This window comes from Blennius ocellaris (genome assembly GCF_963422515.1).
Source record: "Blennius ocellaris genome assembly, chromosome: 3".
Lineage (NCBI taxonomy): Eukaryota > Metazoa > Chordata > Actinopteri > Blenniiformes > Blenniidae > Blennius > Blennius ocellaris.
In genome coordinates this window covers 26,713,515-26,855,360 of record NC_137652.1, presented here as the reverse complement: position 1 = coordinate 26,855,360, position 141,846 = coordinate 26,713,515, and the positions used below count along the sequence as shown (strand labels likewise).

The window sequence follows — 141,846 nt, the reverse complement described above, 5'->3', positions numbered from 1 at the left end:
ACAATGAAAAGCAGACATTTAATCTCAATATTTTTAGCAATAATTTTAAGCTTTTTTTTGGTGTGTATTTATATTTGGGATGAATAAAATAAATTATTTTCTAGTCAACCGGTAATCATTTCTGTGTATTTGAAATAAGAAATGAAAGAGTTCGAGAAAGCTGGTTCGCAAACAGCTGAAAGATATACTGAAGGTACAATATAAATACAACTGTAATTCTCTGGAACATAAGGAGAAGATTGCAATGATTGAATGGCTTCCTACTGTGTATGCATGGTGGTTTGAGGGCCGTTCAACTTTTGTCTCAACTTTCCCAAACACCAGTGTCACATTTATCCCCCCCACCCAAAAAAAAAAAAATTGAAGAAAATTCAAAAAGACTGTGACTTCAGTGTAACAGTTGTTTTTTTCTTGCTGAAGAGGAGTTAACTTGCAAAACTTTTGAAAGTTTAGTTTGCGCTTACCAACATGAGCCGGATCATTTCTAGCTGCATCACTACTTTAGGTATTACTCCCTTGCAGAGAGAGGGGGGAGGATGAGTTCAGCCTCCCTGACCTGGTGCTGCCTGTCACTGTCTCCAGCTCAGTTGTTTGCAGCAATATGATGTGCACTAATTAGACGAACGCGAAAACCACTTTGCAGTCGACATGATCTTTGTTTTCCACACACTTCCACTCGGCTGCATTAGGCCAATTCCCATCTGTGTCAGTTACAAGGATGGGATGGGATGCAGAGAGGAGGAAGGGAAAAATGCTTACCAGACAACCTTTATGTGCAGTTGTGCATTAGTGGGGGAGGAGGAGGAAGAGGAGAGAGAGAGGGGTAGAGAGAGGAAGAGAGAGAGAGAGAGAGAGAGAGAGAGAGAGGGCGACTGGCGGTGCTGGGCAGGAGAGAGGAGCAAATGCATTGCAGAGGGAGAGGGAGAGGAGGAGGAGGAGGGCCTACAGCTATTGTTCATGTCCTCCCGTGAACAAAGGGCTCATCGGGGTCCGTATGTAAACCCACAGCAGGCTTCAGCCCACTGACAAGGCCTCATGCGGGACAAAACATAACCAACCGACTCCCGCAATTTCGGCGTGATTCCGCGTCGGTGTGTCGGTTTGAGGAGGATTTTTTTTTTTTTTTATTTTTATTGATCCCGGCGAGGGGGGACGTATTGTGAGGCGACGCTGCGTCCAGCCAGCAGCCGCCGTCGAGCGGGCCTATCGCTCTTTACGCACGGAGCGTACAACCCCCGTCTATCATCACGGATCTGTAAACAGCGATTTTCTCATTGGACTTCTCCGCAGGTAAAGCCTCGCTTTTTAAACCCCCTCCCAGAAAGAAAAACACCCCCAACACACTCACTTCCCCAGTGCAACGCCTCGCCGCCCCCGGCGATTAAAAAACGAGGCTCTCCGAAGCGCCGCGGCTTTAATTTCTCCAGGTTTTTGGTTTTTTTCTTTTCCTCTCGGTGAAACGGGATTTAAGGCTAAAGGCGTTAGCAGCGAGGCTAAGTGCTTAACTGTTTGCGGCTAGCTCCAGTTAGCCGCTGCTGCAGGCCCACACAGCTGTGTTGTGAACTCCGGAGGAGTTAAAGAAGCGAAGGGTATCCACACTATTCTGCCTATGCTCGTATTACTTCGTGGTTTGCTCAAACCCGGGTTAACACCCCCCGAAAATCCCCGGAAATGTTGTTTATTTTCCACGTCAAAGGCGAGCTAGCGGCTACCTGCTAGCAGTATGCGCGTTCTAATTGCCTTTGTAAGGTTCAGCCCCACTTCAAAATCTGCTTTTGCCGTTTGTCCCGTCAGCTGCTAATGTCACAGATCTGTCTCGTAAAAGTCAAATGGAGCTAGAATCGTGTATAAAAGTTGCTGCTGTTGTTGTTGTTGTGTTGATGTGAGCAGAGGCTGCCGTGGTTTATATCCCGTTTGGCACCACGGTCCACAGCCACCACAGGTTCCCCCACAATTCAGAGGACACTTCTTTAAAAAAAACTGCCTGGATCTGAGTGTGTGGAGACATAATGCTGAAATGTACCTTCACGTCTGAAGAGAGGAAAAAAAACAACTCAACTTAACCGAAGTTACAACGACAGATGATCCGGTTTTTCTGCTGATGTAATGTTCCCAAAAAGCTTGTTTTGACTAGAGCTTTTAAATCTGGTGAAATCCACTGTCACATTTGTGAAATATTAGTGATGCTATGAGAGAATATAATAAAAGACGAGACGATGCACTTCGACCTGGAGATTATCTCACGAAAATACTAAGGATTAATTATAATACGTCGTTTAGCTGGAAAAACCTGTTTAGACCACATCAAACCAGATGAATAATAAACAGCCCACTTTCATCACCTGTCAAATATATAAAGAATGAATCTAGAAATACTAAATATGATTGAAATCACAGTATCTTATTTGTGAAACCTTATCCCATTCATTAAAATGCATGAAAATTGACGTGCAGATTAAAAAAAACAAGTTTTAATGAATGTTAAGTGTCTATGGGATAATCCGGTCTAGATTTGACAGGTGATTTTGTAGTGGGATTTTAATCAAAGCCAGGTTCATGGTTGTCTTCATGAAAGGGTGCAGAATGATTTAATATCTTGATGAGTAACATAAAGGTTTGAGTTTCTGTTGTAAATAGGATTGCCCTGAGTGTGTTGCTTTTCAGACAGGACTGGTTGTAGTGAGGCGTAGATGTGATATGATGGAGGTTTTCACACTTATCACAGTGAGTTTGGGATGATGTAACATTCTTACATCCAGTGTTCAACACACTGTCAAAGAGTAAGGAGCTGCTGATGTTTCACATGATGCGTTCTGATCGATTTCCCCGAACTTTTCTCTCAATGTAAAAGTATTCCATTGTGAGCGTGTTCTGCAGCTTTCAAAGCAGGTCTCAGATTTTTGAATCAGGCGAGAGGATATGTGCATGTTTAGTACGTGTTATGTATATAGTGACTTGTGTTTGCTTGTAAGAGAGAGGAACATGATTCCCGGTGGAGGAAGTGGAGCCCAGCTGATGTGATTGTGACTGCCTGTCATTAACCGCTAACAGGAGAGGAGAGGAGCTAATGGAGCTCTCAACAACTAATGGACACATAACCATTGATTATTTATTTATTTATCAATCTTCTGGCGGTGCATCCAGCCTTTAGCACAGTGTTGCCGGCCGGCGTAGTAAACAGCTTGTTTTTACTCCAATCAAGGCAGCGCTTCAAACGGAGCGATGGATGTTTTATAGCCTCTTCCCGTTGAGAACATTAAGACCTTGTGTTGTAGATCTGCTCTCCTCTTGATGGAAAACTTTGGTGTTGTGAAGGTAAATAAATCAGAGAACGTCTGTAACCGCTATGGCAGCCCTTAACCCTTGTTTCTCACACAGTAAAGACCAGATTAAAAAGAAAAACCTGTTATCATATAATTCATCCACTTCAATATGAGCTGCTGTGATTGAAGAGGAGATTGATTTTCAATAGAGCCTTGTACAGGTGGCTGATTCTTTTAAAAAATTAACATGATATTTATCACTGTGACCCCTGTCGATCAATCAGAGTTTATTTGTACAGCAGCTTCAGCCCTCTTTAGTGCTGTACAAGCTAACAGCAATGGACAAAGAAGTCAATAAGTGATCTTGAAAATTAAAACTGACAACACAAAGAGGGAATTGACTATCAAGTAACATCAAAGTTAGTAAAAGGTTTAAAGTCTAGAAACATGTACAAAGTTGTCTTTTTAAGCACATGCTTGCTTCCAAAACACCAGAGAAAGTCTTCCAGCAACTTGCAGCGTGACGTCTGTGAGTTGCCTCAATAAATAAATACATTGTCTTATGAGCAGGTTTGGCTGCAAGTTTATATTGTTCTGAAATATTCTGATGCCATTGCGGTTAGTGCTTTGATTGTTTCAGAGTTCATCTTAAATTGAACTTCCCTGCTTTGTCCCTGGGGCACAAACAGTTTGTGGTTGTACGTCTTTCTTACACACCCACACAAGCACGCACACACACCGGCCCGGAGATGTGTTTAATATGCAGAGACATTAAAGAGGCGGGGCCTCACCATGGTGACAGCAGGGGTCACGACCCCAGGCCGCCACGCCTGGATGGCCTTTATAGGAGAGCCGGGCAATTAGAGTGGCAGCAAGAGTGGAGCTGTGTGTGCCGGCGAGAGCCATCAATTTGTGTTTTTATGTGTGTGGACTCCATATTGGCTTGTTGGCGTTGGATATTTTATAGCGAATTTATGCAGAGTAGATGGAGGGCGGCAGATTGTGTTTGAGGAGAGCCGACAGCTCCTTCCTCATCTTCTTTTTCATTTTCTCAGGATTGCTGCTCCTGGGGTGAACCTGTCAATATATGCAGCCAAGCCAAACCAATTCAGGTCATTTCCGGTTGTTTAGGCAGCAGCACCTTTTGTTTTTGTCCGTTAAATTAAGTTACCCGGCTTTACCCGGGTCAGCACTCTAAGGTTTTAGCATCAGTGAGAACTTCTCTGGGTAAATTTGATGTTTGTTTTAAAATTTTGCACATTATGCGTGTCTGAATCGGATTAATCTTCAGTCTCAAAACCTCTCATAACCTAACTTTTCTAACCTTCTTTTATACCTTTTGAATTAAGCGTTTCGTTTGTGTTTTTCTAATATTTGTCCTCACTTCTTTCCAGGCTGTTCCTCCAAGTCATTCAAGCTGTACTCCCCTAAGGAGCCCCCCAACGGTAGCACTTTCCCCCCTTTCCACCCCGGCACCATGCTGGACAGAGACGTGGGGTGAGTTTTCTGTTTTCTGTGTGGTTTGGAGGGCTGGGATGTCATTGTTGTCCTTTGTTTGCATCATTACTTCGGAGCTGCTTCGTGCACTTTTGTCAGAAACGTTGTGGAGGTTGTTGAGTCTGTGCCGTCAACAGCTGTGAGCAGTTTGGAAGACAATAAGCCGAGCCGCATTTAAATTCAAATTGCAGAGTAACGGTTTGCTTGTGTCCAGGAGGTTCCCAAGTTCTTTGAAAGATAGTGGGTTCAAGATGTTTGGATGTACAATAACCTTTAGTCTCTTGCTTTTTATAGCTGTACAAAGTGATGTGGGCACATTGGAGCTCAAATTTGTATTTTGTATCTTCATCTGACTGATGAGTCGAATCTGGAACTTGTTGAGCACAGACGACGTCATAAACATCAGATTTTTTAGATTTTTTTTGTGACGATACTGAGTCATCCAGGTCATGTTGACATTCTGTATTTCACACAAAGCCTCCGTCAGCTCTAAATAACTACCTGCCCTCACGATTTCCCCATCAGCTTTACAACTGAACGTTTAAAACTTGACGTTCTGTCATGGTTTACTACTGACTGCATGCTTGTCCTGTCGAATAGCTCGTTTTTTTAATTTGAAACATTTAATTTGAAGCATTTTACAGGGAGTCTCGCTCTGAAGACAACCACACTGTTTTTCATTCTCCCATCATTTAAACCTTGACACGCACTCCGCTCCACAACTTTGTGACTTTCCAGCTCTGCATTCAGAGCCACAACCTGCTACCCTGGGTTAAAAGTGGCCGGGTTAATGAACTTTTGATTAATCTATGCTTTCCATGCGACTCGGGGACTGCTTACACAACGTTTTTCAAGTGAAAATGCAAAAACCTCTGTTGAGTTCTGGGTGTCCGTTCACACTTCGGTGTGAACAGACCACAAACCCAACTTTCTGAACACGCCCGTGTCTGTCTCCATGCAGGTGTCAGGAATGCAGCTGCCATAGTAACTAGTTCTTCTGCACATGCTCAATAGATGGACAATAAGAAACATCTTTTGCCTCAAGTCCATTTTCTCCCAGTATTTAGTTTTATCATAGCCAGTCACAGTAATAACAATCCAATTTGGTGGTCTGTCTGTGTACTCCAGTTGTTATTGTTTATAGCATATTGTTCTCTGCACAAGCGCAGTGGTTTCATTACAACAACAAACAACAGTGCCCACTAGTGGCCCAAAATGAACACTGCAGCGTTTTCAGCGTTTCTGACCTCATCTTTGACATCTTGCATTAAAACGCTGCAGTTTTAGCACAAAACGTCTGGAAGAGAAACACAACAGTGACGCATTTTCACCTGAAAAGTTGTTCAAACAAGGCTTCAGGTGCCGTGGTGATAATGGCTTTTATGCAAGGCTGTATAATGTAACCAGTCAGATTGTGCTTCAGACGTTTGACACATTTTCCGTTGTTAAAACTCTTCTGGGAACTTCCCGACAGGCAACGCAGATATGTTAGCGCCAGCGGTCTCATTATCTTTGTGAAGGTTGATCCGACCGCCCTTGGAAAAATAGCGCGGCGTGATGTTTATTGTGCCGCAGTTAAGGCGACACATCATTCAGGTAGATAGATGCCCATTAAGCTCCACCGTGCACTGCTGCGGTGCGCCGTCACCCCGATGCTCGGCGCCGCCGCTGATTTGACGAGTGCTGCTCTTGAAGGTCAGAGGTCACACTCCGCTCAAGTGCGTTTTGTGTTCCCGCACTTGTCCTGCCGCAGTAAACGTGGCAGCTGCCGGCAGTTGGGAGATGTGCCCGTGTATCCGCGACGTGTTATTTACCGGTTCCTTGTATCATCCAATTTGTGGCGTGTTTGGCCCGCGTCCCAGGGCCGTTAGAGGCACACTAGCTTCCTGGAGGAGGGCAAATTAGCACCGGAGCCCAGTGTAATAACGCCCCCGTCTCTGGTTTCTTTCAGTCCCACTCCAATGTACCCTCCCACATACCTGGAGCCAGGAATAGGGTAAGACGGCTTGTATATTTCTTTATCTTCAGCTGGTGTGAAGAGGGCAATAACTCAAACAAAGATAAGATTGTGAGAAAACGTGCTATCCCAGTGAAACAGACATTTTACACTCGATGCTTTAAATTGGCTGAAGCATGTTGCCGCAAAGCTCTTGAAATGAAAGCGACTTGAGAGCCGTGAACCCACTGCAGGCGGGATGCTCTTTATGGGAAAAAGGAGCTTTTCGTTGACCGTTCCTTCTGTCTTTTACTTGTGGTCTTCAGGAGGCACACGCCATATGGTAACCAGACAGACTACAGAATATTTGAGCTCAACAAACGGCTACAGAACTGGACAGAGGTTTGTGTGCACACACCTCCACGCCAACACGCGTCCAGACGTCATGGTAACTGATTCTCTCTCTCTCTCTCTCTCTCTCTACTTCGGCACGCAGGAGTGTGACAACCTGTGGTGGGATGCATTTACTACAGAGTTCTTTGAGGACGATGCCATGTTGACCATCACGTTCTGTCTGGAGGATGGACCCAAACGCTACAGTAAGAACAATAAACAAGTGGGAAACAGGCCTCGTTCATTCAAAGCTCGGGCTCGGTTGTTTAATGCCAACAATCAACTTTTCACATGCAAAGTATTTTAAATGTGTTTGGCTCTGATTACACATGTACATGATTTGGTTCACGCTGCCTCTCAAAGGGAACATTTAGAGTTTGACCGGTGAAATAGTGCCAGAATAACTTATAAAATTTAAACTGTAGCGTTTATTTTTCATTTTTCAAACATCTATTTTCACATAACCAAGCAATTCCGACTGAAAATGACTCCAATCTCAATGTAAAGCCAATTTTAATGAAACTTTCTGCTGCAAAATTCAGTGAAATGTCAAAAAAAAATTCTAACTTCTCCTCCAACAGTAGCATTCGGATGCTGATGTCTCAGCTCGGATCTCGGTGTTGCGTTGTGTCCATTGTGTCTTCTGTCCTTGTGTTAGACAGCCAGTGGTGTAAAGCAACACTGATGACCAGCAGTCCTTTATTTCCCATGCTCATGTGCAACAGAACTGCATACATTTTATTTCCTAAAATAAAAGCATTGAAATCTTGTGGCTTGAAACGGCCATTAAACGTTTAAAACCCTGTTTGTGGATCGTGGACGTGTGTTCCTCGCACAGATCTCCTGTCTGGATAGTTTGGCTCAGGATATCTTCGTTCTCCTTCCTCCACCTGGAGCATTTGAGATGCAGCTTTTTAACCTGCCATGACTGCTGATATGAGTATTGCATCACAAAGATGAACACTTGTATGGTTTTAGAGACTGATGTTCAATGTTCAGCAAAAATTAACGAGATAAAGCATGAATACACAGGAATTATTGCTTTATTATTTTATCATCTAAAGCCTGAGCTGAGATTTCAAATAAATACCTCACCTGTTACTGTGCAAAGTACTTAATTGATTGGCTCTTTTATATATATTGCTATATTTAGAATGAAAATGTACAATTCCTGATGATGTTTTTCTCACAGTGCCACCCGGCACTATATCTCCTCTACGACCTTCTGATCTTGGTGTAACGGTCCTTTTCGTCTTCGCTCCCCAGCAATTGGCCGGACGTTAATCCCGAGGTACTTCCGGAGTATATTTGAAGGCGGTGCCACTGAGCTCTACTACGTGCTGAAACATCCCAAGGAGTCCTTTCACAATAACTTTGTCTCTCTGGACTGTGATCAGTGCACCATGGTCACTCAGAATGGAAAGCCCATGTTCACACAGGTGTGTTTGCTTAGGTGCTCTTGGATGCCTTTTGTGTGCGTGTGCGTGTGCGTGTGTGTGTGTGTAAAAACCTGACGCCGGCCTCTTTAACTTGTGCAGGTGTGTGTAGAAGGCCGCTTGTACCTGGAGTTTATGTTTGACGACATGATGAGGATAAAGACGTGGCACTTCAGCATCAGGCAACACCGTGAACTCATCCCTCGCAGTATACTGGCCATGCACGTGAGTACAGCAGCAGGGAAACGGGGAATCCCCGCACAGTCGGCGTGTCGGCTGGTTTTATTAACCGTGTTCTGTTGACGTCCCAGGCCCAGGACCCACAGATGCTGGACCAGCTGTCCAAAAACATCACAAGATGTGGCCTGTCGAACTCCACCCTCAACTACCTCCGAGTAAGCAGCATTTCACCGTTTGATCAGTGCGCAACGTTTCTGTCACCATCGAATCGTTCCTATGGTGATGGTGGACGCTGATGTACTTCTGAGAGTTATTTATTAATTTTGGTGATGAAGCCATGGCCTAGATCAGGGGTGTCAAACTCATTTTAGTTGAGGGGCCACATCCACCCTGATCTGACCTCTGGAGGCCCAACAAGTCAAACATCACATGTTAAACTGCAGATACAGACAAATACAAAGTCTTTACTTCTTTTGATCCTTTTGTAACTGCAAGAATTCGCCAGTCTATTCTGAAATATACATATTAAAGGAAATCAGATATTATTATATTTGCAAAAAAAAAAAACCTCCGTCACCTGTATCTGGATATCATATTTTTATTCAGGATTAAAACAATTTGTCATCATCTGGAAATTGTTTTGAGTTTACATGTCTAAAGTATCACTTCACATAAATTGGACTCGTTGTTTTATTGTGAAAGGTGTTGTGTCATGTGACCTCCACAGATACATTAATGTCGGGGGTCAAATTCTGACCAATGTCATTTTTGCCAATCTGGTGTTTTTAGATCAGCCTCTGTCAGTTTTCAGATTTATACTTCACACTTCAAAAATCACATGGCGGCCGGATTAGATCGTCTGGTCGGCCGGTTCTGGCCCCCGGGCCGCGTGTTTGACACCCCTGGTCTAGATCTTGGGAGAGAGAGAGGGAGCGAAACATATACAATACATTTTTTTTGTGAGAAAGCTTTAAAATTCAAAACTTATGTCATAAAGAGAGAGAAAAAACTCACTTCTCTTTCTCATCACAAGTGCTGATAATTGAAAATGTTCTCTTTAAACATATTGTTGAATCCTAGAAAACAAGGAATCACAGAATGAAAACCAGCTCATCCCAGTAAAAATGAAAGGATGTGTTGACGTATTGGTTCCTGCCTGTGGCCTGACTGGTGAAGTTATCTTCAGATTGATACGATTACATGAACCGTTGAATAGGAACCTCAGCTCAGAGCCTCGTCTGTGATGTCAAGAACAACAATGTGAACCACCTCCATCAGACAAAGATACACAAGAACCAGAATGATGCCCAGGAGGACCAGTACTTGTAACATACTGCTTCTCACGTCCAACACAGATTATGATCAATGAACATTGACTTGCACTTTCATCGGGTGCATCCAAATAAGTGACTGTTTTCAGACTTCGCCAACTGCGGCCTAAAGTACTTGACAATTTTTTAATGAGCCTGCGCTCATATTGATTGTATCTTGTGTTGCTACAAGCGTTACACAAAGGGAAATAAAACTGCCAGTTCAGTCATTTTGTTTATGACGACTTCATCTTGTCAAAATGAATAGTGCCGTCATTATTCAGAATCTGTGTCCCGGCCATAGAATTTTATCATCTCTCTTCACTAAAAACCTCACAAGTGATTTATTCCATCTCATCATCTTGTTAATTGCGTTTCACTCAACAGCCATCAGCCATTTATTCTCCTAATATCCACATTGCTGTTCGTGCTCTGCCTGTTGAGATGATCAGACATTGTCGTCTTTTTGCTTGTTGCCTGATAAAGCAAAATGATGAGTTGAAATAAGGGTAATAAAATAAAATAAAAAAGAAGCTATTTCTGATACGTTCCGTGGAGCCACACCAGCTCAGATCCAGGTCTGACGCACAGATGTGCAACTTATTCATGAACTGTCCACAAAGCTAATCTGCACCATGTAAACAAAGAACCGCTGGCTGCACAGATGTGGCTTGTCTTTGTGAGGATTAGTGGCTCGCATCAAATCGTGGCCATTGCTGTTTGTAGTCCGTCTGCTGTGCACGCTGCCAACATTGAAAGTGACTCCATTCAGCTGGAATACACAATAGAAACAATTATTCCCATTAAGTGTTTTCATTTTTAACTAATTTAGTGTTTCATCTGGGATGGTCCTTCTTAACGAGAGGCCTTTCCCTTATCGAGTTTCTTCTTCACAAAGTGTCCTTCAGTGTTTTGTGATGAGCTGTTTGTCACTAACACGTCACAGGCTCCAACGGATTCTTAGAATTGATTAGACTAAAGAAGTAATGGCTGTAAATCCCTTCTTAAATATGCTTCTCCTCTTCTTCACACGAGTCGATCACGTTCAGCCTGTTCTGTTTCAAACTGCCGCCACTGGCATCACGGTTAGTTGCATGACTTCCAAACGTTAATGTTTCTGCTCGGCACGGAAGCTGTCTGACTTCGTGGAGCTGTGATGATGTCCCCTGTTTTCACAGTGTGTGCTCCTCACACACTCTATTTTGAATGCACATAAACACAAGTTTGGATGAATCACGCCGTTCCAAACCGTTCCTGTGAGGTCCCTCGTCGGCAGGAACTGGCCGAGCGAGACAAACAAACTGCGGCGACCTCGTCCAGTGATCTTACATAACCCGACCTTGTGTTTCTTTTCCCAGCTGTGTGTGATTCTGGAGCCCATGCAAGAGCTGATGTCCAGACACAAGACGTACAGCCTCAGCCCCAGAGACTGCCTCAAGACCTGCCTCTTCCAGAAATGGCAGAGGATGGTGGCACCACCCGGTAGGCCAAACACACACACACACACACACACACACACACACACACACACACACACACACACACACACACACACGCGTGTCTGAAAGACCTAAATCCCCGGGGGATCCCGCGCTTAAACTCGCTTGCCGTGTTCCTCCTGTGCAGCTGAGCCATCGAGACAGGCGCCGAACAAACGGCGGAAGCGCAAGATGTCAGGCGGCAGCACCATCAGCGGAGGAGGAGGAACCAATAACAACAACAACAACAAAAAGAAGAGCCCCGGCAGCGGCTTCCCTCTGTCCAGCCAAGTTCCGGTGAGTACAGCAGTGCCACCCTGTGGCAGTCCTCGGCCACTGCACCCCAACAGAGACGAACTGATTCACGTCACGAGAGCAGGAAAGACCTTTAGCTTCTCTCAAAGTCATCAGAGACAAAGTCTTCACAAACAAATGCTAGTTTTTGGTGTTTTGTTGATGGTAGGATTAAATCACAAGTTCATTAAAATACCAAAACGTCGTTAAAACCGACCTTTCAAACTTCCAATTTGACAAGTTTACCTCTTTTACAGTGAGCCTGTCATAACAGTACGAGCACGTAAATAATACCACCCGTTAAAACTGCAAGTTTGACAGTTTGAAGTAGAATAAATCAAAAGAAGCAGCAGAACAAACACGAGGTCATAAAAAGTGACTCTTCAGGGTCATTGCACGTCTCGTACAGTTCCTGCAAAGCAGCTGTGGAGGAGACAAAATACACATCTTCCATGAGGGATATTGGTTGCAAAGCAAAACATGAAACTGTTGATGTTGTGTTGGTGACCTTTTTGGGGGGGGGGGGGATAAGTGAGGCTTCTGTAGGCTGTAAGAACCATTCCTGTCATACGATGGGTTCATGTGATATGATTTGTCTTCTCCTGTTTGGTTTTACACTTTTTTAATTTTTTTAATTTTTTTTATTTTAGTCTTACGATTACTTATGTTCTAGTCCCACAAGTGAGAAATTGCAATATCGCAGCAGCATAGCGGACGGGCACCCGTCGCAATACCTACAAACCAAGCAATATAGAGGAAGGAGCAGGGGGTCGACAATGAGAGCAGCTTAAACCAGGAGAGAATATGATGAACAGTATAGGCGGTGCCACTGCCCAGCCGGTGGAAGTCGACACAATCATCTCTGACCTGCTGAGTAAACGTTCTCCTTCCCCTGGTCTGAGATCAGCACATCACAAGTTGGTGTGATTCCAGCACTCGGGGGGGGGGGGGGGGGGGGGGGGGGGGGGGGGCTTCTGGGTTGTAACGGGTGTGTCTGTCCCCCTGCAGGATGTGATGGTGGTGGGCGAGCCCACGCTGATGGGAGGGGAGTTTGGCGACGAGGACGAGCGTCTGATCACGCGGCTGGAGAACACGCAGTTCGACGCGGCCAACGGCATCGACGACGAGGACAGCTTCAACAACTCCCCGGCGCTGGGCTCCAACTCGCCCTGGAACAACAAGGCCCCGTCCAGCCAGGAGAGCAAGAGCGACAACCCCACCTCACAGGCATCACAGTAGAGCCCAGAGCCCGCAAACCTCAACACACACCCCCTCCTCCTCCTCCTCCCCCCCCCCCCCTCCCCCGACACGCCTCGGCCCCCGCCCCCGCCCCGACTGCAACAGTAACCGCCCCGTCATCTGCTCTCCAGTCCAACACCACTGTCGCGCCGGGCCGGACCGCCGGGGGGGGGGGGGGGGGGCGTCTCACTGAGCTAGAGGAAGTTGGTCATGATCGCTGTGACTTCCTGGTATTTAGGCACCGTGTCTCTTCTCCTCATCACACACACCAAACCGCCCAACTGCTTCGGCAAATCTACAATCTGGACAGTGGCGTGGGAAGAGGCCCCCAAGCAGGAGGGAGGGGTTGAATCCAGGCCAGAGCAGAGCAGAGCGCACCAAATGATCCGTACTGAAGTCCGGGGGGGGGGGGGGGCGCCGGCCACCGGGGGGCTCCAAGATGGCGGCCAGGCGTTTAGGAACAACTCGCGTGGCCGTCCTCCGAGAACGACTCTCCTTTCTGGTCCGCGCTCTCCGTGTGTGTGTGTGTGTGTGTGTGTGTGTGTGTGTGTGTGTGTGTGTGTGTGTGTGTGTGTGTGTGTGTGTGTGTGTGTGTGTGTGTGTGTGTGTGTGTGTGTGTGTGTGTGTGTGTGTGTGTGTGTGTGTGTGTGTGTGTGTGTGTGTGTGTGTGTGTGTGTGTGTGTGTGTGTGTGTGTGTGTGTGTGTGTGTGTGAGAGGAGACGAGAGGCAGTGTGAGTTTAACCGTTGCTGCGCTGAAGCGACGGACCAGAATTCAGAGTCGAACCATAAAACCATTGAAATGAATGAACACACTCGTAGGAGAGCTGAAATGTGGCACTAGGGAAACTACACACACACACACCAACACACACACACCAACACACACACACACACACACTCTCAATTGAAGGATCCCCCCTAGTGTCTGAGCCATCTCTGAGCAGACTACACTGAATGCAGTCTTCAGAGAGCATTTACAACACACACACACACACATACACACACACACAGTTACACATTTTAAGAGTTTTTATACAGTATATATTTCCCTAGAATGTTTTTTAATTTGTATTAAACGCCTTCATTTCAATTGTTACTTTTTTATTTTCTACCAATACTGAAAAGCTACAGACCAAGGAGCAACACAGGACTTTTAACCTCCCTCCCCTCTAAAATATATTGTTTTTATCTTTTATGTTTATAAAAGAGAAATAATTTAGTGTGGATGTTTTTATTTTATCTTTTTTTTTTTTTTTTTTTGGTTCTTTTGGAGATTTGAATTTTGTGTATTTGTGCTTGTATATTTAAGGTAGTAGCAAAGTTCTGTCTGACTGTAATAAAATGTATTCTTACTTAGATTTACCTAAAGCCATCCCAATCTAATGTAAAGAAACAAAAATAGGAAAAAGGAGAAAAACACTCATGAACCCGTCCCCTCGACCTCCCCGACCTGCTCTTTCCTCCTTCCTCTTTTTTAAAACTTGTGTAAATTAAATTACAACCCCCCCACCCCTCCCCCCCGCCGGGGTACAACGACACCATGGAGAGATGATTATACTCTTTCAGTTTTCCTTCTTTTTTTATTTTTTTTTTATTTATTTTTGGAAAGATTCATAATCTCACTCATACGTTTCATCTGTCGGGAAAGTGATTTTATTTTTTAGATTTTTATTTTCTCCCTCATCACGATTTTTTTGTGGATTTTAACTTGATGTCAATTGAATGTGTTCCGCTGAACTTTAGTTAGCCGGTGACTTTTAATGTGTCGTCACTGGCTACAAACGAAAAAAAAGAAGAAAAAAACCCAACCCATCTTTTTAAATTCAAGTTTCGGTCCTCATCCCGTCCTCCACAGCACAACATCTCCTTTACCAGCTTAACATTACGTTCAGTATCTTTGGTAGCAACGCCGAGTCTGTAAAGTCTACTGGAAGCAGCTGAAGCTCCCGTCATTGTTTTGTACATTTCCAGTTTGTTACGGTCGATTCCAGCAGCGTCTGCATTCGAATGGTGACTTGTACCTTCTCCAAACCCTGTAGAAAAATCATCGTTTGATATATATTTTTTTGATTTGGTTAGTTTCTGCCCTTGATAATTAATGTATGGTACCAATAAAAGATACATTTTCACTTTAAAAAAAATCCGGTGTTTTTGCTCATTTTGCAACGCGGGTCGTTTTGAGGACTTTCAACTCGCAATTTGCACTTCTTGCAGCCGTCGGGTCCAGATCAAAAGCGTTTCAGCAGTCCGGGCCGTTTTAGCTGCAGTGACGGGTTTATACTGGAAGTTTGCAACCTTTTTTGGCAAATTTCACACTTTCCAGTAAATAAAATTCACATGGAGCCACAGAACATGTCTCCTTCAAAATAAATATCTCCTGTGATTATGTTGCATTGAGATTTCATTCCTACTATTTTTTAGGAGATTTTTAAAGTTTTTGGACCTGTTTTGTTTAGTTTTTTTGTTTTAAAAGCCAATTCAGCCATTTTATGAACCTTAAGTCGTTTTAGCCGAGCAAAAAGTCATTTTGACAACGAGTCTGCTGTGACAATAAAAGACACCTGAAATAATTAATAAATCTATCTTTTAAATGTAGAATAGAGTTTAAAAATCCTCCTTTCAAACTTAAACTGGAGGTTCTTCGGTTTTCGAAGAGAACACTGAAAATTCCTCCAAAAAAAAATACTAAAACAAGAAAATTAATACTTAAAATGAGCAAAATTCTCTGCCAACAGAACAAGAAAATTTTACTTGACAAGGTTTTCAAAAATAAGAAAATAATTCTAGCCCCCATATGACCCAGTGTCTTGAAAATAACATTTTTGGACTCAAAACAAGTCTTATTTTCATGTGTTATTATTTTTAAACCTTAAAATAAGATTGGGCTAATGAAATGCTAGTTCAGTGGTCAGTCATCTTAAAATGAGAAAAAATGCTTGTTTTAAGGCAAACAGTACTTATAACTAGTTTTTAATACTCAACGCCAAGACCATTCTCGCTGACGAGAAAATAAAGTAATAATCATCTTAAAACTAGAATAATAATCTTGGTGGACAATTTTGTTTTAAGCAAAAATTAGTCAAAAACAAGCACAATTTTCACTTAATTTAAGAAATTATATCTTGCCTAGATTTGACTTTTTGCAGTGTAGAAATGGGAGGCAGAGCTTTCAGCTCTCAGGCCTCACTGGACCGTTTTCTAGTGACGCTGCTCTCGGTTTAGACTGCTTGGATTGTTTGGTTGCTTTTTTTTTTTTTGTCCATAAAACTGCATCGAGATAATTGTGTTGTTATTGGCTTTCCACAAATATAAAAGTGAAGGTCCATCTTGTGAGCAGTGGGCATAAACATAAACCCCCTGATGGGACCACGTCGGTGTGAGACGAACCAGCTCACAGGGAAGGATGTTCCCCCGCTTAATTGTTGCTGACTTTAATAGCCGGGCAAAAAAAAAAAGTAAATTATTACCTTCAAAGCTTCACCGGTGATTCTTTTCCGATATAATTACTTTTTTTTTAAAGTCCTCACAGGTTTTAATAGAATAATCTGGCCCGGACCAGCAGTCATAAAAGATTAAAGTAAACGTTGCTTGAATGAATATTTTGCGTACGTGTGTTTATTGCATATCTTCAGGCTCCCTTTGTGTCTGTTAATGTCGCTTCACGCATCTCGGCAGCTTTTTTCCCGCCTCCTTTTCCTTCCTCATTACGCCCTGATTTTCTTCATCCCTCTTGCCTCGTCTCCCCCTCCGTCTAATGACACCGTGTTAAAAAAGCGGCGCTTGTCTCATTTATTCTGGAAATTGAGGCGCTCAGTGTGGTCTTTAGCAGAAATGGTGGCCCCTTGATGGTGAAAGTTAATTTACCAAGAAGCTTGTGAGATCCAGACACGGCAGCATCAGCTGTTGCTCTGAAGTAGAGCCAGAACCAGCGAGTGATTTATTATCCACAAGCAGGGAAACCGGTGTACCATGAAGAGGGCTGGGTATTCACAGTTGAAGACAAATAAAAAAAATAAAATAAAAAAAATCACTCAAAAATCTGTGGTAGTTAAAAGGCAGTTTATTCATGTCTAATCTGGCTCTCTTGTCTAATTTCCTCAGCGTGGCTGTTCAGCAAGTGGTTGCATCAATGAGACATGAAAGTGCTGCTGAAAAGGCCATTAAGACATTGTAATTAGCACCAGAATGTGATATCAGACTCTGCAACCCTGAGCTGAATAATGTGAGCGTCGAGTGACGGGTGGAAAAGAACAGAGTCAATGAAGCCCTTTGAGTTTGATTCACTAAAGATACAGAAGAAGCAATGGAGCGCTGATGAAGCCGGGATCTTGGAAAGTAACCAGTCGGGGAGTTCTCGTTTCAAATTGGGCGCATTAGCATGACGCCAGGAAACCGCGAGAACGTCAAAAAACACGATTAATCTGCCGATAAATGACAGGCCTTACATTTTAACTTCATATTTGTTTTTTCTTTACCTTCGCCAACCAGTTTATATGCGTATATGAAACCTAGAGGCAATTTATTTGCACTTATATGCTGCATATATGTGTATATATGTCACATATAGGCAAAATTGAGGCGCATATATGTGAATATACAGGCCATATAGGTCTCCTGTACTGCTTCTTTATTTCCACATATACTGTATATAGCCCATATCTCACTTTGGCCACTGTCATACATTATCAAGGCAATAACTAAGAACTAACTAAAAAACAATTATGCAAGAAGAACATATAGGTGTATATATGCACACGTATAGATGTGCATATATGTACATATAATATAGGAAAACGGCCACATTTATATGTCACATATATTAAAAACCTATATCAAAACCTATATTAAAACATATATGTTTATATAGGTTCTTTGCATGTGTACGTACTTTACAAAATTTTTGCAAAAACTACTCAGCCGAATTGTTTGAAAATTTCATGGATGATTTGTCATCATCCAAGGACCAATCGATTAGATTTTCACACGTAAACGACAAACTGATTCCAAATAAATCCCCCCAAAACTGCGAAAATGTTTTCCCCATACAAAGCGGATGGGAGAGGCACCTCATGGGGGAGATCAGTCTCTGTTGCCATGGAGATGCTCCCTGCTCAAGGTTTCACACAGTGACTTTGTGACCTGAGCTCCCCAGTTAGCATTGATATGAGCTAATGGCTGTCATGCTAGCGATGCTAACTCGGTAACAAATGTGGCGTTGGCGAAGGTCTGCGCTCTACCGAGTTGTTTTAAATGAATCCATCATTAATAAATTGGATTTTCATTTTGATGCACTATTGATGTGTTCTTGTTGCTCTTTGAAAATATTCTACTTCTCCAGTGGGAGTTATTTTGTATTTTTCCCACTAAAAAGTCAAAGCTTTTCAATTTTATAACGAAAAGCATCATCAACACCTATCATAGAGTAACAGAATGTATCACAATAGTCTCTCTATAAGGGACTTTTATAACATATTTTCCAATTTTTTTTGCAAATAAACTGCATTACAGTGGGACTCAACATCTATCAACATCTAATGATAAACCTTTCCCATTTAAAACCTGGTTTAGGTTTGAGAAACGTGTGATTTTAGTCACTTCTGCACATCGTTTTTCCCTCCACAATATATGTTTACTCTGTCCGTGTGACTTTAACAAGGTCAAGGTTTAACAGGGATATGAGCTCCTCGGCAGCAGCAGCTGATCACAGGCCACATCAACATACAGAATAACTGCGGTCTAATTTCAGAAGCCCACTTCCCCTGTGCCGACGGCGTGGATCTTATCTGTGCTATCGTCGACAATAAAGAAATACAAAGACAATATTTTTTTTTGTTTTGTTTTAAAGTCTCATTTATTTTTGCCCTGAGTCCTCCTCGGAATCAATCTCCTCTCTCGGAGGGAGTACAAAGTGCACAATGCTGCGCTGCTCTCAAACATCTTCAGGCTATTTTAAACCAAAGGGGGGGGGGAAAAACCAAAATCCTCTTAAACGCTGAGACTTTTCACCGATGACCCACAAATAGTGTAATCAGTTGAAGCTTGTATCATCATCATCATCATCATCATCATTACAGAGGTACAAACACTATGTCTCCTCAGTGAAACTCTCTCATCATGTAGCAGTAAGAAATACTTCCCAAAGGCTTCTGTTATTGTTTAAAGAGGTCTTGCTTTTCTATTATATAATGGTAACATTAGAATATCTCAAATCAAGAAAAGTCAAACCGCTCATGCTCAGGCTTCCTTTTACACGATTTTTGTAGGACGCTGAAAGAGAAATGAAAGCATAAAAGAGGAAAATTATGTCTCAAGTTGCTGAGTTTGCATGTTATGCTTATTTGTCTGTTTTCTTTATCCTACCGTCCAAAACGTTGCATTGGAGGTTAAATGTTGACAGGGGCAGTTCCTTGAGAGGAAATCACACACAGACATGCAACGACCTTCCACTTTTGTGGATCGGATAGTTAGAACCTCATCAAGAATATAATTAATGTGAAACAGCATCTCAAGGTGAACAAATAGGGCGCTGGGATACAGATTATTGCCTATATTTTCCTTCATAGAGGAGCTGGAACTCAATATTCACAACGAAACTTGTAATATATCCTAGAAGATTCATCAACGGTCATACTCTGACTGAAGAGTCTCTGAATAAAATATCCCGGGCTACTATAAACAGGTACACAGTAACACTATGAAGAAATTGTGCAATATTTGATGCAAATAACTGCATGAATAAAGTATCTATAGAATCTAAAATAAGTGTTATTTGGGTCAGTTTTACACAATGTAAAAAAGGGAAACTTGACATAATGTACGACAGTAAACATAATTGCCCTCACGGTGCTTTTAAAAAAAAAAAAACGTGTCCACTTATTATTACTTTCTACTGTAAATAGTTTTGGCCCTTAGAGTTCTTGATAGTCATTGTATATAAGATACCTCTATCCTTATCTAACTGTTTGCACATTTCTTGTCTTTCCTACTCATGAGTGTCCTTAAGAGCAGAATGTAACAAGTAAATTTTTCCTTTGTGAGATCAATAAAGGCTTATCTTATCTTATCTTATCTTATCTTATCTTATCTTATCTTATGATCTTAAATATGCAGTTCCTCTACTGTCCTGCTGGAGGCGCTCCACCCAGGTGTTATCAGTGAAAACTATGAGACTTTTCTTTCAATAAGTGAAAGGTGGACTTTTTACATCAATAACAATTAAAGTTTGAATTAAATGAGTTCAAAGTGTATTTTTCAATCGAGATTTGATGTTTAATAAAAACCCCAAAAAGTGAACAGAAGTGGATTTTAGTGTTTCGCCTCCGGCGCTAGGACCCGGGGCGGCCGCAGCCTCCAGACGGCAGTATGCTAGCAGGGGCTGCTGTCACCCGGATTCATGAGCCGCACTCACCTCGCAGCTTTTAACACTTTAATTGAGGTAAGAAAAGACGAGAGAAGGCGACGCCAGTCCTCCGAAACAGCGCAGAAGTGATTTCGGCGACCGCAGAAGACGCTGGCCGGATCGTCGATGCGGAACCGACAAGAGGCTAACGTGTCTATTTGACAGGGGCTAGCTCGCTAGCGTTAGCTTCAGCTTTGTGCACCGTTTGAGTTGGTTTACCTGGTTAAACATGTTTATTATTTAGTGTGTTTTAATCTTTGACAAGAATACTCACCGGGTAACCGGGACATGTTGCTGGTCGCTGTCAGTTTGTCGAATCCAGCTCAGTCGGGGATGGTCAGGTAGCTCTTCGTGGCTAACTAGCCAGCTAGCTGCCCATCCCAACATGAAATTGAACAAACAAGTTATTTACATCACTGTCAACAAAAGACACGCCTTAAATCATGGACTTGTCGCGTCAGCCGATACAGTGACTAACCTGTTCACACTTCAATTCCCTTCAAATTACCCTAATGATTCCCTGTATGATAGTGTTCCCTGTTTGCTTGTTTGTAAACTGTCAGTTGTTGATAAAGTTATTGTGTCTGTACACTGACGAGCCCTACTGGCTTTACAGGCTCTGTGGTGTGATTTAAGTTTGTTTCTTCCCACTTTGCTTTTATCACTCTGACTTCAATTGAAATAAGTTGTTTACCAGGCGAAAGGAGCCACTTCTAACATTTAGCCTAGAGCCTAGTTTATAAGCAATACTTACTGCAAATGAATATGAAATCACCCCACTGCTTGTTTTTATGTGTAAGAGTTGTCCCCCCAAGACCCCGTGTTATAGAGTTATTGCTACTAATCTCTGAAGCTTGTAGTGCCAAACACGTTTTAGTTCAGGGGCGACAAACACCCCAATTCCATCCTGAGTGGGCTGGAATGGTAATATAGTCCCATAATACCCTTTAAATTTAAACTTTGGAGTTTTCTTTGTCATAGTGCAGAGTATGTGTGATGTAAAAGCTTAGAATTGATCAAAACCGATCGATTATTGCCCCATTGGTTGTTTGTTGGGTGGGATTGGAGCCCCTTGTGTGCCGGTTTGAGACCCGGCACCTTATGTTGTAGAACAAATGTCAGTGCATCTCAGCTGTTGTAAGGAGGGCATGGTTTCTTAGTGCCTTACTGACAAAGTTTATGTTGGTTTAGTTCAGATTTCTCTGTCTTAATCAGTGCAGTAATGAAATTTAATGCTTTTATAGAAACTGACCTGTTGCTGATCATCGCAGATCTGAACGGTTGCCAACAATTCTGCAGTGGCTCTAAGTAATTAATATAAATAAAATTATCGTCATTGAGCAACACAGAAATCCAGTCCAGCTGCTTGAGCTCTTCTAAGAAACTGGTACTGATCCTCGTAAATTATGTAGATTAGTTTTATTTATCCTAATTAAGTACTGTAGCTCACCTGGATCATTTCTGTAACACAAAACCTTCGATTGACATTTGAAATCAGTGTCCAGAAATGACTTCATCCCAGAATATCAATGCGTGTGTGGATGTTGGTAGTTTGTCGCCTCAGAATCAATCGGATCCAAATGAAGAGCCTTAAATGTCCCGTGGAAGACACAAATGTTGAGACTAATGTGTTATGGTCAAAATGTCTATAACTATATCACTTATTTCCACCAACAATCTTCTGAAGAGATCATTGAGTTCCACATCTTGTTTAAGGTAATAATGTGACGTCATTCCATGTAGGTTCTTCTCCTCAGACTCAGTCATGTCTCAGATTGAGAAGAAGGCGGGGCTGCTGAGGAGGACGTCGTCCTCTAAAAAACCCCTGAAGGAGAAGGTCGTTCTGATGTACGATGAGATTTTTGCTGTAAGTATCCAGTTTGGTTCAATTATTGTGAAATGAGTTGGTGTTTCACAGTTCATATATTTTCATTTTCTGCTTTTATTCAGAAAGACGACCCATCCAAAAACAGCCCTCGGTTCTGGGATGAGCTGTTTCTTATGAAGGTGCAGTTAAACAAAAAATCCTCACAGTAATTTGTGTGTGTGTGGATCTTCAGCCGTGGTTGAACATGTAGACGGTACTAGTTTTATGAATTAGGCTTCACTGTAGTGAAACTTTGAAGTCCAGACACACAGATTTGACTTTTCACACTCTTGTTTTGTCACTTGAATTTTTCCTCCTCTTCCTGTTTCAGGTTAACTTGGAGTACCTTGAATCCAAGTTGGAGAGCGTGGATGGAGAGGAGGTGCAGCGAATCCAGGACAACATCAACTCTCTGTTCCACCACTGCGTCCAGGCTCTGGGGGAGGAGCACCAAATCAAAGTGGTCAACGCCCTGCAGGTAACCACACCTCACCGCCGCGCTCGCATGAGGTCGTGACGGGGGATGAGATCACCAGGGTCCCGGCTCTTTATGACGGAGCTGCTACTTCTCCTCCACGTTAAGATGAGCCAGTTGAGGCGGTGCAGGCGTCTGATTAGGATGCCCCCTGTGGCCTCCCATTAGCGGTTTTCCAGGGTCGGCCCAGGAACCGCTGGAGATAATATATCTCTTGTTTGGTTCTGCGAGCGGCTCGCCGTCTCCCCGGAGACTCCAGAGGAAGTTGACGGAGAGGCCAGAGAATGTCTGGACTTGTTTGCTCTCCGTGCTGAGAAATCCTGTAAACAGGAAAGAATGCGGAGAGAAATGATGTGCAGCTCGTTCTGTCTTTCAATTTTTTTACTAAATCCACGTAAGACGCACCAGAGAAGAAAAGCAAGAATGTATAAAGATGTGGTTGGGTTTCTGCACATGGGAACCTGCGAAGAACTCGTGGAAATGTCTGTAATGAAGTTGAGTCAAAATAATGGCGAGGAAGTCAAATTTAGCGTCTTATTAGTTCTTTTCCATCGAAGCGAAAACGATTAAAAACAAAAACTGAATGCTGCTCTTTGCAGACTCTCTGTGCACTTTTCCGAGGGGTTCACCAGAAGAACAAATCGGCCTCGGGGTTTGACATCATCAACATGCTGATGGGCTTCGACAAGGCTGAGCAGAGGATGAAGGTGCAGTAGAGGGCACTCTGTGGTCGGAGCCGTATTAAAGTCCGGCAGAGCTTTTTTCATGTTGGTGGTTTCTTTCAGGACCTGATGGAGAGACTGGACAGCCTCCTCTGTGGAGACAGCTCAGAAAGTCTGAAAAGCCTTTGCCTCAAACTTCTGCTGTGTTTAGTGACGGTGAGATAAAACACACGTGGATGTTTCGTCTTGCAGTCGGGACACAATAAGTGCCATGTGTGTTAAGACGGCCTGCCTTCACAGGTAACTGACAACATTAGCCAGAACACTATCCTGGAATATGTGATGATCAACAGCATCTTTGAAGCCATCTTACAGGTGAGCCCTTCATCCCGCTCCAGACTTTTAAAAGCATTTCTCGTGTCGATGACTCTCTCCCTGTCCTCTCCTCCTCTCAGATTCTGTCGGATGTGTCCAGCAGAGGGCAGCACGGTTATGATGCTGTGGTGCTTCTGGCCCTCCTGGTCAACTACAGAAAGTATGAGGTGTGTATTACTGACATATGCTATTTTTCTTGCTGTATGAAGCTTTTTTTTTCTTTTTTTTGCAGAATGTTGGTAATATATAGGCTTCATCTGTTTGTTTTTTTTATTTCTACCATGAATTTAAACTAGCAAAAGTGCTCTTGTTGTGTGTTTACAGTAAATAATACACTCAAATACACTTTCTAAAATATTGTTAAGTTACAAAAGGGGTTTTCAAAGTATGAGAATTAAAAAACAAACAAAAAAACAGTGATGTACACAAACTTTGGGGTGAATTATTTCAAGTTGACATACATTTCCATGTGGGAACCTGCATTTGGATATTAGATATTAGAAACCATGGCTGATGTGGAATGTGAGCCTTCCGTGGAGCCGTTGGACAAAAAGAGACGCCTCAATGTGGAGTCGACTAGTTTTTAGAAGCTAAACTTTTTAGATGTTCACTGAACTGAAAGTTTAATACTCGAAACATTTGATCTTGTTGTGAGTGTGTCTGCAGGAATACGAGTGTGTTTGTCAGCAATTTTCTGTCGAGGATCAGAAATATCAATTCTGTGTGAGGATTGGTCTATACATTACAGCTACAGAAGATGGGTACTTAAATTCTGCCCCTCAAGGCTCGGCTACACTGAAGTTAAAACACTGATCTCACCAAATCTGCATTCTTCTTCTTCCTCCACCACCTTCAGCTCGTCTGTTTTCACCCCGAGAGTTTCTCTCGTCTGGTCGTCTGCTGTACGTGTCAGCGAGCCTCTTGAAAAGCACCGAGGGAGGAGTGTTTGTTTAAATATTTGCCCTTTTGTTGTTTCAGTCTGTGAATCCGTACATCGTGAAGCTCTCCATCGTGGACGATGAGCCAACGCTTGACGTGAGTTCTCCCTTCTTTACGGCGGCGGCCTTCACGTCAAACACGGCCCTCAAAGGTTTGACGAGAAACGTTGCGTGCTTCTCTTTCCCAGGGAATGGGCATGGTCGTCCACCAGGCTCTGACGGAATATAACAGGTGAGGCGCACGACTTGTTTTTTTTAACGATGCGCGGCGTGGCGAGGCTGCTGGCATCATCAGTTTAGTTTGATGTCTCCCATGAATGTTGTTCTATTTCCATTCCATTGGAATGGATGAGGGGGAAAAAGAAAAAAAGCCCCGTCTCTTTATACTTTAAGTTATTTATATCTGACAGGTTTCTTTGGCAGTGTGTAATGTTTTTTGGATGAGGCAGGGTTGGGGAATTAAAATGCTGTTTGAGAAGGGCGGTCTTGTCGCTGTGCGTGCGCCGACGCATCAAAGTGATGGATGACTTCTCCGTACCGCTCATTGTTTTTGAGGGAAATTGAAGCCCCCGTAGATAATAAATAGAAGAGAGTAGATGGAGCTATAAGGTAAATGTGTGTCAGGTTACAAGTGTGGAAACTTCTACTTTGCCTTTGACGAGGCGACCCTCGGTGTCCTTGTCTCTCCCTGTCCACCATGTGCTCCGTCGTGTCCTCCAGACAATACAAAGACAAGGAGGAAGAGAATCAGGGGGGGTTCTTCTCCACCCTCACCAGTATGGTAGGCTCTCGTTCCGTTGCAGTGATTTCATATTCCGTTTGTCCTCCGCCGTTGACGCTTCCTCTCCTCGCAGGTGGGCAACATGTTTATAGCAGACGCCGACGAGAAGCTCTCTGTCCAGTGAGTACAAAGTCGGCTCTTCACACGTCCGTCAGCCACACCTTCACACTGGGTTTTGGGCCTGTTTGATCATTGCTGAGAGTTTTTAGTTAACCTGGTTGCTGCTATTATGTGAGCAATAACCGAACCGAATGAGATGGAGCTCCGCGCATGCTGTTCTCAAATTACATCCAGCGTCAGGAGTCTCTTTTATCAGGCTCAGATCCGTGTTTAATTATTAAATCTGGACTTTGTGATAACCGTTTGGGCATCGGAAAGTTCCTTCATCGAACTCTCATGTCCCCATTCGTTGTGTTGAGAAAACCCTCCATAGCGTCTTTATACTACCACCATCGCAGGTTTTTCCTGTTTTTTTTAAAGAGCTTTCGATTTGGATTTCCCAGAGCTTTTCCTCAGTAGTTTTTATTTATTTATTTTCTCCAAGGTGGTTGCTTTTGGACTCCACGACTCACTGCCAGTGCGCCTCCTGCAGATGAGTTTGTGGGCGCCTGTGAACTATGGCCAATCAATTTATTTAGTCTCTGATGGATTCCCATCAAGGTCCAGACGAGGATAATTAAAGCACCAGGATACACCGAGCCACCCTCCAGAGAGTGCAGAGAACCTTCTAGTGACCAGAGCAACTAGAAACCTAAATGTGTCCTCTGAGTTATGAATGCTCAGTGTAAAGACTTCATTTGTGTGGTGGGAATATTTAAATATCTCTTTCAACGTTTGCCCTCCAGTGTTGAAGGTTTTTTTTTTTTTTTCTCTGTTCTAGTTGTAATGTTCGAGCAAATTAGGGTGGATCCCCATTCTAAATAATTGATATATTTCATCATCATTAGGATTCAGTGCAAACTGATCTTTGAAACGACTTATTTAGCTTAAACTTTCTCTGAACGTATTTGAAATGTGCTTTAGCAGTGACACAGAATGATGGCTTCATTATGATTACTCTTTTCTCCCTCTGCAAGATGTAGAGTTGTATTTGAAGAATGCACTTGATTTGAATGAACTTTGCTTTTAATCTCCAGGACAAATGAGGCGATCCTGCTGGCTCTCTACGAAGCTGTGCATCTCAACCGCAACTTCATCACTGTATTAGCGCAGGTAAAACACAGTGATGGCATTTCTTTATAGGCAGCTATGTGTGTGGGGCCATATACACTATGTGTTGCAGTTATGGCACTGCAATTGTACTATATACTTTGTTTGTTGGAATTATAGCACTTTGGAAAAACCTTTTGTTGGCAAGTGTCTGCAAAGAAAAATACACTCATGTTATTTTGTTTCTTAGATGCTTTTTTGTTTTTTGCTTTAACACAAATGTGCTGTTTTTAGCTCGTGTTGGATTAAATAGGGAGGATGGACAGTCGCCCCCTTCTCACCTGCCTGTTCCCCTTTTCTGCTTAAAAATGTCCAATAAACCTTCCCCACAACAGACAAAAACTAACGCACATTTTCTATATTTCCACAATAAATGGGATCGTTGAATGGCGTGCGAGTTGGCGGCTTTGAGTTTCCTCTGACGGCCCTTCGTGTGTGCCTCTGGGCTTTCCACAGAGCCACCCCGAAATGGAAATGGCAGCCAGTCCGATCACTCCAACCCCGACCACCCCCACAACACCACTGGGCACAACCCCTCCCTCCCTCGACAGTGAGCAAATCCTTGTTTTTCTACTTTTCTTTAGAGACAAAGTGGACCAGGTTTGTGTTGAACCTTCTTCATGTGCAGGGAGGAGGAGGAGGATGAATCGTTTTCCTTTTTAACCGTTTCCTTTTACAGTCCCAGAAAGTGCAACTTGAGCCTTGACTAATCGTTTCATCATTTGGTGACGCTGTTAATAACTTTCAATGACATTTGTGCCATAGTAACCTTTTAAATTTCAACTTTCAAGTTTTGGTTTTCTTGTGTTGCAGAGTATTACGTGATGAAAATGTCTATTATTTCACAAAAAATGAATCGATCGCTACCAAAAATGACCAAAATCTCCACATAAAGCCAATTTTAACGAAACCTTCCGGTGCAAGATGCAGTGACCGGTCCACAAGACGTCTCCTGCATGTTTTTAACAAACTCACTCAGTCTCAAATATCCTGTCCATTTTGAAAAGTTATGTGGTAGAAATGACTCATTTATTAAGAGCGAATAGCTCTTCACATTACATGCTATTAATAATAATTAGGTGGTCCTGAGACCCTCTCTGGAAATGAGTTCATGGCTGTCGCATCCGGTTATGGGCAAGGTGTGTGTTGTGGTACATTTAAAACCAGGCCATTTAGCGCACACACACTCACACACACACACACACACACACACACACACACACACACACATGCTGTAGCCTTTTAAAGGTGCGTGTTTCTATCTCTGGGTAGCTTTTCCTTCATTGCCTCAAACCCAAGAGCCGTTTTGTCGCTAAAATATTAACCTGCATCTCCAGATCCAAATGAATGTTTCACATGCGCTGCGCGTCATGGGAGCTCCAGCACTATGGCAGTGTGTTTCCACACACACACACACACACACGTTCCCTTGAATCACGTGTCAGGGCTGCATGTCGTTTCGCAGCCCTTCACTTTGTTCCTTTTAAAAAAGCGCAGGCCTGCGGTGATCCGAGCAGGGCTGAAACAAATGAGCGAGATAGAAAAGAACCCGAGTCATTATTCATTCATGAAACAAGCCGTATGTTTCAGAGAGCTGAGATTGAGTTTTTTTTTTTTTTATTAAATGGATGAAGACGCTTGTCCAGACGACACGGGCAGGTGCAGTAGCTGCAGTGGCTCTTAGCGCCTGAAGTAGCACTCCTGCTGCAGATGATGTCCGCTCCAGTTGTGCTTCACTAAGTGACAATACACTGTACATTTCTGTTATTTACAGAATGTTATCAAATAAATACAAAAACCAGGAAAACCTGTGTATGAATCCACCCGGACTATAATATTGTAACCGCTTGCAGTAGAAGTGAAATATCTCACGTTACTGCAGACGTTGAAGCCGCCTCTCATCTGGATTTGCTCCATGGAGCCGGTCTGTGTAATGTTCCGACTGATCGCTGCATTTGTCCCGTAGTGATGAACAACCCAGAGCTGCCTCTGGATCCCAACCTGCAGACCAGCAACCTCCTCATCACCTTCCTCAAGTACGCCTCCATTGTAATGCAGGACACTAAAGGTACATCCGCCTTCCCCGCTCGGCCGTGTTCAAACTGAAGACTCCTCGTTCACCCGGCCTCCTGTGCTTTCAGACGAACACCGACTCAACAGCGGCAGACTGTGTCTGATCATTCTGACCTGCATCGCTGAGGTACGGCTGCTTCTGGGCTTCAAACTGAACATTTAATCTACTTTCTCCTTCAATTTAGTATATTTTTTTATTTTTATGAGATACTAATTGAAACGCTAGTAAATTTCAGCCTCTGTGTTGTTGAAGGGTTTTACTTTTACTTTTGCGATTTTATATATATTCCATTGCATTTCTATCCACTGATGCCTGTTTAAAGTCGTTTCACAATTTTCAGCTTTAGAACGTCTTTATTATGAGGACAGTGTTGACTTGAGTTATCTTGGTGTGATGAGACCTTCATTTTGTTCGACGAGGTTCATTATTCACATGTTTTAGTCGCATTACCAAACATGTTTTATTTTAACTGTTGATTCAGGGGTTTTCATTATTAAAGCTTAAAGGCGAACGTTTCGTTCACGTGCAGTGATGCACTCGCTCGTAGGACTAAAATGTCACGTATAGCCAGGTTTTTGTTCAAATTCCAGAAATAATACAAAAAAAACCCGACACATTTCTTCTTTGATCAGCATGAATCTATTTCGATCAGATTGATGGAATCATGAATTTAACCATCCTAATGCGTGTGACAGGACCAGTACGCTGACGCCTTTCTTCACGATGACAACATGAACTTCAGAGTCAACCTCCACAGGATGGTGAGTTCAGGGACTGAGAAATACCAGCCTACATGCGGATATGTTTGGTAGAATGTTAATTCTACGGTTATGAGGCCGTTTGTCTTTGGAGATGTTGACGAAACTGTACAGTATTTACCATTAAAACTCAGATCAGCCAGTTGTCCTACATTTATCTGTTGCATTGTGTTTGTACAATGTACTTCTGCACCTGTAAAGTGTATTTCCATGTGCTTGTTTTCAGCCCATGAGACACAGGAAAAAGGCAGTGGACAAGAATATTCCTTCACGTCCGCTGGTTTGTGCTGTCCTAGGTATGGAAACTGTCATTTCTTTTTTCTTTGAGTGATTTTTAAATGTGATATTTGTGCCAGGAAGACATTATTTTTTTCTCTCGATCTGCCTCGTAGATCTGATGGTGGAGTTTATCGTCACTCACATGATGAAGGATTTTCCTATGGATTTGTACCTGTGAGCACACATGAAATTCAAGTCTTACAAAGCTCATTCAGACTCCATCCAACTATTCCTGACTGCGTTTGGTTTCCCGTGCAGGCGCTGTGTGCAGATCATTCACAAACTCCTCTGCTACCAGAAAAAGTGCAGAATCAGACTACACTACACCTGGAGAGAGCTTTGGTCGGGTAAATACGCTCTTTGTTTTGGCTGAATGAAACCGCTTCATCGTACCTAGAAGTTCTCCTGTCCTGAAATTAAAATACCGACTCCACTTGAGTTTCTTTCACGCTGATCTCATGTTACTGCTCCGTCTTGCAGTCTGAAATGTCTCGGATGGCTGCGTTGAAAGAATACAATTCTTCCGTTCTTCCATTCATGACCTTGTCTTAAAGGCATTTGATGAAGTGGTTCTCGTACTGGACCCACATGCCAGATATATATGTAACATTATTCTGGTTTATCTGGCAGATTCTACACGCAGCCAGAAGCTTGCACAAGAATTTTAATTATTAAAGTTGATGCTCCAACAACATGTCCGCTAAAGTTGTATAAAAACATGCCTCAGAGGGTCTCAACTCTTAAAGTCAACACTGTTTCTTCATTGTTTTTATTTTCTGAGCATTGTTTCCATCAGAATTGTACAAATTTGATTCATGCATCAAAATAAGCTCAACGAATCCTGGTCCCTCGAGGTTTGGAGTGATATAAACCAGGATTCACTCAATTTACTTCAAGGTACTAACTTCATATTTGGTGGACTGTCGCCTGTGATCGTGACATTTTCAGAGATATATTTACATACATGTGAAGTTGAGACGTTTTGTGACTTCATCTGAATTTGAAGCTTGTGCTGTGCTTCATAGTTCCACTAAAGCTCCAGAGTGGAGAACATTTCCTTTACTGTGACGGCCTTAGAGCAGCCTCAACATGTCCAATATGTCCATGTGGGTCAGGCTTCAAGTTGAGAAGTAATCCTGTGAACAGTAATGTGGTTGAAAACTCCTGAGGTGTCGTCTTGAAGGTTTTCACCTTGTGTGTTTGGTGCATTGATGACAAAGCTGCAAGCATATCCTGTAATGGCCACTTTGGATTTTGCGGCTCGTTTTACACATCAATGAACCCAATATGGAATTTTTTTTGTCCGTAGTGTTGCAGGATGAGGCTCAAGACTTCGGTTTGAATAAAGCACTTTATATTCCTGACGAGTAAAACCTATTTATCTAATGTCATCTCGGGTATGACTCAGTTACAGCTTTAAAAAAAAACAACAAAAAAACAACAACACACTAACTTCCTCCCCGAAGTTGTTTGATCTGTTGTGTTTGGGAATATATTCCATCACTGAGGTTGGACTGTGAGTTTCCAAAGAGAGAAAGCGGCGTCCTGGTGGCCTTGTTTTCAGCCTGGTCAACAAGACAGGGTCACATTTCAGTTTGTAATAGCCTCATTGTACTGCGTATCATTAGAATCCAGATTCCTCTAATCAGACCAATAATCAGCTTAATTCCCTCCACGAGAGCCATCCTGTCCTCCTGGTGGTGATCGCAGCCAAATGACCCCAATAAAGCCGTCGATGTCTTTATCTGCTTCCATTGTGCTTTGGTACCAACTTCAGTTCGACTTTGTTCCTCCGGTGGGATTTGTTTTGTGCTCCTCAATAAAAGATTCCGTGTTGAAACAGGTTTCCCTCCCTCCCTCCCTCCCTCCCTCCCTCCCTCCCTCCCTCCCTCGTTTCCATTATCTCCCTCGGTGAAGCTGCCGGTGGAGGAGAGCAGGCTGCCGGTCGCCGACCAGCCCCCATTATTTCATTAACACCAAGCCGTTTTCTCCCGCGCAGCTCTCATCAACCTGCTGAAGTTCCTGCTGTCAAATGAGACCACGCTGCTCGCCAAGCACAACATCTTTCATCTGGCGCTGCTGGTGAGAATCGCACCCTCCCAACTGACGGCGGCACGTCCGCCGTGGAAATGAGTGTCTGAGGGGACGCGGAGTGTGTGATCTCGTAGTAAAGACAGACGCTGTAACACTGCGTGTGTGCCTGAAATCACTCACTGGAATTCAGAGGCTTTTTATTTATTTATTTATTTATTTGGTTTATTAGTAGTTTGTCGGAGATGAAAAGCACTAAACACGCCTCACTAGCAAAAAAAACAAAAACCAACCCACACTAATGATGTAAGTCTAATGCTGGTTTGTTGGTCTGGTGTGTGTTTTGTCCTCCAGGTAGTGAACCTGTTCAACATGTTTATAACGTACGGCGACACCTTCCTGCCCACCTCCAACAGCTACGACGAGCTGTACTATGAAATCGTACGGATGCACCAGGTCTTTGACAACCTCTACTGTATGGGTATGTGTGAGGAACACCAACAACTCAACATAGATTCACGACATGTCTTTACATCCTGTTCTTAGGTTTAATTTGACACGTCGCTGAGACTTTAAGCTCAGAGGCAATATGATGAACAATGTCCCCATTTTAATGGACGAATAGAGAAGAGAGAAATCTGATTTCCGGAGTAAATAATGTACAGGTATGTTTTCTTATGTGCGTGTGTTTCTGTGTTGTAGTTTTGAGAGTATCGACCAACACGGGCCAGTGGAAGGAGGCAGCCAGTAAAGTCACACACGCTCTTGTCAATGTTCGGTAAGAACACGCAATAAACACACACACACACACGCGTACTTTAAGCACAGGCTCTCTAAATACACCCTGTCAACACCCACTATTGCTTCAGAAGGAGAAAGACTTGCATTGGATTGCAGGAAATCGCAAACCAGAATATAGTTGAAGATAAAAAAAACGAGATGTTTGAAGTCTTCAGCTTGTCGTCTTGGTCCTTCGCTCTCCTCCGTCCATCCAGTTCAAGCTTCCACCTCCTCCACCCAGAACAAACTCTCTCACTCTCCGCTGTCTCGCCCCCAGCAGCTTCACATCCACAGTGGGGAGCAGTATTTGAAAAGAATAAATGAATGAAGGCAGAGAACAATAAAGAAATGGACTCAAATGAAGGAACCAATTAAATTCTTCTTCCATCAAGTTCGTTTTCTCCCGACCCCTGGGTGACGGGGGAATTACCACCACTGAGAACCCGCTGCATTCTGCTCATCTGCGTGATGAACGGCGCACTGTAAGCCAGGACTATAACCATTTAATCTCTCAGCTCTGCCTCATGAGGCAGTTTATTCACTTTTTAAAATAGATGCTGATGTTAGGAAAGAATTTGCATGTGAAATTCCCGGGTGTGTCCACACAGTATGAAGAGATTGTCTCTCTGCTGATGTTCAGACGTTTGTGTCAAAACCGAAAGGTTCTGCGAACAAGAAACATTTTTAACGTCTTGATGTCAATTTCTTAGCTCATCAGCAGCTACACACATACATTGCTTTTTCACGAATGGACGGAAATCGTTATTTTTCTGGATGTGGGATCCTCCGTTGCCGTTTCTATTTTAAAAGCCGTTTCTTTGTGGCTCTTTAACCAGTGAGTTATTTCACAGTTTGACTGTAATTCTGAGGAATTTTGTCATTTTCTAATGTCAAACAAGTATCCAGGCGGGTTGTGTTTACACTCATGGAGGTTCACTGGCTCGAACTAATGAAAAGAACATCTGGAAATGCAAAAACCTCTGGAGGAATTGCTACTTGTGGTTGAGGATCAGCTGCGAGGAGAAGGCCTGTCTGGTGGATTCATGTTTGTTTGTTTGGAAGTGGACATGGTGCTGCCCCTACATACATACAGAAACTGTGTTCTTACATCACTTTTTCCCCCCATGCGACTATTGAGGAATGCCAGACAGTAAATAAAGTAACAATCAAATCGATGAGCAGAAAGATTTGAAATGTACAGAAAAATGTTCCAGTAAAATGCAACTCACTGACATAAATAGAACTTTATTTCAGCGTCACGCCACAACATTGTTGCCCTGATGGCACAAAGATGTATTTATTTTCTATTTATGCCCAGTTGATGTAACAGCAAATCAACAAAGCTTCAGAATCTTTTTTTTTTTTTTTTTTTTTTTTAGAAATGTGTCCCCAGAAATATAAGAGCATCACATTTGAACATGAGACTTAACTACTTCTAAATGTTAATGCTGGTGAGAAAACCTGAGAAACCCTATCATCTGCATTGTTCCTGAAATGCCTGTTTTCTGTCTTCAAGGGCGATCGTCAACCACTTTAACCCCAAGATCGAGTCGTACGCCGCCGTGAACCACATCTCCCAGCTGTCGGAGGAGCAGGTGAGCGTCGTGAATAAGGGAAGTAGTCCAGCGTCCTGCGAGCCGTTTTGGCTGACGCAAACTTCAAGTCGCTTCACCTTTCAAATGGGGATTTCTCTGTAAATTAAACACAACTTTGTATTGAGGTGAGTCAAAAAAAACAAGGCAAATTCTCAGAAAACTGAAAACTTGTCACAATTTATAATAGGATTTTTAAAACTTTGTTCTCAGGATATTTTGGGTGTACCTGTCATTTACTGCAAAATACATGCTGCCTTGTATAAACCGAAATCCTGAATTGTAATACCAGTTTTGACCACATGGTGTAACAGGCATTCCAGAAGTGTTACGTGGAACTGTGAAGTGTGATGATGTGTGATCAACTTTGTTTACACAGCGTTTCAAGTGAAAACACGTCGTTTTTTGTTTCACAAAAGTTTTACGTTCCTGCAACAACATTTTCAAAATGGCTGTTTCCAAGTAATTAATAATAATGTTCTTGGCATGTTGGGCCACTAGTGGGCGCTGTTGTTTTGTTTTGCAGTGAAACCACACACACACGCAGCAGAGAACAATACGTGATAAACATTAACAACGTTCGCACGCAGACATTCTAGTGGACAGACGACGAAGTTGGATTGTTATTAGTCATCGTCAAGTACAAAACTATCGCGTCCCAGGAGAATTGAGGAATGGGAGTCATGGAGGAACCATTGTTCTCATTGTCCATCAACTGAGCATGTGCAGAAGAACTAGTTATCATGGCGGTGGTGCACATGTGCAGTAGTAGAGTTTCAGAAATGTTCCACCTTTTGGGGCCATTTTCAAAAAGATGTGTTTTCTATGATCCAAGGACCTGTTGTTGTGTGAACAGACACCCAAAGCACAACAAAAGTTTTCGGTTTTCACTTAAAAAAAATGCTAAACAGGTGCCCAAACAGGGCTTTAGTGACAAAACACACAACTTTTACACGTTTGTCCAGAACTAACCTTCATGAACGTCTATATTTTATCATTCTACGCTAAAAGATAAGTTAGGGTTTGGGTTTTTTTCCCCCCCTCTTTTTTTTTATCCAGTTGCTTCTCTTGTAGAAATAATCACATTACCTGCTGCTTAACAAACACGGCGTGAACTCCATCATTAAGTGCTTGAACCTCTGGAACTAAAGAGTTATGTCCTCATTATGAGGAAAGCCGAAGCTGGGTCTCACAGGTGGAGAAGCTGATATGAGCTTCATTTAAGACTTTTTATTATTTATGTCAAATCTGTGAGGGAGGGGGGGGGGGGGGGCAGCCAGAAGAATCCTACCAGCTGATAAGAGAGTGATGGATTTGTTCATTATAGTCTCCAATTACCTCTCTGCTTTTATCTGCTAGATTTATTCACAACAAAGAGGACGAGCTCCGGGTCAGTGAGCAGCCACTGTTTTTATTTCTCCCCCTGGTTTGAGCGCTGATGAGATGGGCTCCACACCCGGTTCAGCGGGGAGACGCTCCGGCCTTCTTTAGGACGGAGAGGATATTGAAAATCAATGGATAATCAGACGCGTTAACTTCTCAGGTTGAAGAAGGGGAGTTTTACTGCTCGCCCAGCTCCTTTAGTTAAAATGTTCCCACGTGTGTATAAACAGACTTCACTTATTATCGGTTTTCAACACGGTCATGACTCGGAGATAGATTCATGATGGGGAGAGGAGGTGTAGTAACGAGCAAAGTTGACTCGTTCTTTAGTGGGATTCATGATTATGTACATCATTTCAATTAGTTTGAAATTGCATCATCAGCAGAGGATATAAAATCAGTGGGGGGGGGGAACCTGGGAAAACAAAGTGTTTATTAGTAAACAAAATCTATTTTAAATGAACGTATGAACATTTCAGATCTCTTATTATTGTGTGTGACTTATTCATTCTGCAGCAGGTTTTCTTCACTGGTTAAAACTTAAACGGCTATTTTCATTATTTGAAACGGTTTGAAAACGATCAGGAGCCGTACGGGTGTGTAGTGGTCGACACTCCTCTCACACTGAGTGGATCCCTGGTTTAATACAAACTCATAGGCATGAGCCAAGCTGCACATCCCTGGAAGTCCAGCATCAGCTGCTACTGCACATGCTCAGTAGAGGCACAATAAGAACACTGTTTTCTCTGTAGTGTCACGACAAGCAGTCCACGTTCTCCTCCGTCTCGTTTGTGGCTCAAGGCAAAACCTTTGTGAAACCGAGAGTACGTCCACACGCCGATCTTTCTTCTCTCCAGCCTCTTCAAAAACCCTCCGTCCACACGTCTCTATGACCTCGGCTCAACACGAGGCTCCAGGACATGTAGTACACACGCCAGGCCTTTAGGGGCGCTGTGACTCGCCGGACACACCAAAAACACAGAAGAGGACAGAGCACATAGGAATTTAGAAGTAGATTCCTGCACATAAACCTCTATACGATTCTAGTTCTATAGGTCTATGGCCACACTGCCTGCTGTTGGCGTCATGTAGCTTCATGCAGCTCCACCAGCTTGTCGTCCCTGATTGTTGTTATTTGATGACATCACGGATGACGGGGGAAGAGGGGGGGAAGAGGGGCTCAATTACATCTTTTTCCCACAAATGTTCGTTTTAGCCAACTTTGCACGAGCCGGCGTTTTAAAATTTCGCCATTCTGGGACTCGGGTTAAAAAAAAAACCTTTTCCCGCTTCTAAAACCGCCTCATGTGGACGACAGGCCGGAAGCAGCACGTTGAGGTGAACCCTGTTCATGGCGTGGACGGCACCTAAAACACTACTTAAAGGACCCATATTTGTCTCTATTTCATGTTTCACAGTCCATCCTCTGCTCATGTGGGATAATAATTTGGGTGATACAGTATGAGTAACACTCAAAACTTGTGGAATTGTATTTATTTCTTGGATTGAGCTGACGTCACCTCATGAAACGGGTGGTTCTCAGCTCCTCTGCCCTTGGCACATTGGTGGGCGTGTCTTGTTTTGGTTTCTCCGCATGTCAATCTTCCTGGAGGCGGGGCTTCTCCAGCTCTATGACCTCAGCAAGGTGGTGCCACGTCATCAAATAGAATCAAGGTGTTGAGCTCCCCCACCAGGTAGAACAGAGAAAGATCACTGTGAACTCAAGCTGGAGGGAATCAATGAATAAAAAACCACTTTGGGGATGTTTATGAACCTCAAATAGCACTTTTATGATGTTTAAAGCACAGAAAAGTCCATTTAGTATAATATGGGACCATTAACACATTGTCGAGTCTTAAATGAATCAGACTTTCTCTCTGAATGTGAGATTTTAAAACGTGTATTTGATGTTTGCACTCTGATCACTGCTCGGTAAAAGGATTCATGAGACGTAAACCAGGCGGAGGGTCGGTCGGTTAGATTGCACCGGATGACAAGAGTGGCTGAACTCTTTTTGCACACGCGTCTCCATTCCCTCCAGTGACACCACATGACGGATGGCTTCCAGAATTGTATTAAAATGGAGCCGTTGTCATACAAAGTAAAACACGGGAGTCTGAACACTCGGGTGAACGAGGCTGCTTTTGTTTCAGGGCGAACAGGAGCGACGGCCTGCAGACAATCATAGCGGCTCAGTGATGCAGGAAGTCGCTCAGCATGTTGAGTTCATGAAACACAAACCAAACGCCCCCCCCCCCGTCCTGTCTTTGCTCGTATGACGACGAAATAAATAAAAAAACAAAACAAATCTCTTGTTTTGCTCCTCACCCTGTGTCAACTCTTCAAACTCTGCCTTCACGTTTCACCACAGACAGGGAGGAATGTGGACATGAATTTTTCAGCTTTCGATTTCTCACAAGGAAATAAAATAGAGGAGAATGCGTTTCCACTTCCGAATGTCTGACACCTTTCAAACTGTGGATGCAGCTGTACAGGAACTGTACTGCAATATGCACATCTGAGGTTTTTACTGCCTCGTAGATCTAATTTCATTCAAGCACGTATTTATTTTTTTATTTTTTTTGCGTGAATCAAAGCTGGATGTCGACGGTGGGAGAATCTGGCTGGAAGCCGCGTGGAGCGGTGCGTATTAATGCATTAATAAAATAATGATCAAGGACTCGGGAGATTATTTCCCAGCTGAAAGGGAGAATGGAGGGAGTGGGAGTGTGACCAATCTCTGCATAATTACCTCTGATCTGGGTTCACCTTATCTCGGTGGGGCTTTACTGCTCGTATCGTAACCACACATAAACACTGGATGTGAGGCCTTTTGGTGGAATCGCCTCCCGACGTGGGGGGGAAAGTCTGCCGGCGCACAAGACGAGAGGCTCATTTTCATTCAATTCAATCAAAATAAAACCGTGAAGACAAAATCCTTCATGAGCAACGAGAGAGGCCATCAGGAGAACGCTTCAATTTGCCCCGCTGAGTGGAGTTATTGCCACCGCGGGGAACTTATGGGGCTCCAGGGGCGTCGGGCACCAAGACTTTCATGGATTTCCTCCTGAAAAATGGCGAACGCTCAAATCCAGACGGATGAACCTGTGCGTACGCGTGAATCCAAGCAACCGTTGAAAAGCCTTCGACGCACTGAGAACCGTGTTGAAAATCGCTGCTTTAAACAGCATTGATGGGAGTTTTACAATCAATCTGCTTCAAAAACTAGAATTAAATCCCTCCTGTTGCATGTTGTGGCTCAAACATGGTAACATGATTGTGCGCGTATGTTGGTTGGAAGCAACGCACAGAAACCTCGCGCTGCGTCTGCAACCCTCCATGTGTGGAAGTGTTTCTCTGAAATATTCAGCAAGCAATTAATATTTGACTGCCCGCTTGGATGTGGCGGCAGGAAGTCACCGGCGCGTCTCTTCCTCTGCCCCCCCCCCCCCGGCAGGTGTTGGAGGTGGTTCGGTCCAACTACGACACGCTGACCCTGAAGCTGCAGGACGGCCTGGACCAGTTCGAGAGATACTCTGAGCAGCCCAAAGAGGCGGCGTTCTTCAAGGAGCTGGTGAGGAGGGGGGAGATTGGGGGGGGGGGGGGGGGGGGGATGACGGCTTGATGCTCGCATTCGGTCTGAAACAAGCTCCTGCTTTTTCAGGAGATAAGAGGGAGACTTTAAAAAAAGACTGTACAACAGTTAAGAATAGCCTCTTTTCTTTCTTTCTTCTTGTTGACGAGCCTCCGAATTATGGAGGTCGCCTCAGATTGACTTCACACATGAAGCAAATCTAAAATGAGCCTTGGCGCCAGCAGTAACTGAAGCGTCCACAAGCCTGTCCAATCACAATCGGCACAGTGTTTCTGGCGAGTTTAACTTTGAAGCCTCTGGCGTCGTCTTTCTGTCAACGACATGAAGACCAAAGAGCCGTCGACCCGTCTGAAAAGAGGAAAACCGGCCGGAAAATGTCCCTCTGTGTGTTTTTAGAATCGGTATATCTGAATGACGGCGTGAACGCCTCCCACTCTGCAGGTTAGAATCAGTCAGGAGAGACGTGATGGAGGCGTCCGCCGCTCCAGCCGAGAGGTTCACCTCCTCCTGGTGTCCTCATGGTCGAGATGAGGGAACTTTAAAGGCCTAGTGAAATGTAAAACACTACTTTGCAAAAAACGATAGTTGGGCTACTACTTGTAAGGTTCCTCCGACTCTGCACCACCACTGTTGTCGCAGAACAAAGTTATTTGGATTTTGAATCTCCAGCTGAGGAAGTCGGGGGAATCCTTCTTCATGAGCGTGACGTCAAGAGTTGTGCAGATCTCGATCAATTGTGTTTATATCGGCTTGTTTCCCTCTTAAATATCCAAGTTTAACAGTGTTTTGAAGTTATAGTCGGCGTTTTATGAGCCTTGATGAAAGATTGAGCCTGGAAGAGACCGAGAGAGGAGAAAATGAGCACAGGCGGCGGGAGTGGCTAGCCGTTAGCTCGCGCGGCTAGCGGAACCGTCTTCTGCTTCCTCAAACATGTTCCAGACGGGGTCACCGATGGCAGAACGACCCTTCTGTGTCTTCTTCATCAATCACTGGGTTTGAAATGATGATGATGATGAAATATGGTTAAATTCAGCCTCTTCGTGGTCAAAACTCTGATCCTCCATAATGTAAACACAACTTGGGCGTGTGCACAACCAGTGATGTCACTCTATTATTGTCAGAAGCTCCGCCCAGCAGCGGAAAAACCGCTGTTTATCGGCTATTTTCTCGCAGATTGACGTGTTTTAACATTTTACCCTTCAGCCAGTTAGCATAAAAATGTCCCTAGAAGCGACAGCCAGAGTGTTTTGGAGGTCGAATTTTCATTTCACTAGGACTTGAACACCACCCTCATCTCCCACTGCAGCTCCGCTGAATGGCGGAGGCCTGCTGTCTCACTGCTCTGTAGCGCCAGCTAGTGGCCGCAGCGTTGATAATCACCGTGTCGCTCTGCAGGTGCGCTCCATCAGCCTGAACGTGAGGAAGAACGTCTCTCTGAACACGCTGAGTCAGGACGTCCTGCTCAAGGAGTTCTCCACCATCTCCTGAGACCTGACGTCCTCCACCCCCCCCCCCCCCCCCCCCCCCCCAACCGACCTCAACCACCCCCGGCCGTTTCTCCACAAATCGCCCCGACCCTTCGTCCTGCCGGCTGCCGGGAGCGTCTCCTGCTCTTGATTGGCCGGATTCTCTTGACCAGTGGAACCCTAAGGAGCGTCCAGGTCGTCGGCGCGACCGTTTGAAGAAGCGTCCGGCTGTTCGTGTGCACTCGGCCATATCGGCTGGACTGCTAACCGACACGTGAACATCAACATCTAGTTTAGTACAACTAAGTATTTCTGCCGTCTGGTGTTCAGATAATAAAAGTACTGGATTCATCTCTCGGGCTCCACATCTCCGTTATGTCCTGTTTAACCATTCTTTGTCTTTTTTCAGTTTGTTGACCCTCTTTAAAAAGAAAAAAAAAAAAAAAAAATTGCAGATTATCACATGAATGTTACATTAATTCTCCTCATGCTCACATCGGCGAAAGAGCATGTTGTATTTCCATGTTTGCGGGCGGGTTGAACATTTCAGAAATTAGGTTTTTTTTTGGGAAGCTTTGAAGTGATTAAGAAAATCAGCCAGTCCTGTTGCTGTGGGGGGGGGACTAACAAACCTCCACCTCCGGCTGAGCGTCGCTCCACTTGTACCGAATGTATTGATATGAGCCGTTAGTTCAGGAGAGAAACGTCTTGGAGGCGTGAAAAGCATCACTGCTGATGTGTCTCTGGCACATATGACGTCAGTTTGATGGAAAAGAAAGAAGCGTAGTGTACATATAACCTTTTCAACTCATTGTTACTCTTCTTTTTCTTTTTCTTTTTTTTCCCTTGATTGAAAGCAAATCTGAATTATGCAACTTCAAGTGTTTGGGCTTTTCTTTCATGGCTTAACTCCTGTAGGTATATTTATGTCTCCTTTTTTAAAAATAAAAATGTGTTTCCTACTCTTACCACAGCCTCGGTGTTTGATATCTAATAATAATAATAATAATAAAAAAAAACAAGATATGTAAACTGTTCTCTACACTGTTCTCATTTCTTCACTGATGATTCCTCTTGAGGATTTATGTACTGCAAAGAGAAAAAGTACTGCACAAAGGACTTGGATGTGTACTTTTGATATTTACATGCTGCTCCTTTCAAAAGTAATTAGATTTCAGTGTTTTGCCTCAGGGCACATCAAGAGTCGAGTATCGAACCGACAGCCTCACCTCACCTACAGCCTCCATACATGACAACTTTTTTTAACTTCAAATATCTGCACTTAAAAATGAGGTTTGCAACCTTTATGACCAGAAGAGCCGTTTACACTTTCAACCAAATCAAGTTCATCTGGAGCCGTAAAAACACATTTAACATTTTAAAAGAACGCAGCTCTTCAAGTGTTGATATGTGAACATCAACTGTGTCTCATGTTGCATTAATAAAGTTTAAACCATTTTTTTAAACCATTTTTCAGCAGTTCTGTTCCCCCACACCTCATTTTGTTTTTTCTTCTTCTAGAAATCGTAGTCATTTAGGGTTTTTTGGGGTTTAATTTAAAGCTGTTTCAGTTTTTAAAGCCCCCCCCCCCCATTTCTTGTGATTTTAAATATTGCATTGGTGCCTTTTTAAAAAAACATTTTCAGTCCAGGGTTAAAAGTCCTTTAGACCATAACTTTGTGTGGTGAAGTAAACACAGCAGACACAGTGGTGCAGTGGGCAGCTCTGTTCCCTCACAGCTTGACGTTTCACCTGCTGGATGATGGTGAACCGACTGGACTCACACCTCCGTGGTTGTTTACTCACGATGTGACACGTGTGTTTTGCCCCGTGGGAACAGGCTAGTGCACAAATGAGGACGGTGTTTCTAACATAATCAGTGTCCTCGCCCTTCCTGCAGACGTTAAGTGCAACCTAAAGTTACCGGTCGAATCGGCGAATTCAATTGTTTTTAAAGACGCCAACGGGTCTCGGTTGCTGGGCAACCGGAGACTCTGCCGTTTGGCTGTGGCGTCGTTCTGCCACGCCGCCATTTACCCCTCGCGCTGTGAAGCTAATTAGCTCCTTTCCCCTGATAAACTCTGCCCTGCAGCTCCTCCTCGTGACGTCGGAGGAAACTATGGATGGAGGAAACGTACAGGCAGAGGTCAGAGGAGAGGAAGACTCAGGGTGGGAGGAAGAGGATTATTTATTTATTTATTTTTAGCTTCAGGTTTGGCCTTTCATGCAACATTTCCACCAGCCTGACGTTTTGTCGCTGCACATCACTCCATGGGTGAATTCCCACAATCTTGTGCCTCCACCTGTCCACATGTCCGCCTGTCCACCTGTCCACCTGTCCACATGTCCACCTGTCCACGTCTGTGGTTGTCTGTCTGTCTCACAGACAGGAAACCACACTGACGAGCCTCTAGTGGATCCAAGCGTCGAGCTTTGCTTTTTACCAAGAGGTGAATCGTCTTGTCAACAATCGCGTTTCACAGATTTTTGAGATTATTTTCTTTCCAAAATGTTATTAAATCTGAATCCATATTGTAGTGTGTGTGTGTGTGTGTGTGTGTGTGTGTGTGTGTGTGTGTGTGTGTGTGTGTGTGTGTGTGTGTGTGTGTGTGTGTGTGTGTGTGTGTGTGTGTGTTTTACTGTGATGACTCATTAATGCTGCTCTGTATTTATAATGTTTCATTTAAGCATATCAGCCTTCTCATCAAGTATTTATTTGAGGGGAGATTGTCTCCCCCCACCCCCCCCACCCCACACACACACACACACACACACACACACACTTTTAAGAGAAGAATTATTATTTATGTAACACCGTCTGCTCTCGTGTGTGTGTGTGAGAGAAACTTGAGGCGTCCCTCAGGGCTCATTATTGGCAATGTGTCGGTTGTGGTTTCCGGCCTCCAGAGGTACTAAACTTCTCCTTGAGCCCCTTGTGGGAGAGAAACGCCGTCGATACGATGAGATTTAACATCCCGCGACGTGAATATATAATATATATATTATCTCTCCGCCGTGCTTCCTCTGTGAGTCACACAGATTTGCGTTTTGAGTTTCCAGACGCCCTGCTATCTTGTTCTTCTGTCCTCCTCTGACTGGAGTTTCCCTTCATCCTGTTCCTTCTGCCGGCAGCTCATAGATATTTCAGCGAAAAAAGGGGGAAACGATAATCCCTCACTCGTCCTCGTGTCTGTAAAGAAGCGTCACCGTTTATCACCAACAAGCTTTATTTTTCCTTTGGAAGAACAAAATTGCAGAGGAGAGATGAAGACGAAGAGAAAATTTATATTCAAGGGCTCAATATTTTTGTTTGTCGTTGGTTTTGTATGCAAATCATTGAGAACATACGCACTCAGTATATTTAAAGAGCAAAGTCAATCCGTTTCAGTGGGATTATTAATCCTATAAAGAACCTTGCGGCATGTTTGTGTTCTTGAGCAACATTCAGTAACTTGAGGTTGATTTTCTGTTCAGGTTGTAAATGTGACTTTATGGGAAAATGCTCTTTTCTGTTGATCATCACTTCAGATATTACAAACATTACACAGTGTGCTCCAGTGTAATTAAGGACACAAGCTGCCTCTCATTGTTTTGTTTGACGACCAACAGTCAAACAAAAGTCAATTTTACTTTTGGAAAACATTCAAATGTTTGGATCAATAATATTAAAAAAACCACCAGTAATCTGTCCTCAAAGTGAGAATTTCCACGGTTTGTGTCCCATTGAAGCGATTCTGTGTCGAGTTTGTCCACGTAGGTTTTTCTGCTCACTCAAGTTTCAACAGGCCACAAACGTGTGTGTGTTGCTGTTTGTCTCCGAGTGTTTGATGGACTGAGGACCCATCTGGACTGCACCCTCGTACACCTTAACTCAACTTAAACCATTTCCAATGTGCTGTCAAAACCTTACTGATACCATCACAAAGGTCTGCTGGGAAATTAGGGCTCTGCTTCTGAAATACACTTTTATTTATATATGTATATAACGTGTAATCGTGAGAAAATGCTACACACATTGACCCAGCAAAAATTGCACAGAAAATGTCGGCCGACAGCTTTACCGTAATACGCGATGTAAACAGGCATTCTAGTTTAAACCGCGGATGGAGAGAAAAAAAACAAACCGGAAGTAAACAAAATGGTGTTAATTACGTAAACAATTTTTAATGAGTTAAACATTTCAAATCAATGAACAAAATTAATAGATGGCACACACACATACACACATACACACACACACACACACACACACACACACATATACATATATATATATATATATATATATACTGATATTTATATGGGATAGTGGGAGCCTCTCAAGGGCGTCTTAAATGATCCCACATAAATATCAGTGTGTTTTTAAATGAAAAGTGTATGATGGGAAACAAAAGCTGATGAGATCTTGAAGTTTATCCCATAAAGCAGTTGCGGCTCCGCCTCCAGCTCCTTCTGGCTTATGGCTCGTATTTATGGATCTATTATTCAAATGACCCCCCCCCCCCTCTCTAATCAACACCCCGGTGCCTTCGTCTTCTGAAATATGACGGAGTGGTGCGTTAACTCAAGCAGCTGAAGGCCGGCGGGGCTGACAGCCTATTGATCCACAGGTATTACTTCTTCCCACCAGAGCAGCTCCAGTCCCCGAGCCGAGGAGACGCCGTCCATCAGCCAGTCGTGGATCAGCAGACCTGAGCTGTGATGGTTTGTGGCTCCTCACTGCGAGTCTCCCAGTCCAGACCTGCACACACAAGCTGAAAATTTTTAGGAAGCTGGAGCGGCAGAAGCTGAACGTCGTGTTTTTGAGACCGATTCTTTGAAGGTGGGTCCACCTCTACGTTGTTATAGAAGCCGTTTTCCCTAAAAACATGAATTTGAAGTGAAATTAAACACAGTCATGAGTACAAGTTTGTGTTCTGTTCGTTGGCGATCGACTCCAGTCAGCCTGAACTGGATAAATAGATCAAGAGAGTCGAACACATTTTAGTTCAGGCTCCACATTCGGTCAATTTCCATCTCGAGTGGGCCGGACCAGTAAGATAGAGTCATAATAACCTATACATATCAACTAAGTTTTTTTTTCTTGTTCTTGTGTTGCAGAGTTCACGTGATAGAAATGTCAAAAATTCCACAAAACTAAACAATTATGACTGAAAATGACTAAAACCTCAACATAAAACAAATTGGAATGACACCTTCTCATGCAAAATGCAATAAAATGTCCAGAAATCTTCTATCGTTGTTGTATTATGCATTTTTATTTTTACAAACTCCCTGACAGCAACGTCTATTTACCATGCTTTGGCCCGATTGGAGCCTCTTGTGGTCCACTTTCAGCTGCCAGGCCTTATGTTTGATATCTTTAACGGTATCTTTGGAATTGCGTTTTAAAGTGAATGGGGGAAAAAAAAAAAACCCTTAAAAAACCCCAACCTAAAATCAAATTTAAATCAATAATAGACTTCCACAGATCCACAAACACGTTATTCCAACTATGTAACGGGACAAACCACTGTCATCCAGAAGAGAGGGGAGGATGGCTCCTTTTCCAAGTGGCTCAGGCAGAATTCCATCTCCACGATCACAATAAGAACTTTACTTCTACACGCGTTCGAGTCGTGGGTCTTGTTCTCGTCCTGTTCGTCAGTTCCTCCCCGGGAGGGAGGAGCGCAGAGCCTTCAGCCCTCTTCTCAGTCCCACCTGTGCAAACCGTGGACGTTTGCGCTCTGCTGGCTTGAAGGTGGAGAGACTTCAGTGTTGGAGAGGGTGGAGGCTCAGTTTGGAGAGCTTTACGCACGCGGGCTTTACGCACAGATTTGTGTCTCGGCCTCCCCTCGTCCTGCAAAGTGAGAGGAATCCATGCGCACGGGTCGTGGATGAGCCGCGCGCTGCGCCTTTACGCACGAAACCTGCGGCTTGAGAGAAAAAAGTGAGGGAGGGGGGCGGGGCCGGGCGGGGGGGTCAGAAGATGAAGTCCAGGAGTCAGGATCAGAGTTTGTCGGACTCCAGAGAGCTGGACAGGTCGTACGACCCGCTCACAGGTTGGTTTTCCTCTCGTTTATTTATGAGTCCCGGTTGGTTTTCTGCGGTTTGGCGCTCAGATCCGCGGTAATCCTGCATCGCATGAAGTTGTGTCTGGTTGATCCCGTCATCCATGAGTAGTAATCGATCAGTAAAGTGGAAACGTTGCCGCACCACGGTCTGAATGGAGTCTTTGCACTGAGCTTAACTGGACATTATCCGCCTGACAGCTCGTCTTAAACCGGGAGATTAAACACCAGATTGAAGCTTCAGATTTGGTTGGAAATGATATATGTATATACATATATTTTAGTTGCGTCCACAGTTCTTACAAATTAACTAACAGGCGTGAGTAAATTAAACACATTGTCCAGTAGTTGTGTTTTACATTAAAATCGGTTTTGTATGGTTCTCAAATTATAAAATAAATGTTGTTACGTAATAAGTGAGCGCACCTGTCTGCTGCAGTTCCATTTAATAACCCGTTCTGTATCCCTCTGACAGATTTCCTCATCTATAAGCAAGTCTAAAAGTTAAAAAGATGCACACAAGGAACCACTGGAGCTAAAACGATCTCTCTTAGTATCCTATAAAGGGTTAAACTATAACACGTTTTGCTATTTATAGATTGATTAGATGTGTCGAAGTTGAAAGAATTGCTGCTTTAATTCCTGTCATTCTCTCGTCTGCACAGAAATCTGACCACGGGTTTTATTTCAAGACAACAGAGGTGGCGTGACTCATTTCATTCCGTGTGTTTGGTCAGCGGTGCAAATCCTCATTTAATCAAACATTTCTCAGGCTAATGAGGCTGACAAAGTCTTTTTATTCTGCTGTTTGCTCTGCTGTCACCACAAGCCAGAATGAAGCTGGCAAAATAGGAAAACTGTTGGAGAAGCTGGACCCTCCTGGACCTGTCAGTGTTTAAAGCCCGTGGAGATCAGAGGCGCCTCTTCTCTTTGTCACACTTTTAAAGCCTTTTATTTTCCCTCTTGAATCAAATCCTCCAAGAGATCAAAGAGCCGGGTCCCTGCTGGTCTGTCAGCCCCTGTCACAATCTCCCCCGCCAGAAATAGTCCCTCGCTTTAAAAATAACCAAACCAACGTGTTTAAAAATAACATTTACGTGTGGAATATCTTTGCAGGTTCTGGATTCCTGCTTTGTAAGCGGAGGGATGATGCTTTATTTATTTATTTATTTATTTATTCATCCATCTATTGGCTGCTGGAACAACAGCCATTGCCCCCCCCCCCCCAGCAGGTTAACCAAACAGTGAGCAGGTGCTCCTGAACGACCTGTTGGAAAGTTCTTTTTCAATCTGAGCATTTCCTGCTCTTTAATTCTCCAGATGCCCGGAATCCGGGTTTGTTGTTGGCGTGGCTCTCCATACATTACACTCCACCGGTGTATGTGTGCGACGCACGTTTCCTTGACCTTGTCTGAGGAAACCGGAGGTCATAGCCTCAGATTTCCACGGGAGCTTGACCAACCGACTCCCTGGCCTCGTGAAGACTGGAGATAAAACACAAATCCATCATGAAAGTATTCAGTTTCCATGAACTCTGTCATGAACTAACAGTATCGGGTAACTTCTCGCTGTCCAGTTTCATAACCTCTAATATCCCTGAGCTGAAACTGCCAAGTCGTGACTTTTCTCCAGTTAACGTCTCTTTATTGGGAGAAAAATGTTGCTTTACAATCTTGGGCTTGATGGTCGGAGTTTGCATGTTCTCCGTGTTCATGTGAGGCTGTGATTTGCCCTTTAAGGTGTCAATGTGAGCGTGTGATTGAACCGTAACTTCACTCATCTCCAGACTGTGATTAAAGAAAGGGACAAAATACTGATGGACTTTGATTGAAAACTTTAATTTGAGGTCTTTTTGTGTAACTTGTACTTTTTCTAAGGTCATTCTACTCCCGACCTTTAGATCCTCAGATCTTACTTATCAGTTGTTTTAACATAACAAACCCACCGAGGCGTTTGCAGTTAATATAATAGCAGCTGATCCCAGGTAATGACAACAGTCGTGATTATGTCACAAAATTCAAAGTGCAATAAAATAATCAACTGTATTAACAAGAAGTTTCATCACTAATCAGAATTATTCATCAATGACAATAAACCGAGGTCTTTGATCAGATCAGATCTGAGGGATGATTGCGAGCACAGAGGCTTGTTGCCATGACGACGCCGGCTAAAAGATGCTCTATGAGTGTAAGATGCACACACATGAAGATCAGCATGTCACTTATTGCACGTTGCACTAAGTCTGAGTTCGATTCTGCAGGTTTCTTCCTGTTAAAACTGATTTTTTTTCTTCTTTCCACCGTCTCCTCGGCTCGCTCGTGTGCAATTATTTGTTTTTTTTTCTCTGTAAACGTTCCTTGAAATGACTGTGTTGTATTTAGTGCTATATAAATAAAATTGAATTGAATAATAATGAAAAAGAAAACCAGAAATAGAACAGTCAAAACTAATAAAACGGCTCAAAATGGCTAAAGATGCTAAAAAGAAAAAAAAAAAACCTGTTGAAATGAATCATAGAAATAAAATTCCTGAAACAATTTGAACCAGTAGAGGAAAAAGAAAAAGAAAGTAAAATAGCCCAAACTCTGCTGCTAAAAACAGCTTAAAATAATATAAAACTTGTGGTTCTAAATATTAGTCATAGAACGTCTGATATCTTTTTTATGCAAAAACCAAAGCAAATTTCAAAATAAATCAAATGAAGTTTAAGAAACGGGGACATACAACAAGTAGTTTAGCTTTTAAAAGTTCACCATCACTTCCACTTTTAGCAGTTTCAACATGAGATATGTTCTCAGAAAGGCTTGTCTTTGCAAAAAATAACTTTTAAAAGCCAAACAGCTCAGAAATTTAAAAATAAATAAACTTTAACTTCAGGCCTCAGGAATAAGAATTCAATGTTTTTATAAATAATATTGGTTTTATTTTGTTGTTTTTTTTACCACATGGTTTGTGAACCACTGATTTATGGGAAGACGCTGAAAGTGAGAGAATATAAACTTAAGTGAAGGTTGTTGGAGTTGTTGAGCCGAGATCCGCCGTCATCAAGGAACCTCCTCTGGTTTTGGTCGTTTCTCTTCTTCGGACGCCAGCGTTTTCCTCTTGTTTGCTTTTCCACAGCTGCTGCAGTCGGTCGATTGGATTGACATTTCCTGAGTATACACCGTCACTGGTGATCACAGGCATATCACCAAAAGTAAATACAACCTTGGGAGCAGTAATACTGATAATCACCCGGGCGACGATAAATAAAGGGAGGGTATGAAAGCTGGCGGTATGTTGAATATAAAACACAACACAGAGGTGACAGGCTGAGTAATAACCCGTTTAATCCAGCAGAACCAGTGACGTGAATAATTTACGCTTGTTTATTGTGGCTGAATTTGCACTCAAAATGTTCTATTTATTGCGACGCGAGTTTGTGTGCGAGCCTGTAGTGCTGCAGCTGCTGCAGCAGCGTGTTCCACTGTAATTCATTCATTATTCTGCATAACTTCCAGCCAAAACACGTCAGGGTGTCAAAAAACAAACAAAAAAAGATTAGCCGTTTGTGTAGACAGCAACTGTTATGTCTTTATTTGCTCAACAGTATTTTACCCTGCTCACATTTCTTTATTACCCATGAGACATTTTTAAGGTTTTTCAAAACTCTTCAGTCAAATATAACAAAGAACAGAGGAGGCTGCTGTAATAATGAGATTTTTTTTTCTTTAGCTGTCTGTATTCAACTTAAATATTAATACTTTTTGCTTCTTACATTGTGGTTTTTTCACATATATAAAGACTCTGATGATAAGAATGATCCACACTGAAATCTTATATGTAATCAAGTTACAATCAGCCCTGATTGAATGTCCAGACTTCCTGTTTCTGTTTGTATCGACAAAATTCATATCAAGGCCAGGCTAATTTTTTTTAATCATTTGTTTAATATTATTAGAAAAAAATGTGGAATTTTACCATCTTGACTCTGACCTAAAAATGACATTTATTTCATTTATTTTATGAACGGAAACTGGTAACCTTTTCACAAGTCATGTCATCTAAATGTAACTCAACACTGCCCTCTGGTGGAGGCGTATAACCATTAATACTTTCTCCCATTCTCTTCTGTGTGTGTGTGTGTGTGTGCGTGTGTGTGTGTGTGTGTGTGTGTGTGTGTGTGTGTGTGTGTGTGTGTGTGTGTGTGTGTGTGTGTGTGTGTAAAACAACTAAGATGCACGAAAATGTTAAAAGAAATGATGAACTTCACGTTTGTTGATTATATTTTCTTGTCTGGAAGATTCACGTCTATGATCTTTACTTTGACTGTCATATTTCAATTCAAAGCATTTTATTGCTTTTCTGTGAAAATGTTTCATAATCAGTTTATTTGTCATCATGTTGCCAGTACATAATGAAACATTTTCTGAGTAACTCGACTGAATTGAAGTGTTTTAACTATCAAATAGGGACTTTAATCCTTAATTTGGTTTTAACATCAGTCTTGTAAGGGTTAAAGGAGCTTTGTACAGTGTTGAGTCACTTCATCTTAGTTAATTTTTACATTTTAACTTAGTTAACTTTTCCTCCCGCTGCTTCTTCATGTGACTCAATACGACATCTGCTGGTGCAAACTGGGATTGCACAACTGAACAAGCTTCTGTAAGTGTTTCACCTCCTGACAGGTGACAAACGGACATTATCTTTGTGGGGAAAAAGAGGTTTTGAGGATGAAAATAGGCTTCAGAAACAGTGTTGGTTTGCCGTGAGTGCAGAGATGCGAAACAGCAACATAGCATGCAGGTTGCGCCGCGACTTCCTGTTCTTTCCCGCCGGCGCTCACGTGCCGCCTGACCTCTGACCTGTGCTCCAGGTAATCCTCCATCCAGGCCCAACAAAAAGACCATCAAGCAGCGGTTCCTCAAGCTGCTGCCCTGCTACCGCTCCAGCTCCAGCTCCTCCCTCAACCAACGCAAGTTCCTTTTAAAGCTCATTCGCCGATCGGGGGAATTAAAAAGCTTGGAGTCTCGTGGACTTTTTAAACTTTGCGTCCTCTCCCCCCGTGCAGGAAGCGTCACGGATGACGGCGATCCGTCGGCGGTGCGCTACAGGCCGGAGGGGCTGGACCGGCTGGTGCAGCAAACCAACTTCAGCAAGAAGGAGCTGCAAGTCCTGTACCGGGGGTTCAAAAACGTCAGTCGCTGATTCACCCCCTCCCTGACCCTGACCCTGACTCTGACCCCTGACTCTGACTCTGACCCTGACCCTGACCCTGACCCCTGACTCTGACTCTGACTCTGACCCCTGACTCTGACTCTGACTCTGACCCTTGACTCTGACCCTGACCCTTACCCTGACTCAGACTCAGACTCTGATCCCTGACCCTGACCCTGACCCCTGACCCTAACTCTGACCCTGGCTCTGACTCTGACTCTGACCCCTGACCCTGACTCTGACTCTGGCCCCTAACCCTGATCCCTGACCCTAACTCTGACCCCTGACTCTGACTCTGACTCTGACCCTGGCTCTGACCCTGACTCTGACTCTGACCCCTGACCCTGACTCTGACTCTGGCCCCTAACCCTGACCCTGACTCTGACCCCTAACCCTGACCCTGACTCTGACCCCTAGCCCTGACTCTGACTCTGACTCTGACCCCTGACCCCTGACCCAGACCCAGACCCTGACCCCCCCCCCCCTCCAAACACATCACGTTCATGTCACGAAGCCTTGCTTCTGGATCCTTGCTGACGTTCCTCTGAAAATGTGCAGGAATGTCCGAGCGGTGTGGTGAACGAGGAGACGTTCAAAAGTATCTACTCCCAGTTCTTCCCTCAGGGAGGTGAGACCAACAATCTTATGAAACATCTGCAAAAACAAGCTATTTTTTATTTACTACAAACTTGTTTATTGTTCATGACTTCCTCATACAAACTATTAATAGTGAATTGTTTTGCTTGTTAGATTTGTTAACAAACATACGGTCTCCAACCAGAAGCGGCCTGCAAAATTACAAATGACGTCTGAGAAATAATAACATTGACTGCAGTGTACTTAGTTGACCACCAGAGGCGCACTTTAGTCTGGATTATGTGGTAAAGCAGGTCAGATGATCAGGATTAACACAAAGATTTTGGAAAAATTTTGACATTTAAGATCATTTAAAGAATTTGACAAGTTATTTGTTTGTTTATTGAGTTTTTACAAAGGCAGTTATTACAAATACTGGCATTTCAAATGTCAATGTTGTGTCAAATATAACAGCACATGGCAAAACAAAAACAAAAACTCATTGATCATTATATGAAGTCGTCGACTATATTATTGAGTTGCAGCCAAATGTTTTCTGCCTTTGAAGACGTAAATAACAAAAATCCACTGTGACGTGTACGTTGTAAAATCACACGATGAACTGAGGCAGAATATTGTTCAAATTACAGGTTTTTTTGTTGGTTTTTTAAATTCAAGTTTGAGGTTTGTCACGTGTTCATTGAATATGATGTATTAATACTTTATTGCACCAGGACAGAGATACAGAGTTGGAGTTATTTATAGATTATTGTGGCCCACAGTTTTACATCCTTCCATTAAAGCGTCTCTTAATCCCACATAGTGCCGTGGAATGATGGGAAGAAGAGAAAATGGATGAGTGTATTGGTGGATGAATGGATGAATGAATGAATGTACATCCAGACGTACACGTGAATGAAGAGATGCATCAACGACGGATTGAACTCAAGTATTTAAAGTAACTTATGATCGCTTACTTAAGTGAAATGTTTTGCTGCTTCGAACATCTTCACAACGTGTTGTCCAATCACTGTCGCTATGGCAACCGGTGCAGTGGTTGAGTTGGCCCGTCTCTTTGCAGACTCCAGCATGTACGCACACTTCCTCTTTGACACGTTTGACATCCACAGTAACGGATCGGTCAGCTTCGAGGTGAGTGTCGCCCTCTGCCTCTTCGTCACTCCTCTTCGTCACCCCTCTTCGTCACTCCTCTTCGTCACCCCTCTTCCCTCCCGCGCCGCAGGACTTCGTCATCAACCTGTCCATCATCCTGAGAGGCTCCATCGCCGACAAACTCAACTGGGCCTTCAATCTCTACGACCTGAACAAGGACGGCTGCATCACCAGAGAGGTACCTGAACGCCTCGCGGGGCCCCCCTGCTGTGAAGGTGGGCGGCTGCAGCTCAGGGGGGGGGGTTCCTCACTCCTTTATCCTCTGGTCGTCTGCAGGAGATGACGGACATAATGAACGCCATCTACGACATGATGGGGAAGTACACCTGCCCCAGCATGAAGGACAACGCCCCCCAGGAGCACGTCGACAGCTTCTTCCAGGTGAAACTGACGCTTAAAGACACTTTTTATGGAAAATAGAGTATTTAATATAGAGTTAATATTGTGTTCATCTTCCTTCTTTTGGTGCATCAAAAAGTCCCGGTGGAGTAAATCTTTAGGTCAACAGCAACTATTTATGCTGATTTTAAATTGGGTTGAAGCTTTAGATTTTTTCCCCCCACTAAAATATTTACAAGAAGGCCGTTGCTGGGCTAATCCCCCGCCGGAGGGCTTTATATTTTCTCACAAAGCCAGCTCTAAGGCAGCACACTTGGTACACTAGAGGGTGTTCCATGGGTCCTAGTAGATAATTATGTAGAATCTGAAAGGTCTTCTTCATAAGCTATGTCAAAATACGTCTCCAGAGCCCAAAAGGTGTTTTTTATGCACTTAGTGACCCTGTGACCTGATATGCAAATTAGGTCATGGTCACCATGGTGCCCCTTCTCCCCAGGTGGAGTGTCCATGTGTGAAGTTTGGTGACTGTGGGCCCAGGAACTGCTGAGAAATGAGGAGAAATGTTTATATGAAAATACATGTATTGTGCAACCATGACGAGCAAACTTCAGACCCTACCAATCTTCAAGGTCAAGGTCAGGTCACTTGGTGTACTGGAGGTTATCCCTGGAGTGTGTATCATGTGTGTATAAAATTTCAGAGCCCTAGCTCAAAAACCTAGGCCTCCACAGCCCAAAATGTGTTTTTAAGCACTTCGTGACCCTGTGACCTACTTAATATGCAAATTAGGTCAAGGTCACCATAGTATCCCTTCCCCCTCTGAGATGTATCCACATGTGAAGTTTGGTCACTTTGGGCCCAGGGGTTGCTGAGATATAGGTAGAAACGTTCGAACGGATGTACGTACGGACGTACGGAGACTGTTTCAAGATCCCCCTTCGGGGCCTATCAGCCACGGCGGGGGATACATGTTCATATAGGAACCAAAGGACTAAAGGCAGTTGGGGAATATATTCATGTTAAACGAGCCTTAAATAGACGTCACCCAAGGTGACCAAAGTGCTCTCCAGTGAAGTCAGACAGTAAAATGAGAAAAAAAGGAATTAAAAGAGTAAAAAAAACAAAACAAACATACCGTATACAAACAATAGAGTAAAATCAAATCAATCCAAATAAAATAAAATTTTTAACATTTTTCAGCTCACCTTGAAGCAGCATTGCAGGTTTTTTCTCACATTTCCAAGCCTTTTTTGTTCTAAATTCAAATCTCCTTCAAGGTTTTTATGTTGTTTTTGCTTTTGTTCCAGTTTCTTGTTGTTTCAGCCATTAGTTTTCTTCCATTTGAGTTCTTTTACCTTTTTTCAAAGTCATTTTTAGCCACGAGATAAGAGTCCTCAGGAAAACGACTGGTGTGTAAACAGAGCAAAAGTAAGATATGCTTGTTTATTTTGTAAACGCTTCAGGGAGACACAGGTCGTAGGCTTCTCGTTTAATTGCTTTTTCTTTTTGTACATTTTTGATGTAATAATAAAGCGAACCAGATTGTTGGAGGAGAATTTGCGTTGGTGTTCTGGTGTCTCAGACACATTAGGATCAATATTTATATCTAATATGTTCTTAAAGCTCGTTTTCCCATTTAGTTTTAATATATTGAGCTTTCTAATTAAAAGCTTTCAGAAACTCCCAACCTTTAACAAACAAACAAACAAACAAACACAACTGACACTCGATCCTGCAAAGCCTTTCCAATTTCCACTTAAATCAGCGTGGCGAATGTTCAGTCCTGGTGAAAATCTGTCCAGTGACACTTTTTATTCAGAGGCTCTCCAGTTTGCTTGTAGAGGAAACCGGATGGAGGCGTTCAGCTGCTGTCGGGCCTCGTGTTCGTAGAGAAACGAAATCAAACGCACCTAAAGACTTAAACCACCTAAAGTTTTCTTCGCCTTTGACCTTTTTGGAAACACCCGAGCTGATTTGTTGCTTATCTGCAGAAAATGGACAAGAACAATGACGGCGTGGTGACCATGGAGGAGTTCCTGGAGACGTGTCAAAAGGTATATTGTTTTTTTTTTAAATTACCCCCCAGTAAACCTGGCCGTGTTTCCTCTCCACGCCACTTGGTAGTGTGACGCTCTGCTTCTCGGTCCAGGATGAGAACATCATGCAGTCCATGCACCTTTTCGATAACGTGATCTAAACACTGGAGAGAGAGAGAGAGAGAGATTTCCCCTCCGGCTCGGAGCTCCTCTGCAGCCGCGGCTCTCAACCGAGCTTCTGAACGGCGTCCGGCGGGCCTTCGGAACCTCCACCCCCCCCCCCCCCCCCAAACACTTACCAAACCTTAATCCACGTCTGTGGACAGCCGGAGCACACGAGGTCGTCTGTCTGTCTGGGAAATGGCTGGAATTGTACCGAACGACGAGCGTCCGGACGACAGGAGAGTGACTCTTCATTCCTAGACGTTATAACCGACCATTGCATGCATCGTCACGCTGGAGCGACAGAAAACCAGGTGAAGAGTTTCCCTCCCCCTGTACTCACGTCACCTGCAAGTCTAAAATCGGGGCCATAATGTCACACAGAGCTTATTTCTAAGTTTCCACTCATGTTTATCGCGTCTGCATGCCGAGTCTGTTTGACTGGATATAGAAACGTTTAAAGTGTTTATATATTTTCTATATGGAGATGTAAACAGTGATGAAGAAACTGAATAAAGACACAGTTGCTATGCAGAATCGGGCAATTATTTTACGAACAACAAGCATGTTTTGGGCTTTTTGAGATGTATAAAAAATGATTCTAATACGAGGTTTAAGCCTCAATACCTGAGCAACAAGTTGCGACTCATCACAAATCAAATATAAGGATTTGAGAATTATGGAAGCAAATTAAATAAAAAAAACCAAAACTTAAAATCGACACTATTCTGGGTGGAATTTCAACCATTACCTGCTTTAATGTGTTTAAGATGACCGTCATCCTGCCACTAGTTAAAATGTATAGATCCTTTTTAATGGCGTCTAAAATATCCCACCCAGTGTTCATTTCATCGCCACTGGTCATAAAGTCACGGCTGATGTCAGTTTCATTTGTTTTACTAGTTTTAGTGTGTGAAGATCACATCGAAAAACTAGAGGCTCACGAATTGGTCAAATTAAACTGGAATCAGCCGAGAGACACTTCTTCAAATCAGAAACGCAGACGCAAACACATTTTAATATATCCTTTATTTTTATTAAACAAAATTTCAGTAAAAACTTTGAAGTAGAAAGACAAATTTCCCCGTCAGTAGTTCGCTGCAGGGCCGATCCCGGCCGCAAGATCTGATGTGTCCACATCTGAAAGTCGCCGCTAAACAACCACTTAGTTTAGACCCTTTTAAAGTCTTCCTAAATTAAAATAAAACTTTGTTGTTGTTTTTTTTTTTTTAAAAGACATCTCTGTTCATTGAAGGCCGACGTGAACCAGGAAATAACTTACAAGAGATGAGAAACGAGTCATAAAAAGAGTAGACAAGACCGTCTGGACCCACGACAATCCAGGGAAAAAAAAAAAAAAAACCCAAAAAAAGAAGCGACGTGAACGTCGTGGAGCCGAGGAAATCAAAACGTCTTTTAAAAAGCAGGTTCGTATAAACCTCCAGGCGACATTCATGTTGGCGGAACGCGATGCGAAGACAACGTTCACACAATTTAACAGGTTTGATTTAAAGCACACGTGAGAAATACCAACACTTTTTTTTTATAGTTTCAAGCATTTTTTTATTTTTTAATATTGAATTTTGAGAATTATGGCCTTCATTCAAAAATGTTTATTATATTGAGATGCTGCATTACCCAAAGGCTGCAATTTAGAAACTGATGAAATTTACAAGCTAAAATTAAGAATACGCCCAAAAAGGAAATATTTGCGTTAATTAAAGCACAAAAACAGTTGAAAAGCAATTAAACTTATGAACCTGATCTGCATTCAGATTTTAGACGTATGAATGTTCCTCATGTTTCTGGACACGGTTTCACGTTTCCAGGTTCACTCCAACTTTATTCTTTAACTTTAAACAATTTCCCGTCGCACGAAGTCAAACTGGAGGTTTTAACAAGCCGGAATCTCGCTTCTCCACCGGTGCAAAACGTCGTGAACAGAAGCGGCCCTGCAGTTCCCTCTCCTCCTCCTTCTCCTCCTCCTTCTTCTCCTCCTTCTTCTCCTCCTCCCATTTGTTCGCCCCCTACTTGTTTCTAAATAGGTTCCAAACTACAAGGCGTGAAGCGGAGCGGTGAGCAGGCGCAGCACGTCCAGCCACCTCTGGCAGTGTTTTCAACTAACATCTCTCTGTATTTTAAATTTGTTTTTTTTTTTAAGTTTCTTTTTCTTAAAAAGAAAAAAAAAAAAAAAAAAAAAAAAACAGAGGAAGAGGAATAAGAGGCTACGTGATTCTCGTTCACAAAATAAAATCTCTTTGGCATAGATACCCACCCGAAAGCACTGACACACACACACACACACACACACACACACACACACACACACACACACACACACACACACACACACACACACACACACACACACACACACACACACACACACACACACACACACACACACACACACACACACACACACACACACACACACACACACACACACACACACACGTTCTAAACAGAAACCTACGAGCGTCGTTACTGTCGTCATTATAATCAGCAGAATTATGCTATAAAACAAAGTTGAGCCCTGTTAAGATTATGAGTCCCGTACTCGCAATAATTGCATATATTACATCAGGTGAAGACGATGAGGGGGGGGTCTCGTCTTCTTCGTCCTCTTCCTCTCTAGGGTCTGCCCAGGAAACAAAACAAACAAAAAACAAAAACCGGTTAAGTAATGAGAAGAGAGATCAGGATGATCTCTACCTGGTTTATTTACTCCAGAGACGTTTCACTATTTTCCGAAAAGCAAATAAAAAAACTTCACAACACGACGAGTTTCCATTTGCGATGCGTTTTCTCTTGAAACATCGTCATGTAAACGACACACAAGCCCCGTGTCTTCAAAACTTATTAAGGTTCTTGGAAATTACTTTCACAACTGTAAAAAAAAAAAAAGGATATTTCTCAATTTGTATGCGTCTTTAAACCTGTAATACTAATACTACATGTTTAAAAACAAAAAAGACTACATCAAATATCTTGTAATGTAGTAGTAGAGAACTAAACGGTCGTACTGCACTCAATCTTTTGACAACAAGAAATAAATCAAATACAATAAAAGACAGATGTACTTAAACAAATAAGTCCAACATAAATGGTTTGATAAATTGTTCTGGAGGAGTCCATCGTAATAAATACGCTTTCACTACCTGGGACGTCTTCAGACGTATAAAATGAAGGCTGGACGACTGACCTTTAATATTGCTCGGCGTACATTTGTCTGTCGTAGTTCATGCTGGGCGGGTAATCCTCCTGCATCATGTTGACGTCCATGCCGTCCATCGGGATGTCCCCGTACCCGTATCCGTCCATCTCTGCAACAGACCACAGCCACGCCTTCAGGTCACCACGTACACTCCAGAGCCACGGGTTAAACAAAACAAGCAAACTTTTTTTGGGTTGATATTTCTACTCGTATAACAAAACAAACTCGACATTTTAATCTGTTTTTTTTTTTTTTTTGCAATGTGATAATTCTAGAAAGGCATATTCTAATATTCAGTTTATGCATAATCAAGATGAAATAAGTACAAGTTTTAGTTTGAATTAATATTTATAGGTTATATAGAACAACTCAGAATAATTTGTCTGCAATAAAAATCAGTTGGAAGCTGTAAAAGAGACCAAAAACGACATCGTATTAAGCAAGTTTAGTTATTTAAATAGTCCAAAATGGATGTTTTCAAAAAGCTCCAACAATCCTGCGGCTGAACTGCTGCAAAAAAATATATTTTGACCTTTTTTTTTTAAAATAATGTATTTATTATTATAAGTGTATTGACTTAAAAGGTTAAAACAAGATGGAAAAAGCTGGAAGTGACTATGTGCGGTTACTTGACCTCTAAAAGGATAAATTACGAAAATAAATAAAAACCCCATTGTATTAGTGTTTTGTTGAGATGCAGCTGTAGATACATATACATATACAAAACTCTTCTATTTTAAAAATACTACAAATTGTGAGTGTTGCGAGAAAGTTTCTCAATTTCTGTGAGCTCGGGGAGAAAGACAGAAAACAGAGGCCATGAAAAGGTAAAGAAAGGAAAAGCTGTGAATGAAGAGAAAGAGGGAAACGCAGTGACCTGCTGCACCGTGACTCACCTTCTGGGTACTGTCCCTCCATCACTGCAGTGTTGTGAGCCTGCAGAGAGGTGGCGGAGGTCAGAGGTCAAAGGAAGCCAACCTAGTAAAGCTTAGGAACAGTTTCGTGTGTCCTGATCGACATAACAAGGGGAAACTACACTTTTCTTCACGTCACATGGGTCAAACAGTCCAACTCTGAGTGCCGAGGGGAAGTTTTCTGTCGGTGGGTTGAAGCGAGTGGCCAGCAGGGGGCGACAGACACTCACCATCTCCCAGGCTGGGTGGTCGTGTTTGAACAGGGAGTGCGTGAGCTCCACGGACACTCGCTTCTTGTAGTCTGTGTTTTTGTCCTCGGAGATGCGGAAGAGCACGGCCGCGGCGTAAGTCGCTGACGGGGGAAGAAAGAGAAGAACGCAAAACAAAACGGTAAACACTCATTGCTGGAGAGGAAAAAAAAAAAATACATTGATCCATAATCACATTATTCAGGTCCTGGCGTGCTTTGATAAGTATGAAGTAAAGATGAACACATCTACATCTTAACCCAATATTCTATTTTAATATCTGTGCAGTGAAAAAGTTCAACTTTGCAGGGATATGAAACCGAGGTCACTTTATTCTGCGTGTTCTGTGTGTTCACACGACGACGGAGCCACTCGAAACTTTTTGAAAACTCTCCAACTCCGTTGTCGCGTAAACGGAGAGAAAGCGTAATTGTCTGAACACGCCCTGCGTTCCGCGCGCACAGAGGAAACGCTGCTACCCACTAGTGGCACAACGTGAAAACTACACCGTTTGCAGCCCTACTGCAGGCTCCGTGTAAACGGACGTCGTTTTCAAAACGTTTAAAGCTTTTGTCCTTCACCAAGTCGGCCCCGTTTGTTTTCTGCTCGGACTCTATGAAGATGTTTATTCTTTAAAAACGGGCAGAAAACAGAAGCGATCCCAGCAGAAGAAGAAGTGAAGAAGAAGAGACCGGTTGGCGACGGACTGAAACATGTAAACAAGGGACTTTTCAAGACGATCCCGTTTCTAAAGTGCATCGAGACGAATCGCGTCCGATTGTTACAACGATCCGATGACTGCGCTTATCGGATCGTCGTGGTCATGTAACGTCGGACCAGCTGGTCTGAAGAAACAAGACGAGGAGAATCGCTCTTTTAAAATCCATTACTGCATGAAACTACCAAAAACGTTAATAATACTCACAAAGCCCCGTTAAGAAGAATTTAATATTAATGTTAATTAAAACAACCTCGAAGTGATTGAACAATCCAACTAAAACCTTTTATATCTATTTATACTTGTGTGTAAAGTCTTCCAGGAGTTTTAAATCTGTTTTTTTTAACATGTAAATCTATATTTATATGTACATTTTGTCCTGCGCAGAACAATCAAAGCCTATTATTTTCTTTACTCGTGAGGCCACTTCTTCACTTAAAGTCTGAAGCACATTCACTTCCAGTGAAAAGATTTATGTCGGTATATTCATGTAGATTACTCGACGCTAATCTAATTCGACCGATTCTTCGATGGCGACTCTTAATTCTTTGGACATAATGAGTCGATATGAAACGTGGCCTGTGGGGAGAGAAACTGCACTTACAGTAAGTACAGCACTCGGGTGGAATGGACGCCGTTACTCTCTACCTATGACTGGACGCTACTTTACGGTAAAGCCAAGCGGTGCATTATGTCCCGTCCTACCGATGCCCTCGTTGTTGGAGTGGAGCAGCTCCATCAGGGGAGCCGACGCCCCCTCGGCGTCGATGAGCTCGGCGGACGGTTTGTCCAGGGCCAGCTCGCACAGGACGCCGGCGGCCACGCGCTTCACGTTGTCCACCGGAGAGTAGAGCAGCTGCAAGACAAGCGACAGAGCGACTTCAAAATAAGAGCAGTTATTTATTGAGGGTAAGAAAAGTACAAAAGTTGATGTTAATATTAGGAGGAAGGAAAGATTTGAATTTATCAAGAACAGATTTTTTTTTTTTATTTTACTGAAATTTTTAAAAAATATTATTTTCAGGGGTGAAAATCTTTAAAAAAAATAATAACCAGGGCAAGAAAATATGTTGTCAGGCACTAAAAATACAACAAAATGATAAATAATCTTTCTAACTGATGTTGAAAAAGAAATATTCTCAATGATTTAAAAATTACATTATCCAAATTTTTAAACAAAACGTATATATATATTTTTTCCCTTTTTATTTTTTTTCTTTACAATCTTAGTATCTCAAACTCAAGCGATCCGAGTTCCCATCGTTTAAACAATGGCATATATTCCTTTGGTTTTATTGTTCCATTATAAAAGCTTCCAAAGAGATCCGGGGTAACGAATATTAACTTTAATCAAGATAAGCTTCAATATTAGAATCTATGAGTTTCAGACCTCGGCGACATGTAGATTAACCGGGAATTAATCTCTAAACAAAGAAAAGTATTGTAGAAAACAGAAAAAAGGAGTTCAGCTGAAAGTTCATTCTAGTTTGAGGCGAGTGGAGGAGCGGGATGCGGGGCGGCGCGGCGGGCTACCTGGACGAACAGAGGGATGGTGGTGAGGTTGGCGATCTCTGCTCTGTTGACGGGATCTCTGGCCAGGATGTGCAGCGCTCCGGTGCAGCCCTCCACGATCTCCTCCATCCTCACTCCATCCTGGGGGCCGGAAACATCGTTTCGCCAAAGAAACTTAAAACGCTTGTGTTTTCCTGACCCCGCCGGCTCTCGGCCGTCACGCACCTGGTAGGTCTGCTGGTTGGACGAGCCGTGCTTCTGGGCGTCCTGGTGGGCCTTGAGCAGCAGGTTGACCAGGCGGGGGATGGCGCCGGCGTCCTTCAGCGGGGCCTGGTTCTCCTGGCACAGGGCCAGGTTACGGATCAGACCCACCACGGCCTGCATGCAGGGAGAGGAAACACGGCGTTAGCGGCGAGAACGTGAGGCTACTCCCCCCCCCCTCCCTATCGACCCCCGCGGCGCCGGGCACACCTTGATGACGGGCCAGTAGTAGGGCTGGTTGAGCAGCTTGACGATGGCCGGGATGCCGTAGTGCTTCCTCACGGCGTTCTGCGCCAGCTCGGCCTGCTGGTGGCGGGAGGTCAGGTGGCGCAGGGCGCAGACGGCGGGCTCCGTCACGTCCTCCTTCTCCCCGGCGCGCAGGATGGCGTGGATGAGCGCCTCCACGCCGTTGCTCTGGGTGACGAGGGACTTGTTGTAGGCGTTGTTGCAGGTGAGGTTGGAGAGGATGCCGGTGGCGCAGGTGAGCATGTTGAGGTCGTCCGAGCTGAGCAGGCCGACCAGCATCTGGAGGAGGCCGTCCATCCCCTCCTGAAACCACAGACGCTCGTCAGCACGCCGGGGGAAACGGGCCTTCAAGACGACTAAATCAGGATTTGAAAGCAACCAAAACCAGATAGAACGAGATAATTGTCCGTTTGTTGGATTCTGGCGTCGTGGTTATGAGTTTATCTCCTCCCGCAGTCTGAAAACATTTATTTCAAGTGAAACGGCCACTCGACATTTCATCTGCGACTCAGTTTGTAACGTGATGGACAAACTGTGTCCGGATGGGTTTTTTTTAACCTTCACTTGAATCTGAGCATAAATATTTGTATTTACTTTTTAACGCCTGAACTTCCCGTTTCACATTAATAGTTTGGACAATAGTTGCATTGTGTGTGTGTGTGTGTGTGCGTGTGTGTGTGTGTGTGTGTGTGTGTGTGTGTGTGTCAGCTCCTCCCACCATCTTTCAAAAGAGGCCTTGTGTCTCCCTGGAGTTAAAAAACATAATTTTCTTGAAAAAGTCCCTCCCCAAGGTATAATCGAGTATCTTTTTTTTTTGTAGTTTTACTTGAGTACAGAAGTCGAGTCACTACTTCTCTTTTTATTTTTTAAGTAGCGTCTCACTTAGTAGCTGTACTTTTACATAAATAATGAGCGCGAGTGTCGTTTCTCTCAAAATAGAAGCCGTGCTCCGTTTATGATGAGCTATTTCAAATAAAAAATAATGCATTGAAAAAATAAAGGTCAAACAGGTTTTATACATTTTCTCTTTCATATTCGGGGGAAGACTGAAGTTTGTTTTCGCTGTAGTCGATCAATAGTTTTCACCAAGTTTATTTTCTAAACCTGCTAAAGATTAAAAACACATTTTTCTTCTGTAGGAAATAAATAAATAAATAAATAAAAAAGGTTTTGTTCAGCCGGTAGGAAGGGGGGGGGGGGGGGGTCGGACCTGCTTGGTGGCGGCGTCGGACAGATTCCTGAGCGTCCACAGGCAGTTCTGCTGCAGACGCTGGCTGGTGCCCGTCAGGTGTTTTCCCAGAGCCTGCATCCCACCTGCAGGGCGAGACGAGGAGATCACAACCTGCTATCAGCAACTCCTCATATCGTGCGGTTGACATGCAGCCAGTGGGAGGGAGGCGGAGGGGAAGAGGGTTTAAAGAAAAGCTGACACACCTGTGTGACAGCCTCACACACACACACACACACACACACACACACACACACACAGGTGTGTCCTCGCTCACGACTCAGCTCACATACCGGCCTCCACAATGGCGGGCTTGTTGCTGGGACACACGGAGAGCACTTTGAGCACGCGGCTCGTCGTCCACAGCAGCTTCTCGTAGTTGTAGTTCCTCATGATGTGGACCAGACCCTCGGGACCGCCATTGGCCAGGATGATCAGCTGAGGGGTTGAGGGAAAATTGGCATTTTCAAAAACAGCTTATCGACGAGCAGACGGACGTCTCGACTCGTTTCATTCGGTTCCCAGGCCACACCCAGACGCACAACGCTTCAGCAGTCTCACGTTACAACACCTGGCTGCTGGGAAATGGACCGTCTGCAGCCGTGATGTTAACCCTTCCTTTATTCACTCACACACACACACACACACACACCTTGCTCTCCTGGTTGCCATACGACAGCAGCTGCAGGCAGTCCGTGGTGATGGCCAGGAACTTGGGGTTGCTCTTCTTCAGCAGGGGAACCATCTTCTGCAGCCCGTCGGCCAGACGCACGGCCATCTTGGCGCCCTCCTGGTGCAGCAGCAGGTTGTGCAGCGTGGTGATGGCGTAGAAGAGCACCGACTCCATCGGCGAGCTGAGGAAGAGGAGACGCGGAGATGAGCGAAAACGTCCCGCAGGTGTTCACCTCGCACGACTTTTAAAGACATGACTTGATTATTTGTTTGATGAGACTGCAGATTTCAACCCTCGACACTGAAGAAAGTGCCTGAACTAAAAGTGATGCCACGAAGATTGACTGTGTTCGGTCTTTTCAAGGTTGAATCTGACAAGTTACATTCATGAAGCGCCGCTAAAAATGGGCGTTTCCTTTCTCGGCGCGTTCGAGTTCACATGTTTCAACAAGCTTTTCATGACACCTTAAATTGTTTTTCAACCGCAGTTTCTCTGCGAGGTGGAGGCGGATGCATCTCTTCTGTGTGTATTTTCCCGTCTGTTCTGTGTATTTCTGTCTTTTGCACGAGTTTTCGTCTTGTAACGTTTAAAGCTGTATTTTTGGGGGGGGGGGTGCAGGAAACAAATAGTATGGCTGCATGGGAAGTGTGTGTATTGAAGAGCTGAGGAGAAAACATGCATCAATTGGAGGGAATCAAACCTGCAACCTCCTGAGTGAAAGACTACCGCTCCATCGACCAACACTGGTTCTTTAAGGTTCTCATCAATCCACTTTTCCTTCTTTGTCTAAGCTGGTATTGTCAGTGACGTGTACGGCGAACATTTCCAACGCAACTTGAAGTAAAAAAAAAAAAGAAAAAAAGGAAGACGTGCGGCCGCACCTGAGCAGGCGCACGAGCGCGGGGATCCCTCCGGACTTGAAGATGGACAGCAGACCCTCCCTCTGGTGGGACAGGTTGTGGAGGATGCTGGCCGTGGCCTTGGCCGTCTCCATGTCGCTGGTGTTCTGCATGGCTCGCACCACCGCCGCCACCATCTGAGGGGACTGCATCAGCGCGCGCCGCGACGCCTCCTTGCGGGTCAGCTGGTTGACGATCTGCGCTGCCTTGCTCACCACCAACTGACGAGAAGATTTAAAGTGAAGGGTTAAAACCGAAGCGGGGCAGATTCCTGGAAGCCTGTTGCCCCGTTTTCGCCGTTATGAACAAAGTAGAAGAAGTTCTAGTTGAGAGCACATTTTAAAATCAGGTTTATCCAACATTATTGAGGTTTTAGCGAAATCCTATATCTTTACGGGACTTTGTGGGAAAAAGTCGATATCAGTCCTGCGTGCTGAACGTGTGACTCTGCTATTAAGAGCAGGTGAAGTTGTTTCTCCGTCACGAGGCTTGTTGTTATCTCGTCGGTCCAGAAATAGTCCTGGTCGCTCCACGAAGACAGACAGCGTGGTGCGGAACCTCACAAAACAACAGCTCGAAGCAACATAATAAGCTGGTTATTTTTCCTGAAACTAATTTAATTTCCTGTCCTGCAGTTCTGGAACCGTTTCTCTAATGTAGATCTTCACACAAACATGGCGATTCGACGTCTTCCTCACCTGGTCTTCGTCGTTGAGCAGCTTGGTGAGCTCGGGCACGGCGCGAGACGCCAGCTCCGCGTCGTCCTGGTAGTTGATCAGGTGGATGATGGCCGTCTTCAGCATCTGTGACGGCTCCGCCAGCCGCTGCACGTTGGTCATCTGGGACGGGTCGGTCTGCGTCGACAGGATGGTGGCGCCCTCCTCCAGCGTCTCCGGGAAGAGCGCGGCCTGCACCCGCTGCTTCCTGGTCAGCGCGTACGCCTCCATGTCTGCCGGGAGGAGGCCGGACGGCGGTCAGTGAACCGTACCGCGGGGGGCGGGGGGGCGCGCGGCGGCCCAGGCGTGACTTACTGGGGTCGATCCCGCTGGTGACGGTGGTGGTCGTGGTGTAGTGCCTGGTGGTGTACTCGCCGTCCTCATCTCTGACCGTCGGCGCCGCCGACTGGATGCCCGAGTCGACGCTGTACATGGTCTCCTGCCACTCCTTCACCTTCTGAATATCACCCACTGCCCAGCACAGAAACAGACAGTTACTCACGTGCATCTTTTTAAAAATCGACTCCGGCGTCCAGCTGCTTCATTTCAGTGGTCACCATGAAAGACTCGTCACAGCTTTGCTAGTTTTAATCTCACAAGGGGGAGTCAAAACATTTTAAATAATTTCATTAGCAATAATCTGTTTATTCCTTCATCCTGCCAGTGTTTTAGCCCCCCCCCGCCCAATGCAGCAGAAACCTGGAGCTTTGCAACGTAAAGAGGAAGTGACCTTCATTCAAATGCATGGAAACATTAGTTAGAGGTGGAAAAATGTCCAAATGTCTTTACAAGCTATTTGGGAATAATGAAGTAAGAACAGAGTTGGACACACGAAACCAAAACATGAAGAAAATGCTGACTATGAAATAAGATAGAACGAATGACTTACTCGACATTGTGATTCTTGTCTCCTGCTATCGAAGCAACAATGACGAAGAAAGCCTAAAAAACAAAACATATAAAAAAAAAAAAAAAAAAAGGTTAAAGTCGAGCTCGTTTCCTCAACACATTCTGATATTTAGAGCCGAATATTGCGAATTCATCTCAGCTCCGTGACACAGTCGCATAGCGCCGGCTCACCGAGGACGGAGTGAGAGCAGAGACAGCTGCAAGACAGAAATCCTAAGCAGCCAGAGTGACCTTTGACCCCGGGCCTCCGCCCGTATAGGCGTGGGAGCAGCCCGCCGCTGACGTATGGCCGTCAGGGAACCTGCTGGTCGGGTTTGGACTCCAGTGTGAACATGCACAAGAACGTCAACTCATCAAGCACACGCTTGTAAAAACAAACAAACAAAAAAAAATGCCTGAAACTTGACTGGTAGATTTACATTATTAATAAACCCAGAAACCTTTTCTTTTTTTTTTTTTTGCCACACTGCTGAGCAGGTTGTGCAGCTTTTTTGGGGGGGGGGCCTCAGATTGAAAAAAAAAAAACCTACTGTGGTGCTTGTTGAAGCAAGTTTAAGATCATCTGATGTTCCCAAGAACAAAAAGTCCTTTTGCTCTGCCACATCTGCCGGTTATTATTTGAAAGCAGCTAAACTATTGAAACAGAGTTTTACATGTTGATCCCAGACTTTATTTTTTATTTTAAATATGCCTATTATTATATTGCAAGACACTTCCTCTCGTTGCAATATGTCGAATATTACGTTCAAAGGGTTTCTACAGTCAAGTGTCTCTCTAGGTCTGCAGGACTAACAAGAGGCTCTTCAGCCCCTCTGTCGTCTCTCAACTCAAAAAATGTAATGTATTTTCTTTCATTTTCATTGTATGTGCATAGCACACTTCTTTAAAATGGTCTAATCTGGCTAGAAACTGATAAAATAGATAAATCTGCTCACAATAATGCAGGAAAAATAGCAAAAATGGCTCAAATCACAACCCAGAAAGGTTGAAATTGCCGATGTAGCCTTGCATGAGAGCTGCTTCCATTAGTGTGTGAATGTGATTAACGGTGTGAAGCACTATACAAGTGAAATCCATTAACCAAACTGTTCACATCATTAAGTAATAACGCAGCAGCTATAAACAACTGAAAATGGCGCCAAGATGCATAAAATAGTTACAATATTTTTTCTAATTCATAAAAAAGACAAAAAATTACAATTGGCTACAAAAGCCCCAAAATTAGTAAAATATAATACAATTTTAGCTCTGAGTGTCATGAATGCAACGTCCGATTTTAGTATATAAAGAATCTTTATTAGACTTTTTGTATTTTCTTCATTTCAGATGATCAACATGGTTGATTTGTGGCTCCAGACAAAATGAGTTTCGTTGGCAAATGGCAAAAACAGTTTAGAACAATGAGCTGTTGAAAAGATTTCTTCTTCTTCTTGTCTGAATGTTGTTGCTGCCAAACAGAAACTCCTTCTCACCTCTTTTAAAACTACTTTACTGGCCTGGAGGTTAGAGAAGCGAGCTTGTGACCAGAATATCAGCAGGTTGAATCCCATGACCCCCCCCCGCGGGTTCCCCCCCCCACCACCCACCTGCTCCTTGTATGTAAACTTAAGGTTGACTATGAATAGGGCAGGTTAAATCAATGGTTTTCAAAGTGGGGCGGGGTTCCTCTGGGGGGGGGGGGGGGGTTGTTGTAAGTGGAACAGAGAGAGAAATGAAAATGATTAAACTTCAGTTCGGGTCTATATATACACCTGCATGATTCAAGCCCTCTTTGGCCTCCAGCAGGTGCTGCAGGGACTTTAGTGGTTCAAGTGGGAGAACATTTTCCATCGCTCATTCAGCACCGACATTCCCCTCATCACAGAGAAATGAGCATTGATAATAGCGGCCTGCCAACTGAATGTGACATACAAGCGACGGCACAAAGCGCTCGCTGTGCTGCGTACGAGTGTTTTTCACATCTTTGACAGTTACTGGATTCTTTGCCGGGAGTGTTGCCGGGGCACATTGTATGTGTGTACGTGTTGTGGGCTGTGTGAGGCCACACACACACGCGCACACACACACACACACCAACAGAGAGAAGTCAACAAACAAGGCAAGGAGATCTTTCCACACTTGAAGCTCTCTCGTTTTGACAGCCGTTTATGACTTTTGGTGTAATAAGCAACTCGGAGTATCCGAGATCTTTGCCGCTAATAAAACAAGTCGGGGCGGAAAGCGGCTGTAAACTGAGCTATAAACGCTCCAATTAACACTTTCAGTCCAAACCTTGAGCTGCATGGGACAAATAACCTAACATCACTTTGTACCAGACATGGAGCTGGATCTGCGTGCTCGACGGCTCGATTCCTCCAGAGAAACTGCTAAACAAGGCTGTACATGCTGCACCAGTCAAAGTGCCACTCCCTCATCTTTGTGCCCTCTGGCTTTGCGTAAAGATGCGTTTCAGTCACTCGACTGTCCTGCTTTTTTTTTTCTTTTCTCCCCAAGACATCCCACTTGTATGTGTTTGCACTTGTACCTGTCTGCAGTTCTCACACAGGAATCGGTTTCACATTTGAATCTGCATGAGAAACAAAGCCGACACGAGCACATGGAGATTGCAAAGCTCTTTATATCTCGCCATTGTGCACCAAACCATGTGAAGCTGGTGATGTGTCCCTTCACCTTCACAAGGAAGCAGCCCTGCGAGTTGCAGCCGATCCTGGCATGAAATCCTGCAGGACCAGGCCTCACAGGACTGTCTGTGCTTGCAGGTTCGTGCCTGCTGCCTTACAGACAATGCAGCACTGACTCATGGGACTGCAGACTGAAATCACAGCGCTTTCTCACCTTTCTAACTAAAGGTGTGGCCACGGGGACTTGCCTTCGGAGAAATGACGCACCCGTCCACTGACAGACATTAGGCAACGACACAGTATTTATCCTTACTGTCTGGAAGCGTTGACCTTGAGCAAAGTGGTATGAGACGGAGCCGGGGCCGGTTTTCTGGTCGAAGCCCTGGGTCGGCATGTACACAATACCCACACAGAACTTCCCCGTTCACTATAAATCAGGGACAGTGTTTGTGTAGTCTTTGTTTTCCTGGGCGAGGCAGCGAGTTCAGTCAACTGTTGCAATGCAGTGACACGCCCCGTGGCAACCGAAAAGTCTGCTCAGGCACTGTACTATCAGTGTGTGTTTGTGTTTATCTGCTGGCCCATCTGATGTCTGCGACTATGTGCGCTTGTTTTGTTGATAAGAGCTGCTCCCTCCCGACTGTTCTCAGCGTATCGTTTTATTTTCACCTCCACAAAAAGCCCATGACTGTCGTCCTAAGTAAAGAAAATAACCACCAGGCGGTTGTAAAAATATACAACAACAAAAGCTTTTCATCTTTTCACTATAGGGCATATCTGCTAATCCCCTCCTGCTTTGCTGAGAGTGGACACAAAGGTGTTGGTCGTACCTGTGACTGGACTTTGCTCTCTTTCGGTTAATGACTGATGCACCCTTTTCACTCTCACTGTACCTTGTTCTATGAGGGTGGCCAGCATTCACCCGTCCACAGAGACACTGTACAACATGGACGACCTGCTTGACGAAAACACACATTTCACACCCGTCACCTCCCACTATAGTGTTAAGCAACAGGCTGGGCGGATGACTTCAGGAGCAAACCCCCCCCCCCCACTACTCCCCCACCAGTGTAAAACGAGGAATGTGAATCAGCGAAAGCTGCCAGAGAGCGAGTTGAAACAGAAAAGCAAGAGATGGATAGATCCTGAAACACCAGTGTGACATTCCTCATTCGCATAGCACATTGGATGTGTCCCGAGTCCCAGCGTGAAATCTTGTTCTGGGAGAAACTGGACGCGTGTTACGCTCCAAACGACGACTCCAAACTCAACTCACACACCAACTCATGAATGATTAATCACTCAAAACTACCAGATACTATGAGGACACAGCTGCTGTGACAAAGGATGAGTTGCTCATTATTTGGAAGCCACCCCCCAAACGGGTATGTCAGACAGGGAGTGCCTCCCCAGCAGTGACAGGCTCTCGACAAGGGTGTGGCAGCAGTGTGTGTGTGTGTGTGTGTTTGTAGGAGTGCATTGCATTATGATGAATACACCTGATAGCTGGAAGGGCTGAACTGTAAATCCTAAAATTCCAGGCTGGACCCAGTAATTAATAAGTTTTGTTGTTGTTGTTGGGATAGAAACATTCCAGCGAGCCAGATTTTGTGACTTTGCCGGCCTAAGCTCGTCTTTGTATCACAGCAGGAATGAATCAGGTCAGGGAAGAGGCCCGGGGGGGCTGCAGATGAACTCTGGTCGTATTCCAGTGGCGTTCAAGTGGCTCCCAACATGCTCGACAGTGTTTGTAGTGATTTGTTAGTGGGCCACATGCCTGTTTGGCAGGCTGCGGTGTAAATAACATTTCTCAGGTCTTTTGACATGCCTGCATGAGACGACGGAGCTTGCACTCTGCGAGTCAGGTTTTAAGCAAAGGCTTTTAGAGAATGTGCAGATACAATGTTTCAGTGAGTTTTCCCAGATGGAAACTTTTTAAACAGATACAAATGGACTGTTTATGTAGCAAATTAGTTTAAAACTTATAAAACAACAATTCATATCTAAAAAGGGAAGGAAAAAAAACCATTTGAAAAAAGTATGCAGATATGTGTTTTGCTTACGTGTGTAAACCTCTTAGTACATCAACTGAAGGACATCTTGGTAGCTGATAAATTCATGATACAACCGGTCAAATTCATATTAAATAGAAGGAACAATTTGCTCCTAAGAATTAGTAAACCTGCTATTCTAAATTCTAAAAAGGCGCTCATTGTCTGAAGACTGTATATCGCGGTTGCTCGTGACTAACAACCATTAGCCCTGAGCGAACTAGCCTAGCTAACGCGGGCTGAAGGGGCGGGAAGTCTGCTTTTGGTTTGGACCAATCAATGAGCCGTGTTTCTCCTCCACTTCCTCTGTGGTCGGTGTTTATTTCAGACGACAGCGCCTCCAAACCAGCAGCTGTTGTACTTGCGGGACATTTTACGAGCCGTTTGATCCGGCCTCAGTAGTGAACGTGAACACCACCCGAACCGAACGGTGTGAATATGAACCGAGTCCCGGACTGTCCAGATGTGAAAGGCCCCTTAAAAGGAGATCCACATGTTTATCCTCCAATGCTTGCGTGAAACTTGCCTGCTGTCTATGCGACTTTTTTCGTAGGCTTGCTAATGTTATACTGACAAGCAAATAAAGCAGATTATGCCAGCGCACATCTGTAAAGCTTCCTGCACCATCTGGACAGATAAACGATTTGACATATAGGCCAAGTCCCCCCACCCCCAACCCCCAACCACACTCTTGCACCACATATGTATGTCTGCTGACATGCAACCCCACATGCCACTTATTGCAAAGTGTTTCCCAGATGACTTTAACTCACACTGACCACTCCTCCTGACACAGTAAGTGGCCCGTCTGGCCAGCTGAGTCTCCTGGTGCCTCTTCCTTCTCTAAAGACCCTGAAGGGGGAAGGGGGGGGGGGTGTTCAGTTAACCCTAACCCCGGTGGAAGAAGGCTTAACACATCAACCAACCCTCCAAGTCCCCAAACCACATGTGTGTCATCCCTTACTTGTAGAACAAAAGCTGTTACGGCACGGTAATGGCAGCAGCAGCAGCGGGGGCCAAATAGAGAGCCGTTTGCGATAAATCAATAAGAGGATGTGAAGTGGTGCACAGCTAATGGATTTATTGTGGTGGGTGACAGGAAGTGATGGTCGACATTATCTGACTCACCAGCACTGCCTGGTCAGAGAGGGGAAGTTTATTCAGGGAAGTCGTACTCTGGCAACAGCTCAGACGTACAGTAAATGAAACATTATGGTGACAAACTGCTGCAAAGTATCTCGTCATGGCCTCAGTTTCATGGTTACATTTTACAACAGCACAAACTCTTTGTGTGTGAGAGACAGAGCGAGAGAGAGAGAGAGAGAGAGATTGCCAACTGAGTTCAAGAGAGTGTTGATGAAATCCAGATCATTGCAACGTCACAATAGTACGATCCCACAGCCAGTGGTACGTCACTGATGTGCACTTGTGCAACTGCTTTCTTTCCATAATGTGGCAGCTGCAGCTCACACGGCTCCTCACTGCCGAAAGCTGGACACTCTCCAAACAACACAATCAACCGCTGCCGGCGAACAAAATAAGCAGCAGAAAGACAACTGGCCCCTTGATCTGTCAACCGATTCACCGCTGCCACTTTAATGAGTTAAATTAGGCCACTGGAGGCGGCGCGGCGGCCGCAGACCGGCGTGGAGTCGTTTTCCCCTCCGTGGGACGTCGGTGCGACTCAAAGGGAATGTGAGCCGTCTCAGAGGAGGCGCTTGAGTGCGGAGCAGAATCAGATTACACAAAACTGATAAAGGAGGAGGGAAGGAGCAAAAATGGGAGTATCCCCGTGTCGCTGTAAACACTCATTTGCAAAGCCGGAAGGGAAACAAGCATGAAAGACGTTCAATTACACATCAGATACTGGGGCAGACGAGGAGGACGGACAAACCAACACGTGAAACAAGTAAAAAAAAAATAAATAAAAAAAAAGATATTGTCTTGAATATTTTAACATAGCTACTGAGTGCTGAGTGAAGATAACTGCTTTTAGGGGAACTATTTTCCCTTCAGACCTACAAACAGGAGGATATCCAACCCCCCCCCCCCCCCCCCTCTTCATGTTGTTTGGTAGACGGTAGGAAGGAAGAGGACGAAACAAGTCTGTGACGGCACAGTGAGCGTCTGTGTTGCCACGTTTGGGCCGGAGAGGAAAAGAGTAGCTGCATTGTCTCATTGACTGGCGTCACAGTGAAAAGGAAGCCGTTCTCAAGTGTCCCCGCTGAATGCCACCAAAAAAAAAAAAAAAAAAAAAAAAAAAAGCACATCAAGATGGCTCTGCATGTTCACGGGCCAACTCGGCTGGCCAGCGCCGCATCCAAAACTGGCTTTAAAGGCCCGGCGGGGGGAGTTTCTTCTGGAGCTGCCACCGCTACGCCTCAGTGTGCGCCGGAGCGCTGAGGCGATGTGACAGATGATTAATTTTTCAGGGGGATTAGAGGCAGGAGGGAGCTGGAGGAGGGGGGGTTGCTTGAGAGAGCAGTGGCAAAAGTCTGAAGGGACCTGAAAAGGAGAGACGGCAAGTTCATATGACAGGTCGGCAGTTTGTTTGTCTTTATCCGAACTGCAAGACGAATTAAAGAAAGTAAGGTAAATATTTGAAGCCGCTTCATTAAAAACGGAGTGGCTTCACTACGGTCGAGCTCCGGAAACGCCAACTTCAGAGGAAAGGTTCAGCCTTGAAAGTTGTGTCATTTGTTTAAAACCTTATCCAGCGTTTTGTGACGTGAAGGCGCCAGCGTTGCTCAGCCATAACCCACGAGGGCAGGACGGCCTTCCAAAAGACAACCACAAAACAAAATGACTCACGAGATTTCGACACTCAGCAAATGTGAATCGAAACATGCCGACGCCGTTCGACGTCGTCGGCAGAACGAGTCGAGCTGGCCTTGTCGCTTTGCTCGGTCTGAACCACGCCCCGACTGTCCTCACTTTCCTCGGGCGTCTCATGGAAGTGTAATTAAGGGCCAGGGCGGAGAGGAACGCACACCGCGGGACTCATCAGAGTCGCTGTGCTGAGAAGTACAACTCAGCCAAATCATCCAACTGTGAAAACTTTGTCTTTTGACTCGGTGCCGGAGTGGAGTCCTGCCTGCCTGCCTGCCTGGCTCCGACGCCGGTAATGAAATAATTATCAACGGTAACATATTCATGACGAAAACAGTGGCGTTCAGCTATTTCCAGCACGCCGTGCGTGCGGTTTGGACAGCTGCGATAAAAGGGAACTCGAAATGACCGAGTTGGCAAGACTTTCCTGCAGCTTTTAGAGTGTGAGTGATGGGCAGAAACCACCATTAGGCCTTTGACATTTTAAGTACGGGACATTTTCTTGCCCTTGTTTGATCCGACCGAGAAGAACTGCAGCAGGTAAATAATTAACTCCGCGGGCCGTCCTGGGCAGGGTTCGGCTGGGCATCGCCAGCTTTCATTCCTCCGCTGCTCGGCAGGAAAGCTCCGCCGTTCAAGTCTCCAGCATTAACTGATGTCTTCAGTGGACGATGCCAATGACTTAATTACCATATTAGTCATCGTGGACAAAAGCTGAACCGAGTGAACCATTTGTGTCATCTTCAATCAGCCCATCTATCTTCCGTACAACCCGATCCAACGCCGTTGTGAAGCACTTCAGCCATTCCCAGCTGGCTGCAGCAGGATACACAGATCACCAGTCCATCACAGGACAAACACACACACACACCCAAAGGCAGTTTAGACCTCGTCAACACAGAGACAAAAGCGTTTCCCCTTCACAAAGGTTTTCGCTACACGTCCAAACCGTATCAACAAATGTTTGTGTCCACTCAAATCCATCATAAGCATATTCACACGGTAGCGACGCGGTAAAACAGTCACGGAAGTAAAGTTAAAAACAAGAGAAGATGTGACACAAACACGTGAAAGTCAAAAGGCATTAAAATGAAAAGGCCTACAACGCAGTAAAAGCGTCATTTGCTTGGACCGACGATGAAAGTTAGACGTCTTTGGATCACTAATGATGATAAAAACCAACAAATTAGTAGAGAATGTGAATATTTGTTATTGGAGCCAGAACAGCCTCAGGTCCTATCCACACCAGCCAAAATCATCCTTTTTCTTCCCGTCATACTTAAATAAAATTTCGGGCCACACGTCACAAAATGATGTAGAACATATACCAGACCTTGAGGTGGTGCTGGTACTGTGGCATATATATATATAAATATATATACACATACACAGGCTGGGGAGGGCGTGGCTTTGACGCAAATGTTTGGAGATGCTGACTGAGTGTTTTCAGATTCATCCATTCTGGGGGTTTTCTTTAATAAGCTGAGAAAAAGCCAGCTTGGTGCCGATTGAACACGGATAAATCCAATTAAAATCACGTTCATCTCCATGTCAGTTACAGACTCACGTATGCTCAGGTAGAACCTGCAACCTCCATAGTGGAAACAAGATCAACTCTTCAAAGTGCGAAATGAAAGTTGACGAGGAAGAAATGAACATCCACATGTTCATTTCCTGTTTACCGATACGAATGACGAGAGCAGCCGGTGTCTGCAGAGTTGATTAAATCTGCTTTGAGTTTGACGACAGAATTCTTGAGTGAAGATTTGCCCGTAAGCCCCTGGACGTTAACCCCGTGGAGACACGGACGCCGTCACAACCACGTCACTTTTACCTCAAATGCAAAGGCCCCTGTTGAAACTACTGTGAAACTTTATCTCCCAACCCCCCCCCCCCCCCCCCCTCCCTTCTCCCTTCTCCATGGGAACGGTAAAACACAAAGGCAGGGTGATATGAAAACACAGAGCAGGTCACACAGCGTGTGCAGCGAGCTGCTGTAACCGAGCCCCTGGAAAGTGCCCAGTCAGGCACCAGCAGACAGAGACAGAGGCAAGACGGCGAATCCACAGAAATAAAAGAGGTTAGGATACGCCATACCGTAATCCCCTTTGAAAAGTGTAGACCTATTAATACACTGAAGGATCTCCTGGCCCCCTTGCTCTGCTGATGTAGGACAGTATCAGAGAATTAAGCAGGAGAGGAGAGGAGAGGAGGGGAGGGGGGGAGGGGGGGGGTGGGTGGGATTATGACTGCACCACCACAGCTGTAGCTGCGAAATCTACAGTAAGTCCCCCCCCCGCCGCCATCCCACCCCCCCACCTCCCCACCCCCAACCCCCGAGGGCAGACGGGAACAGCTTTCCTGCTGCCGCCCGACTTGATGACACAGGGCGAGCTCGGCGAGGCCGGCCTGGCACGCAGTATTGGCAACCTGTCCTTTTCAAACTGACACACATTCACCGGCCTCAGCTGGACGCAGCCAATCAGAAACAAGCTGGATTCCACAGGCTTGTGTGGTGCCGTCCATAGCGACTTTTGATGTTTGTTGACCGTCAGAGAACAAGGGGGGGGTAATTTACAGTTTAACGGCTTGACAAGAGTTTCGGCTCTAATTCCGCCCGTGTCAAATTAGACTTTAAGAGGTGTTCAAGTTGGCCGTGGAGGAGACTGCAAATGACTCCGCCGCAGGACAAAGGTAGATAAAAGCTGGCTTGACCCCGACGACTGCAGAAATACTCGCGCAATCATGAGAGAGTAAATGATGAAAGACGAAGCACCGTCTGTTGTGTGGAGTCTGGAGCATCTGCAATGGCGTCATGGAAGATCTGTCAACACCTGGAAACATCAGTGCTTGGCGTGCACAGCACCGTGGGAGTGGAAATGTAGTAACTCAGACACGTCGCGAGCTTGGATTAAATCCTGAACGAAGACCAGCCCGACCAGATTAGCTGACTGTGCTACGCGCTGATGCTTGACCTCAAATGGCTGAACTGGGTAAAGAGAAACAAGCGTTAATGTCGGAGGGTCAGAATGCGGATGGTTATTCAAATCACCTCAAAGTGCTGGGGAACTTTATTGTACTAAAGGAAACAGTTTTGTTGGGTGTTTTGCTGAAACTCATTATGGTAGTAAGAGTGTTTTTTATTTTTTTTATTACAGATTTTACACTGAATACTTTTCTTACAGCAGCCAGGATTCAAATCCACATCACACACATTAACACGGTCCTCCAGAAATGTTTATTTTTATACATCTATAATTGAGAAAGGTTTGCCGTCAGTGAAACGGTCTTGTTTTGTTTGTTTTACAGAACTGACGTTTGAAGTGAAACTATTGAATAAAATAGCGCAAATTGTTAACAAGTAGGCGAAATAGTAAAGAATGCCCCTCCTCCCAAAAAAAAAAGACAAAACATTTTAAACAGATGAGTATTTCCCCTTTCAAAGAACACAACTGGACTGAAACATGATAGAGCTGATTATTCTGTTCATCCATTGAAATAATAAATATTTAACGTATTGCCATTTAAAATATGATGGTGACAATTCAATTGGGGCTTAGTTTTTTTGCCATCTGTCTTTATTCTCACAAACACCGAGTCCAACTGTTTGGTAACGCACTCCTTTTTCTTCACCTGCCTCTTTTCCTCCAACAGAGTCCGGAGCGCATATTCCAACACCCCGCAAATGGCACCACACGCTGAGAAAGCCCAGATCGAGACCAAAAGTGTTGTCTTTAAAGATTCAACTTTAATACTTCGGCGTGTGAAAATAACTTCGTTTCACATAAAAGAGGAAAGTTTCGGTGGCTGTTGGCGTTGTCGTGTCCGGTAGACAAGACACTGGCTCAGTTTGGCATGCGGAAATGGATTCCTGACACAAAGCTGAATTCACAACCAGGTACACCAAAAGATAGAATATAGTCAGAAAGAAGAAACGAAGAAAAAGAAAAAGAAAAAAAAACACCCGACACTATTACACCCGCTCGGTTGGAACAATAGGATGTCGATTTTTACGCCAAAAAAGAAAAGCCGTTTCAAAAACAGCAAGCAGCGGCAGAAAGAAAGAAAGAAACAGTGAAGCGCAGTGAGAGTGTCCGCAAACACACGACCAAGTGGATCCTACCTGCCCAGCGCGCGGTGGATTACTCCAGATCCCGGTTTTTACGCTCCGATACGGGACACTTGTGCGTGTTTCTCCTCACTTTCTCTCCACTCGCTCCTCCGCCGCTGCTGGCCAACAATCCTCTGAACAAAAAAAGAAAATGAGTAAAAGGAGCGTCACCTCGGCTCAGGCTCCACCTCCCGCACCCCGACCCCACCCTGCCCCCCCTCCCCTCTTCCCGAATCCCGGCCGGCCGGGCGCGCACGGAGCGCCGCTGTGCTTTTACGCACGCACCGCCGTCAATACACTACAGGTTTAGTACAGATCGTAGCTTTTATAAACTTTAAGCTGTATTTAACGTGGGGGATTTTGCGTTTTGGAGTCACTTCGACACAGTCATGCGTCACATTTATTCCTACAAGCGTAATAAAACAGCCAATTCAATCCCATCTGAGTGGATATTTCTCGATATAAACGACTTCATATCTTGTGTTTTATTCTGCAACTAAATACACCCCTGGTATGTGCAAAGTGGGCGCAGTGAGTCACGCGCCGATACTCCCGTGTATTCACCGCTTTTATTCACTTCGCTTTTGGTGCCTCATAAACAACAACGACGCTGTGCACCTGCGCAAAGCTCCGACCGACCACACCTTGATGACAGCCCGAAACCAAACCCGTCGGCAGGTGAGTCACAGCCGGGGGAGGAGGCGTCGTCTCACGGAGAAACCTTCGCGTTATATACTGATAGTTTGATACGACAGTGGATGAAGGGGTTTCACAGGGTGACTTTAGGTAGAAGTGAATGGATCTTCCCGCATGGAAACAACCTATTTGAGGATATATGCGCATATATGAAACATATCAGTAGTTTATATGCACATATATGACAATATATATGCTGCACACATGCATATATATGCCACAAAATTTAGGTGCATATATGTGAATATACAGGCCATATAGGTCTCCTGTACTGCTTCTTTATTTCTACACACACACACACACACACACACACACACACACACACACACACACACACACACACACACACACACACACACACACACACACACACACATACACACACACACACACACACACACACACATATATATATATATCTCACTTTGGCAACTGTCATACATTATCAAGGCAATAACTGAGAACTAACTAAAAAACGATTATGCAAGAAGAATGTATAGGTGCATATATGTACCTATATAAGTACCTGTATGCACGTATATGTGTACACATATATGTACATACAGTGGGTACGGAAAGTATTCAGACCCCCTTAAAGTTTCTCACTCTTTGTTAAATTGCAGCCATTTGCTAAAATCCTTTAAGTTAATTTTTTTTCCTTTTAATGTACACACAGCACCCCATATTGACAGAAAAACACAGAATTGTAGACATTTTTACAGATTTATTAAAAAAGAAAAACTGAAAAATCTCATGGCCATAAGTATTCAGACCCTTTGCTGTGACACTTGTATATTTACCTCAGGTACTGTCCATTTCTTCTGATCATCCATGAGATGGTTCTACACCTTCATTGGAGTCCAGCTGTGTTTAATTCTAATGATTGGACTTGATTAAGGAAGCCACACACCTGTCTATATAAGACCTTACAGCTCACAGTGCATGTCAGAGCAGATGAGAATCATGAGGTCGAAGGAACTGCCTGAAGAGCTCAGAGACAGAATTGTGGCAAGGCACAGATCTGGCCATGGATACAAAAAAATGTCTGCTGCACTTAAAGTTCCCAAGAGCACAGTGGCCTCCATAATCCTTAAATGGAAGACGTATGGGATGACAAGAACTCTTCCAAGAGCTGGCCGTCCAACCAAACTGATCAATCGGGGGAGAAGAGCCTTGGTGAGAGAGGTAAAGAAGAACCCAAAGATCACAGTGGCTGAACTCCAGAGATGCAGTGAGGAGATGTGAGAAAGTTCAAGAAAGTCAACCATCACTGCAGCCCTCCACCAGTCAGGGCTTTATGGCAGAGTGGCCCGACGGAAGCCTCTCCTCAGAGTAAGACATGAAAGCCCGCATAGAATTTGCCAAAAAACACATGAAGGACTCCCAGACTATGATAAATAAGATTCTCTGGTCTGATGAGACAAAGATAGAACTTTTTGGCCTTAAGTCTAAGCGGTATGTGTGGAGAAAACCAGGCACCGCTCATCACCTGCCCAACACCATCCCTACAGTCAAGTGTGGTGGTGGGAGCATCATGCTGTGGGGGTGTTTTGCAGCTGCAGGGACAGGACGACTGGTTGCAATTGAAGGAAAGATGAATGCGGCCAAGTACAGAGATATCCTGGACGAAAACCTTTTCCAGAGTGCTATGGACCTCAGACTGGGCCGACGGTTCACCTTCCAACAAGACAATGACCCTAAGCACACAGCTAAAATGACGAAGGAGTGGCTTCGGAACAACTCTGTGACTGTTCTTGAATGGCCCAGCCAGAGCCCTGACTTGAACCCAATTGAGCATCTCTGGAGAGACCTCAAAATGGCTGTCCACCAACGTTCACCATCCAACCTGACAGAACTGGAGAGGATCTGCAAGGAGGAATGGCAGAGGAGCCCCAAATCCAGGTGTGAAAAACTAGTTGCATCATTCCCAAGAAGACTCACGGCTGTATTAGCTCAAAAGGGTGCTTCCACTCAATACTGAGCAAAGGGTCTGAATACTTATGGCCATGTGATATTTCAGTTTTTCTTTTTTAATAAATCTGTAAAAATGTCTACAATTCTGTGTTTTTCTGTCAATATGGGGTGCTGTGTGTACATTAATGAGGAAAAAAATGAACTTAAATGATTTTAGCACATGGCTGCAATTTAACAAAGTAAAAAATTTAAGGGGGTCTGAATACTTTCCGTACCCACTGTATATGTGCATATATGCACATATAATATAGGCAAATGGCCAATGTTTATATAGGTTCTTTCCATGTGGGTTTACAAAGTGGTCAGGATGTTTAATTCAATGAAACCAGTTCGGAGAAACTCCCACATTCACAATAACTGTATATTGATTCCCTTTGTTGTCTATTTTAATTGATTTTAATTAAGTGTGAAATGTTAAATATGTGACTCTGAAATATAAGGTTCTCTCTGACTCTTTTATTTTTTATTTTTGTACATTTTATGGGGTCAGACTTCTCTCAGTCAGAAGGTTAGAGGTTCGGTTCTTGAAGTGTCCTTGAACAAGACCCTGAACTTCAAATCGCTCCCATTGGAAGGACAGAGCTCCTTACATGGCAGCCACAGGCACTGGAAATGGGTCGAGAAGGTAAAAAACTGAACTTTGGGACTGGAAGTTCACAGGTTCGATTCCCACAGAAGGCAGGTCATCACTGTGGCTCCCTGAGCGTGACCCTTGACCCCTACCACCTCCCCAGAGAACCTACCCATCCAATAGGATTAATAAAGTGTGGTTTAGTTTAATTTCTACACTCCTGCAACATATTTATCAACCCCATTGGACTTGTTAAAAGTTGTTTTTTGGTTAACATAATAGTGTAACAGCAATAAACCCAACGGAGTGACTGGGGCTGCTGTGTGATTCTGTCCTGTGACCATTTGGTGAATTAATTAAAATTACTTGTTTTTTACGTGGATGCATCCAATTTCTAACATCAATTTCTGTGTGATTCGTGTTATTAATGCTCCGTATATTGTGAAATCGTGTGCCTTAAGGCGTTTTCCTCCAGAACACCCAGTTCTTGTGAACTGGCTGTCATCGACATCCTGTAAAGCTTGATGACGACACATAGATAACAACACTGTGGGAAACGTCTGTAAATTCACTGTAATGTATTTTCAGTTCATGACTGTGAATCATTTCATAGTGTATAACTGTAAAGTCCAACGACCCAATGATAAACTTGGGTGAAAGCACAAACGGCGAATGTCGCGATATTGAAAATCACTGTCATTACTTTTCCGGCTTCAACAAATAAAGAACAAATATTGGTTCTGTACATACAGCATTGAGGCAGTGTGTCAAAAAGAACATATAAGAAGTTTTGATACTGTAAAAAATCACTAATGTTCATAAATCAATCAAGGGAAGCGTCTGACTGTGACCAAATCAAAGTGATGTTTATCCTGATTTATACAGAATTCACAGTAATTTCTCAATTATGACAATTCATTTATTGTCATTACAGTGAAAAGTGGACTTTTTACAAGGATGTTTTATTACTGTAAAAAAAATACATCTTCCCAAAAGGAGAAAGTTTGATGCAATAATTCAACGTATTTCTGTGAAAATGTACCAAAGAAGAAGTTTGCGGGTGCCTCAGACTGGGTGACGGCCTCAGTGAGGTCGGGCTGTGCGCCCTGCTCCGCCTCGGGGGTGAATCATCACGGCTCCGCCATTGTGACGGTCTTCATCTTGCGCCTCAACACAATGGAAGAGACAAGCGGGACGCGGCGCGCCGGTCCATACAGCCCTTCATAATCAGTCGGAGTGAATGTGTGCACTGACAACCCTCCTCACAGAAATAGCCTCGGGCCCAGTGGACGCCTCGGGGGTTGTGGTGTGTTGGTGGAGGGGCTCCGTGATTATTAGACTGTTCACTGATGCTTTCATACGGCCAAACCAGAACGTTGACTTTTGTTGCCTTTGACTTGGTCTACCTCTGACGTCCCCGTGGACGGTCCACACACAGGGACTGCAACAACATGAATGGGGGCCATTGTTTCCCCCACACAGCAGCCTCTTTATCTTGAAAAAAAAAAAAGAAAAAAGAAAAGCCAGGAATTAAAAGAGTGGGATCCACTGGGGACTGCAGCTCCTGCTGACTCCACTTCCCATGTTGGTTTCAGCAAACTTTGCTGTGATGTCACAGTCTTCCTTCTATGTGCATGTGCTGTATAACACGCCGCAGATACGCCCCTGGTTGTTCTGATAGATCTTCTGCAGCAGGGCTCAAAAAGACGTCTCCCTTGATGTCTGCTTGTTTTCTTTCTCCTGTCGCCCTTTAACCTTCCTGCAAACAGCTTCATGAATCTCCCTGCACATCTGAGCCTGTCTCTCATACCAAGGACGGGACTCTCTCTCTCTCTCTCTCTCTCTCTCTCTCTCCCTCTCTCCACCCCCCCCTGCAGGAAATGGCCCCATTGTCTTCTGGAGAGGAAGTGGCCTGAAGCAGAGCACTGGCTCACTGGGCTGATGGAGGCTGCAGTTAATTATTAATCCTGGCTAACAGATGGAAGACAAGGCGGACGCTGCAGCGTTGGACAGTGGAGCGCCGGCGTCGACACGCTCGCTGCAACATGACAAAGTGAAGCGAGGGATTGGAATATTGACGTGCAACTTCTTGATCATAGTGTGAAAGTCTTCAATCACTTTGTGTTGTTTCTACCAAATTCAGCGATTATGTGTTTATACTATGCTTTGAGAGGAAATCTTCCAGCTGAGCATTGTGGGTGAAGGCAAAGACTGGCGACCACACAACAAACACACTTTATATGTCTGCAGGCATTTTATCACCAGTTGCCCTCAAACGGAAGGAAGTTGCTGAGCGGAGGTGGAGAACATCAAAAGTCACCATTCACTATGAAATTTCCCTTCTCAAATCATACAATCGAACAGTTAAAGCAGTCAAGGATTTCCTACTTCTCAAAGCTTATCAGAAACAATGGAAATAAAATAACACACACACACACACACATACATATATATCAGTATATATATATATATATAAAAACTGATTAAGCACGAGCTCCTTTTGTGAGGATTATGCCCACCACCTCAGAAGCAAAATAAATCATCAGATCCAGTCTTTTACCTTTACAACCTTTACATTTTAACTCACCTGGACTGGTGTCTTACTGGACTGTTTTGATGCGAGAACACTTGGTGCAGTTTTCTCCCAATTTAACCAAACATCCTGCCATTTAGATCCAATATCCTACCTCAACTTTTAAAGTCATTCCTACGCCCAAGTTTGTGTTTATTATTTTCACAGATTAACACGCGACCAAGAGACGACCACGTTGACTGGAGTTGTCGGTTGTTCTTCAGGTGTTTATCCACTAGAGGGAGACAGACGATCAATCAGCAGGAGTAAAAGAACTCCTGCAGACACACGTGGGAAGAAATCAAGAGACACAACTGAAACAAACCGTGACGACAGACCTGCTTTTAACCTGCTGTCTAACTGAGACACGTGGTATGAATGAATGAATGATGAGAAAATATGTAAAAAAAATCATTGTTGCTCTCTCTCTCTCTCTCTCTCTCTCACACACACGCACACACACACACACACACACACACACGATAACTGGAATCTCCACAGGGTGAGAGATGTGATTTCACCAGATGCTCCTGAGCTCTGCAGTCAGACTGAACACACAGGAGTTTGTCTGATATGCTACAGGCATTAGGATGCAGCGAAAATTACAGAAGGTTTGGGGATTTTTCAACATCGAAACCCGAGAGTATCAGTTAATAATGCATGGGAGGGTAATGGTTTTACTGAATTTAACTATTACTATTCCTGTAGTGTGCAAAAAACATTCATCCATTTTTAGATAATCTTGATATTTTCCAAATTGTGTGATACAGATGTAACTAAAGATAAGTATGTTAGTAAGTAAAGTTAATTTAAAAAACACTTTTTGCAGATCAAAAATAAAAGACATCACAAAATCCTGTACTTAAAATGGAGCACTAAAACAACATAACAAGAATTTCACAGAAAAAAAAAATTGGAAGTGGAAAACTTTGCCCCAAAGTGTGAATGTGAGTGTCTGTCTGTGTTTGCCCCGTGATGCGTGGTGAGCTGTCAAGGAAGTACCCTGACCTCATGGACAGTTAGATGGGATCGGCTCCAGCACCCTGCAACCCCGAACAGGATATAACTGGGATAGAAGATAGATCGATGGTATGTTGACCAAAACGTGTGTGGGGTCAAATAAGGCTCATTATCTTGAAAAAGAGGAAGATTACAAATGCAGCATCAACATCTAAAAATGTTCAAATTAAAAAATCTCAAAATTGCATGTTATTCTTCTTCAGGGTTGCGACAAACAATGTTATTTCAATTAAATAAAGACATTTTGGTGACACTTCTTTGCACAAAAACACATGAAGAGTCGAGGTTGTCGTGGTTTACGAATTATTACTCCATTATTTTACTCGTCTGAGTAACTACACTACCACGACACCACTACAGTAAAATTATTTCATAAAACGGGGCAAACATCACCTGCTTAAACCTTTCGTTTAGTGTTCAGTTGGAAAACTCCATTTCCCATGATGCCCCGCGGCAACCCCTCCCCCTCCCCACTCCCCCCTCCTCCCTCCTGTGACAGCTGAGAAGTTTAATGGAGAAACTTCACGACACACTGCGACCTTGAATACAGAGTCGAATACAGATTAACACGTAAGTCTTGTTTCCCCCTTGTCTCTCGTCACCTCTTTCTCCCACGACGAGTCATTTTCGGACTCGTTTCTCCGCCGTTTTGTCCAAACTTGCGGGTAAATGTCCCCGGAGCTGCAGGAGGAGGAGGAGCAGGGAGTGCTTCTCCTCTCTCTCCGGCTGCACGACTGGATGATACTGTTTTTAATCTCGTTTTAACCAAACTCACTCACTAATGACACAAGTCGTGACTTAAGTGTCACTTTAAGGTAGTTACTATTTTAATTGTGATGTTTTTACTGTATTTGTGGCTGAGTAGTTCGGTTTTTATTTTAAATTTAAATTTTGTTTACAGTCAAGCGTCACCATCATTTTCTATTTCATGTTGCTGGAGGGTCACAACCAGCAGAAACGTTATTTTAAGACATCATAAGGTGCATTTCAGCAACACAGTAAATGTTTTTCTTTTTTTGTGATTCCAGAATTCTGCCATTGCTTCATGTATTCTTCATGCAAATCTCCTCAATAAGGAACTATTTCAGACTCCAGGAGTGTGTTTCCTGGATGGAAATGAGTTTATAGGTAAATATGACGCTGCAGAAGGTAAAAATAAAAATACTAAGAACCAGTGACACCATATGTTCATCTACTTTCAATGAGATCTCCCAGAAAACTGTAATATTCTTAGCAAATACAAAATTTAAACCCTATATACTGATTCAAAAACCATCTTGAAAATGGTTAACAGTACTGCTCCACCTCTTTCATTTAAAGCCATCAAATTGTGGAATCAGCTTCTGGACAGTCTGAAGTCTGCAAACTGCAACACTTTTTCTCAAAACCTAAACAAAAATCACATTAAGGAAAACCATCTGTGTGCTTTAGTCTATTTTAATTTTTCCCTGTTTTGTTGTATAGTGTATTTTAGTATTTTGTACGAATTTTAAGGATCCAGGTGTTGAATTGTAATGGTTATTGTTGATGTTAATGATAATTTTACTTGATTATTGTTGATTGTTGAAATGAGCTACGGCTCAACTCTGGTGCAAAGCATCGTTTTTTTTTGTTTTCTTTAAGATTAATGTTATTGTACCCTCAAATTTTAAAACTCCCGCATTACATGTAATGATGTGATGTTGACGGCACAAAAGCCTTGTCAAAGTTTAATTTCCTTCCTAAAGTAAGAGTAAAATACTTAAAATGGCTCCAAATACTAACGATTATGATAGATTTGTCATTTATTTCCCCCTCTGGGTCTATCATGATGTCTAAAGTAAAATATCTGCAGGTACTCCAGTAAAAAAAAAAAAAGAAGGATGAATTAAAGTTTCAAGTTTTATTGGAAACAAATATAACTTTTTTCTTTTTAAACATATGAGACAGGAACTCCTCTGAGTCACTGATGCCAGCCGAATCTGAAAAAAAGTGACGTTGGTAACTCTCCAGTGGAATCCAGTACATCGCAGAATGTTTAACAAGTGTTCACTTTTCCATTTTTAAAACGACTCTTTCATCACGTTCATCTTTTACACGAGAAACCAAAAGAAAGCACGCGCGCGATTAATTATCTGTCGTCTTTGGATGTGAGACCTGAAGGTTAATCGTGTGTTTGTCACACTTCAGCTTCAGGACTTTGCCCCCCGCTGCATTTTTTTTTCAGTCCCTTAGTTTAAAATCTTAGTCGTACGGTGAATTAAACTGCATTTTACACACAAAGGTTCCATTCATCCCCCTCGGTTTCTGTATTTACACCTTCTGTGTCACCGTGCAGGACAAACCAGCACAATTACGCTCATGTTGCTCCTAAAAATCACTAATAGTTTTCTACTTGAGTACAATTTGCAAAATGTAAATGTACTTTTTAAAGTTGCTGTAGTATGTCTCCAATATAAATACTTTTTACTAGATAGTGTGTCCTTCAATAATAAAAATGAGGCAAGTGTTTACAGAAATAGGTGATTGAATAGTTTAATGAACAGATGATGACAAACTAATGCATGAAATGATTGCAATATATTTTTTTTTTACCCCCCCTCACTGAAATCAAGGTAAAATGTTCGTATCGTATTGTTCGTATGTTTGGATTAAAGTGAACTTTACGTAAACCTTTATATTTGACCAGAATAAGTTTGACACCTTTCCTGTTGGATTCTGTGCAACAGTTCAATCCACAAAAGAGACGGTCCAGGCAAGACTGATATTGCCGAATAAGATAAAAACATGTATATTTGGTGAGTGAACTGCACCTCTGTATCATGTTTTGACAGCTTTTAGCAGTCTCAACGTGCCTCACATGCTCATATCGCTGTGTTCAATCAGTGTTTTACTCCAGGATGATTTAACAAACGCACATTTGGATTGAAAGATCCAGTCACGTGTCCAGAGAGCGACGGACTCCACCACCTCATCCACCCGGTTTATCAACCATAAAGCATATTTACAGGATACATCGGTTTGAGATAGAGTGTAATTAATGGCTGATAACTTTCTGTAAATCAGTAACCGGCGGTGCCGGGAAACGGACTTGGTGGAGAGGAGAGGTGTGTGTCTGAGAGGAGAGGAGAGAGGTGTGTGTGTGTGTGTGTGTGTGTGTGTCTGTGTCTGTGTCTGTGTCTGTGTCTGTGTCTGTGTCTGAGAGGAGAGGTGTGTGTGTGTGTGTGTCTGACAGGAGAGGTGTGTGTGTCTGAGAGGAGAGGTGTGTGTGTGTGTGTCGGAGAGGAGAGGAGAGGAGAGGTGTGTGTGTGTGTGTGTGTCTGAGAGGTGAGGTGTGTGTGTGTGTGTCTGAGAGGTGTGTGTGTGTGTGTGTGTGTGTGTGTGTCGTCCAACACAAAGACGTCTGTCTTGTCCCAGTTTCAGTTGCTCGTGAGCGTTCAGTATGTCTCACGAGCACATTGTAAACCAACACTCCTCTTGTGTTGATGCCCCTCCTCCTCGTCCTCTTCCTCTTCCTCCTCCTCCTCCCTTTCATCCGGCTGCCCCACCTCCACCCTGCCTCTCTCTCTCTCTCTCCTGACAGGACAGGAGCCCTCAGCAGCGCCGAGCGTTTCATCTGATGGGGATTGTGTCCAGGAGGCTGCTCCCGTCCTCAACCGGGCCACAAATGCTGCCATAACTACTAAAGTAAGTCTGCGTTGTAAAACCGGCTGCTCCGCCTCCCGCTTTGCTCCGATTCGCCTTGAAACATGCGTCTTGTTTGCTTTTTTTTTCTCCACTCCTTTCGCCCCGTCACGCCACGACCAAACTCGTCTGCTGTGTTTCAATACAGCCGCTCCTCGAAAAGGACAAATCAAGTGTTGGGTTTGATGATGTTCACCTTTCAGTGCAGTGATTCTGTTTGGCTGCAGGCAGGAGACGGGTGTGACTTTCATGTAGTTTCTCTGCTTGTTCTCCTCCTGCACTTTAACTTAAGTGTCTGGAGCTCATGTTGTGTTTTACACCGACCTTTGTTGAGAGGAAGGGAGCTTATAGATGAGGTGAAATCAGATTTAGCACTTTTCCAATCCAATAAATCTGTCTTTAGAGCAGAGTTGGAGAAAAGCTCTGTAACTTGTGTAAAAAAAAAACCAAACCCATCACTCGCTCTAACAGCTTCCAACAGGGAAAGCATGAGAAGCGTCCTCCTGGTGGTACGTACACCGTCACTGGGATTTTCTTTTGTGTTTCCTGTGAAAAAACAAATAGACTTTTTCCAGCAAAGACGAGTTAAAATAAACTCTGAAAAGACGAATAACTATAACGTAGGGCTGCAGATGTGAAGACACGCGTCGTCGGGACTTTGCGTTCCGCTTAATATCCCCAGTGTGAAGTGATTATCATGATTCCTGTTGGAAACACCGTGGACCAGCACTCTGGGACGTTTTACACGCTGTTGTTTCTCAAAGAGCCACAGCGATGAAGTCCAGGCGGAGGTGTGTTGTGCTCAGGCGGAGGATGTCTGACGGTGTTGTCGAGCTTGTGGAGGTTCAGGCGACCCCATGCTGGGCCGGCCCGGGGAGCTTTCCCACGCCCAGAGCGGCTGATTGGTGTTTGGGTTTATTTGTGGCCACTTTCTTTCCACCGTGGAGCTGCAGTCCACATTTAGCTCTCCCAGTTGTCCGGGTGGCATTTCTCTCCAGTCCTCTCCAGTGTGCCACGCTCTCTTCCCCTCCACTTCTTTTATTCCAAAATCCACCTTTACTGGTTGACGATAACGTTTCTATGCATCGCTGCCTGACCCAGTGTGGGAAGCGGCCCTGATATTATCCAACGGAATTGTGGCGAAAGGTATTTTACAACATATTAGTGTTGTATGAAATTAATCTTTGACTACGTTGTGAGATAATACGGCATTAATCGACGGTCCGCCTTGTCACGTTTGAGCCCCACAGTTTTTCCTGGAGCCTCCTTCATCGAGAAGTTGGTAGATTTTTATTTTTTACATTTTTTTTAAAGGACTTGCTAATGTTTAACTTTGTTTTTCTATGATTAACGGCTCTGCAGGAGTCCAGTAGGTCATTTCAAGGAGACGGTTTCACTTTTGGTCTGAATTTTTTATTTCAATTTTTTTTTAATCCACGTTAACATTTTTTTAAGCAGTTTCAACTTATCTTGCGAATTCGAGTCCCCCCCAACAGTCTTTCCACAGTTTTTGCGTTCCTTCTGGGTTTCCGTAGTTGCTGTTACACTTTGGCTTAAACCTGGGTTTAAGCGTGAATTTGTGTTTTTATTTTGGTAATATTGATATGCATTTTCGCTCTGAGGAAAATCACAGCAATAAAGTTGCACTTTACCTGATATCTGCAGTCCTTTTTAAGTGTATTGAGGAAAAGTAAATTGAAAATCGAAACTTTAAAATAGCCTCATTGTCTTGGCCCAGTCACAAGTTTCAACAGTCTCTGCAGGTATTTATGGACTTCTGACTTGTGGACATTGAATCATTCAAACTTTTAAATGAAATGTCTATATTCCACATTTCTCTTTGCTTTTCTGGATTCAAGTTGATTAAAAAAAAAAAAAGAAAAAAGTTTGTTGTCAAAGTAACTTGAGTGCTGCGATATTGGACGTACACGGACGTACATTTATTGTCCCCGCAAACATCACACTGCGGTTTAATTGGACCATAAATTGTCTTGTGACAAACGTGCGAGCACGTTGCAGGTGTCGTGACGCGGACTTAACGGCGCCCTGAGCGTAACCTCTTGCACTTATCGGCGTGTGTTTGTTCTTCAGCAGACGGTCGCCACGGAGACGGCTCATCCTCCCGGCTGATAAGGTTCAAATATTTAATCCAGCCCGATGTTTGAAATGTGGACGTCCTCACAGACTTGGAGCTGAGAAAGAGAACTGTAGAGCGTCGCTGCTTCTTTCTCTCGCGTCCTTAAAAGCCTGCAAGGCGGATGTTTGGTGATTTGTGGAGTGTTTTTATTGAGCCTGACGGGATTACAGTGCTTGATGTCAGGACCCTAGTTACTGTTGCTGCACAAGTGTTTTTACAAAGATTTTAAGGAATTTTTAAGGCTTTATTTCAAATATGCTGCACAGGTTTGACCTTTTTGAAATAAAAGCAAAGGCGTTCACTCAACCATCAAACTTATTTTAGTGGAGAGGCCACATACAGACTGATTTCATCTTGAGTGGGGCACTCTAGTAAAATAATGCCATGAATATATACATTTTTTTTTTAAATTTTTAATCTTTTTTTTTTAAATCTTTTTTTTTATTTAAGGTAGTGCAGATAAACAATACAAAACAGTAAACAATTCCAAAGATATGTGAAAATGAACAATACATTCTATATACAAAAGTAATACAAACAAGTACTACCTCAAATACTATTTACATAATGTGTGCGTGTGCGTGTTAGTGTGCGTGCGTGTGAGTGCATGTGTGTGTGTGTGTGTGCGTGCGTGTATATGAAATACTAAGTGTGACTTGGTTATGTTTATGGAGGAAACAGAGGAGAAAGGAAATAGTTTGTATAGGAACATAGAAAGGAGCAGAAGAGAAAAAAAAGTGAAATTATCCATTTTGTAGAAATTGAATGAGTTTGTTTTGGAATTGGGGTTCTATTGTCATAAATTTATGACAATAGAATATATACTTTAATTGTTGATGGAAGTGTCTATATTCACACAAAAACAAAGAATTACGACTGAAAAGGACTCCAATATCAACATAAAGCCAATTTAAATGAAACCTTCTGGTGCAAAATACAGTGAAATGTCCACAAAATGTCTGTTGCATTCTGGGTGTTTTTACAAACTCACCCTGCTGCATGGCGGCGTCATCGTCACTTCAGCTCGGATCTCACTGTTGTGTTGAGTTTTCTTTGGACTTTTTAACCATTTGCTGGGTGGTTGGGCCAGAGTGGAGCCTCTGGAGCCTCTGGAACCTCTGGAACCTCTGGAACCTTTGGAGCCTCTGGAACCTCTGGAACCTCTGGAACCTTTGGAGCCTCTGGAACCTCTGGAACCTTTGGAGCCTCTGGAGCCTCTGGAGCTTTGACCCATGGGCCTTAGTTTTAATACCCCCTGACCTAAACTCTTATTTTCTCAGATTATTGTACTTTCAGCTTTTCAGAACTCAAACATGCCTGATTTATCCGTGGTGTAAAGAATTTAACCACCGTCCTGCCAGGTGACTGCATAAGAACTGCACCTGTATTGTCTTAATATTAGTGCAATAGATGTTTGTTTGTATTTTTTCTTCACAGCTCCAGGTCTGTTTCACACTGAAACACACATTATTTAAGCGCTTTCTAAGGAGACGGTCGGAGGCGTCGCAGAGAACCTGCCACAGTTGTTGGATTTTGGGTTTTGCAGTGTCGGTAGGATTTGGACGCTGACTCCATCGTGTCGAGGTCAGAATTCAGGGGTCGTACCATCTGTTGCTGGACCTTTTATTCCTCCAGTCCCTGTGGATTTATTTTTTTCTCGGGAGTTGTTGGTTAATTTCAGACACAGCAGATGCTTACCTGCTGGCATTTGATGAATACGAAGCAGCCTTGTAAAGGATTAAAATACACGTCACCTTATTTTGGTTGTGACCCCCGTGGACTGAAGAGTACAGCTGTACTTCCAGTCATACTCCAAATGTCAAGAGGGAAATACTTTCCATTTAGAACTGGTCATGTGGCTTTACTTTTATTATCTGACTTTTATTTAACGATGCCGTTAAAAGAAGGAAAACACAAGTTAGTACACATTTGTGGAGGAAAAAGTTCAAACCATAAACAAAGAAAACATTGAGTTTCTTAAATAAAGGAAATAAACAAACTTGAATGAATACTATGTAATAGTGAGAGTATATGTGGCTTAACGTGTCACAGATAAAAATCCATGTAGCATCGAGTTGACGTGTTAAAATGTTGAAATCCTGAAGGTGGTGTCAGTTTATCAAGCGTGTTGGGAGGAGTGAGACGGGCGATCACACTTCTGTTCATGAATATCCAGCTACTACAAGCTTCTCTTGTGATCGATTAAAATGATCAACGTTGCTCTAATATGATTAGAATTCTGCAACCTGCAGCTCTTTAGTTCCTCTATTGGTTCTCTGAAGCCTTCTGGAAATTATATGTGGAACAATTTTCATCTTATTATTGTTTTTTTTTTTTTTATTTTATTTGCAAACCTCGCTTGTTTACAAAAAGACTCTCCTGGTTAAAATGGTTAAAAAGGCTAAAATTGCTTAAAGCGCTATTTTAAAAAGGCTGCAAATGGCCAACATTGCCAAAAACTAGAAACTTAGAAATTGTTAGGATTGTGGGATAAAAAAGCCAGAACTGTCAAGAATGGAGCAAAAATAGTTAAAATGGTAAAAGTGGCTGGAAAATAAATGGCCAAAAGTCAAAATTGCTATAACGGTAAAACAGGCTAATAAAACATTAAAACTGCATAGTTGCATAAAACAACTTTACAAAGTGTGTGATCTTTTCTGGTTAAAGTAGATTTTGTGGCCCCAGGAGAATGTTTCGGGGGTGGACAGCGACACACTGGTCCCTCTTCCTAAAGCAAGTCAATGGTTTTCTGGTTCGAGTTCTCAGTTCTCACCTCCTGCAGGAAGTTAGGAGGATTTTGTCTGACTTGAAGATCGGTGACAGTTTGAATAGAATGTGTTGAGAGTTCATGTCTTTTTTCTTGTTAGCCCCCCCCCCCCCCCTCACCTCTTGTTGAGACAGCGGCTGCCCCCCCCCCCCCCCCCGGCCTGGATCTGTCTGTGTGCTCCGGCTCACGTAGACACCCTCCTGGAAGAGCATTGTTTGTGCCGCTGTGGAGCGTTTCAGACTAATTCAGAGTTCAGCTCGAGTCCAGTCCAGGCTCCAAGGTCAACGCCGGCTTTTTATTTTTTTAAGTTCATGAAAGCGCGTGTGTTACTACAGTTCACATATCACTGATTTGCTGCTTTATCAAGGGATTAAATCTCTCCTCCATCCTTTTATTAATGGTACACGTTTACACACACACACCCACACACACACACACACAAATAAAATCCCCGATGGCATTTTAAGTCCCGTCTTGGATTGTTGCTGCTGCACTAATCTGCTCTGCGGTTTCATTATGTTCTGTACAAATGATGTGCTCGCTGATTACTCAGCTGATTTCACTTCCCACCCCCTGGCATCCGGCCTGGCTCGCTAAAAAGACCTTGATACAAAAGGAGAGGGAGAGATGGCTAATCGGGACGTCGGGCCCGGGTGTCCGACAGGGTCTCGCCTGGTTAACTTACTAATTGCGTGTTTCAATAACTGCTAAATTGGAAGTGACATAGTGCTGCCTGCCGTTTGTCCCCGTGGCTGCATGGGTTACATAGCTTCCTCTTTCTTTTCCTTTTTTAAACTCCTTTTATTGTGTTTGCGGACGAGTGTGAGCGAGGATCTGCTCCGAGGCTCAAAGATTAATGTTGAAGGTGAACGTGGTGCGACTCCTGACGTGTTGGCTTCAAGCCAGAGCACTCGGCTGATTGAACGAGCGGTGCAGCAGAGGAGAGGGCCGTCCGGCAGGGACGAGGGGGAGACGGGGCGTGATGGTGACACCAGCTTCTTTTTTTGGGGGTGGGGGGGGTGGGGGGTCATTCATGTGTAATCTGGCTGCTGTGCAAACAGCTGCAATCTTCAGCTGCATCCTGAGCGACCGTGCATGTGCTTTACTCCTCTTGATAAACTGGCTGCTGTTGCTTTAATTGGACCTTAGCCTTCAGCCTGCGGCGGGTTTTATTGACTGTAATATGTGGGTCGAGGCATCGGGTGTCCTTTTGTCACCAGACTGAGGAACAGATGACGCCCTTATGTGAACGGCATCCGTGCACAGAGAGTCATATTGGCACATAGAGAATGTTGATATTAATTTACATTTCTACAGTCTTTCTGTGGGATTCTCTCCAGACCGGCCAATAAAAGCTCAAACTTGAACTTGCGAAGGGATTTTTGAAGCAGCTTTTTTGATAAAGTTTTTTTTTTGCAGCATTTGAAGCTCGGCTTGTTGTCACGTTTACTGTTATTTGGCGGAAAACTTTTTAATAAACTTGATTAAATAGTTTACCTTTTTGGAAATCAGCAGAATGCATGTGTTTTCAGTAATTATATGTAGAGTTTTAATTCATAATGTGTAAAATGTAGTCGATGGTATGTAAGATAATGTGGTAAATACTGTGATGGCACATAGTTTTTTTTTTTTTTTTTTTTTTTTTAACATAGCTGTACACTGTATGAATGAGATCCCTGTATAATTCATGCTCTCCCTCTGCTGGGACAGTGTGTGAATGGGAGTGTAGCTTCATGTTGAGGAACTCGATCTGTGTCGCTCCAGGTGGTGGAAATTCTACCGGCATGACCCTCAAACCCCCAGGAGGCCAGGTCCGTCTTTGTTGATGGATAAGAAAGTGGGTTTGATCAGAACAAAAGTCTCCATGTTGAGAAAGTTCACATCGCCTGAAGCGTAAATCACTTTCCTGATTAAACATATTACAATTCCCAGCCGAGCCGTCGGCCATTTAGTTCCAACATGGCTCATTGCGTCGACGTTTGTTGGGCTATTTGGATTAGTTTTGTTTATGTAAAGTTGTGAATCTCGCTAGTAATGAGCTGCAGTCAAATACATTTTGCAGTCGATTTGTTTGTCGGAGCCACACAATGCATGTTCTACCACTGGAACGCTTGTTTGTATGCCGTCTGTGTGAGAAACATGCATGTGTGGGACGAGCTGCAGAGCTTTCTATGCCCGTTTAAAAAAGAATTTGCCATTTCTACTCTGCCATTACCAAACTTTTCTTCACTGCAGACTCTTCGTTTTGAGCTCATGGAACTCATGAATGCATGTTTGTTACAAACGTAACATTGTTCAAGTGAGATGCGTCACAAAGTGTTGCAACAAAAATACAATGTCGTGACAACATGTTGCAATTTGTTGCAATATGTTGTTACATTTTGTACACAGTTCACAAAACTGCATATTTTGAATGCCTGTGGCTGCAGCTGATGATCAGATCTCCCTCTCCTCTTAAAACTTGTCACAAATGAGAAAAAAAAATAAAAAATTAAGCAATAAAATGTCTTTTTTTGTGTGTGGTTTCATTATGAAAATTCCAATTTGCATGTTTTTTTGCTCAATAATCAGCCAAACAAACTTCAGTGGAAAGCTGCGGTCCAAGAGAGTCCTGAGGAATTCAGATTCCGGGGTGGTTTTCTTCACTCTGTGTTTCTCTTTGTGTTTCTGTGTGCAGTTTGTTTCCTCGCTGCCCCCGGTGGGATCCCCAGCTTTACGTTGGCCTTCACCCTGAACCCTCCAGCCCCGTTCAAGCTGTCCCACCCTGCCTCCTCTCCCTCCTCTGCCTCTCCCGGAGCCTCCCTTTCTCCTTCCTCCTGGCCCCCACAGGCCCGGCTGGACTCCCAGCCAGCCTTCTCCCTCCATGAGGGGCCGGGGGAGGCGGCGGGGTCCCTGGATGTGGACCCCCGCACTTTCCAGCTCCATGCGTCGGAGAGCCTCAGAGACCTGGGACAAATACTCCGTCGTGATGTGTCAACACTAACAGGCAGGTGGCCTTTTCTTTGATCAAAACAACAGAATGTACATCTAAAAACATAGATCGCACTGATTTATTGTAGTGTTGCACATTTGCCAGCAGGGGGCAGTGTGGCACTGGAGATGGCAATGGGGACATTTTTGATTCTTAAAAAAAGCTGATATTGTTGTTTTTTTTCATCCAAAAACTTCTTCACTTCACACATATACTTTTATATATTTATATATTATGCTTTCTTTTTTTAAATACATACATATGCACCTTCAGATCTTTGCTCAGACCTCCCAGAGCTGGAGATAGTGAGCCTCCTCTCCGAGGGCCAGCCCAGCTACACCCTGCGAGCAGACAGTGTGTTCGGGTACGACAATGAAGACTGGCTGCAAACCCCTCTGCTGCCCCCAGAGGTCGTCCTGGGACTCACGCGTGAGCAGATTGAAGAGACACTCAAGTACTTCTGTGAGTACCGTCTTACTTCCAATAGAGACGTGTTGAGATGGAGGAGGTGGTGGGCTCAGTCTCTGTAATATAAAATGCAAAATCAGTCGAGGATCACGTAAAAGACGTGCAGGTTTTTTTTTAAATGAAATTTTCATTCTGTTCAAACAATTGACAACAAACATTTTTAACTAGTTATCTGTTAAAGTTTAATACGATCTATAGCAAGAGTGCTTCATCATAATCAAGTTTCCATGTAAGAAGCTCATCTCGTTTAAATCATTACCCATAATGCACCAGATAATTGTATCATCATCTACAGTGTTCAGATCACTGCAGGTAAAGTTGAACTTTTATCAACAATAAGTGTATTTATTCATAAAAGAAGGAAACATTAAACATCCAACTGTTAGAAAACGGCATGACGAAAACATGTGAAGCTCGTGGAGCAATCATTTCTTTACACGTTGGTTAAATACAGTAGGAACTGAAAATGAACTGAGTGAGATGTAGAGGATAATCTCTGTCGGTCAGGTGAAGTCCCACATTTGCGAGTCACAGGTGTCAAATGTCACCAAGCCGATTACGCCGTCGTCCGTTGGCTTCCAGCAGCTTCCGCTGAGGTTTCGCAGACGGCGGTCTGACATCACGGTGACATTGTTGGCCTCGTCAGTCGCTGCAGCAGTCCCAACCCAGGTGATAATTAGGTCGTTGTCCAGACGCGTGCATCACAGTCAGAGTGATCGTATTGGCTGCCTTTAGTTACCGGCTTGATCGGTGCTTGTATAGAAAATAACATCGTGATGATGTTAGTTATTGTTGGTCACTTCAAGGATTTAACTTGTGTTTTAGACACAGATTATGTACCGGTACTCCAGTGTTTTGTTTGGGGTTCATTTGCACAACCTCCGAGTAGATTTAAGAGGTTTTATTAATGGAAACATTTAAACAACAGCTGGATCTTTTTGGTGTAGCCAGTTTCTATTTCCTACCACTGAACCTCTGGACAGGAGTCACCTCCCCAGAGCTTCTTCAAGGGTACTGAATATTACGAGGATCTGTGATCAGGAAACGCTGGTACGCATATGAAAATTAACAAAGCCCATCAAGTTGTCCGTTCCTCCTGAACACCTTCATGCACATAAGAAGAAAAGGCTACTAGATTGTCAGGTTGTGTCCTCGTATTGCTCGATAGGCCGTTCCTCACAGGCGCCAAGCCTCTTGTTGTTATCAGGAGCATGAATGACTAAACGGATCCGTGCAGATTGGGACACTCTGCAGGGAGTGGCTCTTTAGCTGCTGGCATATGGTGTTGTTTAACGTCGTCTCGTCTGGAACCCACAGCTCAGATGCTCCGATTTTGCAGGTGTCCAGTTGATTATTGAAACACTTTTCTCCCCTTTCTTTACCGTGTTTGGGGGGTTTATTTACTCCAAAATAGGGTTTACAATATAAAGCTCATACTGTGGTACCAGGCTGTGTCTGAATTAGATTTAATAATTGTTTAAATTTGGGAACTATAGAAACTAGTGAGATTTTACCTCACACATCTATTGAATAATAATAATCACCAGTTTGAAGAGCTCAACCTTTCAGTGAGTTACGTTTAGGATTAAATTGACGTATTCAGACACAAACCGTATATCCAGACACATTAAAAAAAAAAAAAAAAAAAAAATCACAAAAGAATGCTAATAAGTAATAAACACACAAAAACAGTTTTGTCCTGTTGTGAATATATTTGTAATGTTTTATGAATTAATTATTAAAATAATGGTTGCATTTATTTTTACTGGTAGATGATTCTTGCAACGATTTGTAGTCGGGTCGTCGTAGCAATAACTTATTAACTCCCGCTGTCTGTCATTTTCCCAAAAGACTTGCTTTTAACCCCAAATTCCAGGTTTGTATTCTGCAATGCGTGCAGGGAACACAAATGTGTTTGTCCAAACGGTGAGAGTTTGCTCTGGGATGTCTATCGCGTGCAGCATTTGACCTGCAAGGAGCCCGTCTGTGGGTGCAAAATGAATGCGGATGTAAATATTTGATTGGATAGGAAACTGCTGCTTCTGGGGTAGCGACTGGAAAGACGCAGGACGGACTTGTGCACCCGAGTACTTCAGTCCGACGAACAAAGAAGGGAAAAAAAATTCAACTTCATCATGAATATTTAATGACAAGTCAATTCATTGGTGTTGTATCATGTTTGTCTCTTTTTAGTGCAGGAAAATAACTGAATCCTCACAAAATGAGATTAGACTTCCTTTCACTAACAGGTCTGGTAGTGCATCAATGATTGATGCTGATGCTGCTCTCCACACTGGGGTGTCTCCTGGCTCGGTCAGACCCGGGTGGGCGTGGCTCCGTCTGCACCAGTTTCACACCGCCTCTCTCTGATGCGACGTATGTGTGTGTGTGTGTGTGTGTGGGGATTGAAGGCAGCCATTGGCGTTGGCGGAGCCTACCATCTCTCATCTCACGGGGGGTGGTTGTCTTTGTGCAGCATCCTTTTCAGCAGCATCGCCGCTTTCATCCTGAATTGACTTTTGGGCTGCGGCGGCGTTTTTCATCACCCTTTAGTCGTTGCACAAGCTCATTGTGAACGATATCGAGCTCCTGTGGCTTGTGGTTTAAGTGCGTCCCCTCCTTTACCCCTCCCCCCACTTCTTCCCTTCTTCTTACCCGGTAGTCCAACGTGGCCAGGTAAACGGAGGCAGGCATGACGACAGATGGCCCTTCCAGTCTGAGGGATTATATATTAACGCCAAGCAGCTCAGATTCCCCTGCGCACACACACACCCACACACACACCCACCCACACTCACACACGCATAGGTACATCCATTGCATGGGCTTGTGCACAGAGTCTTTTTGTCACTGCGTGTAAGCCAGCAGCATCATGCCGGAGACGGAGCTGATGCGCCAGAGCACATTCAACATGCAGTAATAGCCGGGGGGGGGAAAGAAAAAGGGATTTAACCTATGGAGGGAGAGACGGAGGGCAGTTTTTCTCCCGTCACCATGGAGGTGTGGAGCTCGTCGGCATCCGAGGAGGAGGAGGAACACAAGAGTGTTTCCAGTTTTGTTGGAGAAATAGTGGACGAGAAGAAGAGATGCCTTAACAGCAACAACAACAACAACAACAACAACAACAGCCTTTGTCGGGAGGTGACACAAGGTGAGATAAAGCAGGCTCATAAAGGCTTTCATGCTCAGAAATGGAGGGAAACGTTTAAAACAAAGTGAAGCGTTGTCGCCGTGGTGCGCAGGTTCACTGTGAGTGTGTTTCCTCTGCGGTGTGGACGGTGTGTGTTCGCTGTCCTTCCTGGGACATTGCAGCGTCAAGCTCCCGGTTATCTAAGCGCTTTAATACTTAAAAGGGTTCACTGTGTACCGCGGGCTGCTGTGATGTCATTGACGGTCCGTCACGTAAACAAACCCAATGTCTCTGTGTAGATTTAGTTTTCACATGAAACAACCCAGAGATGATTTCTGGAGTGTTTGCTCTTGTGAAGGTCAGAGAACTCACTCAGGCTGCAGTCGAGCTCTGTGCAGAAGCTGCTGCAGTATCGGGGAGAAATACAGTTAGAAATATAGTTTAATGCATTTTGGAGGATGGCGTCTTTATTAGATATTATTCTAATGACTTCAGCCATGCATTTAAATAAATAGTGCTTCTGTTTTATATTAAATCATTGACAGACTTGTTTCTCTTGGTAAGTTTGTAGCGCACACAGTTATTGTAGTCATTCACTAAATGATTGTTTTCAGGTTATGTAGATGCATTTGCTGATTGTCTGCTTTAATATTGTTGCTAATATCTGAAGGGAGTCCTCTGGTTCTCCTCTGGTTCTCCTCTGGTTCTCCTCTGTGCAGGACGCTCTTTGTCTACATGGGCATGTGCCTGGCACCTGCGCCAATACCGCAACATGGGCTCTAATCCAGCTCAACGGGACGCCGCGCAGATTTTTAGCTTTTCATGTCCGAGCATCATGCGGCATCGTCTCTCACAGGGACAGAACTAACATTTAAAATGACTTATTATTGAATTAATTTTTTTTAAGTCCAATATTCCTTGAAAATGTGCATTCATGTTCCTGTCACAATCTCTGGACACTTGACGTTGCATAGAAAAAAATGTTGAGAAGCATTTGAGTAAATTTCGGCTCCTGCTCCTCTGATCCGATGAGCATCTTCCGGACAATGGAGCTCAGTTTCTGTTCGATTGTTCTTGGAGCTCATCCATACCTGTCTGAGCCCCGCGGAACGTAACCGACGTCATAAGTATGCCTAAGTCAGCAGGGTTTATCCCCGGGACGGTATTAGGCTCGCAGTTCATTGTAAATGTCTGGATTTAGCTCAACCCCAGACCCTTTGACCTCGAGCTGCCATGGCGGCGCTGCTCCCCTTCATCTCCTCTGGGGGGGGGGGGGGGGGGGGTAGATCAGGTGCTGGACTACAGCTGCCGAGGCCTCTGGTGGGTGGTGCAGTCAGTTCATGGACTTGTTCATTTGAGTGCACATAAGCCTCCAAAGATGCGATGAGACGTCAATGTTGGCGTGATATCTGAAGGACAGACTCGCTACTGATGTCCAATCATTCCCAAAATCAAATCTAAATCTTGAACTGTACTTTAATATTCCGGGAACAAACCAAAATCAAATACTGTGAAGTATATGTGAAAGTTTGTCACAGAATATTTGGGATGTTTCTGCACTTTTGACTGCGCTTCACTATGTTGACTTGTTTGTTTAAGGCTTTTTTTTTTTTTTTTCCTGAACTCTTGCCATCAGTTCAGCTTTATCTTTTAGCACAGGCACCACAATCCACTCATCACAAAGGAGATGATCTATTATCCCATCAGCCATTGTCAATTTATAGTTTCGACTTTCGCCAGACTCTTAGCAGTTTGCTGTAATGTTGTAAATTATAACTATGAGCGAATTAGCTACTATTCATTGGTTCATTCATGTAAATCCATGGTGGTTTAAAAATCTAAGCCTGATTTAAAAGAAAAAAAAAAGGCTTGTTTACATTTAAATGCAGCCTTCCTGACGTCATTGGTCACGCTAAACTAAAGTCTCCACCATTTTGAGAAAGTGATTTTGACACTGAGCATCTATCACTTTTTCCTCTTTCACAAAATCGGCCAAAGAAAAGCACATTTTATGCCACAGGGGAAAATAATGGCACCGTGTTATTTATTTCTTTGTAAAGATGTAAAAAAAAAACCCAACAACAAACAAACAAAAAAACCTCCCATCTAAAAGTAAATGACCCGCGACTGCGACAGGCTTGATGTGTTATATAAGACGGGGCCAGAACTCGGTTCACTAACGGTGTTAAGGTGAGGCTATTTCCAGTAGGTTGATTAGACCAATCACTGTGTTTCCAGGCCAAATTCAGAAACAGCGATCTAATTACTTACTTACTTGCATTGCAACTTCCTCGTCAGCTGGGATTGGCTTCAGCGCCACCCTGAACACGATATGAGGGATTTAATGGATGGATCGTGACTTCTTATTTATTCAGTCCAGCTCCGCTTTTCTCTTGTAGCTTTTCATTCTCATGCAGGCAAATTTTGGCTAAAACTGTGGCGTCAGTGTGTTTTATGCAAACGTTGTAACATCCTCAGTAAACAAACATAGAAATTTGGATTACCAGAGAAATCCGTTTATTTATTTATTTGTTTTTAAACACGTGAACGGCTTTGATTTTAAAACGCTGCGCGCGTCAGAAATGGCAGCGGCCGAAGTGTCCTGAGTAATTTAACCTGTTAATCTCACCTCTGCTTTAACGGGGACATAAACAAACCATTCTCGGGGATGTAAACAAAGTTGCGGGTCACTGGCTCGTTGCGGTTATCCCCTCCAGGCTGTACGCGTCCCGCTGGTGTGAACTCCCCTGTCGGTTCGTTCCTGGCCGACTCTGCCGCCGAGCTATATCGGTATCCGAGAGAACGAGGTCTTTACTGGTGTCTTATCTGGGCTAACAGGGATCAAGCTAAGAGGATTTTATCTGGCTGACCACATGGAGATGTTGTGGAAACAAGAACATTGTCTTCGCTTGAAATAAAAATGTTCAATATTCATTCTGTTTTGGGGATTTGCTGTGCGAGAGCAGCATTTTTTTTTTCTTTCTAATTACCGCTATTAAAGGTGGATTCCTCATTCGTCATCGTGCCCTTCACATGAGCACATTGTTAAATCAATGCAAAAGTGCATCTCACACAGTGTTCTCTGGTACATATCAACAGTTTGCGTTGTCTGTGAAATCTGTGCCTTCCTCCAGTCACCAAAACCCTTCTCCACCCCCCCCCCCTCCCCCCCCAGTGCTGTGCTCGGACAGAGTGGGCCAGGTCACCAAGACGTATCACGACATCAAGGCCGTCACCCACCTGCTGGAGGAGGTAAGAGACGCAGACTCAAGAGGATTATACCGCCACCGTTTCTCGCACATTTCAAAAATGGCTGCTGAAATCTCAGCTCCAAAAACATCCAACATTCTGTTCGTTTCTGTCTTTGCAGAAGGAGCGGGATCTGGAGTTGGCGGCTCGCATCGGTCAGTCCCTCCTTAAGCAGAACCAAGAATTAACCACGCGCAACGAAATGCTGGACGAGCAGCTGGAAATCGCAAAGGAGGAGGTACAGACACACATTTATATCTGATCCGGGTTATTGATCCTCAACTGTTGAGCTCGAGTGACTTGAGTCTTCATTTCTTTATTTTTCTAGATTGCTCAACTCCGCCACGAGCTGTCGATGCGAGACGACCTCCTTCAGTTCTACGCGAGCACCGAGGAGCTGGAGAACGCCCAGGCGCAGTCGCCGTGAGTCTCACTCACTCAACCCCGACCCCAAAACATGGTCCTTCAGTTATGCTCCCATTGCAATGTGAGCTTCAGTTAGACATTTGTAAAAGATGCTTGGCCCCGAGCTGTTTGAGGAAACGTTTGGCCGAACTGGACTGATCCTCTTTGTCCTAAACACCATCAGCTGTCATCATGACTGATCATTAAACTGCCTTTTAACTGATTAATAATTAATAATGTAATAAGTTCATTAACAGGTCGTTTGCACATTGCTCTCTACATTGTTTTATATTTACTTGTTGAATTTCAGTTTATTTTGGGATTATTTTAGATTGTTAATTTTTTTTTTTATGGCCATGCATGTTTCTTAACGTTTTTCTTTCTTTATGTAGATTGAAAAGGAATGAATCCTGCAGTTCTCTCAGCAACTTTGTCCACTACGACTTCCTGCAGCAGAAACTGAAGGGATTAGAGGAGGAGAACCGCAAACTGAGAGTAGAGGTAAACCATTTCCCCCCGCTTGGAACCAAAACGGCTGATTTAGTGTCACGTGTGAAATCGAAGGTCGTAAAGGACTTTTAACGATATTCCATGTTTCGACGCGAAGAGAGCCGTCAGAATGTGCGATTTCTTTCACAAACCGTTGACTTTGAGGTCGTTTCTGCAGGCCAATGATCTGTCGACAGAGACGAGTCACTACGAGGAGCAGGAGCAGGAGCTGATGATGGTGTGCGTAGAAGAACTCTGTAAGTGTCTTTCGTCTCGGCCCGCTAACGGTCAACGGCAGGGCCGTCGCACTGGTGCATCACGGGACTTTTTGTGTTCCAGCGTCTGTCAACAAGCAGGTGGTGGACCTGTCCGAGGAGCTGGCGCGGAAGGTGGAGGATTCCCTCCGACAGCAGGAGGAGATCAGCTCCCTGCTCGCTCAGATCGTTGACCAGCAGGCTCGCTGTAAAGGGGTGAGGAACATCCCGCACCTCAGTGACGGTTCCACGCAAGAGACACCCAACTCACCTTGATTCCTCTCTGTCCCCTCGCAGCTCACGCATGAAAACGAGGAGCTGAATCAAACCCTGAGTGCGTCCCGCGAGAGCCAGCAAAAGCTTCGGTCTGAGGCGAGACCAATTCAATTTAACGCCGTATTCAAATTCAAATTGAGATCGTGGTGACTCATCGCCAGCTCAGTTCTGGCTTTCAGCCGCTCATCGGGTTTGTCTCCCTCTGCCTGCAGCTCAAGGACTTGCAGGACAAGTACTCTGAGTGCGAGGACATGCTCCACGAGGCTCGGGAGGACATCAAAAACCTGCGAAACAAGAGCCTGCCCAACAGCACGGTGCAGCGCTACACTGCGCTGGCCTCCGTCCTCCCCATGGACTCGCTGGCCGCAGAGATAGAGGGAACGTTCCGGAAAGGCCTGGACACCCCGGCTCCATCAGAGTACAAGTGAGTCTGTCCTCCTGCTCAGTAGTACACCGCCGCTTTCCCCTGATTTCACAATGGAGTGTTTATACTGGTTCTCTACTATGTACACTGGCTAATCTCAACCTGGTCCCACGAGTGAAAGTGAAGGATCGCAGCTGTGGAATACACACAAAGTTTTCTCTTACAACCTAAAATGTACTTTAAAACAAAACCAAAAAAAAAAGCAGTGTGAAATCATGTTTTTTTTCTGGTTTACACTTGAGTTGCTGAATTTTTCTGAGTTTTTGTGCATTTTCTATCAAAGTGTACAAAAAGGTAAACGCAGCATCCAGACAGAACCAGGTCATTGTCCATTCTCAGGCCTCCCTGACCTGCCCACGTCTCTCTTCTACACTATTTAACGTACAATACAGCTCGTACTAACGGTTAATAATAGAACCCCACGATGGGGTTACAGCCGGATTGATGGCGTCTTACAAACAAGATATTTCGGCATCAAGTCAGAAGCGTTCCATCGGGATTCCACGGCAAATGTGCAACGAGCTCCACAGACTTCAAGCTGTGTTGAATGAAGTCACAGTATAAGTGCAGGAGGGATGCATGAAGCTGAAAATGAAAATGTAAAATCCCTGTTCAACGAAGGAAAGTAACAAACAACGTGGACTCGATAATGTCTGCAAAGCGCCAGCAGCAGGGAATAACGGCGTGATAATCAGCCTTATAACATGAAGGGTTTGTCAGCTTGTGACTGTGTTTGCCTCCCAACCTCAGACGTACATCCTGGACTTTGCGAGGACGAGCATTAACCTCTGTCATTGCTGTCACCGTGTGTCTGCCGGGCAGGAATCACCCGTGGCGCGTGTTTGAAACGGTGAAGGTGGTGAACAAAGCCGTGCGTCTGCGGTCCCGCTGCCACTCGCCCGGCCTGCCGGGCTCCAGCCCCGTCTCCGTTCGGTCCAGCTGCAACAGCACGCCCCGGACCAGCTACTACGGCTCCGACAACGCCAGCGTCACCCTGGAGGACAAGCCCGGCGCCAGTCACGCCCAGAAAGAGGACAGCGGGTGAGCTGGCAGCAACCAGGGGCTTGAGAGGAAAGGTTCTGATGTGTGGGTGTTAACATGATCTCCTCCTCCTCTTCCTCCTCCTCTTCCTCCTCCCTCTTCCTCCTCCCTCTTCCTCCTCCTCCTCTTCCTCCTCCTCTTCCCCCTCTTCCTCTTCCTCCTCCTCCTCATCCTCCTCTTCCCCCTCTTCCTCTTCCTCCTCCTCCTCTTCCCCCTCTTCCTCTTCCTCCTCCTCCTCCTCCTCTTCCTCCTCCCTCTTCCTCCTCCTCCTCTTCCCCCTTCTCCTCCTCCCTTCTCTTCCTCCTCCCTTCTCCTCCTCCCTTCTCCTCTTTCTCCTCCTCTTCCTCTTCCTCCTCTTCCTCTTCCTCCTCTTCCTCCTCCTCCTCTTCCTCCTCTTCCTCTTCCTCCTCTTCCTCCTCTTCCTCTTCCTCCTCTTCCTCCTCTTCCTCCTCCCCCTCTTCCTCCTCCCCCCTCTTCCTCCTCCCCTCCTCCTCCTCCCTCTCTTCCTCCTCCCTCCTCTTCCTCCTCCCTCCTCTTCCTCCTCCTCCTCCCTCCTTCCTCTTCCTCCTCCCCGTCCTCCTCTTCGTCCTCCTCCCTCCTCTTCCTCTTCCCTCTCTTCCTCTCCCTCCTTCCTCCTCCTTCCTTCTCTTCCTCCTCCCCTTCCTCCTCCTCCTCCTCCCCCTCTTCCTCCTTCCTCCTCCCTCTCTTCCTCCTCCCTCCTCTTCCTCCTCCTCCTCCCTCCTTCCTCTTCCTCCTCCCCCTCCTCCTCCTCCTCTTCCTCCTCCTCCTGCCTCCGTCCTCCTCTTCGTCTTCCTCTTCCTCCTCTTCCTCCTCCTCCTCCTCCTCCCACAGTGCCGGTGGGCCGAAGCGTCTGGGCCAGCCAGGCACGCCGGGAGGCCAGGACCTGGAGGCGGCCCTGCGCAGCCTGTCCGCCCGGCAGCAGAGCCACTCCTCAGAGCGCCCCTTCTTCGACGTGGAGCGCGAGCGGAAGCTCCGCGCCTTGGCGGCAAACTGCGAGGACGGCGAAGGCTCCAGTGGCTTCCTCACGCCCAACGACAGCCTGACCTCCAGCCCGGCGGCGTCCACCGGCACCAACTACTCCAACGGGAGCTCGCGGCACTCCTGCGGCTCCTCGGGGGGGTCCAGGTCGTATCTGCCCGACCGTCTGCAGATCGTCAAACCTCTGGAAGGTAACGGCTTCAGGATTCACGCTGCCTTTTCTTCTTTTATGGAGTAAAACTTCCACACAAACGTTTAGAGGGCAACACTTTACCAGTAAATTGTTGTTGACTGATGTTTCTGCTGTTAAAACTTTCCAAACACTGTGGTGTGTATTTATATTATGACAAAAACTACAGAGGTGGTAACTGTTTATTACCACATTCTGGTATCTTCTTGCGTTTACCATTATTAGTTTTGAAGTAAATATATGGAGATGAATAAAATAGGTTAATATTTGGCAGACAGAGTTAAATATCAACATGATTCGCTCAATTCAGCGTCGTTTTATTCAGATTGTGCAAATAACAACACATTCAAAACAGAAGAAATAATCTAGAAAAACCCAACAAACCGACACGTGAACTCTTTTTTGAGTTTATCGATTTTGTGTTTGGAAAATGTTATTGAATTTGAACGACAAACCTCAAAGGAACGGACTCCAGTGATCCCAAGAGAAAGGATAACCATGATAAAATGACTCTTCTTCTGCAAATTTAGTCGAATTTGATATATTTGTTCAGTTAGTTTGACAATAAAAAGTGTTTTAAAAGCATGTTTAAAATCTATACGTGATTAAGATAAATAAGGAAAACCACTGATTTTATAAAATGTTCTAATATTCAGAAATACTGTTTGTTAATCATGTAAAAGCTATGGTTGTATTGAATCAAATAAAAAATGATTACATCTGTTTACAGGTAAGAAATATAAAATATAGGCAGATTTAAGAAAAAAATCGTAATTTAATTGTAGGAAAGAAAGTTTGTATTATATTTTTATTCATCAAGATGTTGACATTATCAGACGTGTCCATTTAACCCCACATATTTATAAAAACATGCTTTACTATTTCATATTCATTTATTACCTTATATGTTGATTTATTTGTGTTTGTGTTTGTGTCTATATATATATATATATATATATATATATATATATATTTATATATCAATCACCCTTTTAATAAATAACTGATAAGTTTCATGAAAAACAAATGAGAATATGTCAAAGCTGAACAATACTTGTGCAAATTGTTGTAACTCAAGAGGAAAAACAAGAAATGGTGGCTGTTTTCTTTATTTGTTTAAATCCTTGTGTTTGTTTCTGTGTGTTCAGGCTCGGTGACTCTCCACCAGTGGCAGCAGCTGGCCAAACCCAACCTGGGGGGCATCCTGCACCCGCGCCCCGGCGTCCTCACCAAGGACTTCCGAGAGCTGGAGGTGGACATCCAGCACGTGTACAGCCTGAACGACCTGGAGGAGGACGAGCCCGACCTCTCTCAGCTGTCTGGGGCTCACGGCTTCGGTGAGTCCAGACACTCGGGGTTCAAGGTGCTTCGCCTGAGGCCGACGCCTCCTCTGTGGTCCCGGTAGACGTGAGCGTGTTTGAGCCCGGCGGGTAGCTTTAATGTGCGTTTCTCCCTCCGTGACCTCACAGTCTCCTCATCGGGTCCTAACCTCCCCCAGACCTCCCCCACACATACCATCACCACCTGCCAAGTCCTGCAACCCCCCCTCCTCATCTCCTCCTTCTCCGCTAGGTAAGAACTGACTTCCTGGAGACGTCGTTCACGTGTGCGTGTGTGTGTGTGTGTGTGTTCACCCAGTCATCTGGGACCGGGTCCAGTATTAATTTAGATAAAGGAAATCTTTTCACCTTCTGTTTTTCTGAGTTAACGAAACACTCCAACAGAGCAGGATGAGCTTCTCCTGTGTTTCCCTTCTGCTTCCTGCAGGAACCAATAGGAACACTGGATGGTGACGTAGCATGAGCAGCACATAGCTGGAACGTAGCCACACATGAGTAGATCAAGGAATTGCTTATATTACAGGATCCTACAATCACGACTGACCCGCAGCATAAAAGAAAGCCAACTAACATCAACAAACTTTTTTTTATTTTTGCAAAAGTTCCATTTTTATTTACTACAAATAAATCCAGTTGCATTTCAGTCGCTTTTCTTCAAACAGGACTCATAGCCTGAATGTGAGCTGCTTGAGAGTCTTTCATGTTTAGTTTTGTAGCAGGTCTTTTTAACACATCTTCTCCATGAGTGGAACATCCGCTGCTGTACTTGATCCAAACCCACAAAGTGCAGCGCCAGCAGCAGTAACCGTCTCAATCCTCGCATGTTCTGAGCCCAACAAGCACACATTCACTTTTATTTCTTTAATCCAGAAGATCTCTTCTCTTGCGTGACTGTGGTGTGATTCTTCAATCTGACGCTTTTTTTTTTCTTAACAGCCCCGATCTCCCTTTTTTTCACAGTTTGCCGACTTGATGAAGCAGTTTTGTGTTTTCACAGTGACGACTGACCCTGATCTGTGTCCTGCAGCCGCCCTCGCTTTCTTTCTCTGAACTTTTTCTCTCTCTCTCTCTTTTTTTTTTTTTTTTTACTTTCTCAGCGGCAAAAAGCGTCTCTCGAGGCTCTTTCTCCGATATTAGAAGGAGCCGTCGGGGCAAAGTAAGAGCACGGTGTCGTGGAAGCATGATTTAATGGCTTCAATAATAGCGGCTGACGCACATGGAAACATTTGTTTAAACCAGTGGGGGGGGGGGGACCGCTGGTTTAAATAAATGACATCTTTATTAACACATGAAACAAATCAAAAGATAAATATTTATGCACCAATTTCCCGTTCATCCATTTTCTGTGATTCTTTATCCAAGTTGGCCCGTTAAAGCAGTGATTTACAACCAGGAGGACTGAACCAGAGATTCTCTGGGGGGGGGGGTCGTGAAGCCCTCCAGATTTTTTAGGGTGTATAACATTACTTTGTTGTTAAAAATAACATTCAATTAATTTGTCAACAAGCCAGTTTACACAAAGGTAAGCTGGCGACGTCGGCAGCGGGAGAAAGAATCTGTCAAAAGAAAAGAGTGGAACGACAGAATTACACAGAATCTGGTTTAACTGAAGCGACGGACAGAATTGGAGCCGAATTCATCTTTTGTGGTGAAAAACTGACAGTTTGAAACGCCAGAGTTTGAACCCCGAGGGTTTGTCCTCAGAGAAAAAGGAAGTCGTAACAAAAACATATTACATAATGTGGTATATTAAGAGTCTGTCAAAGTCTTTTATTTATAAAGTTTCCAATTTGATTTTAGACACAAACAGTGAAATAAATCACTGTCTTGACCTCCGTCCAGCTTCTTTCACCTGTTCTCTTATTAAATAATAAACTTTATGAGCTCACGGAACCATTTAACTCATTCACATTGCTCTAACACATTCATGCCGTTCGGCTCGTTTCTTCGCTCTTTTGTTGATGTTTGAATGTTTCGTCTTCTTCTAAAGATTTTCTGCTGGGATGTTCAGCGACTCGCCTCAACTAACCCCGTCGGTCCCTGACGTGGCGACGCCCTCCGTCTTAACGCCCGTCTTCTCTTCTTGGGTTTCAGCCTTCACTCTTGCGGCATGTCATCTTGTCGGAGCTGTAAGCACGTGAGCACCTCGCCTCCCCCCCGCCGCCAGCGTCACCTCGGCTGGGGAGGAGGCCCCGCCCCCGCCACACCGAGCACCACCTCCACCACCACCACCTCCACCTCCACGCCCTCCACCTCCACGCCATCGCTGGGACTCCTGCGGCTGCTGCAGGAGCGCGGCATCTCCGCTTCTCCCCGCCCACACCGTCACCTGCACGACGGCCATCGTGCAAAGCCTCCGCCCTCCACCGTCCAGGTCGGCGGCGGAGGAGGAAGCATTTTTAGCCTGAACTTGGTGGAGAAGCTCCAGGGCCTGGGGCTGCACCGGGTGGCGGCCTGGGGGGCCGCGGACCGCCGTGGCGGAGAGGGGGAATCTGTCCGGCACCCTCCAGAGGAGTGACGCGTCCCACCTCTGACTCCGTCCTCCACGAAGCCACGCGAATCCCTCCGCAGCGCGGTAGAGCCATACGGAGTCGTCTCAGTTAGTAGCTGGTGTGTGTGTGTGTGAGAGAGAGTGTGTGTGTGTGTGTGTGTGTGTGTGTGTGTGTGTGTGTGTGTGTGAGACTTCTTCATCTCAGGACAGACACCTCATCACCGGCCTGTTCGACTTGCACATTTCTTCTTTTTACACACAAAAAAAGAAAACTTGGCATCTTTTTATACTATTTTTGAATGTAATTTTACAACTTCTCCCATCACTGGTTTTAAAACCTCACAAGCTCTTTAGTTTTTTTTTTTTTTTTTTTTTTTAGTTTCCAATGTGAATCATCAGCAATGTGTAAATAGTGTTTGTTGTTTAAGGCTAAAAAAGAAAAAAAAGAAGACTACATGCAGTAGGTTGCTGTTAGAACCACCACCCAAACCGATGCTGTCACACTGAAACTCATTGAAATGCACTGAAAACACCCGTCGGTCTCCTTAAAGCTCCTCAGTGAAGAAAAACAAACACGGCCGTGAAGTGTGACTCCTGAACCGTCCTCTGGGCCGAGACTCACCTCAACCAAACCCTTCTGCATCAAAAGCCAGCGACTGGGAATATATACCTTTTTTTTTTTTTTAATGTTATTCAGAAGCAATACGTGGCACTGGTTGTATCTTTTGCTCCTTGTACAGGTCTTGCTGTGTATTTATTGTCATCAGGAACTACGACACTGCTGGGATCCGAGTCCCGCCGGGCCTTCAAAGTGATGCCCGGAGGGAAATGTTATTTAATAAATAAGCGTAGAGACGAGGCGTCTTATTTAAGCGGCATGTGTGTTTCTGAACAATCAAACTGTAGCAAAAAAAGAAGAAGAAGAAATAAACAAAACAAAGTGTAGGATACTGTGGACTTAAAAGGGAAGAAGTCGTAAAGAAAATCAACCAAACTGTTTTTTCTCTGCACTGCTGTTTGCTGTCGTCGGCGTCCAGCTGTACGTGTGACGAACCTGTGAATAAAACCTTTCCATGCAGAACGCTTGAGAAACCTCATTTTGGCTCCATCTGCTCAATCAAATCACGCCACTGGAAGAATTCTGCAAAACTCTTTTTTTTAAATTTATTCGTAAACACACACTCGACCGGTTATTTTACAGACGTGGGCGCGTCAATCTGTGGGATGGGCTGCAGGATCCGAGGCGCCGTCCCGCCGGTAACTTTCACTGGAATTATCCCGTCACAGTTTTCACTCATTTCTCACGTCGTCCGGCGTCTGGTTCGGCCTCCCGGCGCCCGAAGTCCACCCAGCCCTGGTAGTCGCGATCCGACATGCACTCCGAGTTCATCATCTCTGCGAACAAACCGTTCCCACGTGAACCACACGCGTTGGCATCAGTCAGTGGGCGTCGCGCCACACGTGTTTTTTAATTTTCAGATGAATCGTTTCCTTGGAACTGGCGGGTGCGCCAAAAAAAAGACGTGCGCAGGCCCGGGCCCGCGAGCGCACCTTGACATACCTGAGATGGCTTGCATTATTTGTTTGGTCATGATCTCGCGCTCGTCCAACGACGGCTGCGCCCGTCTCGCCGTGCGGACGGACTGAGGCCGGGGCTTGGTCTTCGGCGTGTCCGCCGCCTCTCTGGGTCTCCCCCTCTGTCTCACCAGCCGCTGCAGGACGTCGGCGTCCTCCGCGTCTCCGAACGCCGACGGTTCCGCCACGGAGGCCGCGCCGGATATCGCCAGGGCGACCAGCAGCGCGCACACGACCATCGCTTTCACCGACATGCCTGCAAACTACAGGGTGGGGGGGAGAAAACCCAAACGTCTTTTATCAGATATTAAGAGTCTCTCCGGCTCCTGAGCGTCACTCTACCTGAGGAAGGGAAGACCACGGAGACGTCGGAGGAGAGTGAAGCTCCCGGTTCAAATCTGGCGTCGGTGAGCGCTGCAGCTCTTTTTATACCGCGAGTTCCACGAGTGACGACGACGTCCATATGTCCAGAGAGCGATAACGGCGCCGGCAGGAAGTGCGTACAGGAAACGGCACACCTCGGCGTGGCGAAACCGATTCCTGCGTTTCTCGCTTACCTGGAAAATCCTATTTTTCTCTCTCTCGCTCTCCCACTGCGACGGCAATAAAACCACTCAATAGCTTGACACAAGAAATCCAATAGTCGTTTAGAGGCTTTTAACACCAAAACAAATGAGCCGGCGTTGCCTTGCAGCCGCGGAGGGAGGCCGCGATTCGCAGGTTGAAAGCAGCAGGTTCCAGTGTTCCAGTGATCTTTGGATTTCCTCCTTATCGCCGTCCACGCGTGACGTCGACAAACAAAGCGTCCTCTGTTTGTTTGCCGTAACCATTGTTTCCAACTTCTTCCACTCGTCCGGACGGGAATGGTTATTTGTCACACCTCAGCGGCCCGGTGTCGGTCTGTCGCTTCCAGACGACCATTCTAAATTCTGTCTCAACACCGCGTCAATCCGTTCTCGTCCCACCAGAGCCATTTGTTCCGACGACGTCGACGTCGGGAAGCAGATTTGGAGGCCAGCTTCTCAGCTCTCACGTTCTCCTCTCAGGTTGAGTCAGGAAGGTTCTACTGCTCAGACTTCCTGACTGGTTCAGATCCTTCTGGATCGTTTTCCAGTTCAACCCTCCTCTCCTCCGTGTTCTTTTATCTTCTCACTCGGTAGATTTCAACTGAATCGTTACACTTATTTTCTGGTTTGATTCTTAAAGCCATCGCTGATGCTTCCCGAACGGATGGAAGCTTTTCCCCCGAGTTCATATTTTACATTGTCGTTATATAATTAAAAGTATGCAACGGCTATCCTCAGTCAAAAAAAATCCTACTAGTAAAAAATACACGACTTTTACCCCTTCAAGATGAAGAAGAGGAGGAGGAGGAGGAGGAGGAGGAGGAGGAGGAGAATCAGATCAGGTTTATTGCCAAGTATAGTTTGAACAATACGAGGAATTTATTTTAATTAAGGTGTGACGCGATAGAATCAGTCACAAGGTAGAAAGTACAAGAAGAACAAACAACTGAAATGCTCTTGAAACTGATGATGATGATGATGATGATGATGATGATGATGGGCGTGGAGATGTTTTTATTTGTTGCAAAGCCACTCATCCCTTTAAGCTTGTGTAACCTAGTAAAGGTAAACAAATGGATAAAGACCAATATGAGGATTTAAAAGAAAGGTTCATATCCACAAAGACTAAATGGAGCCACAAGATGGTTTAAAATTGAACTATAACAAGCTTTTAACTTTTTAACATGAACACCGTTCAATCCTAAATAATAAGTTGCAAAACAAAATAAAATGTGGTAAACGGACGATCCTACCACATAATATTACAGTATAATAGTGATGGAATAAGTTACTTGTCCATTTTAACCTTTGGACTGCCAATTTTCCTCAATAGAATATTTTTTAATCCCTTTTAAAACTAACATAAATCTTTTTTCACTTTTAGGAATCGACATTTTCACACTCTTCTTAAAATTACAAATGTTTCAATCGTGAACTGAATAACAGCATAATACACACACACACACACACACACACACACACACACACACACACACACACACACACACACACACACACACACACACACACACACACACACACACACACACACACACACACACACACACACACACCAAGTGTTCAAAAGCAAGCTTATTGAACATTATAAATCACAAACACTACTTTACATGGGGAAAATACATTCAGTTAAATGGCTTAACTTGTCCTTATATGAAAGATCTGAACTGGACCTTATTGAAACTAGGGATTATTATTATTATCGTTATTATTATTATTTGTCAGCCTGAGCATACATGCCGCTTTATTTAGGTAGAACAATGTTTCTCTATAAGAAACTGCTGACTCTTAAAAGTCAAAATGATAAAGATGGAAAAAAAAAAAAAAAGAACATTACAAAATGTGTTCTCACAGCTCCAGCTGTTTGAATGACTTGGTCGTGTGATATTGAAGTAATCAAACACTTTTTGTTCTCTAAATTCAACACTATGTCAAATACTCCCAGGCTGCAGCCAGTAACGGTTCACCGACTGAAGAGGAAGGGGAAAAAAACAGAATTGTTGGTGTGTGTGTGTTAAAAGTAGGAACATTTCGATTGTTCAATGGCCTTATTAACGTCCAAAACTGAAAGTGGTTTTGACAGCTAAACAATTATCTACATTCGCCTCCAGTGATCAAACTTGATCATCGAGCTTCTTCTCAAATAGTGTGAGGCGTCAGCCCTGGCGAGCGCCTTGGAATAATATTTATCTGCATACCGCGCCGCACACGCCTCCACACTCACTGCTGGGTCACTGTTTGAATCACAGGATTGTTGGTGTTTTGGTGGCGTGTTCATGGGAAGTTTCATCCATCCATCCATCCATCCATCCATTATCCATCTATTCATCCATCCATCCATCCATCCATCTCTTCATCCATCCATCCATCCATCTATTCATGCATCCATCTGTCCATGCTTTAGGACTGAGGGAGGAAGCCAGAGCACCTGGAGTAAACACACACATACACACACAGAGAGAGAGAGAGAGAGAGAGAGAGAGAGAGAGAGAGAGAGAGAGAGAGAGAGAGAAAGAGAGAGAGAGAGAGAGAGAGAGAGAGAGAGAGAGAGAGAGAGAGAGAGAGAGAGAGAGAGAGAGAGAGAAAGGGATGCAGTGAACAGTCTAGTGGAGAAGGAAGTGACAAAGGTGTAGCTCCAACCTGTTCTGTGGAAACCTTCGCCTCGCCTCTAATGACTTCTGGTCAATGTTGTTCAACTGCCCGCCTCATTCACCCGTTGCTTGTTTTCGATTAACTAACTATCGATTTACGAACTATTGTGTCCGGTTTTAAAGTCTTTGAATAGGTGGTAGAGCAAACTGGCTCAGCCTTCAACTTTTGCAGGCTTTTTTTAAATTTCATAAACAATTTCCTGTGTCGGGCCGATGAAGTTCTCTGTGAACCGGAGGTGACGCCTGCAAAACCACAATCTTGATATTCTTTGTTTGCGGGTTTTTCTCAGTATTACGCACAAACTGAAAAGACATCCATCTGAGTTGATGAGCAGTGCAACGCGCTTTATGTCGGCATGTAATAAATTAAACCTTCTGTCAGAGGGAATTTGTGTAAAATATGCATGCATGAAGACTAAATGCTGTAAATTTAACTGTGTCAAATTTCACTGGACAGCTTCTCCTCGAGGAACACACTCTTTCTTTTTTGGATTATTTAGGTTTTGTAAAAAGATATTACAAATGAAAGTAAAAGTTTCCGTAGCTCCTTGCACATTTTACTTTTCTACTTTCAAGCTTACTTTGCGATTCAGATCCCACTCAAGGTCAAATGTGGCTGCATGGATCACTCTTAAATTACTGACACGGTTCCCCCTCACGCTCATCCACTTTGCACTCTTATCAGTTCAATGAAAGCACAATTAAAATGCTCCTTGTGTAGAAACTTAGTACATTTCCAGACCAGAGGACAAGAGCGTTTTGCAGGAAGGAGTCGTGGCTGAGAGACGAGCGGTGGAAGAGCTGCAGGGCACCGGGAGCTGCAACAGGAACCAGTACCAACCTGAAATGAATGAGTAAAGCAGACACACACACACACACACACACACACACACACACACACACACACACACACACACACACACACACACACACACACACACACACACACACACACACACACACACACACACACACACACACACACACACACACACTAATTGAGAGAGAACATGCAAACTCCACACAGAAAAAAACCCAAAAAACAACTTGAGTCAGATTTGAACCCACAACCTCTTGAGATCAGAGCACGAAGCATCGCCATCAATGTAAATTCAAGACTTCTGGTCTCTGAGCGACGAAGTTGCATCCTTGAAATAAATGAGTGACCGGGGTTAGGATGGTTGAAAAAAACAACAAACAAAACAACCAAATCTCGCCTCCAGGTTACAGTTAAAGGCCCCCCCCCCCCCCCCCCCCGCATTTAAAAGTATTTCCTCATTCCCAGCTAGTGAACGCCTCATTTGGTTGAATCAGCTCATCACATCATGTGAAACGGTTCACGTGTTTCCTGTAACTACTGCTCTTGATCATGTCTTTGAAACGACACATTCCAAAACCAAATGGCATAATATTTTTTTTTTTTGAATCATTAGAAATGTAAACTGTTGTCACATGCTATCAGCTTAATGGCTCCTGACTTATGAGCTTGCACAACATGAAGGGAGTCTCTGTGTGGGAGGAGAGTGAAGCCACTGGACCTGATTCTCCACCTGAAGCCTCACGCCCCAACACTTCTTCGGAAAAACGTCTCCGTGCATTCCGCGGGTGTTGCGGTGCAGCTTCCTCCCCTATAAAAGTCTGCGGTCTCCTGCGGGAGCCTCAGTGCTCCTGCTCCTCCACCTCCATCTCCATCTCTTACCTCCATCTCCATCTCCACCTCCATCTCCGTCTCTTACCTCCACCTCCATCTCCACCTCCACCTCCATCATGTCAGTGGTCGTGGCACGCAGCACCAGCATCAGCGGCGGCTTCTCCAGCATGAGCAGCACGAGCGCCATGAACCCCTGGGTCTTCTTCCCCCCCGCGCCCAGCGTGCACGGGGGCGCGGGGGGCTTCGGGACTCGTGTGTCGGCCCCCCTGCACCGCAGCGTCTCCTCGTCCTCCACAAACTGGTTCGACCATTCCCACAGAGAGCCTTCTGTGGTCGGGTGCGAGAAACTGACCATGCAAATCCTCAACAACCGTCTGGCCTCGTACCTGGAGGAAGTAAGTCTCAGAGTGACTGTGAGAATGTGAGAATGTGAAAATGTAAGAATATAAGAAAATAAGAATATAGGAAAATAGGGATATAAGAATGTAAGAATATAAGAAAATAAGAATGTAAGAATATAGGAAAATAAGAATGTAAGAATGTAAGAATGTAAGAAAATAAGAATGTAAGAATATAAGAATATAATAAAATAAGAATATAAGGAAATAAGAATATAGGAAAATAGGGATATAAGAATAGAAGAATATAAGAAAATAACAATATAGGAAAATAGCAACATAAGAATATAAAAATATAGGAAAATAGAAATATAAAAATATAAGAATATGAAAATTCAAGAACACAAATATATGAGAATTACAATGGAAAAATAAGAATAAGAAAACTAATAAAAAACAATAGCATCGAGAATGAGAAAGATAATTTAAATAAGGAATGACATTTTTACACAATGGTGTGTGTGTGTGTGTGTTGCAGGTGCGCTCCCTGCACTCTGCCAACACGAAGCTGGACTCGCAGATCAGACACTTCTACCAGAGCAGATCCCCCGCGGTGTCCAGGGAGTACTCCCACTACTTCTCCACCATCAGCGACCTGCGCTCTCAGGTGGAGCTCCTCACGTGTAACGCCTCCATGACTTCCACACTATTCAATCTGCTCCATCGTGTGTGTGCGTGTGTGCGTGTAACCAGATGTAGACCGGATTAAAATGACAAAGGGAGAAACCTTCTTATGAATAAAACACACCAACAAAGTTCACCATCGAATTAAAAAAAAATTAACTTGAGGGAAAACAGTTTTTGTTCAAACAAACAAACAAACAAACAAACAAACAACAACAACAACAACAACAACCTCAAAACAAAATGTTCTCATCTTGTAGATTTTTGGGACAATTAGCGACAACCAGAGGCTCCTGGTGCAGATCGACAACGCCCAGGCGGCTGTGGAAGAATTCAAGTTCAAGTAGGAACACATTCACTGCTTCTCCTCGGCAATCTAATTCACTTTAACGAGCATGAATGTGCACGTGTGTGTGTGTGTGTGTGTGTGTGTGTGTGTGTGTGTGTCCGTCCTGCAGGTACGAGACCGAGCTGAACCTGTGTAACTTCGTGACGGACGACATGTTTCATCTCCGGAAGTTCCGGGACGGTCTGACCTTCACGATCACCGACCTGGAGAACCAGGTGGAGCGTCTGATGGAGGAGCTGGAGTCCAAGAGGAGGAACCACGAGGAGGTGAGATGAGAGTGTAAAGGTGCAGAACCCCCCCCCCCCCCCCCCCCCCCACACACACACACCTCTTCTCCTCCAAAAACAACAAGAAAACAAAACAACACCCATAAAACCTTCTCTAAAATTGAAATTTGAGACAAACGTGAAACACAATGATTCAATACGAACATCAAATGATAGTAATGAAATGCGTATTAATCGCAGTTTAAAAAAAAATATTGTGATGGACAGTTTATCACTCTGATGATTGTAGAAAGCAGAAGTCTAAATATTAACAATAAATGATCTTCAGTCACGCAACATATGAGAAATGCAAGAAATGCTGACCATAAAACATTTCACAGCAAAAAAAATGTGGAAAGTAAATAAATCATCCCTGCTATGCTGCTAATCATCTTTAATGTATGTGGTTAGAAATATCTCATTGATCTTTAAAAACTAGCTCCTGTATTGAAATCTATTCAGTGGTACAATGGATAAAAATACAACTTTTGTTGAATATCAGTCAGATATATTAAGAATGAGTCAGAATTGAATCACTGCATTATCAGTTGTGATAATTTAAAATCAGGCAATTTTACAGTTTTTACTCATTGTAAATGTCTGCAATACCCCTACACACCACCAGGGGGCCACATTGTAGAAATCACAGTTTAATGCAGCGAGCTTGTTGTGAACTTTGGCGCCATCTGCTGGACGTGTGTGACTGTCTCACACAAAATTGGAAATTTATGAAGAAGAGTTTAAAAACAAAAGAAACATTAGTTTGCATTCATAAAGTGTCATAGGTAGAATTCAAATATAGTTTATAAATATTTTTGCTGTTTTAGCCATTTTGTTGTTGTTTTTTCCCCAATTTGGATATTTAAGCTGCTTGAGCTATTGTGCATTTTGTCGTGGCTCCAGCAGTTTGAGTTCACACATTCTGTCCCTTTTTCAATTTCTTTTTAATATTTGATTAATTTCCTTTTATATTTTCCTTTTCTTCTATTCTTCAATTTCCTTTACCTATTTTTCACTTTTATTTTTCCACCCCATTATTATTATTGTTATTTAATTTATTTATTTTAATTGTTTGCAACTTCAGCCTTTCTCGCTGCTTTAGCTGTTTCACTCTCTTTTGCAGTTTTTAGCCAAGGTGAGGCCATTAAAAAAAAAAAAAAAACCCCAGTGCGTGGCATACAAATAATGGAAGCAGAATGTTTATTTACAAGTAATTTGCTGAAGGCCTGAGGGAGTGGCTGCAGACGCAGGAGCCGAGGAGCCACATGCAGGTGGAAGACGTCCGCTCGACCCTGCGGGGGACGGGAAGAGGCCACGTCTTGATTTGTTGCTGTTGTGTTGCAGGAAATGAGAGAGCTGAGTGGGCAGCACGACGCCAAGGTGTTCCCGGGAGAAATGAGAGAGTCCATCGACCTGCAGCAGGTCATGGACGACATGAGGGTGCAGTACGAGCTCATTATGCTGCAGAACAGCAAGGAGGTGGAGCAGTGGTTCCAAGCTCAGGTGAGGCGGATGAAATCAGGCCGCGGGCTGACGCCACCTCGAGACGAATGTCCTCGGGATGACACGTGTCGCTGTCATGTGGGAATGAACAGGTGGCGTTGCTGCAGAGGGATATCGACAATCGCACCATCGAGGTCAACACCTTCGCCTCCGAACTGTCGGAGCTGAAGAGAGACGAGCAGAGCCTGGAGATCGTCTGCCAGAGTGCCCACGCAGAGGTGAGGCACAAACCGGGAGGTGTATCGTCCCTCACGCAAAATCAAACAGCGGGAAGTTTAGGAGAAGGGATGGTGGGGAAACGGAGTGAGAGGAGCAAAGCATTACAGGGAAAGAGCTTCGTATGTGTTCCTCTAAATGCCGTGCAAAGGGAAGCAGGTCGTAGCGCCTGAGCTGCTCTGAGACCCGCTTGGCTGTGCAGGTCCGCCTCCTGCAGCAGAGTTTGGAGGAAGTGAACAACCGCCACAACTTCCAGCTCAGCCAGCTGCAGGTGAACCTCAGTGGGCTGGAGATGGAGCTGCTGCAGGTCCGGGCCTCCGTGGAGGGGCAGCTGACCGAACACAACATCCTGCTGGACGTCAAGATGAGGCTGGAGCTGGAGATCGCCGAGTACAAGAGGCTGCTGGAGGCGGAGCACGCCAAGTACAAGAGGCTGGAGGGGGAGGAGCAGTGGAACAGGTGAGACACGCCGGTCACTTTCAACCTGCTGGGGGGGGGGCGCACGAGACGCCGTGCTTCTGTAACGATGTTGACTCTCCTTGCAGGGGGGGGGCGTTTATGATCATCAACAGGGCGGAGGAGACGAAGAGGGTAGGCGAGGTGGTAGACCTCCCTAATGGGAAGACGGAAGTGGTGACTATCATAAAGACAGTGGTGAACGGAAAGGTGGTGTCGTCAGAAAGGAGCACGAAAGTGGTGGCCATGGAGTAGCTCACCTCCTCCGAGAAGCTGCAACGCACCGAGCGGGGGAGGGGGGGACACAATGTATCACACCGGTTGGGGGGGGGTCCACGTCACTCTTTTCTACCAATCAGATGACGACTTTTGGATTTTCTGGGTTTTTTTCAATTTTTGTTTTAGTTTGATAAAGTTTGGACTTGGTGGAGGTGTGATAAATATGAAAGCTGAATATTGAAGAAATATTAGAAGCAGCTCGGACGCATGGCTCCTGACTTGACGACACACTTTAACAGAATCCAGTCTCACAGCTCAGTTCGGCTACTCAGATATTTTGGGCACGTTAATAATCCAGAGACGTTAAAGTCATTTTAAACCGCACTCACTATTAAACCACCTGCAAATGCAAAGAGTAAAACGGTGTACATTGAATCTATTAACTTTGAAAACCTGCCTGAGATGTAATTCACAGAGAAAGAACAACTTTACTCCATTAATTAAAGTCACAATATGAAGGCTTCTATTTGTGGCACTGTGCAGCCCTCATACATACTTTTGATGCAGATTATAATTTATCGGCGGTAAGTTTGACACGTCTGAAAAAAACCTAAATAAAGCGTTAGGCTGAAAATTCACATCTTTTCTTTTTCTTTTTTTTAAATTTACAGACAAAAGAAATTAAACTTTTTTTTTGTATTGTTTGATCTGCAAGTTGGAGTTTGTGAAGTCTTCTCTGTTTTTCTTGTGGGACCAAAGTGTCAAGGGTCCTCACAGGGCAATAAATCGATGCAGCTCCACCTCTGTGCCTCTTTAATTATTCATTACCATCCATCCATCCATCCATCCATCAATTATTACAATCAGTAGATGTTTTCTCTTTACATTTATTTAGATTATTAATGATTTCGGGAACGTTGAGCTTTATAGATTCTAGCCATGAGATGGATCCAAGTTTGGTCACTGATTTAAACAATTAACTATATCCTCCATATCACCTTTACTGAAGATATATAAGTCAAGAGAAACTTTTACTCAAGTTATTTATTTGTGATTGTTAGTGTATATTAATTTTATTATTATTTATTCCTTCCATTAGCATCTGGGTAAACTTATATTTGCATTTAATTCCTGCTTCATTTGTTCTTTTTCTTATGAATAATTATATGAGTAAATGTATTTACTGTTTTGTATTTCAGGATTAGGAGTTGACTTCTTTCCGTACGACTACATATTGAAGAGGTCGTTCAGGACAGATGAAAATAGATGTGACACACAGAAACGTTTGATCACATTTTTGTTACTGATATTGCGTTGGAAAGTGTAAAAACCTGCAAATGGGAGAATTTATTTAATTTGAATATGTAAGTTTGGCTTTGGCTGTAGTCCCTGATGCTGCCAGTAGGGGCCGCCTGAGGACAGCATATTGTGTTTAACGACCCTTTTTTAAGTGAGAGAAGGAAAAGCAACCTGTTGTCCGTCTCATGCTTTTATTTTTTCCTGATTTCTACAGGACTAATAAACCTGTCAAACAGATTCAATCTGTTACACATATAGATATAGATTTGAAAATTCTACATCACAATATCATGAAATGGACATAAAATCTAAGGCTCAAAATTTCATCATCATTTACCAGATTTAATGTTCATGTTTAGCCTCCACAGATTAACTGCATCATTTTAAACTCCCTGAGTTCATGTGTTCTGCACACTTTCCTTTCCCTACTTATAAATAAAACCCAGAGGCAGAAGAAAACATGGTGCTGGAGATGAATTGTGACAAATATTAGGAATTTCCTTTGTTTAATTGTTTTCTCCAGTTTTTGTCGTGAAAGGATTAAATAGAGTATCTTGCACATAAAAGGAAAGGATCATGAAAATTAATCAAGGTGTCAATAAGTGAAGATTTTCACTTATTGAGAGCTTCCTCTAATAACCTTGACTCCAAAATATGGTGAAATATAAGAAATATAAGAAAAAGAGGAAATTAATTAGCACGATTTGGAAACTGATGAATAACCAAATGAAAGTTTGGGTGAAAAAAAAAAGTCATAATAAAAAAAACAAAGTTTAACATTTAGACTGTAATTTAACGAAGCACCAGTAGGTGGCACTATTACCCACTCTGTACAATGTCAAGATGGCGCCTTGGCGCGGGGGTTGTGTAACTGAATTTGCTTGAGTGGAAGCAGATGGCTGCAGAAACGTAAGAAAGCAACGAGAAATGGTTTGCCAAGAATTAAAAATACATTTCAGAGGGCGAGTTGGAGGATTTGATACAGAAACATGCAGAAAAGATAAGATCTTTTTTTCTTTTTTTCTTTAATGCTGCTGGTGCTCTTACTGCTGCAGGCAGGATTCAAACCAGGGATCCCTGCACTCCAAGTCTGCACTTTACCCCCAGAAAGATCAGTAATTTAATTCACATGTATCACACGAAATAAATATAAATAGAACTATTCTGATTGTAGTTATTTAATTTGTTCCAGGAGACAGATGTTCTTGTGTTTAACTGTGTGCACCAGGGTTTTTAACTCCGCCTGACTGAAGGAACTTTTTTAATAAAGGGATTATAAAAGTCTTGTAAGAAGAAAACGAGGAGTGTTTCTAACGATGGGTGAGCTGCGGAGCCAGACGGCCATTTTAACCCTTTGTGGTACTCACTGACATGCTTGGATATTAACAAATATCATGGTTTTCTTTTATGTTTTGTGTTGTTAAATTGTATTTCATTTTTATGTTTGTGACTTTTTCAGAATCAGTGTTGACTAAAAGCACTAAATGTAATATTTTAAATGCACTGAAATGGGATTCATTTCTGTAAAACTTAAAATAATATTCTGTTCCTCCAGTTCATTATTTGCAAACGGAAGAAAAAAAACAACGCTAAACACGATTTATTTTAAACATTTTGCTCAAAAAGTCTTTGAGCACCATGCCTATAATAAACATCCAAACATGAATTTTAACTATATAATCTCATACGCGAGACGTCTGAAGCAGAAACATGTGCGAGGTGAAACATTTCTCAGTGTTTGCTGTGACTCAGGTTGTCAGTTACTCGACAGAAACGCTTCACGACAAAGGGAACGATCTGAGTCGGAGGCGTCAAACCCGTGGCCCCGGGGCTGGGACGGGTCCGCCACAAGGTTTGATGTGGCCCGCGGGACGTAAAGCTTTAGACATAACAAAGAAGACAGTGACTGACATTCTCCCATAAAGGGCAGCTGGTGTGTGAAGTTTATTTTATTGGGATTACAGTGTTTTAGTAAGAGGAGCAGACGCAAGACGCCGCCGAGGCTTCAGTCAGTGGCGCAGCTTTTATTAAAAGCTTGTTTTCGATTAACTAACTATCGATTTACGAACTATTGTGTCCGGTTTTAAAGTCTTTGAATAGGTGGTAGAGCAAACTGGCTCAGCCTTCAACTTTTGCAGGCTTTTTTTTAATTTCAAAAACAATTTCCTGTGTCGGGCCAATGAAGTTCTCTGTGAACCGGAGGTGACGCCTGCAAAACCACAATCTTGATATTCTTTGTTTGCGGGTTTTTCTCAGTATTACGCACAAACTGAAAAGACATCCATCTGAGTTGATGAGCAGTGCAACGCGCTTTATGTCGGCATGTAATAAATTCAACCTTCTGTCAGAGGGAATTTGTGTAAAATATGCATGCATGAAGACTAAATGCTGTAAATTTAACTGTGTTTCCACTGGACAGTTTCTCCTCGAGCAAAACACTTTTTCTTTCTTTTTTGGATTATTTAGGTTTTGTAAAAAGATATTACAAATGAAAGTAAAAGTTTCCGTAGCTCCTTGCACATTTTACTTTTCTACTTTCAAGCTTACTTTGCGATTCAGATCCCACTCAAGGTCAAATGTGGCTGCATGGATCACTCTTAAATTACTGACACGGTTCCCCCCCACGCTCATCCACTTTGCACTCTTGTCAGTTCAATGAAAGCACAATTAAAATGCTCCTTGTGTAGAAACGTAGTACATTTCCAGACCAGAGGACAAGAGCGTTTTGCAGGAAGGAGTCGTGGCTGAGAGACGAGCGGTGGAAGAGCTGCAGGGCACCGGGAGCTGCAACAGGAACCAGTACCAACCTGAAATGAATGAGTAAAGCCGACTCACACACACACACACACACACACACACACACACACACACACACACACACACACACACACACACACACACACACACACACACACACACACACACACACACACACACACACACACACACACACACACACACGGACATAAAGGCAGTGGAACATTGTGAGATAAAACACCTGATTCAGCAGTGAGTCATGGCTCTGCTTTCCTCCCCTCCTAGAGGAGACACACAGTGAGATATTGTATTATGTTGGCGAGTGAGTGTGTGTGTGTGTGTGTGTGTGTGTGTGTGTGTGTGTGTGTGTGTGTGTGTGTGTGTGTGTGTGTGTGTGTGTGTGTGTGTGTGTGTGTGTGTGTGTGTGTGAGAGAGCGAGCCTCCACGCCCAGGTAAGAAACACCCCGGGCTATTTATCATGTCATGGCGCATTTTAAACATACCGTTCCTGCAGCCAACATAAGCTGCAGGTATTTTAAATCAACAAGGCGTTTCAAACGGGTCTTTCACATTGTGAGAAGTCGTTCCCTCTCACTTGAGATGTGGAAAGGAGCATGCGACAACCATAAACGTGTCAAAAAGGGACTTGGCGCGACAGGTTTGGACCGAAGTTGAACCTCCAGTGACCCTCAGACCTGCAACTCATGCAACAATCTCCCACCGCTGCAGAAGAATGTGCAATGAGATCCTGTTCACCGTCGCTGGAGTCGATCCCAGCCGACGAGCCGAACTAGCCAACGTGGCCTAATTTGACATATTCCATCAGTGTGTGACTCGCTTTGCATCGGAAAGTCACGAGAAGCGGCCGAGACCCCCCAAGGTCAAAGCTCGAGACGTCACGTGATCTGTGCCTCTTTCCAGGTCGACGTCAGCCGGAGCTTCACATCAACTGTAACGCGAGAGCAGCTTTTTTTTTCGGTTTGTGACAATTTCACCGTGCCGATGCTGTGACGGCGGCGAGGACGTAGCGTCTCGCTGGCACAGAAGCAACGGCGTTAGTATTTCCACCAATTATTGTCACTGGTTTGCGTCAGCGCTCGATCGTTTGCATTTCTCGACTCGCTGCGGCTCCTGCAGTCTGACAAGCTTGAACCACTCAAGCATCGTTGCTTCGTTGAAACGAACGCAAGAAGGGAAAACGTCATCAGGGCCGAAGCAACAAGCAAGCAGATCAGAAATGGAGGCAGAGGGGTGCGTCCCAATAGTGCCTCCTTTCTCCTTGGCGTCAGCCACGGGGTTAAGGAGAAGTGGATAGGAAAGGAGAGAGGAGGGACTTGTGAGAAGCACCCAGAGGCTCTTTTATGCTTGTTGAGTTTATAATATGATGATTTAAAGCAGGACTGGGGAACCTCAGGCTGTTTGGTGCGGCCCGCCAGGCAATCCATAAGTAGACCCAGAAAAAAGGAATTTGGGAAAAAAACAAACACAACATAAGCATAAAAGGAACTCCTCGCCTCCTTTTCAGTCTGTTTACAAGTATTTATATAGAAGGAGCTGGACGAAATCACATAATTAGTTTCTCATCTTCTGTGTGTTTTTTCATTCAATTTTGACCATTTTAATATCAAAACGTACCACAGACTGAATTTCTGCATACCTTTAAAGGGCGGAGGGCAGAAAGGTGGTAAAAGGGTGTGAAAGGTGGGCGGGGTTAACCTTTGACCCAGGCCTGTCAAATTAGTTTGACGAATGGGGTCTTTGACCCACTAACGTTTTGCTGTGTACTCTAAAAAAATGTATTATTGTAATACATGCATGAACAATATAAAGTCACAGACGGAAAAACTGTGGAAATCAATGAGAAAAAGTAAGTAGAATGAGCGAAAATTTGAGCCTGGAGATGTTCAGAGCCGGTAAAGACGTAGCCCAAAAGACATGCAGCTAAAGTTGGATTTACAATATTGGAGAAATTTTGAAAACCACGTATGATTGTTTCTTCCACTTCCCAATTATGCAGCCTGTTGTGTTGCTGCGTCACATAAAATGAATTTATATTTCGGGTCGTAATGTGAGAAAATGTGGAAAAGTGACACTGCCTGAGTGAAAGTCACTCAGTATGTTATACACGCAAAAGAGTCCGAGTGTAGGAAGAGTGAAAAGATTGATTTATTTTTCCCACAAAGCTACACCTTTCAACCGTGACCTGAGTCAAACTGAAACATAATCCTGAGCAAATATCAAAGTTTAAACCTGACTTTGAAAGAACAGACTGTACCAGCTTTGTGAAATCAAACCGAGCTGCAACCAGTTTATTTTTCCAAAGTGTAAATGTTCCTAAAGCCGAGTCTTGAAACAAAGTGTTGTGTTGGTTTAATGTGCTGCTAACAGTTCTAGACAAGACGCGTCTGGCGACCCTGAATTACACGTGTTTTAGGAGTTTAAATCAATAATCTGCAGGGATCGACTTCAGACAAAGAAGATTTCGAGATGATTTTACAGGAAATCTATCAACAAAGAGATCTTGAGAGAAATTCACTATTCAAATGAACTGATTAAGAAAACTAATGACATCATCAAAACAATTAGAATGTGAACAAAAGAACAAGACAAACAATCATGTTATCAGCCGTGTTTCCTTCCTCTGACAAACCAACAAATCAGTTCATTGTAGTTCAAACCAATACATTTTTTTTTTTTAACAAATCAATAAAAACTCCTCTTGTGCTAATTAAAGGTTTTTAATCTGACTTAACTAGTAAATCGTCATATATAGTCTGAAACTGCATGTAACGGAGAGGACTTAAAACCAGATTTTTTTTCCAAGAGTGATTCATCCTTTTAAATTTCAGTTATTTTTAAGTTATCATATTTTTCTCTCAGAAATGAATGGGAAGGATTACAAACGATAACAATACATTTCATTCTGTTTTTTTTTGTTTGTTTTTTACAATTCTGTTTATTGAATTTTCAAATATAACAACAAAAACAAATAAAATTAATAAATGAAAAAAAACAGGAAAAACTACACAGCGCTCAGTCGCAATACATTTGATTCCATCTCTGTTTTCACCAGTGACGATTAGCTCATCATGTTGCCGGCTGCAGCACAGGCCTTGAATCTTCACATTGTTTTGCTGACTCCTTGGCGGCTGAGTGAACGAACCGCGAGCTGCGGCCGGAGTGGCGAAACGATTCCAACCACGACATTCGCGCCGTCGTGCCTCCTGCGAGGACCGAGGCGCTTCTGACGAGCGGCGTCTGTTTTAACAACAAACACGTCTATTGTCGCCGAGGCCACATACCTTTTACTTTCAGCCTTCAGTGTGTGATGGCAAAGTTTCAACTGAAACTTCATTCGCTTCATCTTACATGAAGCCGTTTGCGTCTCGTGCAGAGAAATCAAGAAATGGTGCAGTTTGTCAGCGACTGCAGACACACACACACGCACACGCACGCGCACACGCACACGCATGCACACACACACACACACACACACACACACACACACACACACACACACACACACACACACACACACACACACACTGTAATTATACACATCAGGCGTCTTCAACTCTCTTTTTTCTTCTTTTTTTTGCATGAATTTTGCTTTCGTGTCAAAACTTGCTGTCGATTGAAATCTACTTCGCAAGTTTGAGATTGTTCGACACAGTTCAGTGGTGGAATTCCATTCGTTTGGTCGGTTAAAATGACTTTCACGGCTGATGAACGATCGACGCCGCAGAAGGTTTTAGAAAGATCTTTTGTGGAGATATCGGCCTCTCAATGTTTGCTAAGGGTTTGTGTCAGGTTTAGGCTACAGACATTTATTAAATCTGCAAGAAAGAAGAAGACAACAAGAATGAACTTTGGTTTTACTCGCGAGGAGAATGAACAGGAGGCGCCCAAGTTACACCTCCGACCCACTCTGAGCTCCCTGCCATTCTCCTGCGCTTTTATTTCGATTAACAGATGGGAGGGTTTACATAGAAAAAAACACATTGCTATGCTAGACATTTGTAGAGAATGTCAGTCTCCCCTGGAGGCGTGGGATGCTACCGAGACGTTAGCTGAGGCAAGGTTGCAGTGTTCTTGCTTATCAGCTTCCGTCAGGGTGCCCCTGCCAAGGCAGAACACATGTTTATACAAAGTTAAAACAACAGCGTCTGAGTGACGCTGCGAAATAAAGACAGAAGGAATAAGATTGAGATTAAGCATGAATATGGAAACTATATATATAAAAACACTCTGACAGTTTGATACACAACAACGCAACGGCTAAAGCCACAACACTATTTTGATTACAGACAGTTTACTGAGATGTAGGTAAAATGTTGCTGCACGATGATTGTAGTCACGTGTTTTCAGAAATCTCCGTGTTGAAATTGTCAGAACGTCAGTTGGTTCCGTCAGAAAATATTGTTCTACGACTGCTGCGTATTTCTACTGTGGCCTTCTGTTGTTATATTGTGGCTTTTTGCAGTTGCGCCGTGCAACTGGCCCTTCTGGGCCACCGTAGTGTGTTAAAAGGTCCAACTGCAACTTAAGGAAGACCTTCAAGCCAGGAACTCCTTGATCTCATTTCATGGATTTTAAGGGACAGATTTTTTTTTTTTTTATTATTAAATGTTGAAACTAACTTTAGTTAATAAATTATATGCATGATTTGCAACTTGCAAGAGGAACCGTTTGAAATGTGAAGCGAACGTGTGAAAAAGCAAACTACCTGAATATTGTATAAAACAAGATTTAGCATTAGTTACAATATGTCTGAATGAATAAAAAAAAAATACAGAATCAATGTAATGAACCGTAACAGTTACGCACACAGACATGGGGTTATTTGCTGTATTTAAAATGTTCTTCATTGTGGAGCATTGGACACTAAAGGATCGCATGATGTTCGGTGGAAATGATTCAACATGTGTCACATCAGTCACACCTTTGCTTCCTGAAATGTTGCATCATATCTGACTCTTGCCAGTCACTATTAAAACGCATTCATTCATGTCTGCACATCTATTCTCACTGCTGGAAAAAAGTTACACAGCAGGATATCTGTTTTCCAAAAACGCGAGAGAGCAGAAAGCGGGTGAGAGGCATCAGGCCCTACTGAAGTCAGCCCAAGTGTCGCCGTGAACCGACGTTGTTTGTATGGAACCGCTGCGCTACACACAAGTCCACCTTCACGTCCTCGGTCAGTCCCTGTCCTCTGGCAGAGACGAAAACATCGCCGCTCACATTATTGTGGGGGTCTCAAACTAGTTCGTGCATATAATTTACTGCTCTTTGGCACATGTCACATGGGTTTACTACCTCACCATGAAAACGTCTGGCGGCTCATTTTCAGTTCTCTCACCAGTCAAGATTGCTTCATTCACCCACGAGCAAATACCAGAAATACAATACATTGATTGCTCTAGTTTGCCGCCATTGGAAAAAAAGTCCTCGCCTGCAAAGCAAAGGTTCACCCGAAGCGCCCTTGCTCAATGTGAGGCGGTCGAGTAAAGTTGTCGTGGGCTTTGCAGAAAATGCAATCAAAAGAGATGCTGTGTGGATGAGAAGCAAACGAGCAGGGGCTTGTTCTTATTTGGGAATAATTCACATGCCAAGAGGAAGGAAAAAACCCCAAACTAAACTAAACACGCAGAGGCATCAGAGGTGAGCTCACCGGCAGTGTCACACCCAGGTGGTGAATAAGTCCCAGTCCCACCTGAGGTGCCTTGCCTCAATACAAACCGTGTCTGACTGGAAAGGCCTCGGGATGCAGAAGAGTAACAAAAGCAACTAAAGTAACTAAAGTTAGAGGAGTGACCAGCTCCACAAAGAGAGAACTCTGTATATGATCTGAGACGTCGGGGGGGGGGGGGGGGGGGGGGGAGGTAACATGAGAGGGAAGCACGAGGCGGCACAGGTGTGTGAGAGTCAGATGGGAACAATGCGGCCGATACTGATCCACTCCACACTGTTTATTGTGCCGATTGCCTTGGAAACTAAACAGGTCGAGCTGGCATGGCGCCGTCATCTTGCTCAAGAGTCGTGGCACAAGTTCAAGAAAGTTACATCAATTCACAGAGCAGTGACAACAATATAAACCCGCAGGCTTTGACTGAATAAACAAGGTGTGGTGAACGGTGCGAGGCGTGGCCTCGCACTGTAAAGCAGTCTCTTTATGGTCTCCATGCAGACGTATATGCAGTACATTTCTTTAGACGTATTGATTCCTTTTCAGTATTCAACTTGTTGTTCGAATGAATTCCTGAAGGTTCCCGATCTCAGTTTGATGGAATCTAATTCCACCTTGAACCGGTGAGAACGCGGCGGGTCGGTGTAACGAGTGGGTGCAGAGCATCCACCTTGGGTCGTGTTCCTCCCCCTCAAGCGCGGCGTGTCTCCGCCCACATCCAGGGGGAAGCGGCTGCGCTCTGCAGGATAAAAAGGGGACGGGAGTCGTGCTTTGCATCTCAGCCGTCTCAGCTCCTCTCCAGGCCAGACTTCCCTCCTGAGCATTCTAAACATGAATAGAACCAACATGTCCTCCTACTCCTACACTGGGACCCCGGTGCGCCGCCAGTATGCTGCCAGCGTGCACAGCGGAATCCGACCATCCAGGATCTCCCTGTCCTCCAACAGTTACGGGGGTATGGGTGGAGGTGGAGGTGGAGGTGGAGGTGCAGGTTACAGCAGCTACAGCAGCTTCAGCTCAGGAGGCGGCGGTGGCGCGGCCTTTGGAGGAGGATGGTCAGCCGGTGGGTGCGGAGTGGACGTCACCGTCAACGAGAAGGCCACCATGCAGAACCTGAACGACCGTCTGGCCAACTACCTGGAGAAGGTGCGCAGCCTGGAGAAGGCCAACGCCGAGCTGGAGCTGAAGATCCGGGAGTTCTTGGATAAGCAGACCTCACCTGCAGCCCGCGACTACTCGGCTTACTTCGTCACCATCGCCGACCTGCAGGGGAAGGTAGGCCACCTGGTCCGGGGACCCCGGTTCAATCCGTCATGCTATGAACAGTTTGAGGGAGAATTGATTGTAGAAATGATTTGACAAGAAGCTTCTCTTCATCGCACAGATCCAGAATGCCGTGCGCGACAACGGGGGCGTCTGTCTGGCCGTGGAAAACGCGAAGCTGGCAGCTGATGACTTCAGAATCAAGTCAGTATCTGGATGAGAAACAGAATCCAAGTCGTAGCTCAATCTACTCTAACGCAACACATCTGAAGAGATGCAGAGGTAAAACTGTCTTGCCGCCTCACAGGTTTGAGAACGAGCTCGCCATGCGTTTGTCCGTGGAGGCTGATATTGCCGACTTGAAGAGGCTGTTGGATCAGCTGACGCTGGCCAGGTCGGACCTGGAGATGCAGATAGAAGGACTCAAGGAGGAGCTGATCTTCCTCAAGAAGAACCACGAGGAGGTGGGTAGCAACACCTCAGTCTCTCTCCGACTCTGCTGCAGCTGTCAAAGCGGGCGCCATATGAAAACCTTCTCTCCAACAGGATCTGGCAGCTCTGAGATCACAGATGACTGGCCAGGTCAACGTGGAGGTGGACGCAGGGACACAGCCTGACCTGTCGCTCATCATGGCTGAAATCCGTGAGCAGTACGAGAATGTGGCTGCCAAGAACCAGCGAGAAGTTCAGAACTGGTTCGAAAAGAAGGTGAGACGGGAAGGAACACGTTTAGAAGTGATGTCACCGTGCCTGTTTGCTGCGACGATTCCAACATTCCCACGCGTCTTCTACAGTCAGCCGAAATCAACAAAGAGGTGGCAGTCAGCACGGAGACCCTGCAGACAACCAAAACAGAAGTAACCGAGCTTCGCCGCACGCTGCAGGGCCTGGAGATCGAATTACAGTCTCAGCTGAGCATGGTAAGTGATAACAGTCTGGGCCTGACCCCTCCTCAGAACCGCTTCATTTACGAATCTTTGGGGTTTTGTTTTAATTCTCCTCCTCCTCTGTCAACCCCCCCCCCCCCCATCTTAGAAATCAGCTTTGGAAAACACTTTAGCTGAAACAGAGGGGCGATACGCCATGCAGCTCCAACACCTCCAGATGCAGGTAACAGGCCTGGAGGAGCAGATCATGCAGCTGCGCGCCGACATCGAAGCGCAGAGCCAGGAGTACAAGATACTGCTCAACATCAAGACGCGGCTGGAGATGGAGATCGCGGAGTACAAGAGGCTGCTGGACGGCGAGGGAGCCAGGTGGGCAGACTGCAGGACGGCGTTCACCTGCACGCACTCCGTCGGTTCACCATTAACACGCTGAAGCCTCGCTCTCTGTTCTAAGAACCGCACCTCTGTTTCTTCCCTCCACAGCGTGGGCATCGGCGGCTCCTCCTCCACCTCCAAGACATTGCTGATTGTCACAGAGGAGACAAGGGACGGCAAGGTGGTGTCCTCCTCCACCACGTCTACGTAACCCGCCTCACACAGAGCGAGAGCAAACACACGGGGCAACGCCCAGAGGGCACGTCTGCAGCTCCCTTCACTTGCAAACATCAATGCAATAAAATACTGTTTGCCAACTACTGTTTTGTCTACTTTGTGTCCCCATAATTAAAAAAAAAAATGAAGAAAACCCCATCATCCTTATTGTTACTTCAGGGTTTTTACTTGGTATGGCTGTAAAAACCTCAAAACTCAACTATATAACAGAAGGCTGAAAACTATGTTTATTACATAATGTGCTCAATAAAAGTGGTTCAATGAGTTCAGGGTGTATTTATAAGACTTGAGTGGCATTTTCCGTAATAGATTAAAAAAAAAACTAAACATGTTGAATCGGAGGTGTCAAACGTGAGCCAAAAGTGGCCTGCAAGAGGCTCCCGGGAAGCAAACAGGCACATTTTTAATAATTCAAAGAAGAAAAAAATAAGACTTTTTAAACAAATTTCTTAAAAGTAACAGACACAACACAATGCTGAGACCCGAGCTGAGATGTCCGGGATGCTGCCATGAAAGCGAACTAACCAGCATCGGCCTCAAAGACAAGAAATGAGGATGGCCAACGGATGGAAATTATTAGTGCTAAATCCAGCATATTTATAGTGTATTTGAAGAGATTGGTTGTTCATTATCATGCACTTGGATGAAATGGGTTGAAACATTTTCCAAGACATCTGATCAGGTCCAGCTGATCTGATTTAACCGATCTGAGACGCTTCCAACTTGGACGAATGAGGACATACATGAAGGAACCTAACAGAACTTCACGTCGGGGCTGTTGATTCGTCTCATTTTGCTGATGATTTCAGGTTTGACAAATTTTCGGATTCACGTGGAACACAAATAGTGACATTGGTCTGAGGCACGAGTACAAATACTCCACACTATACAATGTAGGTTGAACTGCATGATCTTTATTGGTTTTTGCCAATTCTTCCCGTTCTTACTCGATTTCATCCACATCCACATCGACGGTCTTGCTGCTCTGAACCACTTTTCCATCCACAACTGTTTCCACCACTGTGATGACCTTTGTGACCACTGAGGAACCGCAGAAAAAAAACAGAAATCATCAGCAAATGTCATGAAGTTGGTCATTTATCCAAACTCACGCTCTGATAGAAGTCGGAGATTGTAAACTGTGCTTACCTTGTTTGGAGCTGTGAACGGAAGAAAAGAAAGAAGAGCTTATCAGTACGGACGACTTTGATTAACATCTTCGACGTTACGCCACTGGCTCATTACACGATGTACAGCTTTTCTGCCTGTTTCCTTCTCACCTCTCATCCTCCCCGTCCAGCAGCCTCCGGTACTCGGCGATCTCCAGCTCCAGCCGGGTCTTGAGGTCCAGCAGTATGTCGTACTCCTGCTTGTTGCTGGCGATGTTGGCGTGGAGCTGGCTCAGCTGGTTCTCCAGGCTGGTGACCAGGGCCTGCAGGCTTGCGAGCTGTGCGGAGTATCGCGCCTGGGTCTCGGCCAGGGTTCCCTCCAGAGACGCTTTCTGTTTTGGAGACAGAGAAATTGAAGATGATTAAAAAAAAAAAAAAGAAAAGTGTAAATTCTACCTCTAACCTGTTGCTGCATTTCAGAAAAAGGTATTAACATTCACTTTCTTGCAGGGACTTGAATGGATAAATAATTACAGCGAATAGCTGCTAAATCCAATTGCCGAAAATAAAAAAGTAGCATATTACAGACTAAAAGTAAGATATAACTCTTTCAAAGACCTCTACACAAAGCCACTCCATATAACGTAACAAAATTCATATTATAGCAGTAGATTTCACATTAACTTCCAGGTTCACTACGCAACCAATGCGTATCGTTAGTTAGCGAACACATCATAAGCTTCCTATATTGGAAAGATATGACGGCTAAAATTGATTAAGCAATCCCTGAAAACACTTTCTTTAAGCTTTCGCTCTTACATCTTAACGTATTGTTCAATAAAGTGTTGCCAGGTGGAGATGTGCGTCTTCGCAGGGATTCACTTTCATCCCAAGTGGACGTACCATGCTCAGATGGGACTGCAGTTCAATCTGGAGCCTCTGGAGGGTGATCTTCAGGTCTTTAATCTCTGTGCGGGTCGTCACCAGGATCTCTGTGTTTGTGACGACTTCCTGCTCCACCGCTGCGATCTGAGGAGAAAGCACAGCGTGCATCATTGCTCGGGGTTCACTCGGGTTGAAGCGAGCCGGGCTCCCGCGCTCTCACCTTGCTCTGGTACCACGACTCCAGCTCCTTGCGGTTCTTGGTGATCACGCCCTCATAGTGCTCCCTGATCTCTGTCATGGTCTGGTTCAGGTCTTGGGAGGGACTGGCGTCCACGGACACGTTCACCTGGCCGCCCATCTGGCTCCTCATTAGAGCCAGCTCCTGCAGGGGTCAAAGGCCAGCGTTTCAACCCACACAAGCAGTAATTCAATATTCCAACGACGGGTCGGTTTGCTGGAAGATTTTGGCTCTTTGATCTGTGTGGTTTTTTTTTTCGTGCGATTGATGGTGGTTTTGTGGGACAAACAGCAGCAATGAGCTAATGGAAGCTGAGAAGAATACATGGAAGTGAGCGGGGTGGCGAGGGGCGGCGGCGGGAACACAAGGAGCCGTTTATGAAAACACTAACCTAACATTGTGTTTCCGCAGAGTTACCAGGGGTCAGACTGAGGTCGTGACTGGATTCAAAAGCAGCTCAGGCCATAAACGATGATAAATGTCCTGAGTTCTGTCTCGCTGATGGATGATGTTTAACAATGTCTTTAGGCGGATGAACACACTTTTCGGCTGCGGTACAGGTTCTGGCTTGTGTGTGCAGACATATGCAAGCTCATCAGTTCTGCCGATTTGTAAAAGTGTCACCGGCAGAGATTGAGCAGTTTAAGGTCGCCTCTCCCCCGCCTCCGGCTCTCACCTCTTCATGGTTCCTCTTCAGCATAATGAGCTCGTCCTTCAGGGACTCGTACTGACTCTCCAGATCCATCCTGCACAGATTGATCTCGTCCAGCACCCGCTTCAGCCCGGCGATGTCCGCCTCCACGGCCATCCTCATGGACAGCTCGTTCTCGTACCTGAGGGCGGATCACATAGCGGCTTTTCACTCGGTGCCAAACACATTCTTCAGGTGCGAGGAGGGAGAGGAAGAGGAGGGCAGACAGACACGCAGAAAATAAAACTCACTTCACTTTGAAATCATCAGCAGCCAGTTTGGCGTTGTCGATGTCCAGGACGGTCTTGGCGTTGAGCCTGGAGGCGATGCGGATCTGAAAAGGGGAAGAAAACATCCGTCAGAGGCAGGGCGGTCATGTTCCAGGACAGAATCAGTTGAAACTTCACACGCAGAAAAAAATTTATCGAAACCAAATGTTGAATATGGTAATATGAATGAAACAAATCTAATCTTGAAGATCTTCCACTCCGGGATAAGATCAGTTTCTGGCTACGCTCAAGAGGCCATGAGAGACGGAAGCTAAGCAACACATCCGGGCCTCAGATTTCCTTCCTCTCACCTTGTCCTTCAGGCCCTCGATGGTGGCGAAGTAGCCGCTGTAGTCGTGGCTGATCACGGTCCTGTTCTGGTACCAGTCCCTGATCTGCTTGTCCAGCCGGTTGTTCTCCTTCTCCAGGGTGCGCACCTTCTCCAGGTAGGAGGCCAGACGGTCGTTCAGGTTCTGCATGGTGGCCTTCTCGTTGGCGCTGACGTGCAGGTCGAGGCCCAGGCCGTCGGAGAGGTTGAAGCCGCCGTAGGACGGCGCGCCGAAGCTCATCTGGGAGGACGAGATGCGGGTGTCGCGGCCTCCCGCGCCGCCGTAGACGCTCATGGTCTTCTTGTTGTAGGATCTGGTGCTGAAAGCCATGCTGGAGGGTCTGTGTCGGGACCAGGTGGGATCACTGGAGCTGATCTGCAGTTGGAGGCATCACTTGGAGCGCGCAGGTTTTATAGTCGCCACACGCCACGAAATGGGCTGGACTTGGAGGGCTAGCTGAAAGGCAAGAATGCGGTTGAAGGACTAATCCCCCCCCTCCCCTTCACCCATACTCCTCTATGCAATCTCTCCATCACTGGGGGCGTTGGTGGGCAGGTGGGAGGGGGTGCGTCCACTCCTGTTCAGGTCAAACTTGCGACTCCACATTTTATTGTTATCTCAAGAAAAAGGCATTCATTCCTCAAATACTGGTCTGGCGGCGCTGCCGTCTGCTGCACTCTGAAGACGCAGACGTGGAGCTCGGAGCGGTGGGTCGGAGGCACCGCGGGGCCTTTTTGTCAAAAATATTCACTCGGAGCTAATTGCTCACAGCGGTGGCAAAAATGACACATACCAGCGACAATTTCACCTCCGTGAAAGTTGGGGCGAAAAGGTTGGGGGCCAGTTAAAACTATTTCTGTCACTTAAGCTTCAGAGCAATGTGCTGAGGATGGTGGTAATTAAGATTTACACAATATAGCCATGCAGCTGAATGTAAGTATGTTTATGGGGAATGAACGAAATGTACACGAGGGTTTCCAACCCCGATTCGTTCCGATGAGCCGCAGCTGCAGTTATTCCATATTAAGCCATTGTTTTTCCAAAGTCACACAGCCTGATTTAAGTTCAGCTCATTTACCTCATGTTGAAATATTGAACGATGCACTTGGCTAATAAAGTGCAGCCTTACAGATGTGATCAAATAAACACTTATAAAACTGAAAGTCTTTACAGCACGACTTTTAAAATCCACCTGCTCTGCTGTACTTTTAACCTGAGATCTGCTGTGTTGTTGTACACGTTTTACTTTTATTCTGTGCATTGGTCCTGCAACCTGACTTTCAGTTTCTTCAAAAGCGCTCAGTGGGTAAAACATTGACACTTTTATCACCGTCTGTTACACCAACGTGAGAACTCGTGCACAAACTCTGTGTGCGGAAAAGCTAAAATCTTCAGTTTGACGTGTGAAATGTGTTAAAAAGACATCTGCAAATATGACTCCCAAAAAAGATGGGACGATGTGTCAAATGCAAATTTCAAACTCAAAATGAATGAACAACTTATTTAAACTGTAGGTTTAGTTGAAATGCATGCCAAAAATAAGGTTTTAGGTGTTTAAAATAGATTATTGTGGAAATATTAACCCATTTTCTATTTGAAACAAGGCAGCAGAGAGTTGTAAAAGAACAAGAAAACAATTAGTACATCATCACAAGACTTGTTAGGATAACTGGATGAATATTATTGAATTTAAAGTGATTTTACAGGTCTGAATTTAGTTTTATGACATTTTTATTGACATTTTAGTAAACAGGGGGTTGAGTTTAAGAAAAATCATAGATGAATATAAAGGATTCCTAAATAAATCATTGTATTGGGTTACATTACACTGCTGAGATTTGACACAAAGTTTAAGGTTTATGTATTTAATAGATTATATATTATTATATATTATTGGACCTGGAAGGATAAACTGAGGCCGCATCTGGTAGTTTTTACTGTATTCTATTCATAAAATGATACTCTCAGGTGTGAAAAAGTATTTCATTTTCCTGGTTAGATAGAAACTAAGATGTAAGAAGAGATTATGATTTTATTCAGGTTACTGCCACTGCCTTCTGGAGACTGATGGTCTGATAAGTTAGTGTTTCACGCTGATTGTGTTTCACTGGTGGAGCGACGCCCTCACATCCCAAGCTTCAATTAATTCTTTCAAGTTTGTATAAAAAAACTATGAATTTATATTTTAAATTTTGCTTTCAGCCAATGAGGGAAACACAAAAAGCCAGTTGCACAAACTCTCTCTTCACTTTTGCACACCTTTTTAATGGTCTTGTTTCCAACACATTGACATATATTTTGCACTTTCTTTTTCAATGTATTGTATAATAGAACAGTACCTCGTTTTCAAATGAAAGAAACTGAAATTGTTCTTATGAGTTTTGATCTTTTATGATCAGAGACACACGAGCAGCTGCAATATGCTGATGTTTAATTTGGACAAAGTGTTGAAACAACTATGATAAAACACCAGATATTTTCATACAATCTGACTTGTGTGTAGTAGAGAACCAGCCATGGAATTCATTTTTGTTTTGGTTGAATTGTAATAAAGTTGAATGAACAACATTAAAACAGAAAAAAAGGGAGTCGTTTATTATGACATTCACCAAATCAGGTTAAAACACTAAACATCTTTATTTGTTGTTACAGTAAAGTCATTAAAAATACTGTAGCTGGTTTTAAATAATGATAATATTACACTCAAAACAATTACAATCAAGTACGTTTATTGAAAACTAACAATATGAAATAAGAACATAAAAAAAAAAAAAAACCGTGAGTGATTTATGTGTGAAGTGAGGCAGCGTGTGTGCAACAAAAATGT

General features: G+C 44.2%; 9 protein-coding genes across 17 annotated transcripts in view; 6 read left to right on the top strand and 3 right to left on the bottom strand.

Moving 5' to 3' along the window:
• The window catches only part of ldb1b (LIM-domain binding 1b), a 31,806-nt gene extending 18,397 nt beyond the window's left edge, over positions 1–13,409 (top strand). For 3 of the 9 annotated variants that reach the window (XM_080494312.1, XM_080494311.1, XM_080494310.1), the window contains 10 exons: positions 4,658–4,760; positions 6,712–6,756; positions 7,023–7,098; positions 7,193–7,295; positions 8,356–8,528; positions 8,628–8,750; positions 8,837–8,920; positions 11,374–11,497; positions 11,642–11,790; positions 12,796–13,409. In XM_080494312.1, coding sequence (XP_080350438.1) covers positions 4,658–4,760; positions 6,712–6,756; positions 7,023–7,098; positions 7,193–7,295; positions 8,356–8,528; positions 8,628–8,750; positions 8,837–8,920; positions 11,374–11,497; positions 11,642–11,790; positions 12,796–13,026 — 1,211 coding nt within the window. In that variant the 3' untranslated portion in view covers positions 13,027–13,409. Of the gene's footprint in view, positions 1–935; positions 1,291–1,471; positions 1,590–4,439; positions 4,491–4,657; positions 4,761–6,711; positions 6,757–7,022; positions 7,099–7,192; positions 7,296–8,355; positions 8,529–8,627; positions 8,751–8,836; positions 8,921–11,373; positions 11,498–11,641; positions 11,791–12,795 lie in introns of those variants that run through there. The other 6 variants (XM_080494314.1, XM_080494313.1, XM_080494315.1 and 3 more) reach the window with 5 other exon arrangements.
• Positions 13,410–20,389: 6,980 nt separating this feature from the next.
• armh3 (armadillo like helical domain containing 3) lies at positions 20,390–41,654 on the top strand. The gene is made up of 26 exons (XM_080521052.1): positions 20,390–20,461; positions 22,169–22,292; positions 22,376–22,432; positions 22,624–22,770; positions 23,367–23,474; positions 23,553–23,645; positions 23,730–23,804; positions 23,885–23,971; positions 24,783–24,839; positions 24,931–24,974; positions 25,463–25,523; positions 25,597–25,643; positions 26,660–26,735; positions 27,189–27,282; positions 28,699–28,800; positions 28,874–28,932; positions 29,502–29,567; positions 29,791–29,860; positions 29,957–30,017; positions 30,102–30,190; positions 31,843–31,925; positions 32,229–32,355; positions 32,577–32,652; positions 34,171–34,249; positions 39,087–39,203; positions 40,620–41,654. Exons 2-26 carry the CDS (start codon positions 22,191–22,193, stop codon positions 40,710–40,712), a joined length of 2,070 nt encoding a protein of 689 aa, XP_080377178.1. The 5' UTR covers positions 20,390–20,461; positions 22,169–22,190; the 3' UTR covers positions 40,713–41,654.
• A 5,004-nt stretch (positions 41,655–46,658) lies between these two features.
• LOC308145014 (A-type potassium channel modulatory protein KCNIP2-like) lies at positions 46,659–56,221 on the top strand (the record flags this gene model as incomplete). The annotated part of the gene is made up of 9 exons (XM_080516335.1): positions 46,659–46,731; positions 51,596–51,694; positions 51,791–51,915; positions 52,495–52,564; positions 53,594–53,664; positions 53,756–53,863; positions 53,962–54,066; positions 56,016–56,078; positions 56,174–56,221. The coding sequence occupies 9 exons, from the start codon at positions 46,659–46,661 to the stop codon at positions 56,219–56,221; spliced, it is 762 nt and encodes a 253-aa protein (XP_080372461.1).
• Positions 56,222–57,232: 1,011 nt separating this feature from the next.
• On the bottom strand, positions 57,233–79,508 carry jupa (junction plakoglobin a). The gene is made up of 16 exons (XM_080521020.1): positions 79,388–79,508; positions 67,744–67,796; positions 67,170–67,325; positions 66,837–67,087; positions 66,121–66,359; positions 65,219–65,420; positions 64,860–65,004; positions 64,549–64,652; positions 63,303–63,641; positions 63,057–63,209; positions 62,853–62,972; positions 62,025–62,175; positions 60,584–60,705; positions 60,336–60,375; positions 59,428–59,548; positions 57,233–58,863 (listed from the first exon to the last, which is right to left on the bottom strand). Exons 2-15 carry the CDS (start codon positions 67,748–67,750, stop codon positions 59,430–59,432), a joined length of 2,148 nt encoding a protein of 715 aa, XP_080377146.1. The 5' UTR covers positions 67,751–67,796; positions 79,388–79,508; the 3' UTR covers positions 57,233–58,863; positions 59,428–59,429.
• A 17,051-nt stretch (positions 79,509–96,559) lies between these two features.
• Positions 96,560–113,583, top strand: hap1 (huntingtin associated protein 1; the record flags this gene model as incomplete). Its single annotated transcript, XM_080516325.1, has 16 exons — positions 96,560–96,581; positions 97,453–97,761; positions 98,020–98,208; positions 104,520–104,596; positions 104,715–104,831; positions 104,922–105,016; positions 105,391–105,499; positions 105,666–105,744; positions 105,827–105,957; positions 106,039–106,113; positions 106,230–106,441; positions 107,264–107,482; positions 108,335–108,672; positions 109,820–110,008; positions 110,141–110,243; positions 112,106–113,583. 16 exons carry the CDS (start codon positions 96,560–96,562, stop codon positions 112,527–112,529), a joined length of 2,688 nt encoding a protein of 895 aa, XP_080372451.1. The 3' UTR covers positions 112,530–113,583.
• A 71-nt stretch (positions 113,584–113,654) lies between these two features.
• On the bottom strand, positions 113,655–115,231 carry LOC308149147 (uncharacterized protein). The gene is made up of 3 exons (XM_080520818.1): positions 114,420–115,231; positions 114,064–114,340; positions 113,655–113,897 (listed from the first exon to the last, which is right to left on the bottom strand). Exons 2-3 carry the CDS (start codon positions 114,329–114,331, stop codon positions 113,797–113,799), a joined length of 369 nt encoding a protein of 122 aa, XP_080376944.1. The 5' UTR covers positions 114,332–114,340; positions 114,420–115,231; the 3' UTR covers positions 113,655–113,796.
• A 3,729-nt stretch (positions 115,232–118,960) lies between these two features.
• On the top strand, positions 118,961–123,794 carry LOC308149070 (keratin, type I cytoskeletal 19-like). The gene is made up of 8 exons (XM_080520715.1): positions 118,961–119,358; positions 119,840–119,968; positions 120,246–120,328; positions 120,444–120,600; positions 121,945–122,103; positions 122,196–122,321; positions 122,522–122,778; positions 122,865–123,794. Exons 1-8 carry the CDS (start codon positions 119,080–119,082, stop codon positions 123,028–123,030), a joined length of 1,356 nt encoding a protein of 451 aa, XP_080376841.1. The 5' UTR covers positions 118,961–119,079; the 3' UTR covers positions 123,031–123,794.
• A 9,736-nt stretch (positions 123,795–133,530) lies between these two features.
• Positions 133,531–135,597, top strand: LOC308148980 (keratin, type I cytoskeletal 13-like). The gene is made up of 7 exons (XM_080520581.1): positions 133,531–134,011; positions 134,121–134,203; positions 134,307–134,463; positions 134,546–134,707; positions 134,794–134,919; positions 135,035–135,255; positions 135,370–135,597. The coding sequence occupies exons 1-7, from the start codon at positions 133,568–133,570 to the stop codon at positions 135,470–135,472; spliced, it is 1,296 nt and encodes a 431-aa protein (XP_080376707.1). The 5' UTR covers positions 133,531–133,567; the 3' UTR covers positions 135,473–135,597.
• An 844-nt stretch (positions 135,598–136,441) lies between these two features.
• On the bottom strand, positions 136,442–139,352 carry krt98 (keratin 98; the record flags this gene model as incomplete). Its single annotated transcript, XM_080520586.1, has 8 exons — positions 139,002–139,352; positions 138,673–138,755; positions 138,407–138,563; positions 137,713–137,874; positions 137,511–137,636; positions 136,779–136,999; positions 136,648–136,658; positions 136,442–136,539 (listed from the first exon to the last, which is right to left on the bottom strand). Exons 1-8 carry the CDS (start codon positions 139,347–139,349, stop codon positions 136,442–136,444), a joined length of 1,206 nt encoding a protein of 401 aa, XP_080376712.1. The 5' UTR covers positions 139,350–139,352.
• Positions 139,353–141,846: the final 2,494 nt, after the last annotated feature.

What these genes read in the sequence shown, in the direction of transcription:
- armh3 (XM_080521052.1), top strand. Translation starts at nt 22,191, where the DNA reads ATGTCTCAGATTGAGAAGAAGGCGGGGCTGCTGAGGAGGACGTCGTCC. An exon ending in TGTACGATGAGATTTTTGCT is followed by an intron (nt 22,293 to 22,375) that starts GTAAGTATCCAG and finishes GCTTTTATTCAG; the next exon opens with AAAGACGACCCATCCAAAAA. An exon ending in GCTCTGACGGAATATAACAG is followed by an intron (nt 24,975 to 25,462) that starts GTGAGGCGCACG and finishes CGTGTCCTCCAG; the next exon opens with ACAATACAAAGACAAGGAGG.
- jupa (XM_080521020.1), bottom strand. An exon ending in GCCCGCCATTGTGGAGGCCG is followed by an intron (nt 64,653 to 64,859) that starts GTATGTGAGCTG and finishes CTCGCCCTGCAG; the next exon opens with GTGGGATGCAGGCTCTGGGA. An exon ending in CCATCCCTCTGTTCGTCCAG is followed by an intron (nt 62,176 to 62,852) that starts GTAGCCCGCCGC and finishes CTTGTCTTGCAG; the next exon opens with CTGCTCTACTCTCCGGTGGA.
- LOC308149147 (XM_080520818.1), bottom strand. Translation starts at nt 114,331, where the DNA reads ATGTCGGTGAAAGCGATGGTCGTGTGCGCGCTGCTGGTCGCCCTGGCG. An exon ending in AATAATGCAAGCCATCTCAG is followed by an intron (nt 113,898 to 114,063) that starts GTATGTCAAGGT and finishes GTTTGTTCGCAG; the next exon opens with AGATGATGAACTCGGAGTGC.
- LOC308149070 (XM_080520715.1), top strand. Translation starts at nt 119,080, where the DNA reads ATGTCAGTGGTCGTGGCACGCAGCACCAGCATCAGCGGCGGCTTCTCC. An exon ending in AGCAGTGGTTCCAAGCTCAG is followed by an intron (nt 122,104 to 122,195) that starts GTGAGGCGGATG and finishes GGGAATGAACAG; the next exon opens with GTGGCGTTGCTGCAGAGGGA. An exon ending in GGGGAGGAGCAGTGGAACAG is followed by an intron (nt 122,779 to 122,864) that starts GTGAGACACGCC and finishes CTCTCCTTGCAG; the next exon opens with GGGGGGGGCGTTTATGATCA.
- LOC308148980 (XM_080520581.1), top strand. Translation starts at nt 133,568, where the DNA reads ATGAATAGAACCAACATGTCCTCCTACTCCTACACTGGGACCCCGGTG. An exon ending in TCGCCGACCTGCAGGGGAAG is followed by an intron (nt 134,012 to 134,120) that starts GTAGGCCACCTG and finishes TTCATCGCACAG; the next exon opens with ATCCAGAATGCCGTGCGCGA. An exon ending in CTGGACGGCGAGGGAGCCAG is followed by an intron (nt 135,256 to 135,369) that starts GTGGGCAGACTG and finishes TTCCCTCCACAG; the next exon opens with CGTGGGCATCGGCGGCTCCT.